Here is a 127,595-nt window from a genome sequence, read left to right on the forward strand (position 1 = left end):
CTCTCAGTTGGACACAGGGAAACGGAGATCTGTGTGGGTACATGAGACCCTAAAAAAGAGGGTGGATCACGGGGAGTACCACCAGTTGGTCCAGGAGCTTCACCTCCATGACTGCTGTTTCCGGGTATATATTGGGATGACTCAGGGGCAGTTTGACAACCTGCTGTCTACTGTCGGGCCGTATAGCTCTGGGTATCCAGCAACTCGAGGAGTTCAGAGCACTCTGGCAAATATAGCAGGCACCTAGAACGCAGAAACGCTAGGCGCGTCGCAACACAAAAATTGCCAGCAAAAAGCTTCTTTCTCACAATAACAAAAAGCCTGTTAAAACAGCTGTTAAAACGCCTTCTGTGTGATCAGGGCCTTACACATCCAGCAGACATAGAATAACATTAATTTGAAGTCGTGTTTCTGTCAACCTGATGGATGTAAGTCCAATATTCATTCTCTTTTTAGCTCTGTTTTGGTCTGCACCAGTGATACTCAACTTATGATCTGTGGGCCCGGCACCTGTGATAAGATGCTGGGTGACCCACCAACCATTTTCCAATTCAGAATATGAATAAATTGACTCACACTGGGAATTTTAGTACTTTGAATGTAAATGAGGTGCCAAATGTGCCAGCTGGCACAACCACGCATTATGGGTATAAAATACTTGACTGCAAGATTAACAGTGCATCAATCTTCACAAGAAGCTTACACCCTTTTGTGGCGCTAAGCTATGAAGACCAATGCAGACAAGTAGAAAAAAGAAAAAAAGAAAAAAAAAAATGTGCCAGCTGGCTACAACCTGAATGTCCTCAAATCCTATAAACGCTCCTGCGTACACCTGATATGTATGATATGATACTTCTAGGCAAAGATGAGTGAGGACAGCAAATATCATAAGGCTAAAAACAGGAAATTTGTTTATATATATATCTATATATGTTTTATTATAAATTGCCTCATGGCCTCCTGTCATTTTGTAAAAGTGGCCCCTGGGCAAAGCAAGTTGAGTATTGCTGGTCTCCACCAACATCTCAGAAAAATATTGGGCTTATTATCTGGTAAAAGTTCACCAGCTTGTCAATAACTTTTTGTGTCTGTCTTTTGTCACTGGGCAGGTGACATAAAGAGGGTTTGTGAGAACTTTTTTTGACCAAAAACAGCTTAGTCTGAGGACTGAACCCCCACCCCCCCAAAAAAAAAACCAAATCAAAACACCAAAACAATAAGCTATGTACAGATGTATGCTAGGTATTAAGTCTCTGTGTATAAAAAGTTTCACACGATTACGCTAATTAAAAGTTAGCGACACTAATGTACAAATAAAGGCAGCAATTTGCCAACAAAGGCAAAGGAGGGGAAGACTGCTAGCCAGCAAACATAGATGTAAACAAAGCATGATTCAAAATATTCTGATTATGATTAAAAAAATGCCTTGGAAAGGTTTTATGATGAAGGAAATGTACTCAACATGTTTGTTAGACTTCAAGGATACACATTATCTAGTTTTAACTCGCCAGCTTCTGACCTGCAAATCATCAAACGACTGCTTCCTGGGTAATGCTATATGATAGTATAATAAGGCAACTCTGTGTATGTCAGACATCACTCAAAAGCCATTCCTGCCCAATACTGTGAGGAGCAGCTGCCTGTAAATGAAGGATCAGTTTGACTCCGTCATGTCTGTTTCTTTATGTGCTGTTTCAGTGCCTCAGACACTTGAAGACAAATGAAGGCACTGGGATGATGAAGTTGTTGGATTAGTTTCTAATCCACACCAGAGGTCAAAACAACAATCCTGACCCCAGACGAGCCTCCAAGGGCAGATGGATCCTGTGAAAGCTGAACTTCAGCCCTCATTGAAGAACGGTGAGCTCTGTAATTCAGAGTGATGAAGAGTCCTGTCGTGCAATCTTCCCCAGCTCATATGGTTCAAAGGTTGAAAATCTGCGCTTTTTCTTTTCTCCCATGATCCAGTTTTGTAGCAAAAATGATCAAATGTTTAATCATGAACTTTCCAAAAAAGCTGTCGATTTAGTTCGTGCACAACATGGAGGTTTGTCACTTTGTTTGCAGGTTAAAAACAACTCACTGCAAATGTGTCATTCCTGGCGATGGTTGGACGTTGGGCACCTTGTAGCTTTTCAAAAGTTGAAGGCACTGTTAGAGATGCTTGCAGCAGTGACAGGATCATAAAGGTTTAGGTGACGCAGGTCACACCAGCATCCTCCACGTGGCCACAATTGGTTTTGCCCCATCCAGAAAACTTACACTGGTGGATGGTGTCTTCAGTCCCTGTACACGCTACGTCATCCATCCAGATCAGACCAGTACCTGCACAGAGAGAGGCAAAGAATTTACACACCGTAGTGTACAAAATGGACAGCAGTAGCCCAGAACGGACAAACCAAACACTGGCTCTAGATAGGGCCACCTGCGTTTTTCAGATTTTTGCATCAGCTTCTGTGATGAGCAGCCCATGCAGTTTACCGGTTTAAATCACCAGGTCCATTTTTTTTGAGAGGAAGAGACCTCAGCGGATACTTTGTCTCACGATCTTAAAGGATCACTAGATCTTAAAGGATCACTTCGGTATTTTTCAACCTGGGCCCTATTTCCCCATGTGTATGTGTGCGATGATTCATGGGTACAACTCGTTTTAAAATTGGTTCAGTATTGAGGGAGGCGGATGCAACTGCAAAACGAGCTAAAATGGTAACGGGGGCAAATGCATCCCGTATAAGTTTGCGCATTAAAAGTGCTTTTTTTCGCCACTGACCGGTTCAGATCACCAGTGCTATCTCTGTAAATAGCATACTAAGCGTTTCCCTTACATCTGGGCTGTGTGACGTCATCTTGCGAGAGCTGGACTAGCGACCCATCTGTGACGAGCCAAATAGCGTTGGAGAAACACTAATTGGAGAAGTGAAACTGCTTCATTTAGACCTCAAAATCTCCTGAACAATGAACACTGAAGGAATTCTAACTGGGAGAAGTTTCAGCTAGTTGTAATCTGCAATCCTCACCACTAGATGTCGCTTAATCCCCCTAAATCTTACACACCTTTCCTTTAAAGGAGCTATATGTAAGAAATATAAAGCAAATAGTCGTAAAATCATCCTAATATGTCACAGAGACTAAGGAATAATGTTCATATAACATACTGATCTCACCGACAACAATAGTACGGCCAGAATATTCGCATTTAAAAAAAATTTTACGGTCCGCAAATCATGTTTATGTTTTGAATTTGTGTTTTGGCCTGTTGCGCCACCCACCGCCGTCCACCAGTCACACAGTCAGTAGAGTCTCAGCATCAGTTACAGTTACGACTGAGCTACAGCAGCACGGCAAGCAGCATTAGCAGTGTCCCGGTACATAGCATGTATGTGAGCCAGCTGCTGTATAGCATACAATAGCATACAACAGCCGGCTCTCTCCTCAGCTGTATCCCGGCAGCAGCGTTAGCAGTAGAGAAGCCGGACTTGTTCGAACGGTCCGCTGGAAAACCGAAGATCAAGGACGTGGCGACGCAGCCCTGCCACGGCAGCTGCCCGTGGCCAAACAAATCAGTCTCCAGCGTGCCGCTGTCCAGCAACCTCGAATCTGTAGGGGAGGGGGGGCGGACACGACTTGCGGCAGTATTTGGAATTTGAGTGCAGTAACCGTTTCGGCCACATTCTTACATACAGCGCCTTTAATTATCTAGTCTTTGACTTAAATTAAATTCCTGCATGTTTTAGGGCAATATTAACTGCAGATAAAAACATACGTAGATTAATTTCTTAACCTGAAACATGTAGCTGTCAGTACCTTTTTTGTCAGCTTCGAGGACGGTCTGCAGGTATTTCCCTCAACAACCTTCCCTAAAACCATCGTCTTCGTTTCAAACACTGTGCAGTTCTTGAAATTTTACAACAGATATATATTATAAAATTATTTATTCTTGACTTTTGCAGTGCTTGGTTTTTCCTTTTCTCTTACTTTGGTTATTTTGACTAATATGCACCAAAACAACTAAAGCAAAATCCTTATATGTGAAAACCTACTTGGCAAAAACGATTGCTGATTCTGATTTGAAAAAGTAGGGCAGCCTGTATGTGTCCTGGGAAGGAAACTCAAAACCGAAATAAAAAGGACTGTAAGAGGTGGAAATTACACGCCTCAACAAACTCCCTTTTCCAGGAAACTCAAAGAGATGCTTCTCATACAATGCAGTACACTGGTAAAAATGTGAAATGCAACAAATGGAAAAAAAAAACCTCATTTCCGTTTTCCGTTCCGTTTTCTCCATCATTACAAAGATCAAAAAATCCCATCTGGACTTCGACGCCAGCGGTCCAAGTTCAGTGTTCCCTCTGATGGCTCATTCATGCATCACTTTCCCTCTTGTTAATCTCCGCAGTCAAAATGATGCAACTGTGGCCAAAGAGAGTGAATTTGTTTACTATTGCTTGTTGGAGCTGCTTGTTAATCACCAGCTGAAGTATGTATGCACCATGCATCGTGTTTAGGTCCAAAACTGATAGAAATCACATGTAAACTAACTCAACATAAACACATCCTGAGTACAGAACATTTATTTGTTGTTGAGGGATGTAGAAATCAAAAACTTCCCCACATTGTTTCCAAAGTAACAAAGTCTTTAGCTGCATTATCATTGTGTGAGAAGAGGATTATGTGGAGGACACACCTGCGGCTTGTGTCCTTCTCTTCTTACATTTCAAGAACTAGTTGTAAATTCTTGTGTTCAGGGGACTTTGTGTCATTATTTCTCTGGTGTTTCTCTGCTTCTTGTCCCAAATGTTATCATTTTAAGAAGGTTAAAGGGTTCAAAAGAAGAATGTTATTAGATATAAATCACAAAGTGTCATCTTTAAGTGTCGTCTTTGTGTGAGTCCTCTGATTGAGACATCAAGTACTCCTCACAGAATCGTTGGTCAAATAATACTGCATCCGGTAATAAAACGCACAGTTCCAGCTGGTAAGCAGAGCTTTTGGCAGTGTTGTTTTTTGCTATAAAACTTTGGTTCCTCTTTGTTAAACTGGGAATCACTGGAGGGTTTCAGAAAGTCCCTTCAGTTTTGAAACAGTTTCAGATGATCGGAGGACATGGTACTCAGCTGTGTGGGAATAAGATTCAGATCAAGAAACATTTGGTTGTACTCACGCGCTGATAAGGCAGTTCAAGGACACACAACTGAGAGGGTTTATGCGCTGTAGGTGAGGAGGGAGGCTGACTCATCAGTGATGCCCTTAAAGCAACATCTGGAGTTGTGTAAATGTCATCTCTGCCGCTCTGCTCTAAATCATAACTGTTTATCAGTCAGGTGTATGGAGACGTCAGTGAGGGGTTTAAACACATTGTAGTGCTCAGAAAGAACAAGATAAAAAAGGGAAAACAAACAACATAACGAACATCATATTGGTAAAGTCACGGATGAGGACGATAAAAACAAGCACAAATCAAAATTCACTAAAAACAGAGAAGTATAATCAAAAGCATTGGTTGTGCTTCGGGCCAGGAGGCTCATGAAGCCAAACTTAAATAATTTGAGCCTCTTAATCTTCCACTTCCATTATTTTCTCTTGTAACTGGCAAAAAGTTCAAGGCACTGTCAAAATCAAGACAACTAAAGAGAATATACCGCCTCATGAGGACCATCTGAAAAACGACAGGACATTGATCCCATTTTAATCCTTATGAGTCCGTTGTACTTAATTTACTTTATTGTCTAACCAGGAAAAACAAAACACAGACTAAGAGGTCGCTAAGTTAATTAGTCAATACTAATTCCAATGGAAACCCAAATTAACTGCTTTCTCATGTCAACTGTAAGCTCCTGCCCCACAGACGATACATCTATAATTCGCAAATGTATTTTAATTGATAATGATGGGCTGGTCCTTCTTAAAGGAACAGAGTGCAGGACTAAGTGGCATCAAGAGGTCAGGACTGCAGAGTGTAACCAGCTAAAGCCTTTCTTATGGGCTAAGCTTGAACTCCCGGATGGGACATTGTTCAGGAGGTTTTTAGCAGGAGCCTTATATCCACAGAGACCTCTTCCTCTATAACAAACGTACCAGGTAATCTAAACCAGTAAAAACAACAATGAAGCTCTAGTGCTGTAATGCGCCTCATCAGCCACCAACCACAGAGTCATCAGCCGAGGAGGGTGTGTCTGCAGACCTGGAGACCGCAGATTCAGACCTGCAGATCTGGACCCGCAGTTCTAGACCCCTTGTATTTTGCGACAGCGCCCTCTATTTCATTGGAAGCCAACATACTATTACAACTATTGAATATGGCCGATGACGATTCAAGTGTGAGTACTGAATGTGAATCATATTATCTTAACTTTGAATAATTAGGGACTCTCTTTTTAAAGTGCACATAACAATCCAGAAAGGGGAAACCACAGTGAAGTGGAGGAGTTTTGTGGAGGATCGAAGGGCAGATGAGGAAGGAAGGGGCACTATTGTTAATATGTTGATATAATAATGTATTTGCTATGCTCCAGAATCTTCAGTATTTCAGTGTAGACTGTGATAGGTATTTAATTTTTTTAAGAGTTTCTGTTTTCAATTTTGTGATATGTTTGATTTCTTTTTTTTCTCTGCAGATCTCCCTGATGTGTGATGTAACCACTGCACACAATAAAACATTTCAAACCATTTCAGTATTTCACAGCCTTTGTTTCAAATTCCCACAACAAAAGTGAGCACTGGACACCCAAGACCAGACACTTCCATATGTTGTAGCGGGTTTGATCAATGCAGTGCAAGTTTTTGGCGTGCTAGTCAGAGCAGTCTGATGAATATTAAGAAATAAAGAACTAAAACAGTTGGATCAAACCATACAGAACAACCAGCAAACAGTAATGATGCAGAACAGCACCCAGGCATAAATCAACAATTAAATCTTGGTATTTTTATTCGGGTGTAATAAAATTTTAAAACTGTAAATTGTAGTAAAGCATTAAAAGTCCAACTTCTTTCAAACAGTGGTGTTTGGGTGAGATGCTGATTTAGTTGCAGTTATACAGCCGTCCAGTAGGGGACGAAAAACAAGGGGTCTAGAACTGCGGGTCTGAATCTGCAGTCTCCGGGTCTGCAGAGACATACTATTGCATCAGCCACCACCACCACCACCAGTGTCTGGACTCCATGGAGAGATTTATTCTGCTGCCGCTCAGATGTCCCTCGATCACAAAATATCTCCTTCTGGTGTCCAAGCGCCAAACGCTTCTGTTAAATCTTAATCAGCTTCTGCACTTTACTTTATTCTTCTGCCTCTCCTGATTGAAATAAAGCAGTTTAACATTAAAACTTTGTGTTTTCTGATGCTCACGTGGAGAAGGGGCTGCTTACTACAGTGGCCGATGCAAAAACGTGAAAATGCAAATGGCCCTATTTAGAGCCAGTGTTGTTTGTTTGGTCTGGGCTACTGTAGAACAACATGGCAATCTCCATGGATAATGCCCAACACCCTGTGTAGATATAAACTCTAATTAGGTAACGAAAACCCAATTCTTATTTTCAGGTGATTATACACGAAGAAATCACACTTATTATATTATATTCCATTTCTGCCAAGATATACCCCTTAATCCTACAGACTGGACCTTTAAATTAAGTTGCTCTGATAGAAGACAAAGGCGTCATATCACTACAACAACATGCTCCTCACTCAACTGACTGAAAAGCCTTCAAGATAACCGATCAAAAAAAATGTTCCCGAAACCTGTGTCTGGTGGCATAATTCCCTGCATCAGCAAATCACACTGTCAAACTGTTTCCTGCTCTTCTGTTGGAAGCACTTTTGTGAACTCTCACTGGGACTTTGGTATTGTTCAGTTTGGACCTTTCCATGTTTTTGCGTCTAAGTGACTGATCCTGTCTGTTCGTTATTGCCTTCCAGCAGCAATTCAACTTCAGAGATGTCAGAACGAGACTTCCTCTTGACCTAGACTTAGACCCAATATCAAACAAACTGCGAATCAGCACAAGGTGTAGGTTTCCATAATGTTGTCAGACACCTATGATACCAATCTGAGCCTGTCAGTGGCTCCTGGCTGCAGCACTCTCTCTCAGTACTGGACCAGTTTCAAAAATTGTTGTTCCCATTAGTCACTTTGATACAAAAAATGGGAAAATAGGCTGCAAGTTAAAAAAATACCAAAGTTTCCCTTTAATTCTTTGCTCAGATTGTTTTACAGAAACTTTAGTTCAAGTTGGTTGTAAAAACACTGCAGCTCTGGTGCCACACTGGGTGGGGTTTTAGTTATGTGTGTGTTTTTGTGTTTGAAAGATTTACTGTATGAAATATGTTCCCTAAAAATGCTGACAAGGGCTTGAGAACTGGTTTGTTTCCAGTCCTGCCAGTTTCAACTTGGCTTGTTTTTATGTTTTAACCACATTAGAGCAACAAGAGTTAGGAAAAGTGTAAAGTTTTGAAGGGTTTAAATCATAATTTGACACATAAACTGTCTGCTGAAACCCAGACTAATAAAATGTAGGTTGACGCCGATCAATTTTATTGATATAGCCCAAAATCCAAAATCCAAAATGTACTTCAAAGGGTTTTATAAACGGTAAAACATCAATTCAGATGAGATAAAAAAATATTTTTTTAACATTCCTCCAGGACAAGCAGATGGAAATTGTTGCTTTTGTTCAAAAACAATGCATATTTTTGTAAAATCTGATCAAAATGTTGCATTTAAAGTCTAATATTGGGATAAAAACAGTAAAAATCAGCATCTCAGCCGAACCATATGCTCCCAACATTCCTGCTTTGCTTCACAACGTAACATAACAAAGAGAAACTGGCTGCAGATTTGACATCTTCAAAGCAGCATGAAACACCAGGCGCACGTGTCTCTGTGCAGGCGTGCACAGGATGGAAATGAGGTATGCACCGGGGAATACATGAGCCCCAGCTGTTCAGCTGCTGCGCCTACTCTGGGTTTGCTTTAATGGACACGGACCTTTAAACTGTTTACTCTGGATCTCAACACAAGTTTTACTGCAGTGTTCGCAGGCCGAAGGGGTCGGACCACTCTCACCAAACTTATGACAAACTTCTCACTATTAAGTGTTGGATCACCATAAACACTGTGTGGGGTTTTAAAGGGAACACCCAGAGATGATTTAGAGAGAGTCACTCAATTTCAGAGTGATTTGAGGGATTTCAAAAGGTTGTCTGAAAATGGGTGCTGACAAAAAACAACTCTATCTGCGTAAACTCAGTCAGTCCTGGATTTTGTTAAAAACATTTTCTCCGTGAGGGTTGATGTCTGTGTCTCCTCACTGATTATAAAGTCAGACAAACTCTCTTCTTCTGTTTCTAGTTATGGGAGAAATCATTGTTCACCTATGCAAAGAAAGATACTATTCAATCATGTAATCATTTACAATCATGTGGTATTTTGTCACCTTGATCGTCTGTACTGTCATTTTATGATGGTAGTTTATACATCCAACATCTATAAACCCTTTTACTGTTAGTAAACAGTATAACGGTTTTGGTGGGTGGGGCTTAGCTGGAGGCAAAACAATTCTCCACAGACATTAGCCAGCGCTAGCTAGCGAGTTCTGCTGGCTTGCTCAGGACAATGGAGGAATTTGAGGCAAGTGGTGCATTAAGAAATATTAACTCCGAGTGCCAGAGCACATTCTGGCACAAACTGGACCTTGAAAATTCGGAGTGCTGTCGGAATGTACCATTCAGTTATCCAGAGAGCACTGCACTTTTAGAGTGGCAGAGCGCACTCTGGGCACTCTGTCTGGGGAAACGGAGCAGCAGAGCACCGAGCGGAGTAAATGTATGACTGACTTTACTTTACTTACTTACTTACTTTATTAATCCCCTGAGGGGGATTGTCAATTACAAACAGGACCTATACATGCACAAAGTGGAGAGATGTCAGAGTGAGGGGGCTGCCCTTTGGTCAGGCGCCCCAAGCGGTTGGGGGGTTTGGTGCCTTGCTCAAGGGCACCTCGGCAGTGCCCAGGAGGTGAACTGGCACCTCTCCAGCCACCAGTCCACGCTCCATATTTTGGTCCGGACGGGGACTCGAACAGGTGACCCTCCGGTTCCCAACCCAAGGCCCTATGGACTGAGCTACTGCTGCCCCAACAAGGCTCAGCCAAATGGCAAAGCCTGCCAAAAATAGCTTCAACTCATTGGTGTTCCTTTCCACGGAAGTCTTTAGTAAAAGGTGAAAGACTTGTGTGTTATGAAAAGAAACCAGAGTAAGACTTAACCGTAGGTGAATTCTTATAGAAATATGACGCTCTGTTTCTTTGACCAACAGGGCTCTCATTTTAGTGAAGAGCGTCAGACTGAATTCACAAACGCACCATGTCAGGTCACTCACTCTACGAGACCACAAGTGTTACTTGAAAAAGTAAACACTGACCAACAGGACCAGACTGGCCGACCCGTATACTGTCACTCAGTGGATGGATGATTTGACAGGACTGCTGAAGGTGGGACGGACGGCTTTGTGGTTGATTACTATGCCATTCTTACAAAGGAGGACGACACTTGAACGGTTTCCTCCAGTTTATTTTGTTATTGAAGCTAACGCTAGCCTCACAGAGAAATCCAATATTTCTCTTAATACCTATCCAAATTTCTGATTAGGTAGACATGTGTTCAAATTCAAGTTTTGAGCCACGACAACATTTTAAGACATTCAGTTTTGGATTTTAGGAACTGCGTGTCAATTCACGCTCATTATATGCATTGCTTCTTGTAATTTTCTTTTCCATTTTGTCCTGCAGGTCGGCCATTAATAGCCAGGTTGATGCCTTGAACCCCAAATTGCTCCCAGTGTGTGTGTGTATGACAAAAAACACAAGTTACTCTGGACAAGCACATCTGTTATTCGATGCCGTGTCATGTACAAATAAATATTTCACGGGGAATATAATGACATTTAGACATAACTTAGTTAATGTATTCCTAAAGGTAAATCTGGGTCTGAGAAATGCCCTGAAAGCCTTAAAAGATGTTCCGAATTTAAAGAAGTTAAACTAAAAAAATGGTGGGTGACTCATCTGAAAAGATATATTTGAATTCCAGATTGTTTTAAATTGAATCCAGCCGGGATGTTAGTCACTGCTGTTGTCTGGAGGTCGTCCCCTGGAACAAAGGCATGTTTTCCCCCAATTTTCCAGACTCATTGGTAACAACTCTGCCTGGACAGAGACTCTGCATGATGTAAGGCTGACTTGGTGAATGAAATAAAATGGAGAGAGGGAAAGAAATAGGGGTAGATGGATATGACCTCTGAGACTCTTTCCTGACGACATCTGGCCTGCATGTCTTTCCCAATAAAAGCTTAATATTAATCCCTGCAGCATTTTAGGGCACTGTCCAGGTACACACAGCAGGGCTGTTGGAGTTAGTAAAAATCAGATCAGAACTACTTCCATCAGTAAATTTCACCCTGGATATGTGCTGTGGGCAAACTAAATTTTACAGATGTCCTGCCTCGATTGAGACATCAAAGAATGATCTAAAGTTAAAGTACCCTCCAATTTATAATAAAAATATTATCTTATCCAGTGGTTCCCAACTGGTCCAGCCACAGGGCCCAGATTTCTTCTTAGTTATTAGTTCAAGGTCCACACAGTTTAATATGTTCTGCGTCATACTTGCGTCCAGCTAATTTGCTGTCTCTTTTAAGCAGCTGTCTGTTAGTCACTAACTCTACAGCAGGAATACGCACCACAAAATAAAAGCTCTGTGCCCGAAATTCACTGTACTTAAAAATACAGTGTGTTTTGTACAAACTTGATATGTTTGCGAGTCACTTGTGGTCCATTCAGAATGGACCTGTAACTGGGACTGATTACTCAACGCCCAAATGGAAGGGGGACCCTAAAAAAGCCTGGAAAAGAACGTTTGGTTTTGTTTGCACTTTTTGAAAAATTTTAAGGAATTAGTGCAATAACTAAATTAAAATTGTCTAAATATTTGGTTGAAAGACTGATCTTTGTCAAAAGATATGGTGGAAGCTCTCTGAGGCTTCTCTCAGCCCTGGCTAGTCCGCCCCTGCACTTGGATTTGTCTCTAAATGCAGCTAGAGCTGAGTGACTGACTGCTTATGCTGCTGAAGCACCAAAGTACAGGGGCAGGGGCCCACAGAGATTGCTTATGCATGGGGCGTACTACGACACTACTTCACTTTGTACCTTTTCTTATACTTTCATTTTATTTTTACTTTTCTGTTCTTTTATAAAAAATCTTGTATAGTTTTGCTGCATATTGCACTACATGTTTACACCTTCTTTTGTGTATTGTTTTTGTACTTTGCACCCTTTATGTAGTCTGAATGTTGCATTATTCCCTCTTTTTGTTTTGCACCAGGATCAGGAGAAAGTTTTGTTCCTCTATATACTGTACTGCACTGTATACATCTTAAAGCAATAGGGGTTCAGTGACTTGTTCATGAAGAATTTGACATTTGAATGGAAGGAGAAAATGACCACCACTGTACAGACCAACATTACAGACATGACGTATGTGCATTGCGTGTGTGTTGACCGTCTCATACCCTGTCCGAAGCGTCCTGTCTTATGGACTTCAGCTGCTCCTGCGTAACCCAGCATCCTACACACTACGTCTCCATCCTTTTTGTCCCAGACGTCGTCACACACTGTTCCCCAGCGACGTTCATGGAAAACCTCCACACGGCCTTCATGAGGACCTGACCCATTCACCAGCCGCACCAACGTCTCCTCCACTGCAACACACACACACACACACACACACACACACACACACACACACACACACACACACACACACAAGCATGCATCAACATAATGATCTAAGTATGCAAATCATGATCTGGCATTTAATCACATTTGTTTCTACTATTTGAAGTGTTTGCAGACAGTTTATTGACTCCACTGAGTCTCCATGCAATAAAATGTTTGTAGCAAACAGCATCATGTTTCTTCGAGTGCAGAAATGCTGAGCCTTTATTATTAATTCCAACATGACTACGCTGAAAGAACACAGGACTCTCTTTCATCCGGCGCTTGCTGGTGAGACTTTGAACTCAGATTATTTTCATTTTGAGTGTTTATGAGTTTAATTAAGCCCTGTAAATCAAACCAATATGAAAACATGCGGAGATGAAGAGGTTATTTTCAACATGCTGCAACAGAATTTATTTTCCGTCAACCACAGAAATACACTTTGATTCAAAAGCAAAAACAAATACAAATATTCCCAACCGAACTTTTTTCTTTCTTCCTCTTACGTAATAAAATTTACAAAAATATCGGTTCTGAAGTTCTTGCCAGAAGTAATTTTTCAGTGTTTGCTGACCATCATAGCCGATAGTCTGGCAACAATCTTGTAAATCCGACAGCACACTGGATGAAAGAGTTTGAAATTCACAACCTTCTTCTTTGCAGCTTTGTGCATCTGTGTGCATTTATCCAGTCCCCTTGCTGGACGGAACTCCAGGAAGTCACTGCTCCCAGTGAAGAAATAGTTGGGCACCCTTGTAAAACCAAGTTGTTGTTTTTACACTTTTTGTACAAGTTCAACAAATGAGATATAATGTGTTTTAGTGAGTGTGCTAATAGGTGGATAATGTGTTATCTTTATCCTGTCTAATCTTTGTGCTAAGCTAAGCTAACTAACTTCTGGATGTAGCTTCATATTTCTTGTAAAGATGTAAGAGACTGCATCAATCTTCTAATCTCTTGGCAAGAAAATTAGCGTATTTTCAAAAATGTCAAACTATTCCGTTAACAGCCTAGAGTAATGGGCAGTCTCTAGCTCAGTGAGTAGAGTGTCCGCCTCCATTGCAGTGGCCTGGGTTTGATTCCAACCTGCGGCCCTTTGCTGCATGCCATCCCCATTCTGTCACTCTCTAGCTGCACTGTAATTAACGCAATAAAATCCCCAAAAAATAATCTTAAAAGAAAAACAAACAAGAGTATTATGGGGATACAATATCAAACACAGAAAAATAGCAAAATAATTGACACAAATAACCAGATATTTTAGAGAAGTTTAAAAGGTTAAGAGGTGAGGAAATAAATAATAAATTAGAAAATGTCATTGGTATGAACAGGGAAGTGAAAAGGGTCTTGTGTTCGTATGTAGCAGAGATAGCAACCTGAAACAGTTATAGCAACAAAAATACAAAGCGAGTAACAAAAAAAAGGATAAAAGAATACATATGTTCTTTATGTTTTTTCAAAGCTACAATAAGCTGCTTCTGCTCTTGTGTTTCTGAACCAAAAATCATTTTTTCCTCATGAGAGCTTCTTGCTGTTAGACATTTGCTAATATCTAGACTCAACTAGAATTATGGTTTTATGGCTGCATGGTTGTATGGCCCTCTCAACCAGTGAAGTTGCAGGTAGACTCAAATGTAGCACTGACAATGCCTTAAATGTGGATGCTGCTGCAAAGAGGCTACAAATTTCAAAACAAGGATGCTTTACACAAATCCTCAATCACAGCTGATCTATACAATCAGCACAGTTTCAAGATGGACACCCAAGGTTAGTGTCACAACTTCAGTATCTGACCAAATGTCTCCTCCTCTCTTCCCTTAGATATGACGTTGTATAATGGCCAGAAAAGTGTTTTTTGCATTATGACATTATGATGTCACAGTGAAGCCGACCTTTGACCTTTTGGATATAAAATGTCATGACTTCATCATTTTATCCTATTACACATGAGCTTGAGTTATGGCCAATATGTTTTGCAAGGTCACAGTGACCTTGACCTTTGACCACCAAATTCCAATCAGTTATCTTCAAAGCCAAGTTGTGCCAGAGTTGAAGAAATTCCCTCAAGGCATTCATGAGATACCACGTTAGTACGTACAGGCAACCCTAAGACATAATGCTTCCAGCCATGGCTATCGCCGGCACAGAGGCAAAATGAAAGCAGGTGAAAATCTTGTTTCGGCCATGACAGCCTCTGTTTGTAGTTTTCCCTGCGAAACATAAAGCAGTTGAGAAAACCTTATTTTAACACAGTGTATATAAGGTTGTGTAAAAAAAACTATTAAAATGCAATGTGTAAACTCTCAACAATGTCCTGTTTGAGCCTGAATGCAGGGAAGAGAAGGAGGGCTCAAGAACTAACCTACATTACAATCAGAAGGAAGTCTGTATGTGTGTGTGTGTGTTTGAGAGTGTGTTTGTGTTAGCAGAGGCTTCATGGATCCACGGTACATCTCGTATTCCTGAAAGTATGCAGCAGCTGTACTCGTATAATTGACTTGATTTATCACCTCTCAGAGCACAGAGAGAAAATAAGAAAGAGGGGTAAACACACACACACACACACACACACACACACACAGTGCTACACTATCCTTGGTGTTAAGACATGCATGCTGACGGAGACCTGTTGACAAAGCGCTGGAGAGTAAAGCCAGACACATTATCTCGACAGGATATTAGTCTCATCAGACCATCATAAATTTGAACTGTGTACCATTTAACTCTCATTAGACAGTCAAGTTCTTTGCACTCACTAGCCCATCATAATTTAATACCTACCATAACATTAAACTATCATATCTGTTGCACATATTTGTTTCATATTCTAACAGAAATCCAGCAAATTAAAACCAGAAATTAAGATGTACTTTTAACCTCTCGTTGTTCTTTTTTTCTTCAGACAACACTGAAAAAGACCTAAAGAGAGGAAAGCAATGGGTGCTAGAATATCACATACTTAGTTTTCAACAAGGAATGAGTAATTGAATACTCAATTACATGAAACAGATGTTGAATCTATTTGTTCACTTGTCAAGTACAAACAGTCCCTCTGTTCTAAATTCCTATGAAGTTGGGTAAAAACTGGAAGACTGTGCTGGCATGAAGATAAATAAGTGTCACAGTCATTAATACCACTTTTAACAACTTTTCTAAAATAGGATACTTTACTTTTAAATGTCCTAACATGAACCGCCTAGGTCACCACACCAAAATGTGCTCCAGTAACAGCAGCAAAGAAAAGTCTTTCCACAAACTTGATGCATATTTTTGCTAAAGAGTGATTTATAGTTATGGTATGGAGTTCATTCAGTCATCGCTAGTCCCTACTGAAAAACAAATTTGCTTTAATCGTGTCAAAAATTTTAGTGGTTCTGGTGAAACAGGATACAAACACAGTAGAGTTCCTCTTTAACCAGCTAAGCTGATGAATTAGTGTTAATATTGGATCTTATTTAAATTGTTTGCTCTTTGCTATGAGAAAATAGTGCTAACAAATGAATCTCGTTGCCAAACAGCATGTTTAAATCAGACACAATTAGGCCTCCTCGATTTGTCTTTTTCAGTCTTGGCTTAAAATGCATTTTAATTTCTAGTGCTGGAGCCTATCCAGCTGACACCAGACTATCACAGGACTGACACATAAGCCCTTTTTAAACAGAAATTGTGCAAATTTGCAGGAAAACCCAATCAGTCTTTTTTCAGCATTAGCTGTATAAAAACAAAATGGGGGAGTGCAGCAAAATGCTGCCTAACTACTTTTGTTTATACAGAATGCGCCTTTTTCGGGGCAATGGGGGGCGTGAGCAAGTAATAAAATGTGTAGGTCAGCGTGTGACAAAAACAGTGACGTGGGAGGGAAGCTGCGGCTGGTCAGTCCTTCAGTGATTCTCTCTTAAGTCGGCCCATTCTTCACCATTCCCATCATCTGACAATTAATGGCCACTTCGTTTGCGAGGACAAGGAGGGCGCGCATTTCCTTGTCTCCTCAGTTGCTCATCTTTACAGTGTCTGTCAGGTTTGTGTTTCCCTCTTGCTACTAGCTGCTCGCTAATTCCTGCTATCAGTTGTTTCCTGTTTATCCACCGCCAGTGGGTCACACGTGCGGCGTCATCAACAGCTCCTCCCACAAGTCATCAACAGTCCCTCCCGTGGCGGAAAGCTGTCTCGGTCTTTTTAACATAAAAGGGTTCCGCCAATATGTCTACCCTGCGAGGCGGAACACTGGGCACCTCGGATCAACTCGCCAATCCAGCTCTGTGTGTCTAAACGCTCACAGCTTGCCAGCAAAACGGCCCAACATTAGCTGAAAATCTGGCAGTGTAAAAGGGGCTATAGAGACAGACAACCATTCACACTCACATTCACACCTACGGACAATTTAGAGTAACCAATTAACCTGCATGTCTTTGTACTGTGGGAGGAAGCTGGAGTACCTGGAGAAAACCCACGCTGACATGGGGCTGCCCTACCCTGAGGTTTAAACCAGGAACCATCTTGCTGTGAGGCAGCAATGCTAACCACTGCACCAACGCACTGCTGTAAACTAGTTTAAGTTAATTTTGTCGGTTTAAAAATCATCATTCACTCACAGATATTTCCCAAGACTTATCTGATGTTTTACCTCAGTGTGTCGTTCAAATTTGTTGCCCATATGTCTGACGTTCTGACTTGTTTTTTCAGACCTGGCGGGCTCATTTTACTTAAAAATGTAAGATTTTTACCGGCGGAATTTGTACTGATTTGGCCATAAAATGTCAATTAATATAAACTTGCTTTAGCAGCACTGGTAGTTACGCTGTCTGAAGTACCATAAGCACCAGTCATGCTGGGTGCCGTAAAACGAGCTATGTTAAATGTTGCGAGAGTAAACGACACTCACATTCAAGTTTATTTGTAAGCGGATCAGTTCACTGTTAACCAAAATATGAGCACATTCAATGTTCAAACACCACACTAAGTGGAGCTTACTTTTTACTGTATACTGTAGGGTAACTTGTGTTTTTCACCAAGGGATCAATCAATCAAGTCTTGTTTATTCAAAGTATTACCTCACGATGTAAACGTTATATTTAGTGCTATTAATTGGACTCTGCCGAGTAACTCATAACTGACGCTATTAAATAAATGTAATGAAGTAAAAAGTACAATATTTCCCTCAAAACTGTAATGGAGTAATCGAGTACAAAATAGTAGGAAATAGACATACTGAAGCAAATTACAAGTACCTCAAAACTGTATCTAAGTAGAGTACTTGAATAAATAAGTACTATTGTATTGTATAAACTGTATTTGTTTTGGTATATGTCTGTTGGTGAGGAGACTATCTGAGCTGTCATATCACTAATTTAATAAAAGCCATTATCAGTGCATATTGTTCTAATCTTACTGTTGACATGTTTAAATACCCCTGAGACGAGATTCACCACTTTTTCACATCTCTCACTCTATTCATCTTTTTCCTCCCGCATTCCTTCTTCTGTAAAATGCCCGCGGGTCCCCACTGTGCAAATAAGAAACTCTGGGGAGAAGAGGAGGAGGAAAGGTTCTGGATGGGGGCAGCACATGTAGACTTCAGTCCTCAGAAATAATGAGAACCATACATGCACACTTCACAGAACATTCATATCTCTGACATGAGGAGCTGGACTGCAACATACTAGAGTTATGCTGAATTATGTTAATCTGGTGGAAGTTAACTTGATTTATTTTGCTGGAAGCTTTGGTAGAAATCGGACAGATGCATGACGAGAATGTTGAGGTGAATCAATCCATTTACTGTAAAATATATATACAGTGTAGCCTGTTGGATGACACTGTAGCTTCTCAAAACTGGAGACAATCACTTTTGTTCTATTGTCTGGAAACCTTTAATTTTTTTCAGATTTAAGAGTCACATTGTCCTCTATGGTTAGAGCCAATGTGGTTAAAATTTCAGTGAATGCAATTTACAGCTGACTAAACTTATCCTCCTAACAATCATTTCAAGAGTCTGAAAAATGGTGTCACAATTTTTAACCTTTCCAAAGCCAAAAATACATGAGCAACAGTGTAAAGAATGAATTAGACCACTGCTGCAAATGTTAACATGTCTTGCTAACTAGCTTACTACCTACAGTAGTAACACTAATGAGTGTTACAACCCCAAAAAACTCCAAATAAGTTGGGACGCCGTGCAAAAAACATAAATGAAAACAGAATGCAATGATTTATAAATCCTTTTTCAATCTATTTTCAATTGAATACAGTACAAAAACAAGACATCTAATGTTCAAACTGATAAACTTAATTTAGTTTACTTTTGTTACATCAGCTTTTCTTTAAACAACAGCCAGTAAGCATTTAGGAACTGAGGACACTAATTGTTGAGGTTTCTTTCCCATTCTTAGTTAATATGCGACTTCAGCTGCTCAATAGTCCGGGGTCTCCGTTGTCATATTTTGTGCTTCATAATGCACCACACGTTTAATAGGAGACAGGTCTGGACTGCAGGGAGGTCTGTCTAATACCTGCACTCTTTACTATGAAGCCACACTGTTATAACACGTGAAGAATTCGTCTAGATGGTAGCATATGTAACTTTCAGCTCTCATGGCGCCTGCACAGATGTGCAAGTTACCCTTGATGCCATGGGCACTAAGATTACTCCATATCATCACAGATGCCAGCTTTGAACTTTGAGCTGGGAACAGTCTGGATGGTCCTTTTCTGCTTTAGCCTGGAGGCCACGACGTCCATGATTTCCAAAAATAATCTGAAATGTGCGCAGCACACTTTTCCACTTTGTGTCAGTCTGCCTCAGATGAGCTGAGATCCAGAGAAGTCGGCAGTGTTTCTGGATGTTGTTGATATATGGCTTTCACTTTGAATGGTAGAGTCTTAACTTGGATTTGTAGATGCAGCGATTAACTGTATTCACCAATAATGGTTGGTCCAGAGTGTTCCAGAGCCCATGTAGTAACATCCTTTATATTGTGACGGCTCCTTGGCCTCTGACATACTTTTTGTTTGGTTGCCTGGGATCTGGGGAGTGGCTCATTAGGAGAGATGACTAACACCTGATTTGGTGTGAATGCTCACCTATTTATATTGGGGCCTGAGCATTCATTCTCTCTCTCCTCTTTGAGTTGCTTGGTTTGTTCGATCTTGGGTTATTTAGGTTTTTGTTATCTTACATCTAAAGACATTCACACAACCACACACTTCAGACATTACTGATAACTGACATACACATTTAAGTTTATTTAAATAAATTTGTTTTTCCTACTTTAAAAAGTCATGTGTGGTCTCCATATTTTGTCATACCTTTGAGCCAGGTCGTGACAATATAATGATGTTTGTTTTTAATTGAGTGCAGTCTGAGGGGTCAAAGGTCACAGGCATTCAATGTTGGTTTTCAGTCTTGCCTCTTCCATGCAGAATCTTTTGATGATATTATGGATTGGAGAAATCTCTAAATTCCTTGCAACTGTGCTTTGAGAAATGTCAACTGTTGGCCTATTTGCCCACGCAGTTTAACCAAGTAACCATCCTTGCTTGTGAGCTACTGAGCCTTTTGAGGACGCCCCTCTCATATCCAGTGATGACATTTTAATCTGTTACCTGTTTACCTGTGGAATGTTCCAACAGGTATTTTTTGAGCATTCAACAACTTCCCCAAGTATTTTGTTGCAGCATCAAATTCAAAATTGATTGATTTATGATTGATAATGGCTTTTGATTTACCAAAATGAGTTCAGCGGTTTGAACATTAACATAACATTGTTTTTATTTATGTTTTACACAGTGTCCCAACTTGGACATTATTTTGTGGGGTTACAAGTCACAGTATGTTAGTGCCAACACTTCCACTGTACTTCTTCACTGTGTGCATACTGGTCCTTAAATAGCTAGCTAGCTACATTTGATAACATCTGCCAACAACAATCATTATTTTGGGATTGTCCCTGTTCCCAGGGTTCTGTGGTCTCAAAGTCCTAGCTCAGCCGTGTGTTGAGTTTTGAGCTCACCTCTCTTGATACAAACCAACATTGTAGGTGACTGGTTCGGACTATCTTTGCTGTTCAAATTGCAGAAAACAAAGGGAGACGGATGTTTGAAATGCTCTTTGAATGGTAGAAATCCATTCAGCCACTGTGGAGATATCAATGTCCAAAGTCAGGAAAACTATGTACCTGCAAATTTAAAGGTGCAGGTTTGAAGGAGTATAACATCAGTAGACTGTAAGCTGTAGGTGGTTGATGTCAACATACTGACCTAGTGAAACATAAACTAAGCATTTGATCTAAGGTAAAACATTGCTGAGATGAGTCATATTAAGAGCATACTGGGTTGGGGAACAGAGGGTCCTAGGAATATACATATGCTTTAGTTATTTCAGACAGTAGAATAGACGGTTACACGCTAGATTTTCAAAATTCTGCCAAATTCAAGGACACGCTATCTTATAAAAAAATGTGAATTTTCTAAATCTGCCGTCATCAACTGCAAATGTGTTTTATGATAACAGCAAGCTTAACCGCCATAGCAACAGTAGCTAAGGACAGCTCATTGTTTGGTGAAAACATTTGCTGGTGTCATTTACCCCTTGTCTCCAAAATGTCTTAAAATATCAGAAAATATCAACATGTCAAAACCACAGATTTCATTTTTGGAACAGAATATAAGACATAAATGTAGCTGTTATTCCTGTGGTGGAAAATAAACCTAAAAAAGCTGAATTCGAATGATAGTTAAAACCTTAAGTTTACACAGTTAATGACTTTTCCTGAGTCAAGAAGCTTTTGCACAATAACAGACATGAGAGAGATCAAAACAAGTACTCCTTTAAGTAATTATGCAAAAAGTCAAGGACCCTGGTCTCTAAATTATCCTGTCTCTTGACAGTCTGACAGCTCTCATGTTCACCTTGGACAGCCAACAAAACGTTTCACCATAAACTCACTAATTTGGACAAAACTTGACATCTCATAACAAGTCTCGTACCTTATTCTGTGCATGACACATAATGACTGTTTTTGCCCAGGGAAACTAGACGAGCGAGCTCCAAGTGGTGGTGGTCGTCCAAGTGGTTCAAACCTCAGTGGCCGGGGGGAGCTACGGCATCAGACTGTCAATATATGAAGAAGGCCAGAACATGAAGTGATCGCGTATTACTAATGTTTATCTGGCAGGCAGGAAGGAGTCTGGGCTGGACAGGACTGAGTGGCTTCAGAACAACAGTTAACCAGCTCCATCTGTCCCGAAAATGTTCTCGAGTCCCTGATGTTATTGTCTTTCACATTGTTTGCTCTTCTGATCTCTTTTGTGTTTTCTTCTTTTGACTCTTCTCTCTGTGTAGTACAATTTGTTTGCTTCTAATTTGATTTTCTTGGCCATTGTACATTCACACTCAAAATTTGGCGACCATATGAGTGAATTTTGAAATCAGTTTGTGCTTCTCATGTGATTTTTGTTTTTAAGTTCTCAATAGTTCAATATTTTTGGAAATCCCCTTATTTGCTTTTCAGCCAAGTCAAAGGAAATAATGAAATACAAAGCATTTAAAAATGTGTGAGGGGGATTTGCTGTTGTTGGTTTTGTTTTAAGGCCCCAGTTTGATACTTGGGAAATTTGAAAATGCCATGTTTTTTTTAATCTATTTTGAAAGCAGAGAAGCTGATTAACAAGTTATTACAAAAGCGATGACTATTATGTTTGTCAGTGGGTGCTTTTGACCTGAATTCTTCTGTGATGTGTTAAAGGAATAGTTTGACAACTTGGGAAATATACTTATTTACTTTCTTGCTGAGCATTTGATGAAAAGATTAATACAACCAATGTAACACTGTGTCCTAACTGGATGCAACGCCAGCAGGCATCAGCGACTAAATCAGTATGATTGCATTGTCTTCTATCAGAATGTCCCAACTGGTGCAGCTAGGGGAGCTGAAAGTCTCTGGTAAGTATTGCTGTGTTGGAGGCTCACCAGACCTTAGTAGCTAGTTAGCTTGTTGTGGAGATGGTTGTATGAAATAGTACAGTAGCTACAACAATGACATCTATACTTGCGATAATAGCCTACGGTTGTCAGTATGATTAATAAGGAGAAGGCAGTCATGTTCCCCAGTGTGCTACAGCTGACAGTTGATATCAAGGTCCCATGCTACATTGTCTGCTGTCAGTTTGTAACAGCTGGTAACAATTTTAGCAGTTGGTGGCACAAAATCATAATATCCTCCTGAGACCTGAACTTTTGTTTGGTATGCATTTTTAGGACCTGATAAGTATAAAAAAACTAAACATTGTCAATGATAATAAAGTCCCAATGTCCTCCAATGTCCTCATACCAGACGATAATAATGTCTTCAACCAAGTACTTCCTAATTACCAGTGTCTTAGTTTGTTACTGTTGCCAAAATTGGCTTAGCGTAGCATACAATCGGAAGTAGAGGGAAAAAAGTAGCCTGGCTGAGTCCAATAGGGACAAAAACTGCCCACTAACACCTCTAAAGCTCACTAAAATTAACCTCATATAGGAGACGATGAAAGGGTCAAAGTGAGTCTGATCCTGCAGATAAAACTGTAAAATAAAAACCTGACTCACCTCACTGTTTTTAAGTGTTCTCAGCATGAGCATTTGTGCATGTGTGTTTGTTTAACTGTGTGTGTATGAAATTAGAAATGAATAAAATTAGATTAAACTTCACGGTGGGGGATCTGCGTTGTTCAGTTCCAGCTAACAGATAATTGGATTTAGCAAATGAGAAATGAACATAAATAAAAAAAAAACCACAATACATACTGTAGGGGGATTTTACCACACGTGAGAACTGAAGAGGAGAAAGTAAATATATTGATAAATCACTGATTCTGTTCCTCAGTATTGACCTTGGAGGACACCAAGTAGAGCTTTTAGCTTTGCTTCACATAAAAATCATAACATGGTGTTTTTTTCACAAGTCTTAAGATGAAATCATTTATTTTTGGATCCCTGTAGCTGCACAGGTCCACTGTAAAAACAGACTGTCAAACATTAAACCCACAGCACTAAAAGTCGGACCCTTGAGATCAAACTGTCAGCTCTGGAGGTAAGAGCTGTGTGTATGTGTGTGCATCACTTCCAATCTCTTTTGTAATATGTCAACTGTCAAGTAAGAATTACACAGCATGCCCCTAAAATGAAAAAGTAGGTGTTTTGTTACAAGTTACAGTTTATGAAGATACACACAGGAAAACGTCTTTCTGGAATTATATTAGGCAAATTGTTGATCTCTAGCCTCAGAGCTTTGTTGAAGATATTTCATGCCTTTAGCCCAAAAATCAAAACTTAGTGATACAATTTAGCCCTTTTGGCTGCCCTCTTGATTAACAAAAACCAGAGGATGTGTCCTATTGATTTTCAGTTTTCCTTTGTGTAAAATCTTTTCTTTTCTTTAGTTTATAAAATAAACATTTTAAACATACTTTTAGCCTGGATTGTCTATATAATCTTAATCAAGAATCAAGGACGAAGACTATTTCGCCATACATAACATACTAGCTTCTTGCGCACCAATGGGCCCCATGTCATGCAGTAGGTGCACTTTTTTCCTTTTCACCCCTGCCCTTCAAACATCCTGAGTCCGTCACTGAGAGATTCACAATATTCATAGTGAATTTTAGTGTCATTATCTGCTCTAACATATAAGCCACCATCTTTAGCATATCCAGCTAAGTAGTGTAAAAGGACAGTTCACTCCTCTTACCTGTAGTACTATTTATCAATCTAGATGTTTTCGTTGTGAGTTGCAAAGATGTCTGCCTTCTCTCCAATATAATGGAAGTAAAAGACACTCAGCTAGTGGTGCTCTAAGCACAAAAGTGCAACGTCTCTTTCCAGAAATCGTGAGCTGGTTACTCAGGAAAATCCACAGACCTTGTTGTGAGCAGTTTCATGTACTAAACTACACCTGCTATCTGTATCACAGCGCAGAAGAAAGCGTGCATCTACTGCTAGCTCACCTAGCACCACTGAACAAGCTAATGTTATAGCTCAGCTGAAGAGGACATGTTTATATCTCATGTTTCTACATACACAAGCCTCTCGTCCATGAGGAGATGCACAGTTCCTTCTACTGACTGTTTTATACCGTCACAAACTGCAGACTCGTCCCTTCTCTTAACCAGCTGGTAGAGACCTTGAGTTTTCCAGGAATAACCTTGGCTAAAACAACAAGCCTTACCCTCTGTTGCAGGCCAAATTTTGGCTTTTGTCGTGGCTCAAAAACTGACATCCATTGAAAATTTTGGTCTCTCTTTAAACCTGAGCATCTGCAGATTAATTGCAGGTTTTGTTAATTTGGTCCATTTTCTTTTATATATGGGCTTCTACCCTGTGTAGGTAAGCAGGTTATGTAGTTAAGCAGTTTCTTTATTGCTCTACTTTAGTTGTATTTATTGTTGTTGTGCTGCAGCCCACAGACAACATCAACGGGAGTTACAATTCATATAAGGATTTTACACAGGACTAGAATTAACCCCTTACAGTTTTATACCTCTGCAAACCAGTCAAGTTGCAGATAACATCTATGTCTGCCCAGACTAATACCTAGCCATGACAGTAGGCAATGCTTCAAATATGGATGTTGCTGCAAAGAAGCTTCAAATTCGAAAACATAGATGTTTCACACAAATGTTCAACTTGCCAGCACAGAAGTCTTTACAGTCAGCACAGTTTCACAATGGACACCAAGATTAGTGTCACCAATTCAGTATCCAACCAAATGTCTCCCCTTCTGTTCCTGAGATATGACACTGAATAATGGCTGGAAAACTGTGTTTGCAGAACATTATAATGTTGACCTTTGTTGAAGGTGACCTTTGTACCTTGTGGATATCAAATGTCATCACTTCATCATTTTATCCAATCAGACATTTGCTTAAAACTTTTGTCATAATCATTGTATTAATTCTTGAGTGATGGTCAAAAACCTAATTTGTGATGTCAAAGTGACCTTTGACCACTAAAATCCTGTTAGCTGAGTCTGAGTGGATGTTTGTGCCAAATTTTGAAGAAATTCTGTCAAGGCGTTCTTGAGATGGCATGTTCACAAGAATGGGATGGACAGACAGACATATGTACTGTAGGTACGTAGCCTTTGGATTCATGGAAAAACAATTTGAGTCAATGTACTGAAAACTCAGAAGTTTGCTGCAGAGAGTTTGATATAACACGTCTTTTCATGCTGCCATCTTGCCAGACTCCCTTCGGAAACTTTATATGTGCAACACAAGAACGAAAAGCCTGGCAGGTGTAATAGCAACAGTAAGTCAGGGAGCAAGGTTTACGTGGACGTTTAATTGTTACTGATTTGAAGACTAAACACCATGCAGCCAGTATGTAGCTTAGCAGTTTATAAGGTATGTAAACTGTTACTGTGGTTTCATATACACAGAGAGGAAACATTAAACCCCAGGAGTACTGCACGTTAAAGAAGAGAAATACATATGCAGAGACAGTGACCTATAAGGTACAGATGGATGAAGCAATGTTTTCGTCAGGTCATGTGGAAGTTAATAAGCGTTATTTAGAATTTTTTTTGTTGCTGTTTTAGAATTTTGTTTTTTACTTTCCTTTGACTTGTGTGTTTCTGGTGATTAAAGAGACTTCATAGTCAATTAAAAGAACATCAATCCAGATTTAATAGTCTCTCTCAATCTCAAAAATGATTTCAATCTGGGGTCCATTTGCTCTTTTACCCAGAAATATTCCCCTTTGTGTTGCTGAAGCTTTCAAAAGAGCTCAAGACTCTGATCCTCTCAGTGACATAACATCCCGTATGGCAGACTAATTTTGTGTTAACCCCCAACATGTGTGGACAAATTTTTCCCACAGACAAACCTTCAATGGGTCTTGGGTCACACTGGTGCTCCTTCTGGTAAGTGATCACGCAGGTATGCACTGTATGCTTTGAAGCGTAAAAAGATCCGAGTCATGCAACAAACGATAAGTCAGCCGCGTGAGGTTTGTGACAAGAAAACTGCACAACGCAGTGATTAGATATTTCTGACAGCCTGCAGCATGTGGTCTCAGTTTGCCCCTCTTTCTCTGAAACCTCAAAGATCCGTGTCTTGTAAATGATGTGAGGAAAGAACCGATCTTTGACGGTTCTTTAACGGTCAGAAACAGCCTTCAGATGCTCGAGGGCTGAAGTCTATTTGATGTGCACCACCCTCACATCGCTCATCACAAGGAGAACCACCAAACTGATGTAACAAAAGAAGAATAACATTTGTAGCACAAAAAATAAATGTCTGCGGTTTTGGGGGTCATTATTGTTTCTTTCTTTCTACCTGAACCCAGATTGATGGTTTTGTAAGAGGTTTCGGCTTACCCTCACGGGACATGTACACATGCATAATGGTTTTCAAGTCCTTTTGATGTACACTAGGCCATGTGGTCCCTCATCGTGTGTTGGAAACCGTGAGATTACGCTAAAAAGAAAAGCAGATCTACTGATCCTTTAAACTTCCCACAGCTCTTTGCACAGGACATCGGGTGTGGCAGAGATATATGAGGCCCATAAAGTCATCAGCTCATAAATTTGTTCTTATATACTACGGATCATATGCACTGATGTATGTGCTTTTATTACAGCAGTGTTTCTTTGCTGTGACAGGAGTGCAATTTACTACAGTGCAACTACAGTTTAACAGACTATTTATTTTGACTATACTGTTAATTTGATTGTGCTTGTGTTTTTAGCATTCTCACTTTTTTTTTTGCAAAATTTAAGTTATTTAAGTTTGGGATCTCTTCTCAAATGAGTAGACTTTAAATACAATCAGTTGACAATATCTGTGTAATAAAGTCTGCGACTGGTAAGGTGGACCTCTCTGGTGGCGGCGTGCACATACCTGAGCAAGCTTCAGATGGGAGTGATCGTTCACACTGAGTCACAGTTGCAAGACTCTGCGTTCTGAACAGACTTTGCTTTAGGTTAACTGGCATGTATCGTTGCCTTTTCCTGAGTGTGTGCATGTCAAATATATATAAATAAATGTGGCCCATCCACATTTTCTGGTTTTAAAATCCAGCCCAGTTGAATTTGTAATTGAATAACCGTGTCTTAGTGCGTAATTATGATGTAATCATCTTATATATGACATATATTTAATACACTTATGGTTTGTTTTCCATCTTTCTTTGCAGTATTCTGTCATATCTCTGATTTCTGTTGCAACAAAATACAGTTTCTAATAAAGTGTCATAATTTGGTTTTAGAAGGAACATACATGTGAGTGTTGCCCAGTGGGGCTTTGATAACACAAATGAAATTAATCTTGGAAATGAGTGTGATTATTACAGGGTCATCCAGTCCCCATGGAAAATTGGAAACAGTCTGAAAACTGGAGCAAACTCCTCAAAACCTTTGCAGCTTTATTACTCCAAAGTATTTTTCAAATTAAATTTCTGTTAATGTCTCTGAATTACAGTTTATCAAAGCAGGATGAGAACAAAAACTTTTAAATATGGTTTAGTGGGAGAAGATGATAGGATGGGAAAAATATAAAACAGCGTCACTGGAATTGAAGCAGGAGTTTATTACCAGACTAATTAGTGGGAATATTACTGTAACATGAGTTGTTTCAACATGATTTTCCGCATGAAGTCTATAAAACACTTAATTTCACTGTTGAATCTTTTAGCAGACCACTTCACTGTCAGACCACACTGGATCAACTGACTCTGCGCTGGTCTGCCTGTGTGCATGTGTGGTCAAGCTCGAAGCAGAACATTAATGAAATCTCTCAACCAAAAGAGAGGCTTGGGATTCCTCACAGGATGTTATTATTTTGGGGGATTGGATAGTAAAAAATTCTTTCCAGCTTTGCAATGTTTTGTTGTTATTAAGCAGTCAACAGCATACTGTATATTAGAATCAAAGAGTAGTTACAGCAAAATGAACTTTTAATTTATTTGATTGTAATTTAAATATTTGTATATATGTTCTATGTTTGCATAGTGTGAAGGAGCCACAACTGAACATGTCAGTGTGCAACCCTGTGTTGTATAATACATTAATGTTGTATTAGAACAAAACTGGCGTAATACTTGGTGAATTACATCATAATAAAGGGGACCTATTATTCGTTCCTACGTCGCTACATTTTTGCTCGATGACGGAGGTGCAAACGTTTCCAGTTGTCTCTCTGTCAGCTCTGCTAAATTTCTGCTAAGTTTATACTCTTATGTCTACTGTGCAAGTATTGGTGGTGCTTTTGGCTTTAGATGCTGGTGGGTTGTGGCTGCGAGTCACTCATCAGGATGAGGTAATCAACTCACCAGTCTGTAAACTCTCCTCCTGCCAAATTTTGCTAGCTATTGCTGCTAGCCAGGTTGAGGTTTTAAAATGTAAACATCAAGGAGAAGATGGAGAAGAATGGGCACAGCTGAACTAGCATCCTGCTAGCCATTATACAGGTGCTAAAAATAAACTGGACGACCTCTGTGCTGCATCAGTTTCCTACAGGATATCAGGAATTGTAATATCCTTTGATTCATTGAAACTTCGCAAAATCCTGAACAGGACTATTTGATCAGGTGTCTCTTAATCTATATGCTGATCTGACAGAGCAGAGGACTCTGGGAGAAAAGGAGAGAAGCCCAGTGCTTAACAGTGAATCAGAACAGGTTTGATGGTGAGAAAGTGAGGTGATGTCCTGTTCCTGCTGTGGATCACTGCTATACACCATTCATGCAGCTGCAGTGCGATGCTGCCTGTGTACGGGAGGAGCGACCATGTAGCCATGTTGTTGGAGGCGGGATGTGTGGACAGTTAAATCATCCCACAACCAGAAACCATGGATTACCAAAACCATCCGGAAACATGGACAGTTAAAAAGCAGCAGCCGACAATGTAAGAAGACTCAAAAAGGACTAAATTACAGAGCACGAGGTAAAGAAGCTGATAGGGTCACATTTCACTGGAAATGTACCTTGTATAATTCCTTGTGACCAGTAAACGATTGATTGATTTCCAGATTCATACTTGCATGAATCTACCTGCATTGATTTGTCAGCATTTCAAAGTCTTTGTATCTTGATGTCTCTGCAGCAGGGAACTGACTGTAACGAATTATAGTGGCACTTTCTACTGTGAAAAATCACCAATAAAAGCTTCCAGACATGTTTGAGCAGGAACATGATGCGAAATCAAGCAGAAACTAATGGCATCAACATCAAGATTACGTTTTGCTGACGTTAGCATTTAGTGTCATTTAGCAGAGTAGGCTACCGGTGTATGTAGGGTGATTTACAATAGCGTGCCTGTTAATTGTGCCTTTGTACTGTTAATCAATATATCAGCACTTACCTGTTTTCTCTCCACGGTCTCCTCGGTCACCCTTCTCCCCTTTGAACCCTCTTTCTCCTCTGTCACCTGAGGACACACCAGAAAAAACACACTGAAAATCATACAGACTTTATAGGAGCAGAAATAAAATGTGAACTGAAATATCACTCTCACTCAATCTTTCTGCATTGAACAGCTGGCAGCTAAATGGTCTAGTCGATAGTGACAGTGCCTTTAGAGCAATGGATTGTGGGTTTGAATTCCAATAATAATATTAGAACTACGGGGCGGCTATGTCTCAGGAGGTAGAGTAGGTTCGGCCCTTCCCTCAAGTCTGCATGTTGAAGTATCCTTGAGCAAGATACTGAACCCCAAATTGTTCCTGATGGCTGTTCCATTGGTGTGTTAGTGTGGGTGAATGGTTACCGAGTAGGAAGTGGCACCATTTATGGTAGCCTCGGTTATAGGTGAATTTGACTTGTAGTGTTAAAGCGCTTTAAGTGGTTGAAGACTCGAAAAGCGCTATACAAGTGCAGTCCATTTACCATTTCATTTACAAACAATCTTGGAAAATTCTTGATGAATTGAAGTAAATGGAGACCTTGTTTTATAAAAAAAACAACTATATCAAAACATCTTTTTACACACTCTTACACAACTCATGCAGTATAATCCAAGTCTCTTTTATTCAGTCGTATGCTCAGTACCTCCCAAACACAGGCATTTTGCTAAAACATTACATTTTAAAACACATCAGTACAAACAGTCTCATGCCCAGCCTTTACCCAAGTGGAGCTCATACACACACGCATGCTGACTCACACTCAGGGCCTGTGAGATGTCAATGGACAAGTGTTTTAAATAAAAATGTTTGAGCAAAAATGCATGTGTTTGTCAAGTACCGAGCATACAACTGGATAAATGAGTCTTGGATTATAGTGCATGGGTTGTAAATGGATGTTTTGATATAGTTTTGCTGTTGTTAAACGCAAATGCAAGTTACTTTTTAATTCATCAAGAATGTTTGCCTTTTTTGGATTTTTCATTCACTGCAGGCCTGCGTGAAAACAATGGTTTCCTCACAAATTCAAGGTAACAGGCAGTGAGTGATACACAAATGATCACTTTGCAGGTGAGATATTCTTCTAAGAACACACTTATAGTAACTTAAAAGGACTGTATATCAGCATTGTGCGGCAGTGGCTCAGTCCACAGGGACTTGGGTTGGGAACCGTAGGGTAGCTGGTGTGTGGACTGGTAGCTGGAGAGGTGCCAGCTTGCCTCCTGGGAACTGCCGAGTTGACCCTGAGCAAAGCACTGAACCCCAACTGCCTGGGGCGTCTGTCCATGGGCAGCCCCCTTGGCTCTGACATCTCTCCATTTAATGCATGTATAGGTCCTGTTTGTGCATGTGTGTATATGACACCCTCGGGGATTAATAAAGTATATCTTCTCCTGAAGTATTGGAGTTAAAAAACAAAACATGACCAAAATGTGACTTCTACAGTGTTTTCCCATCAGATTTTTTTTTACAGAAGTATAAAAAGTCTCTATAACACCACTTGATTACACTAATAATATCCTGTTTTTAATTAAAGACCAACAATAGTCGACCTATTCATTAACTGTACCTGACATTCACAACCCAAACTTATCCCAATATGTACAGTCCACGGTAACAACCACAACGTAGCGCACACCGGGGCAAAAATGTGAAATAACACACAGAAGCAGCTCAGCCCTCGACAGGGGTTACACTTCAAAACCTTTCCTCTACCTCACACCCACTTCCTCTCCTTTGTACTCCTTTATATATTTTTAGCAAAAGTCTATAAAATAATCTGCCCTGTAATCTTGCCTTGTGATATAAAGTGTAAAAAATTAGAGGATACCTTCCCTGTGTCCGGTACTTAATTTACCTCTGAAAGTTTTTGGTTAGATGTTGTTTTTTCTGCAGTGGAGTGGAGGTGAATGAGGTCGAAAGAGAGGAAGCAGGAAGAGAGAAGACAGGAGTATTGAAAAAAGATTATTTTCTGGACTTAAATAAAGGTACCAGTGTCAAGGTAACTTCTTGGAGCGTCTTTAAATGTTTGCATGCCGAAAAACCGCACAATCAATGTGAGTAAAAGTCCTCTCATTTGTGGTTTCTGCGAAATTAGGGTACGTTTACGCACGACACCTCCCACCAATCAGCAGCTTGGATACGACTGTTTCTCATTTATTTTCATTTCAAAATATGATTCTATTCCAACCTCGGGGGAATAACCTCCAAAGCAGGAGAGAGAGTCTGTTTCAGTGCCATTTGTTGCTAATTTTCAGCCATGAGGTCTGAAACCACACGTCTGTTTTTGCCATGAAGCTATAAGAGGATCAGCTTCAAGTCGGCATTTATCCCACCTTTAATTTGACTCTTTTTTTTCATATCCGAGACCACAGGAGCAGCTGCCAGCCGAGGTGGCACTCTGTCCCAACTACTATGTGTTACAGAATGTGTGTCCATGTCTGGGTAGTGTAGCAAACACCACACCCTGCTTGTGACAGGCCTAAGCTGTCAGCGTCACCTCCATTTCAACCACATCCTTAACAACTAAATAACACTACAGGATAAAAACAAACACACTGGTAAGCTACTGCTGCACCACACGGGACAACAGAGTTGCAACAAGTAATGTTGCACACTGGTGGTCCTGAATAACAGCAACTCGTAAATGTGTGAAGTTTAAGCACTTAAAGCTTCACTAATTAACAGTTTTAGCCACGTTAGCGGGGGTAAAGCTGCAAAAGTCGGTCTGTCGAGCCACCAGTTTTGTTCAGACTGAAATATGTCAACAACTACAGGATACATTGCCATGATGTTTTGCAGAGACATTCTTGGTGCCCAGAAGATGAATCCTAATGACTTTGGGGATCTCCTGACTTTTCATCTAGGGCGACAATCAGCGACAATCACGTAACTCTGCAGCTCTACCAAAGATGCTCTATAAAAAAAGATGATGCACTATGGTATGAAATGGTATACACTTCCTGTCTCTTAATAAGCGTGGTCGTCTCTCCCTCGCATCCCACCACCTCATTTTTAAGTGTTTAGACATTGTGTCGATGGATAAAAGCAGATTCAAAACAATTCCACACAATATACAAATATACAGATTTAATGGCTGCTCCTTAATTGTGTCTGATATCAGTCAAAAACAAGATCCTATCAGTTGTTGCCAGATCTTGCAAGTATGTTGCTGAGACAGAGACATGTCTTGAACAAAGTGATTTGTCTGTCTGAAGAAAGTCAGTGTCAAAATTTTCAGAATGGTTTCAGCTTGTGAAAAATGGGTCCAATATTTACTTTGGTGACTATGGGGCAAAAGAATTGGTCATAATCTGTTCTGACGTTCATTTCTTGCATTGTAGTGAGGAGACTTAGGACCTGCCGCTGGTCTCCTACAGGAGCGGGGGAGTGGTGAGACCCATGTGACACAGATACAGGAAATGACTCTAAAATGAACTGTCTTGTTTGTCAGTGGATTTTTTAGCCTGTTGTTTTGGTTTTGCAGCTACAAAAATAACTTCATTATTCTGTCTCACTCTAATAAGTTTCATTTTCAGCAGCAGCTGTTAAAATAAAGATCTGATAAACTCACTGTACACTAAACAAAGTTAGCAAATGGTGAATGCAGTGGAGCAGTTAGCAGCTAAGACCCAGATGATTTTTCGGAGGAGGTGGTGGAGACCAAAACAGAGCTATAACACAGTGAATACTGGACTAATAGTCATTAGCTATGTAAAAACATGTGTCCAAATGAATGCTAATGCCAATTGGATGGATGCAGACAATTGTTTGCTAACTTACTTTATTGGACCATGGCTTACTATTTGGACTTTACAACACAAACAAAAGCTACTCAAATATTTCAGGGACTTAAAAATTGCTAACTTGTATTTATATTTTTCTATTATTGCACTGATATGTTTGTCATTACACTTGTACTTTGTCTTGTATCTTGTTTTGTACCTGTTTTGTACTACACAAGACGAATGACAATAAAGTCTCTCCTATCTCTTAGCTCATCCCTACGTTAGCCATAATCACTTAAAATGTCTGTCAGCCTCTTATGGAGTCTGTCTTCCCCCAAGTGGCCAAGAAAATCATTTATCTAGCTTTAAACACCATGAAATCAGCAAACACAGCTTGTTCGACTTGGCTGATCTGTGGTGCTTCATAGAAAAAGCCAACACCTAATGCACTCCCTGCTCAGTCTACCAACCATTCATCTATAAAAAGAGTGCTGTTTTAACAAGCTCTCAGTATCCACAGCTGAGCAACTGCCTCCCTCTGAGGCCCCGCTCACACCAGAGAGTCTACAAACTCTTCACCCTTCGCTGGTTTGTTGAACCCACAACCAGACCCCAGATGGATGGAAGCACAGACAGACATTGTTGTAAACTGCCAGAGTGTAGATGGCCAAACATCCCCGAGGATCCTTGTTTTCTTCATTTTGTCTGCAGTGTTCCTGAAAAACACTCATTTGTGTGATGTTTTGAATTCTTTACATAATTAACTTGTTAATCAAACAATGTCCCAGTACCAGAGCTTTTTTTTGTTGTTGTGGGTGACACTTTTTTTGGGGGTTGTTTCCACCCAAGTTAATTTTCCATGTTTTCTTCTGTTTACTTCAAACAAATCAGAGGCCTGTTACAACAAATTACAACATGCAAGCTATGATTTGTAGCAAAAGACTATTTCCTCTCGCTTATTTTTTCAAAATTATAATTTCACTGATCATAATAAATACAAGCTGCAGTCATGAGTGAAAAATGTTGTTTTCACCATCTGAGATCTGTGTGTGAGTAGTGCTTGCAAAGTGTTGGAACAGGATGCTGATAACTAAGAATTGTTCGCTTAAAAGATTATTTTTTCTCCAAAAAAAAAAAAAGAGCTAACAAACACTTCTTGCACTTCTTCACAGTCTTTAAGATTAATCTGTTCTTATGTTCTTGTTTTTACTATTTTCACTGTTTCACAGCAGTGGAATATAACTAAGTACTCAAGTACTGTGCTTGAGTACAATTTTGAGATACTTGTACTTTACTTGAGTATTTCCATTTTATGTAATGTTTTATTTCTACTTCATTTCAATTTTTCAGATTGCTCTCACGCACTGATCCTATATATAACTTTGAAAAGTATTGCACCACAATTCATATAAAGTAAAAGAGTAAAGAAGCAAGTAGTATAGAGATCAAAACTCTGCATAACATAGCAGGTTGGGGTGGTGGAGGGGTCAAACAAACACAGGACTTTACTACACACATAGTAAGGGCAGAAAAATGAAAGCAACAAAAGGCACATCTATCTACATACAAATACACTAAACTAGAGTCTGGTGCAGAGTGTTGAGCCATAACAATAAAGCGTCTTCACACAGATCAGCCTGCTCCAAGGTTTTGAGAGCTACTGGCCAACAAAGAGACTGTGGGACTCCAACACTGGACAGATCAGCCAAATTCAACTCTGATCTGCAACAGCTGTTGGCTAAACACACACATACTATATATACGCACATACACAATGACATGAAAAAACACACAGTGCCTTATCATATTTGTCATGGCTATGTTTTCCCCACCAGCACTGTGTCTGTGTCTGAATGTGATTTTGTTATCGTTGGCACTGTCCAGTTGTTGAGTGGAAACATCAGCACCCCGGGGGTTTATGCAGATATAGACTGGTCAGGATAAAAGGATAAATGAGTGGATGAGTGGATGGAAGGAACAGCAGGGAGAGAGACATAAACTGCAGCGCTACAGGTCATCAAATTATTGTGTGCACAAAATCTTTTTTAATCCAAAGTTGGCATTTTATTCTCATGTCGACTTGGAAAATCTGAACGCTCAAGTCAAAAATATATATATTTATAATGTGCAATGGAAAAGTACTGGGAATACAGAATGCCGAAGAATTTCCCCACGCTCTCTTGCTATGTATAATTGTATATTCAGCTGTTTTGAAACTATTAATGGCTCATTATGGATTTTTGCATCATATAGAAGAATTATTTTCCTACTTAATCTCTCAAAGAGGCATTGGGCTCTCTGCAAAAGCATATATGATTCCTTAAAATATGTTGGGAAAATAATCACCAGCTCTTCTTTGAATTCCTTCCTCGACGATGTGATTCTAACAATTCTGTTTATTAAATCATACATGAAAACTGTCTACATGGATACTTTTAATGCTAGTATACTGTAGTCTTTGTCCACAGCAGTGTTGAAATGTTTGTCTGTTTATACAATTAAAGGCTGCAGTTTATTCATTTTTGAAGTATTTATGATGATCATAAAATTGTATTTATTGTTTTACAGCTTTTTATTTTTAAATTATTACATATGGTAAAATATTTTCACACATGGACTCATTTAAGACAGCTGATTTGATTGGCATTGACAGCTGTTTCTTTTGAATAAATAAACAAAGATATGGCTAATTAAGCAATAAAGGCTTCCATAAAAAGAAAACAAGCGCCACCCGTTAGTGATGGACAATGTTGGACAGATTTTGTGCTGAAAAAATCCTGCTAAGAAGATTTTTTACAATGGCAAAAAAACAAATCAACATCTCTTGCAGCTGTCTGAAAAGATTTGAGCTGTGAATGTGCTGACAAGACTCAGATGTGAGTTGTGCAAGACTGCCGGATAACAGGCTCTATTTGATTGATTTGTGAGTGACGAAATGTTCAGTAAGTGAGTAAGTGACTCACTTTAATGTGACTACTACTGTTGCCCAATATAGTCCACAACATTTTGATTATCATATTATTCTTTCATTATAATAATTAATCTGTGCTGTATGTTCTTGTGCTTCATTATGTACTCAGGATGAACCTTCCTGAAAAGTTATGCTGATGACCATATAAAAACAAGCTAAAGACATACCTCTAGGACCAGGGGGTCCAATGTCTCCTTTTTGTCCCTGTAAACCGTCGAGCCCGACAGACCCTTTAACTCCTCGACTGCCCTGGTTCCCTTTTTCACCTGTAAACCCTGAAACACAAACACACAACCTTCATTTCAACATGTGACGTATAAAAGGCTTAGAAAAGCACATCCAGATGATAAGGTGCTGGACAAGAAATCATACAAGAGATGAAAAAATAGAGTCTGCACTCCTATGTTCCCATGGGTATTTTTCATTAATTTAAACCTTTATTTAAGACTCGGGAAATCAATTGAGGGAGAGACCCTCATTTTCAATGATGCTGAGCATGAACAAAGACATTAAAAACAATCACTAAACAAACAAAGAACATCATGCATATCAACTGAAACAGAGATGAAATCCTACAAAACAACAATAGCAATAAATGATCACTAAAAGTAGAAATACAGGGTGATAAACATGCTAAGGTGTAGCTGTATAGTTAAAAGCATTTACACTCAATTAAACAAAATCAGAAATAAGGTATTTAAATGGACGTAAAGGTGGCAGAGTGTCCAAGTTTATGGTCTTTTGCAGATTATTCCATGTACCCAGGGGACCGGTGTTCTAAACCAACAAAGATCAACGTCATTTGCATTTGTGCTACTCAGCCGGATGGTCTTTTCTTAACAAAAACCAAAAAGTTTTGTTGCCTAATGCCAAAGGATGCCCCCGCGTCATTTTAGTAACACATGAGGCTTCTGCCCAAATGGCAAAATGTATGGGATGAGAAGGGGATGAGATCATGTTGCTACAGCTGAACTCTTTAAACTGAACTCTGCCATCTCACTTTCACTCACTCTTTATAAACTCAAGGAGGGCCAATAGTTTCTGATTTTGATTTCTAATTTTTGATTCTCTTTCAAAGGGAGGGACCCGCATGCACGAACATGCTTGTGACTGGACCAGCTACCAAAACATCGAACAGAGAAACTCGGATTACAAAACATGTAGAGGGAGTGGGACTTTATTCACTGCTCAGGACGCCTTTACTCCGCTATATCCTTACATAGCAAATAGTTGTTTGCTGCTATATAAATGCTGAAAACATCGCATATATAGAACCTTAAAGGGTTCTCTCTGATCAATAATGTTCAGTGCAGACATTGTCAGAATTAGACTTTAAGAGGTTAAAGATAAAATCAATGTATTTTCAAATCCAGCTTTGTTTCCTGGCAGTGGTAGAATAACAGCTGGGGTTAGTTCTGATTGGTTTCACTAAATAAACAATTTTCTAAACTCCTTCTAACCAACATTTGAAGTGGAAACATTCAATCAAATCCAGTCCATGAATTATGGGAGATGCCATGGTGCCAATCAGAAATCAATATAAGACTCTGTCTTAACATTCATTAATAACTGATGCAGGTGAACTTCTAATAGCAAGTCACTACAAGCCCAGACCATAGCAACCTCTAAATAAAACAACAAACAAAAAGTAAATAATGTAGAAAAATCGTTATCGTATGAGGACTTGACCTCTCCTCGCCTGCCCTGGTATCATTTATAGGAGATACAAAGTTGTTGGAAATGATGTTACTGTTGATCTTTCATCTTCCACCATCTGCCAACACTTCAAATCTCTGAATGCTTGCTGACGCTGGAAGAATAGTACTATACTTTATTTTGTTCCATAGAACAATCCAGTTCAGATTTCCAACTCTGTGGCAAACAATAAGAGCTTCTGTTTACAGTAAGCACTCTCAAATATCTCAAAATTAATGTAGTAATGAGTTATTGATTACACCGTTGAAAAGTGAAGCACAATCTTTGTCAAATGTCGCTGTACTCCGACATGCTCTGATTACACCGTTGTGACTACTCAGTGATCTGAGTGAAATAATTACACTGAATGCATTAAAGACAGAGGCACAAAATAAACTGATGATGGATGATGTCATGTTTTCTGTGGTTTTCGGTGTCTCTGCTGTAAAGGCTCAATATCTCCTTCAAAAAAATCCACTGAGAAAATACGATCAGTCCTATTCTGGAGGCAGTGCAGAAGCGTTCTTTGCATTCTGCAGGACAGCCCAACGAGATCGTTCCAAGTCCAAAAGGACTTTTAAAAACCTATCTAGTTAGTGTTGTACGTTTCAATATGATGCATTATTTTCTGTTTAATTGATCCACAAGTAACTGTATAAAATCATTAAGAGGTCCTCACAGGTCCACTCAGTTCCTTATATCAGAGACCCCCCTGGGCTGCACCCATGTTGTACGAAGTCTAATCAGGTCCAGCCATGTTTGTGGCAACAAAACCAAGTATTAAAAGCCAAAACATGATCTTATCCTAACCCTGACACTAAGTGGGTTTTGTGCCTAAACCTAACCACGCGTTAGACACAACATTGTCAACATAAAATTGAGAACTGAAACAAAAGAAATGTAAAATTTCAACATATCCATTATGTATGAAACACAGAAATTCAACATGTGAAACGATACGAAAAGTGCAAATTTTACATATGAAACGTAAAATTTTTTATATATGAAACATGCAAATTTAACATATGAAAGGTCCAAATTCAGCAGAAGAAACATGCACATTTATCTTATGAAATGTATAAATGTCATATATGAAAAGTGCAAATTTAACATTTGGGAAGTGCACATTATGTATGTAGTATTGTATGTTGTATGTAATATTTTTGTTTGTTTTTTATGCTGTGAAGCACTTTGTGCTGCATTTTTAATGTATGAAAAGTGCTATACCAATAAAGTTTGATTGATTGATTGATTGATTGATTGATTAAACATATGAAAAGTGCAAATTTAATATACTAGTGGACACTGATTACCGCCACCTTTGAGACTTTGGATCAAAAGTCCCCATCCCTAAGAGGTGGCTGCTTTCACTAGAGACAATGGCTTAATGGATGTTGGGGGGAGTTTTGTTTCGGTCCTGGGGGGGTTTCCATTCAGTCTGCTATGTTTTCATGCTTATTATTAAACAAACTTTTCTCCTCCTTCCCTACAGTTAGAAATTCTCCTATATTCACTTTTTCCTGGAACTATAGCAGTGGTGGGGGGGTTTCCTTTCAGCAGGAAGATAATGCTTCTTGGAAATGTCATGTGAGAGCTGCAATTCATTGGCCAGGGTATGTGGGATGGATGATGACAAGGGGGGTGGGATAGGGGGTGATGATTCAAGAGGTACCAAGCTGGAAAGTGTCCCAAAAACATCTGGATTCATACTGTTGTTGTTTGTATCTTACAGTATCTTTGAAAAATAGTAATTTCATGGTACTGAGGTGCCAATTCGGTTTGGATGAGGCTTCAAGTTGTGGTTTTTGGTGGAATTACCTACAAGACAAAGATAGATGACCCATCCCGCTGGTCCCATCCACACCCTGTCTGAAAATAAATCCCCATCCAAAGTCTGGGGTTTTGTTTTCTTATGCGGATTTATATGACCGTTTATACTCTCTGTGCTCACTGCATTATTAATGCAACCAAATGTAATCAAAACAGCAGAGGTAATAACACCAGCCAAACCTTTGCTGTAGAATTTTGCATACCAGGTAGCTACATTTTTTACCTTTCATGCCACTCAAACCTAAATCCTCTTGTGTAAAAAGGGCTGTAAGTCAAAATGTGGTGTTTACGTTGGACATTTATAGGGCAAGTACATTTTATGACCCATGGGCTTGTAAAACCATCCAAAAACCACACCAGTCCAAAAACACAAGGGAATAAATCACAAGATCAGACATTATTTGACACTGTACTTGTGGGTCTCTGACTTCACATTCATTAAATGTGACATAGTTTCAAAACATAGAATTTCCTGATCTTTTTTTTCTTACATGTATTGTAAAGATTTAAGCCAGATAGTCCCAAAGCCATAATATCACAGCATTTCCCACAGGTTGGGGATTTGTTTGTTGGCATACTAAAGAAGTTTGAAAGAATGGCATTTCAATTTATTTAAGTATCGAGGCAGAGACAGGAAATGAGGGAGGAGAAAAGGAGGTCTTGACATGTAACAAAGGTCCACACTGTAGTTTTGTGGCATGTGCCTTAATCATTCGGTCCACCAGGATGCCTGCCTCCATCTTCATATTTAAAACACGCAGTGGCCCTCTCTGTTGACTCTACGCCTTTTTGCTGTGGCCATGTCTGCTACCTTGTAGGAATTGTCTGCTGTTGGGTAAGCGTTCATTTGCTTGTTTATCTTTTTATAAAAACACATAGACTCCGCCTGCGTAGTATACATACTTGGTGCATGTCTACAAACTGTATGATAGTCCTACCATCATAAGGTGAATGGAAAAAAATGCAAAGTGAACTTGCTTGATTAATCAATACTGTATGGCGGGCCACATATAGTATATTTTGGCAGCTTAAAATTGGTCCATGGGCCAGATTTTGGACGTGCCTTGACATCAGAATGGTATCAAACTTCTCATCTGAGTATCTGTGAGAAAGCAAGTGCTTCCCAAAATTTCAAACTATGGCTTTAATAGGTCTTCAGACATTTTTATGCAATCCAAACATTGATGAATAGTAGTTTGGTTGTACCTAGACTCACAAGTCAGTCTTTAGACGCTTTGCTTAAGTAAAGACTGATGACTTTCTCCCTGATTTTGTGTTTAGATGGGCGGAGTTTCAGAGTTTAAAAAAACTCCCTACGTTGCAGAACCAATAGTAAATCTACAGGGCGGTCCTTCGGTGGCTCGCTGAACTCACGTGCTTGTAAACAGAGTCCCACTAGAAACACGTGTAGCGGTACAAAATGGCTCAGCTGTACTCGCAGAAAACGCTGTCAAAGTTAGTGGATGTTTGTCACGTTTGCGGCGACACATTCTCGCCAACTAAAAGAAACAAACATAATCTTTTACAAGGCCATGACTCATCCATCTGGCCGGACTATAGACTATAGAGGGAATCGCCTTGTTGTTTACAAGGCGATTCCCTCTATAGTCTATAGTCCGGGTAGAAAACCAGCAGAGCTATATATATAACTTATATATATATATATATATATATATATATATCTCACATTTTTCACATCACTGTATCACCGTTTAGACTAATCCAATGTTTGTAAAGTCTATAAACACAATGATTGAACAAACATTACTATTTCTGTGTGCACGTTTAGCTGGGCTAACCGTTAGCTGTTAGCCCTGTTAGCCGTTAGCGGTGTCTATAATAGGTAATAACTCGTTAAACAGTCCGTGAAAAAAATATCTTTTCCAGTGGATATCTTAGTTACAACATGATTGAACTAGCAAAGCAGTTTTGTGTTGCTATGTGTGGTATTTATTCAGTTTTGGGAAATCACGATGTCTAGAAAGCATCAGTGGCTGCAGCTGACAGGGACAGCTAACAGCAAAGCTAACATCAGGACGTCATGTGTTAAAAGCCTCCCGTTGTCGGATACGACATGAAACTACTCCAGTTAGCTCAATCATGTTGTAACTAAGATATCCGCTGGAAAAAAAATATTTTCTTCACGGTTGAGCACACAGTTGATAAAACGGAGTTAAATCTCTCGGCATCCATTTTCAAGCTCTCTGTGTGTTTGTTTCCTTGCGGACGAGAAAAGGAGGAGTGCACATTTCCGAGTAGGCTTTGTTGCCGGCCGTTTTCGCCAGTGTGTTAAACACACTTTAGAAAGGAGTGTCCCCAGACTATCAGAAGGCGGAGATCTCTGCTTGTCTGGTGGCAACACTAGGTTGTACCCACCTCTCAAGCCTGTCAACCCAGGAGCTCCTGGGGGCCCCAGTGGTCCAGTATCACCCTTCTCTCCCTTTGGCCCTGGAGGACCTGCAGACAGAAACACAAACATGGTCTCAATTGATGGCATAATGTGTTGGGTGACACTGTGCAAACAATGCAAATATTAATGCAAAATTTGTTATTGATAGTAGCCATTCTTAAATCCTTTACCACCTACACTAGCATGTATTTACATGGGATGATTGAATGTGCTTAAGTGGAGATGTAGAGGCAAAACTTTAGTCTCAATCAGCTTGGACTGCTCATGGTTTGCGCTACATTTTTCAGATGCTGGTTGAGATTTGTTGAATGTGAAAATGTGAATTAGTTGTTTTTTTTGTTTTTTTTTTACAGATTTTTTTGGCCATTTTGCCTTTAATGGACAGGACAGGTAAGAGTGAAAGGGGGAGAGACAGACAGGGGTGACATGCAGCAATGGGCCACAGGCTGGATTCGAACCCGGGCCGCTGTGGCAACAGCCTTTTATATGGGGCACCTGCTCTATCCACTAAGCCACCGACGCCCCGAAAACGTGAATTAGTTGAAGAAAAGCTCAGTAATCTTCTACTTTTCAGTACCAGAAAAAAGATACTTTGTGATCCAGCAAATAAACTTCAAAACCTTTTGTTTAGTATGACTGTGATGACTGAAGATTTTCAGTCATCAAGGTTATGGTAATCATAAGTGCTATATCGTAGGCAACTGGACTTGCCTGAGTTTCTTGAAGACGTTTCACTTTTCATCCAAGAGTCCTCTTCAGGTATGAGAGGTAATAACTGAACAGAGGAAGCCTCTTGAATGAGAGGCGAAATGTCTTCAAGAAAGTCAAGCAAGTCCAGTTACCTACGAAATAGCACTCATAATTAGTATGACTGTGGTACACCTTGACACTAGCACATAAATCCAGCTTGTACTAACTGCAGCAGGTAATTCCTGACACCTGAAAAGTGTTCAAGAATTGAGTCAAAGTCCAGTTGCAGGTTTTAACAAAAAGTGGTATTTCTACAGTGGCTGCCTATACAAGTTTTTAATCAATTTACTAAAGAAATAACTCAAAACATGTCCATGAAAATAACCCATCTCCTGTAGAGAAAAGGAAGCTACAACAGTGGTTTGTCAGGAATTTCTCAAAAAAAGAAAAAGAAAAAAAAAGGTAGAAATATAAGAGACCCTCGGTCCACACTGAGTGCGTTTATTATTACAGCATGTTGGACCGCTTATCATCAAAGGTGTTGCCAAAATCAAGGGAGGCAGGAATCGTCTAGATTATCACTTGAAAGGGAGACGCATGGGACCAAAACTTGTTTCACAGAGCAACATGTGAGCCTTTAATTTCTACAGATAATGATTTTATTAGCGTCATGAAACCAGTCATTTTTGTCATGCATTATAGTTCAAACACACACACACACACACACACACACACACACACACACACACACACACACAGAATGACATGGAAGCCAAAATGTAGGCCAAACTGGGTCTTACAACTGGTCCAAGGATTCAGTCCAAAAAGTTTGTTGTACTTGGAAAGAGTGAGTGAAAAAAAAAGCCAAATAGTGAGTAAGAGAGGGCAAGAGAGAGAAGGAGAGGGAGAGAGACCTGGTCACAATGGGAACCACATGTTCAACAAGGTGGACCACAACACAGCTTGTGGGAATGCTTAGAAATTCAGGGCTTGTTATTGTCCAGCACATGTCCAGTGATTCTGATCCCTCAGAGCCTCTAATTTTCCTAATTTGCAAATCTGATGCTGGAAGAGCTGCTGACCGACTTTGAGATACAGATCTGCCTGCTGCTGCCTCGAGCTGCTTCACAACTCTGGACCCACTTAACTGGCGACCACAGGTCATGACATTGTGAAAAGGTCACACTGAGAGGGCAGGCTGTGTGTTTACTACCCTATGAAATTGTATATGTGTGTTGTTGTGTTTCTATCCTTCTGAGCACTGGGAGTACAAGCTGAGAAAAATTGTCCCAAAGTGAGGTTAGAAATAGGGTTAAGTCTGGAGCTGTATTGACAAGTTGATCAATAGAAAAGCAATTGGTAACTATTCTTTTTAGTCAGGACCACTTTAGTCAAAGAATTTCCATTTGCAGTATTATATTTGACGGTATGGCTCTGTTCTGGGGCCTCTTTGCCTTTCCTAATCCTACACAGAAAGCCTCTTCCATGCGCCTACGTGGAAAGCCTAAGACTGAGACACACCTCCCCTACCTGCCCTTCCACGTGCATACAAGGAAAGCCTAAGGCACAGGGAACAAACGTCCTTGCCCTTCTATGCCCTTTCTGCATGTAAAGCTTAAGGCAGGGAGAGCAGCAGCAAGGACCCCCCAGGAACAGAACAGAGCAGCATCAATGACAAACAGAAATGACATTGATAAGTCAGACACAGCATGAAAAGGAGGAGCTGGGGTGGAGGCGGGCTGCAAAGCAGCTTGCAGAGGAAGCAGCAACAGTAGGCAGGCCAGAGCAGTTTAAATAGAGCGCCTTGAATGAGATTCACCAATTTGTTGCAGAGTGAGGAATCATGTGATCAATCAGCTGCTCCATCAGTGGATTAAGCTACTTGAAATCAGCTGATGTAGCTGGGATGTGAGCTGAGCTTGACATTGTGTCCTGCCTGAACTAACGCTATGCTCAATTTTTTTAATAGGGAAAAAAAAAAAGAAACAGTGTAGGCTGGACGAAACTTAATGAAATCTTCAGGGCTTTTAGAACTTGTGATGGGCATCTTTGACTTTCGTCTGACATTTTACAGCCTAAATGATAATGAATTGTCAGGATGATAACTGGCAGATGTACAACGTTGAGCTCTGCTGAGAACATCCTCCTTTTGAAGGCCTTTGTTGCTGAGTTGACTTAATGACCTTGTCTGACCTGAGTTAACCTTTGGTTCACAGTTTTTGGTCAGTTCTGAGAAGACATTGTAAGAATTTGGGTCTCTGCATACTTTTGACTAGACCCCCTGGACCCATGAATGGTCAGCAGTAAACAATATAACATGAACAACAGATGTTACAGTTTAGGTCAGCTGCGTCAGACAAAATGCAACAAATTACTGAGCAGAGAAAAAGCTTCATCATGTTAGTGTTTGTACCCGTTTAGAAAGTTGCATTTTGGCCAGGAGTCAGTTTGTCTGGCTATTAAGGTTTTATTTTTACTGGGTTTAGTCAATGCCAGTAAATTTTTTAACATAGGCCAAAATATATATTTACAATGTCTCATGAGGGCAACATGAATATTTGTTTCAAATGTTGTCCAATCCATCTAATAGACATTTCATTGGATAAGTGAAACCTTTGACCTGGTGGGAGACCTAGATGAAGATTTATGGGTTTACAAAAGTCAGTAAGGTTCATCCTCCAGGTACTGTGGACTTCTGTTCAAAATTTCATGGCAATCAGTCTAATTGTTGTTGAGAACTGGTCAGGTCAGATAAGGTCGAGATAAATTTTGAGGTGAAAGACGTCTGGTTCCACTTCCCACTGACTGACATGGTATAGTATCTTCATTTCTCTTTGTCCATACATTTCATGTCTTAAACTGTCAGGTATCTGGACACAGAAAGCATCTGTGGTCACAGGAATCAGTCAATCAAAACTTAAGACTGAAATAAAACCCCAACATTTCTCTTGGACTGCCGAGCTGAACTCACTGCCGATCTCTGAACCTCTTTTAACACATTCACTCAAACCTAAGTTAACTGACATCACAGGATATTTAATACCAAAAGTTTACATCTTACTGCCAATTATTTTAAGCTTTCAGCATATTAGATTGTCTGCTTTTTAAAGTTATATATGTTTGTCTATATGCCTACGCTTTGCTAAAGGCAGCTCACCCTGGTGGTCCTGAAAAAATTGTGTTCTTGTTAATAGTTTATTTTAGCAAAGCTTCACATTATTAATCTCCTGGCTGTTAGACTCCCATGTGTTCATTCAACTGACAGTGTTTCAACAATAACAAGCCCAGTGGCCCCTTCAGGATCAGCCTGAAAACATCTGACTGCACTGAGTCCAAGAATACAGCACTAGTGTCGAGTTCAGGCGCCTCCATCCAACATCCAGTCTGTTACAAATCTACTGCAGGGTGGAGCAACAGGGCAGTGAGCTTGTCTTTTTTATTTTTTTGGAGACAGATGGCCTCAGCAGAGATCACAACACACTGTGATGGGACAACATGTATGTTTAATGTAAGAGGAGATAAGGACAGGGTTGTGAAATCCATCACATTGACATATGACACAAGGGATTATCAGGGTTTATGTTATTTGAGGATACAGTCATTTTAACAAAGAACAGATGGACAAAACTGTGGTCAGAAGGAGGCTAAAATGTTCACTGTCCCTGATCTAAGAGGATAGGGTTGTGTTAAAAAGTGATGGGTTCTGATTTAAAGCAGAAGCCTTCTACAAATTGCTTTGGCTTCACAGATACTGTCAACCAGAGACAGTTTACTGTATTACCCCATTGATAAGATAGTATTTATTCACCTATTAACCCATAGAGACATTTTTAGGTTTTGAGATTTTCTAAGGACAGTAAGATGCCATATCATGGATTAAAACTTTTCTCGTTTTCTGAAAAAACAAAAAAAAAAACCAAAAACAAAAACAAAACAAAGTATTACTAAAAACTGTTAGGTAAAAGAACCTCCCAGACTTCAACAAAAGATGGACATAGTGGACATGCATATTATGGATGGACAATTTAGGTAACTTCCATATTTGAGTGCTCACATTAAATTATTATAAAGTACTAAGTAATAATGTAAGAATAGTAGTGGAAATTGGCCAACGACGGTGAACAATTGGAATTTGAAATACATTTCCTGAACCACCAGTCTTAACCACCACCAGTTAATATAAGACAAATCTGCAAACTTTCTGATGCTGCCATTACATTAGTTAGATGCAGCACTGATATCTGAAGCTGCTCGTCTCCTGGTCAGTTCAACACTGCCCTCTTAGCATGAGCTAACACAGCTGCAGCAGCTAACATCCGACACTGAGCCATTTAACAGTCCAAACAAACTCACACCGACACCAAAATGGCTCAACTCTGTTGCTGAACTCATTGATAATTTTTAGGAAATGTGAGCTGAGTAATGCTAACAGTCAACACCCTTAGTTGTCACCATGTGTGTGCAGGCAGACTCTCTGAGCTCACACTCCTGCAGCAGGAGTCTCATGATTAACAAGGAGAGAGTGACAGTGGGGCAAGGAGGAGGTGAGAAAAGCAATACAGTGCATGCAGCTCTACAATGTAATATGATTTAAATACCTTAGTCCTGCCCACCCCTAATAAACGAAAGCTGAGAATTTCTTTGAGGTAAAAAGGTGAGCCTTTCATAAAAAATGGAATAAATGGATCATCTTCAATGCAAATGAGGATACTATTGTATCTGTTTCCCAATTTCTCAGTAAAATACAATACAATTGATATAAATAAAAAGCATCACAAGAATAACAACAATGTGAGTTGAATGTGTGTGTGTATTTATGCCATAAACTTAGCAATGGGACTCTTCACTAGTGAAGCAAACATGCCATTCAAAATGTACATTAAGGGTCATCAGATGACACAGAGAGCTGTAAATGTTTCCAGGCCTAAGCTCTGCATAAATCGACTTGTGATATATGACTAAGTCAGCAGAAAATTCTGCAGCTCAGCAGCTTTCAGCAACAACACATCATCCATCCAAATCTGTACATGTCATCATAGCTGTATGTAAGCCCTGTGGTGTTAAGAGCTTGATCTCAGTGAGTATGAACTTGTGTCATCTTCTGCGTCTAGGTAACATAATAATAAACATAAAGCACCTAAAAACCTGGCTACATAATGAGCAACAATCACAACAAGAGGCTTGGAAAAAAACATACTTAGATAAGGGTTTAAAGCTGCTACAATAGACATATATATATTTTTTAAATAACAGTGTATCAAATGACTACGTAAAATTGGCTGCTGTTAGTGATGAAACTACAGAGTTATCACTTAAATCTGCCCCCTGCTTGGCTTTACTGAGCTCTACATTAAGTTTCAATCACATTTGTTTATCTGTACTTTACTGCTTTGATTCACTCTCTTGTAAATGCAGGATATTCAGAACATTACTTACTTCCTTAATAGAGGACATGTTGGAAATACAAGGAGTTTATCTTCACCGTAGGAGCAACAGATCAAAAAAGTATGAACAAAGGACCTATTTCTTGTTAATGTCCTTGCGTAACAGTGTGTGGGCCTATTCATAAATGTCAGCAAATATCTCCACACAGGAATGGAGGGAATTCAAATGCCTGCAAACACACAATTTCTCTCTCACACACACATACTCAGACACACATACTCTCTCTCTCTCTCACACACACACACACACACACACACACACACACACACTGCTGTCAAATTGAAAGATAGTTTTGTAACCCGAGTAGAAGGCGTTTGCTTCATGCCAATTAAACACTTAGACCAGAGCAACATGGTAACATACATATTGGAAAAATGTGGAGAAAAGGAGCAGTGAAAGAGAAAGAGTCGACCACAGCATATTACTGGAAAAATGGGTGGGAATTTCTGGCCCAGTGCTAAACTGGTTTAAATCCTATTTGAAGGACAAGACCTATTTTGTTTTTGAGCATACAAAAATGACAAGGAATTCCTCAAGGCTCCATTCTTGGACCTCTTCAAAATCTACAACACATTCTCACTAACACCTCATATATTTACGTTTGGTTATGGACTTTCCACGTTGAGATACAATGTGCAAGGTATGTTGGTTGGTTGGTTGTTGACGTTCTGGGACGCCATGTCAAATTCTGCCTGTTACATGCATTGTTTGTTTTCAAAATTTGCTTTTTAATTGGTGTCCGATGTCAGAAGTCACTGACCAAGCGTCGGATTTTGACAACTTCCCAGTGAGACTGGGATGACATCTACATCCTTCAGTTAGCTCAGATTATACCAAACAACCAGACTGTTCTCATGGTTCATACATATAACTACAAAGAAGTAATGCACCAAATAACCCATCTAACCATGAGTCAGTAATTAGTGTATATCCCACATAATCCAGAGGGCTGTGATCACACAGTGAATGCACTGATGGGAGTAAAGAAGAAGGTAGTAAAAAGGCTGACAGTCTGTGTAAGGACCAATGTTCAGAACTCTGTGAAACCAAGTGAACACTGAGTTATTTTGAGGTACGTCATCACCATGTTTCTTTTCCTGAACCAGACCACCATAACAAGCTTAGCCTACGTGACTATATGTTAATTATGTAACCTTACATTAAGTATGTAAGCCATTTTTACGGTGTTTATTTATTAGATAGAATTTGAATCGTTGTATGAGAATACGTTGAAACAACATAAGACAATATCTTATGTCATAATTATGTAGATGACACCCTAATTTATATAACAATGCCACCAAGTGAGTATGGCCCCTTACAAGCAATGAGTAGGTGCATTCAACAAATCAGTGATATAATGTGCCAAAACTGTCTTCCATTAAACAAAGATAAAACTCAAATAATGTAATTTGGAGCCAAAGAATAATGATTAAAAGTCACTGCTCAACTTCAGTCGCTAATGTTAAAGACCACAAACCAGGCCAAAATCTTGATGTAATCATGGAGCTTTCAATCATATCACATGAATCACCTCAGCAGAAAGCTTACCTTGTTGACATGCAAATGTAGATATTAAAATGTCAACTTATGGGCACTTTTTGTCCAGGACTAAAAAGTTGAGATTGGAAGTTTATTCTTGACCTTGGCATTTGGTCCATTTAGTCACGGTTCTGGAGCTTTCGATTGTATCACATGGTCTTCCTCAGCAGAGTTTACCCTTAAATGAAACCTGGAGTTTTCTCGTAAACGAACAAAAGTTATGTTTAAATCAGTGTATCCTTGAGGTCTAACAAACATGTTAAATCTATTTCCATATTCATAAACCATTGCATAGATGATTTTTTTTTTTTTAAAGTAGTTTCTATTAAGTGTTGTTGCATTAATGTATTCAGCATCCATTTCTACTAGCTGGTTTTTTTTCACTGCCTTTGTTGGCACAGTTCAGAAACTCCACAGGGGCCCCTTAACAATAAAGAAATTTATGAAGGAAAGCACCAAATATGCAAAATTATTTTACCATTTAGCTATCAATAACACCAATCCCCAGGATACTGGCACTGACATTTGACAATCTAAATGTTTAGTCACTAATAAGACACAAATTGGTAATAACTTTACACAGATACAGTATTTCACTTGCAATCAAAATCATCTGATTAATTTTTCCTTGTTTGGTACATGTTACTGTAAACAATAGCATGTTGCACAATAATTTACCACCTGGAGAGGTAAAAGACTCTTCAAAACAGCTTTTCATGTGTCTTTATCATTAATACAACAAGTAACATGTGTGGCATGAACATCAGTATATGAGTCACAGAGGACTAAAAGGCAAACTAACTGAGTACCAAGAGAGCAGAGGACGGAGAAAAAGAGGAGGCATGAGAAGGGAACTGAGCAGAGGAGGATAAACATGGATAGAGATGTAAAACTTTTCTTGGCTAAGGTGACTGGGAGCTAACAACAAACAAATGGGCTGCGGAGTTAAAACTAATGACAGAGCTGAGTGGCTGAGTTTTGACTCTGGATGAAGCATCTAAATTTAACCCACAATTGTTTCCAGGCTCAGGAGAAACGGCATCCCACCCACATCTGAAGCACACACGAGATCAGGGGTCTCGTTCGGTTTGAGTTGCCATCAATCAGCTCGGGCGGCGTCCCCTGCCAGCATTACGTCATAGCATACCTATTCTGATTTTAACAAACCAGGGAAGTCATTTTGTGTCCTGGCAGTGAGAGTCGTACCACGTCAGGGTTAATCAGATCTGAGCAGATTGGAGGAAGAACATTGAGAGTTGCTCAATACCCCGGAGTTGTAATCCCACGGTGTAAAATCACATTTGCGTGCTACGGTCACTTGAATTCAATCACACTGCAAACATCTATTGGCTCAGACATGCTGTTGTAAATGATCTTTCTGGAGCACAAAGTTCCGCCCAAAGGGTTTCATTATATTAAGAGTTAAAGTTCTCACGTTCTCATGGTGAGTTCACATATTTTTCATATATTCCTACCAGAGGTCTTCATGGGACTTCCCAGACCCTAGGACCCAAGACACAACCCAGGACCCAAATGGGTTTTGGTCCTCTTTTTATTAATGTCAGTCGAGTGAGGGTCAGGTCTCATTCTGTTAACGCTTGTTCCAGGTCTGTTTATCATTATGTGCTATACTCAAGTGGATCTGAGAAGATCCCTGATCAGCGCTGATCATGAGAAAAACAAATAAGCACTGTGTGTAACTTGCATGATGATTAGGATCAGATTACAAGAGTGATTGTAAGGTGAAAGCAGTGTCAGCACGTTGGTGGCTGATGAAAGATGGATACCATCTTCACTGAGATTAAAAAGACGCCAAGAGAAAATAAATATAAAGAGGTCAAACCTAGTGGCATCTTATCTGGGCCTCCTTCATGCAAATTGTGGACAAAGATGTGTCACCTCACGCCCTGGCCACACTGCCTGCAGGACCAGCTACCTTGCTGAATATCCGCAGCCTGCATGCGTGCAGTGTTCTCACAGACAGTGTTGCTCCTGCGGTGCTGCTGCAGGGTTGCCTGCTGCTATAACTACTGTATTTCCACTGTTAAAGCTGGTACTCTACTAATATAAAGAACCGTGCAAGCCACTGCATTGTCAACAACAAGGTCTGGCAAATATTTCATAATAAAAAGCCTTGTGTTAACAAATGATGGGATGATGGGAGTCGTCCATGGAAACCTTGTCAGATAGCCTGGAAATCCAGACCCAAATCTCGAACAATTTAGGGTCTAGCTATGAGTAATGAAAATGGCCCAACTCGAGGGGCGGCACCAAGCATGCATTTATAAATATCACTGCACGCAATTGGATAACACTACGACCAATCAGAACAATACACGGGGTGACGTATACGCTTAGCTACCAGCGGAGCTAACTGGTAGATTAGACTCTTGCCATATCCGGTCGGCAAAACAGCAAAAACGTCCTTCTTGCAAAGGACAGATTCGAGTGCCGTCTTCTGTTCCTCTTTTAGAGAAAAAGCCAAGTCTAACTTGTTCATTGTTGCGGCCAAAGCCGTTTCAAACAGCTGGTGTTCATCCATAGCCATCTAGCAATGTTTACTGACTGATTCCAGCGCTGTCGTCATCTGTTTAGCTTGCCTCTGGCCCGCCTATATCAGATACACTGATGTGATTGGTGCAGCTTGGCTCCAACGGCATGGGTAATGAGCATCATTACTGATTGCCAGAGTGACTCATTGAGCAAATTCAAATTGTGCTCTCGCGAGAACTCTGGATTTCCAGGGTACTTGTCAGAGGGATTTATTTTGAAAAAACGGAAACAGGAATTGTTGAGTTTAAATGAATATTCACACTTGACATGTCTGTCACAGATTTAGATTGTAGTGAAATGTGGTAAGATGTCAGTGTATTATTTAAAGACCATTTTGATGAAAGGCGCACATGTCACATGGAAAAAATAGGTAAGACTTTAATTATCTAGATGTTTCCCAGCAGTAGCAGCAACAGCAGCAGCTCACATGGGCAGTGTGGCTGCTCTAATCTGTTAATACAGGTAGCGAAAAATAAAAAACAAGATGCTCTGCAACAGGGAAAACAGGATTCCTACAACTCTTTATACTGGATTGAGTTTTACAAAAGGTCTGTTTTCAGTGACCTAAAATGCAATTTGCGTTTGGACGAAAGGCCAAAACATAAAAAAAAGCTACATTTTCAAGTATACGCGTGTAAGTGTGGAGTAGGTCTAAGGCGTTAACAATGGCTCAAATCAAAACAACAAAATAAGTGAAGACCTCAACTGAATTCAGTTTTAAGGCATTTATCTCAATATATGATCAACCTTGAGATTCGCAGTTACTGTTGTGTACAAAGTGTTTAAGGATCAGACATGTAAATGAGTAATGGCATCTCTCCCCTGCCTGGGAATTTGATCAGGCTTCAGAATGAGCTAACCTGAGGGTCATCTGAACCAATCGTACTCAATAACTTGCTATTTTTCTATAGGGCTGAAGATCAAGCCATGCTGGCCTGGAGCAAGTGTTTATCACACAAACCACATTCACCTGCAGCTCTTCATCTATCAGCTCACTGTGGTTGTCTCTACTTGTGTTAGTTTTTTCTACAATATTTAATTTTGATCCACTGACCAAATACCACGGAATTTATCTATATCTATATCTTGTTTTGTAAATGTGTGAAGCAGTAGCATATTTTCAGTTTGCATCAGCCATAACTTAAAACATCTCTAACATGGCTGAAGCATATTGAACCCTTAAACAATAAAACAAGGCATATACTTGGAAATAGTGGTTAGGAATGTGGGAGTGAAACTAAACTCCAAACCACTGAGAGTAAAGTAACAAAACTACAGAGAAACTGAACACAAAGAGACTTTTAAAAACAGAGCTTTCTCTTTAGTCACCAGCATGATCACACATGTATTGCATCATTTAGGCACAGGACATGGTTTTGGTTAGAGGGAGAATATCATCACAGGTCGTCGCTGCTACTAAGCAGGACCACAACAGCAGGGCTCCGCATCACCTGCTGTGAGGAGTCAGTACAAACACATGTTCCCAGCACAGCACTGCCCGATTAAACAGCTTTAGATTTTGGTGATTTCCAGATGACAAGATGGCTAGGTGTCTACATTACAACTGGGCTAAAAAGTCTAGATTGCCTATAACCATTGTCTGGATATATTTCAAAATGTATTTAGGACTTGGTTGACTTTGGAATATAGTCAGTTAAATGCTGAAAACGGGTTTTATGTAACTGTGATGTCTGAAAAAATGCCACTTTTCAACCCAATTCAGCGAGTTCCAACTTAGACATCTTGACGCCTTTTGACCTGTAAATCATCAAATCAGTGCTCAGAAGAACTAAAGCTAACCACAAGGGCCCTTAGGGGGAGCATTTGGGCTAATGACAGGGGCACTTGGACTTCTTAAGTGCCTCTCTAGTGTCACACTTGGGCCAAACTGAAGCATGAATTGTCCCCTTTGGGAACAGCCAAGTCTTAGTTAAATAAAGGTTTTTGAAAGGGGCTCTTTTGCACTCAGAGCAGCAATGTGAACATTTTTTTCATAGCTGACCTTCAAATATGGTGAGGTTCTTCAGGGCCAGAGAGTGCTCCCAGTCCTTCAGGCGGAGGTCCTCCGTGATTGTGTTCAGGATCTCCATCTCGTTCCTCAGCTGGGCCTCCGTGTGGACGTGGGTCACCCACAAACTGCTGGTGTCCTCTGTTATGTTGCTGATCTGGATCTGAGCAGCAGGAGTACAGGCAGAGGGAGCGTTAGCAGGTGCCGCAGTAAGATTTTACTTTATAAATGTTAACTCCGTGCTTCCAGCATGTGTCTAAACACAGTTACTCAGTAGCAGATTCAATGGAAAGGACATTTTTGTATAAGTTGTGATGAACCTGCAGGTCTTGTATCTTCAGGTGGTGAATACTGATGTCACTGCTGAAGGTGTGGTTGACAGCTCCTACCATCCAGTTGACCTCATCCAGTTTCTCTCTCAGCCTGCTCACCTGTCCTGAGGTTTCCCTGAAAGACGACAGAAACAAACAGAACATTTTTCTTCTAATTCAATTCATTAGATTCTACACAGTCTTCACTGGGATGCAATCACAGTTCCATGCTTTGGAAACGACAGTCTTCCCTGTAATATGAATGTGTACCTGAACAGGAGGTCCTGGTCCTGGAGCCAGGCAGAGGCTCGGGACACTTCCACACTCAAGCTCGTCAGATTCCTGCCAGTGGAGCTGCTTAGGTAGGACAACCTGTCATCCAGCTGCACCAAGTAGCCCTCTGACTGGAGGGAGTGAGCCTGCATGGTTCTCAGCTCCACCTCCAGGCCCTGTGGGTGAAAGAACTTAGGAACATCTTCATTGCTATTATAGTATTTCTTAATTAGTATCACTTAAAATGATACTTACTAACTTGTCACATTTAAACAGCATTGACTATTGCGTTAGTATCAAGCAACAACCTCCAGGGCTAAAAAGGGAAGACAACACATAAGTGCCAAAAACTGCAGTTCCTCAAATGGCCGCTTGAGGCAGGCTCCTGAAGTGATATATACCCTGGACACTTTAGCTCCCAAAGGGCTTAACGTTGATTTTGACTTGAGGCCTTTTTTATGAGGTGTGTGTGGTCCGTGCGCCTCATTTCTATGGATCTAGTAATTTGTCATTGCCATGTTTCTAGGATCTTGTCATTTGTGATTACATTGTTCCCTCAGTAGCTGGTATGATGTTGGATTTGATTTCTTCCTGCTACTACTGTTTGAGCCATGTTTCTCATATTGTCTGTCGCTGTGTGATATTTATTAGAGACGCCTCTACAGAACATATTTTTTGTTCTCCCCTTTTTTAATATCTCATAAATTTATGATGGTCTTCACCTGATGTTCTCTTTATGTGATATTTAAAACGTGTGGGAGTTGTATATATTGTGTACATATTTATATTTGCACTGCAGGCTTTATACCTGCGCATTTTCTTAATAAGTGCTTTAAAGATTTTCTTACAGAACCTTCTTAAAGTATCTTTGTAAAGTGGTATTCCAGCATTGTTGCATTGAACTGCATTTAAAGATTGTTTCTCATCAATCAGAAACAAATTTTTCTTTTCTGTTTTTTTCTTTCTTGTTTTATAAATTACGTTCATCGTTCCCACACCTGGGGTTCACTTACTTGATTGCATCAGGTGACCCTGAGGGGTTGGGTGTGTATATATGGCAGGTGTATTCACATTCACTTAATGTCTGATGAAGGGCAGGGGCCCGAAACGTCACAACTACAATGCATGAATAAATTGTGCAAGGAGCAGCTTCTGGTGTGCGGACTTCATCTTTTTATTTCAGGCTCCTGAAGAGAGTCATTTCCCATAGACTCCCATGTTAAAATGCCCAATTTTACAGCAGCAATAATTGTGTTTAGAGTCGGGTACAAAAACAGTTTTGGTCTCTTTTGGTCGCTAATTTCAACATTTATGTGTCATGATCCTTGGTTTTTGTTTATATTCTGTTATCCTATGGCCTTGGGTTTTGGAGATTTCTGGTTGCATTCCATGTTTCATGTTATTAATGTTTTATTTGATTCCTGTTTTCTGTCACACCTGTCTCGTTAGTCCTTCCCTGTTCCCAGAGTCTTCCCCTCACACCTGTTCTGTATTAGTCTTACTTGCTCCACCCTGGTGTTCCCCTCCACACCCTTGCTGTTAGCCAATCCCCATTTCACTCCTTTTGCCTGTGTTCTCCTACTCCCGCTGTGTCTCGTTCTTGTGATACTTTTTTTCCCCCGTGTATATATACCTGTGTGTGTTCCTTTGTTCCTTGTCAGTTTGTTCTGCGATCATTCCTGTGTTCAACTCAGTCTTCATGGTGTCATTTCTTCCTGGTCTCCCGTATTCCATTTTGGATTTCTTCCCCAAGTTGTTCCGTTTTGTTAAGACTTACAGTTATATTTAAGGCTGTGACTGCTATGAGTGACAGGCTGTCTGCTGATAGTGTCCATGTCTTCTCAGTCAGATCCACCCCTCGCTCCTCCACAGCTCCACCCTCTTGTCCAAATATAGTCACTTCTGGCTTCAAAATAACCAAGATGGCAACAGCCAAAATGCCAAACTTGAGACTTTAAAACGGGAGTCCACAAACTAATGGCTGACACCATGATAATTATGTCAATTATTTTACACAGTCCATGGAAAATATTAATTGAAGGACTTTCCTAGAAAGTACAGAGTGTATGAAGGACAGAAATCTCATCTATCTATCTATCTATCTATCTATCTATCTATCTATCTATCTATCCCTTATTGTCACTTCCCCAGTATAAAACCCTGCTCTGTAAAAGCTCTTGTTTTGCTTTGTGTAATCTCATGTCGTACCTTGATGAGGATCTCCAGCCTCTGCAGCCAGTCGCTGTGGTTTTGGAAGAGATTCTCCAGTTTCCAGATGTTCTCCAGCAGGTCAGCCTGTGTGGACGCCTCGCCCAAGTTCTGCTGGAGCAGCCGAGAGCGCTCTGACATCCGGGTCACGTTCTCCATCAGCACCTCCTGCCGCTGTGAAGACACCTGGGAACGAGAGACTGGGGAGGGAGAGAGAAAGAAAGGAGAGTGAGAGATTTGTTCTGAGTGTTGATTCACTGATCCCCCAGTCCCCAACATCAAGTATCATTTACTATCAATCACTACTGTCAGCTCGGGCCCAGCCAGCACTTCAATGCGGAGCAGATGTTGATATGGTCGCCTGCACTAATTGTGATTGTCTGTTCCTGCTAAATGTATTGTTTTGTTAAATTATGAACTAAATATTTTTATGACTTCAAAACCAGTTTCCAGAGTTGGCTCACCGTGAGGCTCTCTGTGTTTTACTGACGACATATTGTGGAAATTCTGTCTCCATTTTTGACTGATGTTGAGTTTGGCCCCTGCATGTTGCTGTTCGTCCAATACTTGCAGGAGAGAGAGCATTAGCCCAGAGTGTTTTTACAAAAAAGATATGACGTATGGATTCCCAGTGACGGAAAGTAACAACTGTGAGGGCTTTTTACACGAGAACTGCACTTACGTTTAATTTTGAGGTACTTTCTACCAGTGTATACTTAAGAAATGTTGTACTTTTATTCTACTACTTTTATCTGGCGACTATACTTTCTAGTTGCTTCACAATCAGCTTGTAAAATACAACACATTGTTATAATCAACTCAGTCTATTATCATTAAAAGAAAGGATTAAAGCAAATAAAACAAACAAATTTGTGTAGCAGAACTCAGTGTTTTCTTTTTCTTACCCCATAAATCATCTCACGACCTTGCAAATTTATCTTGTGACACTTTGGAGGAGGCTCGACCCCAAGTTTGAGATCTAAATCACTAAACTCCTGCAAAGTATTTTAAACTAGCTCCACACTGACAAACTACAAAAGCAAAAGAAAGCAACAAGCTTCTAATGTGTCGTATGCATTTGTTCTGATCAATCATGAAGCCATTTTCTGCACAATAGGATACTTTTACTTTTGATAAAATTTTAATACTTTTACTTGAGAAGGATTTTGAAAAGACTTTTACATGTAATTGGATAATTTTACATTGAGTAAAAGACCTAAATATCAATTTCTTTGTTAACCTTTCCCCCATTAAAATTATAAAAAGTTGGATTTTGGTTTTGTTTGTCATTCTGAAAACATCTACTGGTTAACTAGAGGGAGTTTTTGATGATGAATCATAAAGACAAAAATCTGAAAGAAACAGAAGTAAAAAGGAAGAGGGACAACATGTTTTTCTTCTGGAGTTTCTGGAGAGTTTTGGGACAACACAATCTCTCTTACACGTGTTTTTTTTAGCTGTTACACACCACATTTGCTGACGGTAAACATATTACGGATGAACCTTTCTTGTCTTGTTTTTGGCTGGGGCATAAAGGCCACGTCTCCCTTTGCCTTTTCTCTGTTCTCCACCATGCCTAATGAGAAAAAGCTCCTCGGTTTCATGTTATGTTGAGCGTGTGTTGCATAGTAACGGCTCGATAGCCCGGGAGATATTTTGAAACCAGATCCCCAGCGTTACGCCATGACGACATCCTCTCCGCAGGACAGCAGGGACCAATGTGTGCAAAATGCCTCAGATGGAGGGAAAAAAAGGAATGACTTGGGAAATGAGAGGAAGCAGATAATTCCCCTCACACATGCTCTTCGACACATTGATGCCCCTAACAGCCTGATATCACAAAGTCTCTGTATGTTTCTGTTTCCACGTATCTAAGAGAGTGATCGAAATCTGTGTGTGGCTTTATGTGCTTGCATCAAGGCCAAGAATCGTCTGCATGGAAAGTGCTGCAAAACCACAGTGCTGCAAACAAACCATCTCAATTCCTGCTCATTATGTGTGTTAGGTTTATTCCTAATGACCTGAAAAACTAAATAAGCTGAAATCGCTCAACTACACACGGCGCTTAATTGCTAAATGATGGTCTGTCAGCAGCAGCATTTTTTTTCTTTTTCAGGAGAACACACACAAATTTAAGATCAACCAGAGCATGATAGCATGGCGTTTCTAAGCAGCACTACCTCTTCAAAAATGAAGAAGGAAAGAAGACCAAGGACATGTTGAAGGATAAGAGGGAGACAAAGAAAAAAAGTAAATAAGGAGGTGATACAAGATGAAAACTGATTTTGACAAGTAGAAGGACAATGGAGGAGAAACAATGTCTTTCAGACCATTTTTATTGGCACAATCCCCGCACTGTGCCTGACAGGATTGGAAAATAAGGAGGAAAACTCAACAGTTTTCATGATCACAAAAATCTTGGTTTGCACAGTTTGGTGCTCATAATTAGAGAAACAGTCAAACAGTGATGAAATTATTATTAATGTGATCATAAGCAGCAAAGTCCCTTGATAACAAAACATTTTAGGTGAATGAGTTATGGAATAAATGCTGTTACATCAGTGGTGCAAATCAGAATTAAACTTTAATTTGTTGATTTAAATTTTTTGTTTCAGTCAATGAGTGATTTTCAGTCTTTGTTATTCCAGCAATGCATGTAGTTATGTACACAGCGTAGGAGTCTGCCCCAATAACCAAACTTGTGATCCAGTTCTGAAAAAATGGCAGCACTTAACAAACTAAACCTACACATGATGCACACTTATCCTAATACTACCTTGGATCAATATTCCTGGCTATATGTATCCAATAATTCACCATGCTCTACTGTGCAACACCAAGTGGCAACTTCCAGGGCTGAAAATTGAAGCCAACTCAGAAGCGCCAGAAACTGCAATGCATCTTATGGCCACTTGAGGATGGCTCCAAAAGCTAGACAACTCCCATCAACCCCCATGTTAAACTTTACAGCAGAAATAAACATGTAGGCTTTACGTTATGCATAATTATGCTAGGTGTCACTTAAAGCTTTCATCCAGATCCACCACCACTCACCCCCCCACAGCTACACCCTCTCATCCAAATAGGGTCACCTCAGGTCACTTCTGGCTCCACAATCCATGGCGATGGCCAAAATGCCAAACTCAGCATTAAAAAGTGAGTCCACAAACCAGTGGGTGTTGTCGCTACGAACATTGTTTTTATACTTCTACTGTACAACACAAGTCCAACTTGTTGTCCAAACACTACGCGCCACAACTGAACTTCCACATGTAATTTAAAATATCTTTATAATGCTTGATAAGAATGATATTGTATATTTGACACTGTAAAAATAAATCAAGTTAAAGGTCATGAGATGTTGACAAATGCCTTTCTTCCCTAAAAACTTTATCAGACAGAAGCCATTAAAAGCAAAATCATGTTATGTGTCATTTTTATACAGTGGGTGAACTTCTAGCTAACTTTGCTTTATTCATTGCACATTTGTATCCGTCACCTGATTGTGAATGGTATTGTGTCATTCGCGAACGTTTCATTCAAGAGAACCAATCTTTTGGATGAACAAACTGAACCAAATCACTTCCTGAAATGATCCGTTCATCTCTCAGTTCACTTGAGCTCTCAGTCAGTTGTGACTGAGTGTGCAGGGACTCACTGAGTGAGAGATTGGTTGCTCAGTGATCCCTTCACTGAACATACCACACAGTGAATGTGTGCCCTGGGTGACAGACAGTCGCTGAGTTGCTCAAACCCACCACTCTCCCTTCCTCTCCTGTCATGAAGTCTTGAAATGGTTGTACATAATCCAACTAATCCAACTAAATGCTCATCTCACCACATCCTTCATGAACAGCCGTTCTCAGTTCACTAGTGAGCAGGCTAAACTCAGCGCTTTGCTGTGTTCTAGTTCAGTGAGTGGGACTACGCCGTCAAGCTCTGGTCAAGCACTTTGAGGAAACAATGCACAGCTCATTGCTCACTGAAATGTACAACACAGTGACCATGAGGCCTGAGTTAGTTGCTGAGTTGCTCTAGCCTGCCCCTCTCCCTCCCTCTCACGTCTTAAAGTCTCAAAGTAGGAAGCAGTAAATATTTTATTTGATAGATAAGTGTCGCAAAAATATATGTGCTCTACACAACAGGGTTGGACTTCAGCTGTCAGATTGGAAACAGTATCTTTATCCGACTTAATTCCCTGTTCTCATCTTGCTCAACTGCACGTTTAGCCAAGTTTCAGTCACTGAGTGGGATTACATGCAGTCAGCGCTACGGTCAAGCACTGAACTATTCAATGAACAAATCTTGTACACAAATCTTTTCAATGAGCAGAACAGAAGAACTGCCCATCACTAATTGTGACCATAATGTTGTATGATTGATGGCGCTTATTTGTTCATTTTGTGGAAATTGAATAAAACCATCAAAGTACTTGAGCTTGACTGAGTCATATATTTGCATGGCCTCATTAACCAAGCATAATAAACGTCCACATGCACATGCTTGTGGCAGTTACCTGAAATAAGTCACACAGGCAGGCACTTTAATACTCCCAAATACTGCATGTGTGTGTAATAAGACAAACCCTAAGAAGTTTAGAAAGAAAGGGGAAGAAGAAGAAAGAGGATAAGGAGGCAGCATCACTGGGTGTCTTAAACTCGTTCTAAACTCTACACAATAAACATCCAATGCGGTAAGGAAAAACTCAGGCTCCCTAAATTATTTTCTAACATGTTGACAGTTGGGGAAAAAACAGTTTTCCCAGCAGTGACAATAAATATGTGAATACCACATTTCTGTGAGATAATCTTGTAGGGATAATTTAAAAGTTACAGATGGAGCAGTGGAGCACAAAAAGTAATGTTAATGTAATCCAAGAATGGTTTCCAAATATTGTGAAATTTGTCAGAGTAACCGCATTGTGGTTTTGCTAGTTTAAGGTGCAGAATTACATTTCATAACCGCAGACTGTTTGGGGGTTGTGGGTTCTCACTGTTGAGGATAACTGTGTGCTATTAGAGTGAAGACATGTAAACTTATAATCATATCTTGTTGCCAGAAAACATTTTAACAGATTTTCCACAAAGTGTCTCACTTTGTTTCCTCTGGTTACACCGCCTTAAGGAATAATCAATCAGCATTAGAAATCACTCTCCACTAATTGATGTCTGTTGAATTGCAGGTCTGTTAACATGGAGAGCTCTGCATATACAATCAACCAAACCACAGAGGTCACTCTCAGGGAACTAAATGGAGATTAAAGGCTTCTCTGTTCACAGTGACATTCCTAAAGCAGTAATGAAGGATTGTTTGGGCACTTGGGGGCGGCAGAAGAAGCTGTAAACACAACACTGACATAGTATCACTTGTTGTTGTTCTGGCTAATGCAGCAAACAATTGCCTTATCACACAACCAGCAGATACCGAACAATTAACAAGTCACTTTTTACGACCACAAGATGCTCGAAACGACTAAAAAGAGATGCAAAATGACCACAGAGACAAAAAATCATCACAGATATACTCTAACTGACCACAAAAAGACTCAAAACAACCAAGAAGGGGGGTGGGGGGGTGGGTGGGGGGGGGGGAGTGATAATTTTATCCAGCATATATCCTGGGTATATATAAATAAATAAATTTATGAAAAAAACCAACCAACCAACCAACCAACAACAACAACAACAACAAAAAACAGCAGTGAAAAAACATAGGCTAAAATGCACAGAGCTGTAATTGCACTTCTCTTTCAGTCATCAACCCTCATTATGTCAGACTGCTGTTGAGTTACAACTGTCTTTAAAGGTGAGTGTTATGTGACCTCAGGCAGAGAAGATGAGAAATTGTCTGAAAGAAGAGACGTATGCCTGACAAATCCATTTCAAACCTCTTAACTCAGCTCTGCGAGATGGGAAAGTCATCTCTTGTCTTTTCCATTCGCCTCCTATTCTTCCCTCTTTATTTCACACACATACAGGCATGGCAGCAAAACAGATTATTCCCAAATTCACAACTTCATGGTCTTTGAATTAGAAGAGGACACTTTCCACTCATATACCAAATGCTGGGAGAGCAGGCCAGCGCAACAGCTGGGCCTCAGTGTATGATGTGAATGGGTTCTGCATCATTGGTTCAGTCCTCACATGGTTTATATATTTACGTTTGTAGCGGATGCACATTGTTTGTAGCATTTTATCCACATTTAGCATGGTTAGCACTTTCAGTACGCAAACAACACATTACCTAATATCACTGTTTACAACATGCTTGATATGTATGACTACATTTCATTGACCAATATGGTGAACACAGTGTTGTAATGTTAGATGCAGGAGAAAGGTTGTGTATGATGAGCTGATACTAAAGTGGAACCTGTTCCAAATGTATATAAACCAGGGATTTGTTTAAAAAAAAACAACAACAACTTTCGAGTCCACATATCGTGTCTTGGAAGTTAATTTGGACATGCTATGTGTCTGTCTATCTCATCAGCTCCACACGTGTCAATGCGCATACTATAGTGTTGACAATACAATCCCAAGAAAGAATGAAGATCTGATCACTACATTGCGGCTCTTTGCCTTTGGTTTGTGCCAAACATTAAAGTGCTTTGAATAAAATATACAAATGCAGACCTGTCTGTCAACATTAACAGAGAAGAAGACCATTAATCAGCTGGACGCAGTGCAACTAACATGATCTGTCTGTCAGCTGGATTTTTAGATGAATAAATCAGCTTAAAAAACAACAAGCCTTTTTTTTGTGTGCATATTTATATTTTTACGTGCAGGTTATCCAGCCTTGGAAAGATTGGATCTGTATTTGGCTATCTAAAAATGTGTAAGAATCTGTATTTCTGTTGGGTGTTTTATCTTTCCCTTGTCTTGCTGTACATGTGAGAACAACTTAATTTCCTAGTCTTACTTATGATAAACCTAAACCCTAATTCACCTAATTGTAACCTGAAACCAAGTCTTACCATCTAATAAAGAATTAAGGTTCTGGCACATTTTGGTCAGTGAGTCCCCACAAAGTGGTTCCAGGTCATAGTCCCCTCAAAGTCACATGTGAACAGGGGGCACACACACGCACACACTCAGGAACACACAGGCTGCAGATAGAGAGATAAAAGAAGGCACCCTGTTGTCTTTGGCTTCGCCCACAGAGGAATGCAGCCCTGATAGACCTCCTTCTGTCCTCTCTATCTGCCCTTACCGTGACACTGTGCAGCCAGCTTGTCTGTCTCACTGGGAGACTGTCTGTGTGTGTAAGACGTGGATAAATGTGTGTTAAAAGAGTTGTATCCCATGGAAGATTTCCTCTCCCAGACAATGGAAAATTTTGATTTCAGACTGCACGCTACACACAGATACCGTAAAACTTTCATCATTTTAAAGCTGCCAAAAATGAAATTTCCCTTGAAGGGACAATAAAGCGTGGTAAAGCTGACACACATTATTGAAAACAACAAGGAACAATTTTGTGTAACCATATGCCATGTGGCTTCATTCATTCGTCCACTAATTCAAGTCACTGTTGTATTTGTGTTACTTACTACACTTAACATGCTTACTGACATTTATAACTACATCATCACCTTTTAATTGCGTCTCTTTGACATTTTCTTGTGTTATAATTTCCTTTCATGTTGTTTCGTAAACTCCATACACTAGTGACATTAATCCTGTGATGCAATGTCAATACGATTTCCAGGCTGGATCATTAGTTTCTTCAAAAATCTAAATCTAAAAATCTAGTTACACACATTTATACTAACTCTACATTAATTTTAGAAAGGACAGGAAAAGGTGTATGGAGTGTGGGTGTAAGTAAATGGCTTTACTCTTAACCTTGTCTGTTACTTTAAAGTACACGTCCTTCATGGCCTCTGTGTTGTGTTAAAAATGTTGTACAAGTTAAATGTCCTGCAGTACTCTGCCTTCAGGCTCCGTACCCATGGTTACTAATCCCCTGCTCTCTCACGGGCTTTTTAATAAAGTTACTTAATAGGAAGTGTGCGAGCATATTGTGTATGTGTGTATTTGCGTTACCAAGGAAAGAAAGCAGCTTCATTTAGCTTTAAAGGACCCTGCCATTACAAACAGACTCAGTGAACATTTAAAATGACTCATATATGTATAAGTGGACCCCGCCTCTTGCCCAAAGTCAGCGGGGATAGGCTTAGGCCTCCCCCGCAACTCCTAACAGGATATATATACTGTATATATGTGTATAAGTGATATTCAGTCTGTCAGGCCAGGTTTATTAGTATAGCTCAATATCATACTGACATATGTGATTTGGGTTTACAGGCCTAGATCAGTAATGATTCTCAATAAATCCCAATAAGGAAGAAAGAAATCCTCCACAGATGGCCGGAGGTGTAAAGTTCAAATTAGACATTCTGTGTCCTCGCAGCTGCAAAAGGTTATGTGACTTAAAGGGACAGCTTACCTCCAAATCAAGGAGTTCCTCACAAGTACTCGAGGACACTTCGACATGTAGACAGCAAGGGCCATGAATCAAACCGCTAACCATCCTGAGCCACAGCTGCCCTGAAGTTAAGTTTATTGAATGCATCCAGTTCCACAAAAAAGAGCCTTTCAAGAAACTGCGTTCCTCTTGTTTGTTTGTTATACTTCATGTAGAAGGCTAAGTGATAGCTCACGCTGTTGCAGATCAGGTTGCATACAATCTGAGGACCTGCTGAGGACCTCCTGAAACAATGTCAGTGCTATTTAGAGGCCACACTATGTTTGATTGGTCCGTTTGAGCTTCTCTGTGTGTGGTAGTGTTTGCAAAGATTGCAAAAAAAAGTGTTTGAAAAGAGTCTAATCTTTGTCCTTTGTATTTTGTGATCTAGAAACGCTAATCCCACTGCAAACCTCACCACAACTGCTACTCTCTAATGAACACAAAACGATTGAGAGAATGTAAACATGATTACTTTGATTACATTTGTCCATTTATCCATCATTTAGTATGTTCAACTATTAATCAACCCCTACGCTGTACAATTTACGGTATAACCACTAAAAACACCTCAGCGAAGAAGCATAATGGGGCAAAACCCCTTTGCTCACAAGTCTTTCATCACTAAGCCTCCAAGAAGGAGTCAGACGTGGCTGATAGATTTGTGACACAACTTCAGAGCCTCCTCCTCCTCTGATGTTGGCCTCCGCACAGACCTTAATCTTAAAGGATAAGCGACTGACATGGAGAAGGTTTTGACTTGACTCTAACCCGAACATCTTGTTGGAATCAGGCTTCTGCAAACATGCCGCGAGCTTCCAGTTATCCAACCCAAACACAGAAACAATAAAAGCCAGAACAAACAGTTCTCGTATGTTGATGTCTGGTTGTGGGGTACCTGGAATGACCCTTCTGAACAAAGCAGAGATCAGGTGTTAAAACCTGGATGAAAGACAGAACGCAGGCATTTTAGGGGCTTATCAAGACTGGGAAATTGTGCTTGTTGCATCTTTATCTGAAAACCTCATCTTTTTGTTGGCTTGTGACCTTTTGTGAACCTTGCATGTTATGGCCAGAGTGTGGGCATGAGCTGTGAGCAGCAAGAACATGTCAAAGAAAAGAGGGAAGAGAAGGTAAAGACATTGTTGTCTCATCCCTGTAAACTAGTGACGCCTTGAGTTTATCTTAGTACCCATTTGTTTCTTCCACCAATTATATTGCTTTGTAAGTTCTAATTGTTGTTTACTGTAACCGAATATGTACTGTATGTTTGTGTGTGTTTTGGAAAATGAAAAAAACAAGTTGAATGTGTTACACCCCTAATTTTAGCTTGGCAACATAAACAACTTCCTGCATTAGTACTTAATCTTGCCATGGGACGTATATTCTCCCGAGACCTGAACTTTTGTTTGGTATGCATTTTTAATTTCTCCTAGGTATTTGGAATCAGTGCCCAATAAGTATTAAAAACTAAATATTGTCAACAATAGTAAAGTCCCAGTGTCCTCAAATAAGTTGATAATGAAGTCCCAATGTCCTCAAATGAGTACTTTCTAATTGCTTGTTACTGTTGTGAAATTGGTCAAATTTGTTGCCATATCAAACTACAAACATTATTAGTCATAAATAAACAAGTTTCAACCATAAAGTGTGATCAGGTTTTGGACCTTGCCCACTTTTGTGTCCGGATCGGCCGCAGACTGACTTTGTAGAGATGGCTACCATCTTGTTTTTACATGGATTCTTGTATATTGTGCTCTGACTGCCACTAGATGGTACAAAAAAGTGTCCACGAATGAGGGCAACAGCTCTAAGTTAAGCAGAATGAAGTATAAGGGAAGTAAACCCAAAATCTGATGTCCTTATATGAGGACACAGGGTCTCAGGAGGACATTGTGCATTGCAGATTCATCTAATACGCTAAATGGGATTCCTGGACTTGAATAACTTCACTTGTCTCAGTGAAATAGCTGAAACAACGACAACATTCACAGACCATGTAATGCAACTCTAAAATAAGATTCCAATTCAGTGCAGGTTTAATAACCGACCAGCCACAGGTGAACATGATCTGACCTGGGAGGAGTGTGAGAAAAATAGCAACCTGGAGAAACATTCAAACAGCTGGTTCTCAGTTAAAAATAGCAAATTTACCATATGTGTCTTCAACCAATGCTCCATCTAATTCTTTGTAATGGACACACATCAGGTCTCTCACATTTTATTGAGACCATTTAATATCCCTCTAATAAAAATAATAATAATAAAGTCAGATATGGACACCACATCTGTCACAACACTGGGTCTTCACGTGTTTGTGTGTAAGTGAGAGACACACAGTGTTACCGACCACCTTTTACCAGACCAGACTGACCAACATCCTACTTCACTTTGAGGAGATGCCAAGGGCAGGAAGGAGGTAGGGGAATAAAGAAGAAAGGGTGTTTTTGTGAACTGCAGACCTGAACGTCTTCCAGCAGTGAAGGAGAATGAAATTACAGGATCTTAAAATCCAACAGGCAACAACTTGCTTTACTTGAGATCACATCAAAAGGCAGCCGTTAGGTCATTTGAAAGGGATGAGTGCAAAAGGCTAGATTAATATCCGGAGTTAGACTCAATAAAGATTGAATGTGTTTGAGATAAAAATTCAATTAATTAAATTGGATTATTGCAGCAGTTAATAAGAATGTGAAACAGCCAAGGAAGAACACTAATAAAAACAGAAAAGAAGAAGCGATATGGCTGAAATCAGTATCACAATATTAATTAGAGTATTTGCTACTTTCCATGTATATCACCATATATGACAAATGTTTGCAAAATTACACATAAAACGATGACATTCATATATGTAAACTTGGGTCCTCTGTTATGCATTACATTACATTACAATCTCTTCACACCTTAAAAATAGTTTGCTTTTAACTACATTTAGCTAGGAATCATTATTTTAGAAAACACAGGATGATATATGCAATTTAAAGGTCAGAGTGTGTTGGATTTAGTGGCATCTAGCAGAGAGGTTGCAGATTGCAACCAAGAAAATCTTCTCATTTGTGTGAAGGAAAACTACAGAGCCCAATGTGAAAATGCAAAAATGCAAAAAATGTGAATGGTCCTATCTACAGTTAGTGTTTGGTTTGTCCTTTCTGGGCTACTGTAGAAAGAACATGGCAGACTCTGTGGAAGAGGACACCTTGACTGCAGTGTTCACAGCTCCACCTTTTAGTACCAGATCTGTGTGCTAGGTATCCCAACAGAGGGGTGACCAAAAATGGAGATGGGATGGAATGGTTCCATTGGTACCATCCACAACTTTTCACAGTGGAAACGGAGAAAAAGTGTCCCGAACTGAGCTGAACTGTACCGTACCATACCATACTGCTTGGTGGAAACAGGGCTTTAGTGTTAGGTGATTATACACTAATGACAACATAGTTATGATTGTATTTTATTTCTGCCAGTATAACCCCTTAAATCCTACACATTAGGCCTTTCAAAATTCTTTTAAAAATACTGATTGTAGCAGATTTAATTCATTGTTTGAAGTCTCAACCAGTTTTTAGCTTAATCTATCTTGTATAACTGTGGAATAGTGTCTTTATTTGAGAAAGCTGCTTATCTGGCATCATTGACTATATTTATTTTGAAAATGTTTGCCCAGCCGTGGACACAACACAGTGTACAATTTAAACCCTAAAACAACAAATGGAAACATTTGAATGAGACGATAAAAATGTTGTTAGAGGTTCACTTTAGATTAACTTGACAGCTGGCAGAAATGTCACAGTTTATTCATCAGTGGGTTTGTTTTCTGCTCACAGTCCTGTCTGTGTTGAATCTGAAACAGCTCGGAGAAAACAGCTTTGCAATCAACCACAGTCGATCACCACATTAAAACAATCAAACCGAATACCGGACACTACAATACACAAACTACAACCCACAACAGACACAACAACACACACTGCTTTGCTCCAGCAGTCAAACTGCAGTGAAAGAATGCACTTTGATTGTTAAGAGATTTGTTTTTATTGTGGGTCTGGACTAGGAACCAGAGGGAGACTTATTGAATGGGGATGACTTGAACTCTCGTGACCTTGTTTGGCTTGAGGCATATCTAATTGTATTAAGTTCTGCATTTTTACAACTATTCTTTGAGGATTTTTAAAATGAGGTTGTCAGATGAGTATAATAAGGTGTTTCATAACTAGTTTTTGAGACCAGTGTGACCCCCAGTTGTCAGCTGTTTTGTTCTTTTGTCTTTCTTGGTATAGTTTTCTGTCATGTTATAGGTGATACAAAAAAATCTTGAGGAAAGGAAGAAAAAAGTTTACATTAATTATTATTCATTATTATTCGTATTAATGTGTATAGTATTGTGTATAGTTGTACACTATATGGTCAAAGGAGTCAGTTGCAATGATGAATTCACAGCGAATTGTTGCTCAAACACTGCAGGGCTTTTTAGCATAGTTTAGGTCACTGTTTTGGTGTTATAGTACGAAAATCTACTTTACAATTCAGTATTGTTGTTAAGAATGCTGTTTACAGTAGCTGGCAGCTGTTTTCACAACCTGATCCCAATTCGAAGTTGTCAAAAAAGGGTGCTTGGTCAGTGACTTCTGGCATCAGACACTGATGAAAAAAAGCCATCCTTTCACATTTCATTATTGATTAATAGCGCCTGGGGGCGTCAGGGGAAATGCAGCTGGACAACAATGTAAGTTAAGCCGGCACTACTCCGAGTAGGGCTGGCAGATGGGTCCAACAACCACTGACTTTCACCTGGGAGGCTGGTGTTCACTTCCCGTGTGAATGTAAAGCCAAACCCTGTTCTTTTTTCCGAAACCCAAACACATGGTCTTGTTGCCTAAACCCAACAATACGCATGTGTTGGCAAAACGTATCCATGTGTGTGCAGGTGTTGGAAAAAAAAAAATAGAAAAAAGAAAAAAAAAGTCAATTTGTGGTGTTGTACCAACATAGTGCATTTATTTTGAAAGAGACTGTATTGAAACTGTATATTTCCTGTGAAAACGGAAGTGTATTGTGAAACACTGACATGGCGCCCCAGAACGTTACCAACAAATGCACCCTGGGTACCTTGCACGTCATATGTTAATGTGGATAGTCCATAACTAAACATTGATATGTGGCGAGGTCAGAGTGAGAATGTGTTGTAAAGACAAAGACACCAGGAAGGGGAAAGGGAAATGTGGTCTTAATTTTGGTAACCCACTGGTGTCACATACAATCTGATAGTCATCGCAAATATGGTTTTTGGTTTGCAGATAACATAAACATGTATTACAATTAATTTGACAGTGATGCATTTATGTTTGGTTATTTTCTGTAATATGGCTCCATCAGAAGAAAAGTGATTAAAGCTATTTTGTTGTGTTTCACTGGGAACGGTAACATTATCATACAAACCACATGTTTGGCATGGGGTCATGAAACCACACTCACACTGCTGCATGCAACACACTGTTATGGGTTAATGCCTAGTCATTGCCCGGTTCTGCAGCTGTGGCTTCGTACGGTAAACATCACTGTTAAACCACAGAATTACACTAGATTTAATATAAATATATCTCCAAAGCAGATCTGTTGAACTTTAGTTTATTAAAACTGGCTGAAATGTTTCAACTGCAAATTGAATGTGGCAGATGTTGCGCAGGGAGAAGTGATTTTTTTTTGTTTACTTCATCATTTTATAGAGGGTTAAACAACAATGTCTGTGCACTCTGCAGTCATGGTAAAGTGTTTGTTCTCTGGTGGAGGTTGTGTGTGTGTGTGTGAAGTTCAGCCAGCTGTAACTCAGATGAAGGAATGTCCGAATGAAGTGACAGCGGTGGCGGCGGTGGGGCTTTTGTTTGATTTCTAAGCGTGGACCCTGTCTGATGTGGCAGACATCAAAGAGAGGCTCTTGCTGTGACAGGCTGAAAGACCTAATAGGCGTGTGTGTGTGTAAGCGTAGGCGTTCAATAAATGGATCAACTGAATCTCAACAGTAATACCGTGGTCCTAAGTCCCTTTTACTGCCTGCATTTTATTCATTTTTTATTCTTTAGTTTTACTGGTTGATTTAAAGGTAGAAGTTTCTATTAATAAAATAGAGATCAAACACCAAAAATGAAGAACAAAACAAAAGAAAACCAACAAAACAGGAGCCTGCTTTGATTCCCTTAATATCAAATGTGTGTTTCTCTTGTGTTTATGTCCCCTTAAATTTTTGTCCTCTACTATATTGACCTGTATCTGTTAGGGCCGTAACGGTACATGTATTTGTGCCAAACCGTTCGTTGCGCGACTTTCGGTTCGGCACAACCCTGTACCGAATTATTGGGCGCAGGATATTACTTTATTTTATTTTGTTTTATTTTAATTCCGTTTTTGCGAGCTGAACCATTTAAAATATCTAGTTCCCCGATGGACATAATTGAGTGACGGACCGAGTCCGACTGTAAATCCCCGCTTTCACTTTGTGCAGCGTATTTTCGCATTTTGACAACATGGCAAGTGAGCCTGACAAACCTGGAGACCCACCCGCAAACCTTAAGTCCTCCGTTTGGGAACACTTTGGTTTCAGGGTAAAACACAAAGATGGAAATAAACAAGTGGACAAGACAAAGCAGTGTGTCGACACTGCAGAACAGTGGTCGGGTATGTACTTGGAAACACGTCTAACATGCTAACGCATCTAAACCGACACCACCCGAGTTTGAATGTTAACCGGCACGACTAGAAAAAGCAATCTGGTGCAAACTACGATATCGTCGTCGTTTAAAAAGAAAGAGCGTTTCCCTGACCATTCTGATCGCGCTAAAGAAATAACCAACACTATTGGAGTTGAGTAAAATTGTTTAAGCTGCACTTTAGATATGAGCATGTTTTGTTTACTGCACTTTAAGAAAGTGGGAAAGCTAAGTAAGTTCCTAGTAAAACTGAATCTGAGCAGGCTTTAAACTGACTATACTATATTATGCTTTTTATTTTAATTGACTAAAACTGTTTAAGCAGAAATTTATATTTATATTTTTCATTCAAAAAATGTGTTAAAAAAACAGCAGGATTTTATTTTTCACTTTAATATTTCTATTTTCATTCAAACAATGTGAAAAAACAGGATTTTATATATATTTGTTTCATTCAAAAATTGTGTAAAAAGATTTAACTGCTGTGGTGGTATGTTTTAATAAGGTTACCAATAAGTAAAAAATATTTAATAGTTGTCTATTTTTTTTAAATACTGTACCAAAAAAACCGAACCGTGACTTGTGTACCGAGGTACGTACCGAACCGTGATTTTTGTGTACTGTTACACCCCTAGTATCTGTGCAAAGTTTGAGGTGAGAGGTGTTTTCACAGTCCACTACTGAAGGAGGTGATGTCTGTGCACTTCCCCAAAATCTGAGATTTAAACATACACTGGTAAAGCTAGATTAGGTACATCAGACATACGAAAGCCAATCACTGTCTAATGGGGGAAGCAAATATTAACAGGAAACAGACTTCACCACAACACCAGCAAAGAAACATGAAACCTTCAGAGCAGAGTAGACTTTTCAGTAAAGACAGCGAGAGTTAGCATTAGCATAGTGAAAGTTTTGACAGCAAACATGGTAGAGTGTGCAGTTTTTGGATGAAAACCAGGCCCTGGAACTTCCTTCCACTATCGACCAAAACTCCCATTGTATAAGATATTACTGTATGCTTCATAACCATTAAAACAGTGTCAGCCACTGCCAGTTAGCCTAAAAGCTAACAAGCTAACAAGCAACATAAATAATAGTTACCATTCTGATATGCCTGTGAGTCACTGAAAGACTCCACATCTGAGTATTGCTGAGTATACAGCAACCATAAAGCACATACAACTGTAACATGTATGCAACCAAAGCAGTAACAACGTAACATTTCATGGACCATTTCAGCCATGAAATGTAACAAGCTTTTTCCGTCACTGTCAAACTGTAGTAGTTATTTTTACATGATTGAGACATAATAAATTACAGACACTCGATGCTTGTAAGAATCTCTTTTTACATGTAAAACTGTCTCTAGAGGAAAATAAAAATTACTTACAACGGTAACTAGAAAACAACCTTTTTTCTTTTACATTTAAATGTGACCTTCGCAGTTTTGCCTTATGGAGCAATGTTTCAAGGAGTTGGTCCCCGTTTTGTTTGTGCCTGTACGTGAGCACTCCTGCCAATGTTTTAATAGTATTCCTCCGATCAACAGGTGGTGATAATGTGCCAAAGAAAGAAACAATGTGCCAGCAAAATGCCATGAAGAAGACTGAAACCTAGCTAAAAGGATGTGGAGCAGTGGAGGTTTCTATGTGAGGAAGGAAATATACATATTTGTCAGGCCTCAAGGAAACACAAAACAGACAGTGAATGATAACAGTGCCATTATACCTCCCAAGTGAACCCTTCAGAGTACATCTTAGCTTCTCTATTTGATGACACATCATGACTTCACTGACCCACAGTATGAAAGTTCTAAAAAGAATGAACCTACGTGCTAACAGTGACGTAAATGCAATCACATTCACTTGGTATGAAGTAATACCCTGCCTGGTTGGAGGTATGCCAATGCAAAGGATCTATTGTTTTCTAGCAAATGAAAGAGTATACTTCAAATATAGAGGTTCAAAAGTTATGTTATGAGCTACATGTGGCTCACTGTCACAGGAGGTTATTTGCATCTAGGACAACTGTTATATTAGTTCAGTTCTTGTCATCCCACCAAACATAGTTGAAAACGAACAAGCACTCAGCACTGAGTCAACAGCTCTAATAATTGTGCACTGTTTGTTTCTTTGGAGTTCAGAGAGCTCCAGCACCACAGTAAGCTAGACGCGTGTGTGTGTATAATTTGAGCGGACCCTGCCTACAGTCTTTGGAATTTAATGTTGCTTAATTAGTCTGCTAGTAAAACAAAAAACCTAATTTGGGTGCCTGCTATCAAATTCTTAAAATCCCTGAAGCTTAAACTCCCCCTCTTCTGCAGATAAAAACAATCACTGTAGCTGTTAATGGAGAGCTGCATCACTGAGGCTTGCTGCTTTTATTTATGCTGGAGTTATTTACACACTGCAGTGTTCCAGTTTATTGCTTCTCATTAACTTGTTTGGCTTGAAGCTGAACTCAATGTGTGTAGCTCTGCATGTTTACAACTTTTTCTTTTCAAAGCAAGGGGATCAGTATTAGTTGTTGCATTAGGATAGTTTTTATGACTATAAGGGAGAGCAACTCTCCCATGGCAAAAGTGGTCCCAGGGTAGGGGCCAGACTAAGAGCAGTTCAGAAAGACCACTATGGCACGGCACATTCAGGAAATGAGTACCTAGCCTGGTATAGGGACCCCCCCACCCCCCGGAGCCAGACCTGGGGAGAGCTCGCCAGTGAGTGTCTGGGGGCTGGGCTTTGGGCCATAGGGCCCGGTCGGGCTCAGACAGAATAAATAACATGAAGCCGCCACCCTGTGGGCCCAGCACCCACAGTGACTGGCACAGGGGTCAGGTGCATTGTGTGCAGGGCAGCAGGCAGGGGCGGGGCCCCCAGCGTGCTGATCCCTGGCGTCAGGCGGACTGGTCCATCAATCAGTCAATGAGAATATGTGCATGAGAGGGCATAAGCACATACAACAAGCAGCAGCGGCGACCCAACATCTGACACGGCAAACCATGAGGACTGAACCAGAGGGCTCAGCCACTGCCACAGCAAGCGAACTTACCATCTGCGGTCATTTTGACTTGACCAGTGGACTTAATATTAATAAGCTGACTAGCTGTAAAAACAGGTGACGTGCTTTACCTTCTAAAACCAGCCACTGGCGATTTGACCAATGGAGTTGCAGGTGACACCAACAGCCGGCTTGAGTCGAGCTCAGACCAGCCAGCTCACACCACTGCAACTTTTCTCTGAAACAGTTTCGTCTTGTCACAAATCTTTTGTCTGAACTGGGCTTAAGAGATGGCCATGCTAGTGGCTCTGTGAGGCTGTACTTTGGCACAGTGGTGCTTTAAAATAAATGCTAACTTTGGCATTTTAACATCCTCACAATGATGATGCAAGCATTCTGATGTTTAGCAGGTTCATTGTTTACTATGTTCACCATCTAAGTTTAGCTTATTAGTGTGCAGCTGAGGCTGCTGGGAATTACATTACTTTTTCTATAAACCAACTGGACACATGTAAAGTTTGCCTGTATCATGAAAAGTCAAGATCACTAAAGTTTAAAGTCACAAAAAACAAACTGTGAACCAGTTAATGAGCTGCCATCTAGGCTAAATATGAACAATCCACATCCCAGTAAATAGTATTTGAGAGATTTATTAGAATCTGGCATGTTGTTGTTGTTGCTCTCTACTGTCAGCAATGTTTGCCATGATCATACTGACAATGACAACAGTGACACTGATCAAAAGAACGACAACCAAAAAATGCTGTTCTTGATAAAACTGTAATGCATCAATCAAGGGTTATGCAACCACATAACCACCATGATACCGCTTGATCTAATTATTGCAATATTTCTGTATTGAGTACAAAGTTTTCTGCCTCAAGATAACATACAAATTCTTTGCAGCACTGAGAAAACAGAGGGAGACGGACAGAGGGAGCACCAGAAAGACAGAGAGGGAGAAAGAGAGAGGGAGAGAGAATGAGGTCCAGCCCAATTAGTCTTGACATGTTAATGACCAGTGTTTGACTTTGACTGCCTGAATGAGGCTGTCCACTGACTTTTGGGACCTCTGTTGTTGAAGAATAAAGGACTGACTTTTCTCTGTATGTTTCTGTGTGTGTGTGTGTGTGTGTGTGTGTGTGTGTGTGTGTGTGTGTGTGTGTGACTCCTATTGGGAACGCTGGGTCCTCTCCAGACCCTCTCCTACAGAGGGGACCATGACCACAGTACAGAAACTCATTAGAAAAGGCTTTGTGCCCTCAGAGTCAATTAAGGGGCCCCGAGACTGTGTGTACATGTGACATATGTGTCTATACAGTATGTGTTTATGTGCATGTAGTCATACATGTGGTTTGTGGCTGTGCATATATGCATTTGTGAGTCTGTGTGTAGAAATAACTGTGTGTGTGTGTTTTGTGTTGTGTTCATGTATGTTGGTATGCAGATTTTGGCTGTTTGTGAACGTGTTTGCAACTATGACTGTGTGTATCATCAGAGCGTGTGCACCATATGTATAAGCATGTGTTTCTGCACAAATGCTCATGTGCTTTTATGCTGTTGTTTGTATAGCCCATTTTACACAACGATCACGCTCTAAGCCTGCTATAAAGTCCCTTCTTTATACCCCCTTTGCATTTTTACACAAAACCAAATGACGGCGGCATCATTCTGTTCCAGGGTGTGATTATACACTGCTTCACGGCTTTTCAGAATCAAAAGAGGCGTGATGGCATGACATGTTCCACAACGGCTTTGGCCTCTTGTGTGTCATATAACATTTGCGTCGGCAGCACTCTCTAAACAACAACAATGTCATTAACATGACAACATTATATGCTGGCTGAACTTGTGCTCTGCTTAGAGGGTAAGGAGCTCCCGGACCTCGTTGTTTTCCCAATTTGCAGACTGGTTTACTTCTGCTGTTCTTCTCCTTTGAGTTAGCTGCTAATTGCTAACAGCTACTTTTTTAACCTCCTGTGGTGGGCTGCACACATAACACATCATCATAACATTACACCTGTGCTGTCCATGATCCCGTCCTGCAGACTGTCCTGTTTATACAGAAGCCATTTCAGTGCTATTACTACCTCCCATCATGGATTAAAGGTGAGAAACTCCACTCCAACCATTCCACGATCGTATCTTAGCAATATACAGCCCGGCAAGGCGGCATAACGGCATGATATTCCCACCTTGAACAGGCAGTGTAAAAGAGGCTTATGTGTGTTCCTGTGTCTCAAGCCCCTTTTGGAATGCCTGGTCAAGGCAGGAATGTTGCACCAATATTCTGCCTCACCTTTCTTTATAAAAGGAATGATCACAGACTGTGGGGACAGAGTCGTCCTTTAAGCTGGTAGCGCAGGTATTAACAGCGCTTAATCAATGTCTATGTAAAAGGACAGCATGCAGGGCAGGACAGGACAGGACAACTTTCTGCCAGGAGATGTAAAAAAGAGCCAGCAGCAGTTAGCAGCTAACTCAAAGAAGAAGAAGAAGAAGAGCAACTGAATATGTCCAAAATTGCGGGAACAATGAGGTGGGGGAGTCATCACGCCTCTTTAACTTCAAGAATGCTGGCATGCTATCTAAAATCATATACAAGGCATATACAGGCGTTATGATTTAGTTGTTTGCTTCTGTATAATGAAGCAAAGCCAGCCTAATGAAGGGTCCTCATTGTATCCCTACGGCGGGATCTCTGTAAAAGGGCTTCTAAATAATGCTTTTGGAGCGCATGTGTTTTTATTTGCATTTATTCTTGAATTTCTAAATCACAATATTGAGGGTTTATATTAGTTTCTGAGTCTCTGCATGTATGTATCTGGAAAAAAGCATCCCCTTTGGCACGTGCTCTGAGTCTGTGACAGATGATTTACTCTCCTGCAGGCAATGTGTGTTTGGGGAAAGATTATTTCACCCGTGTCAAACATAAACAGACCGAGATCAGAAACACCTCATCTTCAGAGCCCCCCCAAAAAAAAACAGTTGATTGTTTTCATAAGGGTGTGGTTTAAGACCTTTAAAGTTTCTCTTTAAAGTCTTAAAGAATGGCACTTTGTGGTGTCACATTTACCCTCTGAAAGTTTTTCTACGGACAAACTTAGCTCATCACATCTGGTCTACATTGAAGGCAGTTTTTTATCTGGTATCATGTCTTGACAGAGTGTGTGCTTTCTTAAATAACCTCAAAAAGGAGCTGCAGCGATCCAAAGGTTGTGGTTCTGGTAAAATTAGCCTGTCATTGTTTTTCTAATGGTCAAGTATGTCCATGTCCTCTGCCTTGTCAATGTCCCACAGATCCAGTGGTTTGAGGTTTTTATGGAAGATTAAGTATCTTCTTCAGCCAAAATTGTCATCCAGGGCTGGACCAAAAATATATACAAAGAATTTGCTAAAAGTGCTGAAACAAGTAAACATGTGAAACAAATAAAATGGAAATAAGAGACAGAGAGGGGACAAGTGAAACTTTGATCCTCAGCCCAAAACTGAGGTTCAGGTTACACAAACAAACATCAGACCTTTGCATGCCAAATGTCATGGCTTGACAGAAGAGACGAGTCCATGAGTGAGGTGAGGGGTTGTGGTTAGTTCAGACATGTTTGTGATACCACAGGAAAAAGATCAGCAGATAGCTGAGATTACAGCTAAAAACTAGAAGAAATATCCTTGGAAGAGAGCTTTGGTGAATTATATGGGTGTGATGAAACAAAGTGAACCACGAATGTAAATTTGGCGGGTGTAGTTGTTTCTGTGCTATCAAAGCAATTCATTCCAGTCTTTCTGCGCATGCTTGTTTCCTTGCCCTTCTGGCGCGATGACGTATATAGCGCGCATAGCAACGGGCTGCATAGCAACAGGCTGAGATAGAGCAGTCGGACTTGTTGCACTCACCGGTTTCCACTCGCCACAGCACGGTCTTCTATCTCCCTTCTTCGACCTTCTACCTCCCTTCTCCTCCTCAACAGACGAAGCATTAGCAGAACAAGGTTGTTGTCGTACTGCTGCTTCAAGAATATAAGCAAAACAAGCCCGAAAAACGCGCTAAGAACGGCGTCGTCAAGCATCTTATTATCCGGAGCGAGGACTATACAGTGTTTTCTTCCGGTAAAAGTAAACACGTAATATCCGCCCCGCCCCCTATCCAATCAGAAACCTCCCCTGCCCCAAACCTTGCGCAGACCTGAATAAAGGCGATTGAACTGATCTCCCATGTAAACCCTCATTCGGAATGAATATTTCCCATGTAAACTACCTGGAAACACTTTAATTCCGAATGATTTCATTCAGATTCATTTCATTCCGAATGAGAAGCCATCATGTAACCGTAGCCACTGTCTTGTCTAGCTGCATTGGTGAAGTTGCAAGTTTCAACTTGTCTTGTCGTGAATCTTTGATCTCTTTTTTTGAAAACCAGGAACACTGGGGCTGACAGGCCAGAGCAGAAGTCATGACTCCCACTATCTTTAAAGACAATGGGTCATACTCTAAAGAAAAACCACACCCACCAGAGGGTAAAACAGTTGTTGCCACAATATGCAACCAAAGGCTAAAATGTTAACAAAATGTCAACAACTCGTGAAAAACATTTCAGCATGTCAAAGGAATATTTTAGTACCCTAAGTCTACCAGAGAGGAAAAATTGACCAAACTTATTGGTCTGTCTTCCTACCTTGCTTGTCTTGGAGAAATGATCCCACTGAATGGCCAGATGTGAAATACTTCTGATACTTGCAACCATTTGATCCAATCACTGGGTAAGATCATAATTTAAGCTTACAAAGATAAAACCTGATATCCATTTTCATCTTTAGTCTGACATTGAGTCCACTCTAACTGATTTCTGTGTGTGTGTGTGTGTGTGTGTGTGTGTGTGTGTGTGTGTGTGTGGTCCATATTTGTTCCGCACCATTAGCGCACTGGAGTGTGCCTGTGGTGCGCCAAATAGACAGAGACTTCACACCATTTAACAGTTATCAGAGCCACCAGATACGCTGGATCCGCCGGTAAATTTCAGCCATGAGAGTGGTGTTTAAATCACTACAACCACATACTACCACACTACCTAGTCTTTGGTGCTTCAATTGTTGTCATTACTCCAAATTGGTCCCCCCATGGCGCTCATTGGTTGTTTTTCTTTTTGACTGATAAACAGCTGTTTCATGTCACTATGCAAGACAAGAATCAGTTCTGTTGTTTGCTGGCAGATGGAAAAAACAGAGAAGCACCTTCATGCAAAGTCAATGAAGAGTGATGAAGTCCTTCCTCCAAAGGAGCGATCTGGTGGGGCGCTACTTAAATGCACTTTGTCTCAATGGAGCACTGCCGGTCGTAGTTGCTATAGCCACAGAATGTTTAACTGAAACCTGCTGATGACAAAATACTGAACTATAAATAATCTGCTTTCATTAAAATAGAATTTTGCTGTAGCAGGAAAAGTTGATGTAAAACACAAAATAATTACGATAACAAGCTGTTGGTCAAACCCAGTAACTGCAAAAGCCAGTGACCAAAACAACCCCAGGCTATTTCATGGCCTATTGCCTATTTCTGCTTGGCAATAACATGCCTGTTGCCTATCACTAACAGACACAAACTCAAGCTCGGAGATTTCATGGCTTTAAAGAATAATAACAAACCCACCATCATGTTTTCCAGCAGTTAACTGGCCGAGGAACGGAGCACCACCGTGCCAAACCTGCAAGCTGCATGTTTGCTGGAAAACATGACTCAGTTGCACCTACAGTATAAGTTGAAGAGAGGCATGTAGGCAGCACTGTACGAACTGCAGCATATGGGAAGAAAATCATCCTGTCCTCTCTTGCCCTGCTCATGTCCTTAATAATATCTGCAAAATACCAGTCTAGACTTTATTTTGTGGATATACTGTAAAAACAGAGGGTGGATGGAAATCACCGAACTAATCTGACCCACAAGAGCAATTCCGTATTTTGCATGATGGTGCCCATGATAAATGTTTGTAATAGACCACTAATTCCCCACCCAGCTCACAAACACAGACATAAAAACTGTAAATCCTCCTTAAACCTCCTGTCCAGAACACCCAGAAAGTTATCAGTCCAAGCTCTGTCTGCAGGGCCATCCAATCTCTGGCTATTACATGTGTTTGTTGGGTGTTTTACACAACCTGAGAACTGGCTCCAGATGTAGCTTAAGGTATTTGTTGCAATGTCTGGCCAAAATGCAACCAAAAACATCCCAGCCCTCCACTGAGTATAGAGGGCTCTTAAAGAGATATATGACTAGGACTTGTATAAAATAAAAACTGTTAATAAATATGAGGAAATAATCCAGTCTGGTTCTTTTAATGCTCCTGATCTGGAATATTTAATAGACTCTGGAGTTGTCTTTCAGTGCACATAAAGGCCCTATTTAGAGCCACATGAACACTGTTGTTAGAGAACTGTTCCAAGAAAGGGTTCTGCTTTTCGGAACAGGAAAATCAACTGTTTTGTTAAGAGTTCATGAAGCTTTCAGCATGAGTGAAAATCATGTTTTTGCATCCTGCATCTTTGGCTATTTGAGGGTGCTGGACTATGTTACTGAGGCACTGCACAATTTAATCATTATACCAAAACATGCTTTTGATTGTTACTGAATTTAATGCATATAGCCACATGTGAAAACACTTAATACAGCAATTAAATATCTATTTCTGTATTGTTATATCATTCAGTCCAACTTCTCTCTCACCTACTCTTCTGATTATGCTGTCATGTTTTACAGTGTCTTATCTACAAACTAAGCTTTTGTAATATTCTGGATGTACTTGAAGAAAAACATCTGAAAAAGCTTAGGGACTTTCTAAAAAGGAGTTTGCACTCCATTCTGCTGCTGATTCTTTTGGCATTAACGTTAATGGAGACACAACAGAAAAGCGGCAACTTTAGACAAAACTCTGCATCTGGTTTCTTTTTAGACACATTGAGAAAAGTTCAGCTCTTTAGAGTATCGCATGTGATTTGGACCAATCAACTGCAACCAAGGGGAGGTGTGGTTTCCTGTAATGCAGCCAGATACTGTAGAATAAAGCTCATTCGAGCATTAAAAACTGAACTCTCTGTGGGACACCAAAATCAGCCTCACACTTTCAATCCTAGAATCTAAGTAACTAGAACTGGAGCACATCACAAGCTTCGGTGTCAGCTTTGTATTTTCAGAGAGAGTTGGTCATGGTTACTGATTCGACTGTGTTTAAGAATGAACAATAAAGAGATGCTTAAAAAGACAGTTGTTCTCCTTTGTACCCAGGAAGACGATTAAATAATACTGTCTCGTCATTTATTCACTCATATGGAAAATAGTTGAAAGTAATAAAATTACTGTAGTGTACAGGCCAAAACATCATTTTACCTTATTACTTGTCTGACTTTTTTTTTTTTTTTTTTTTTAAATTTGAACCTAATCTAGGACATATAGGGACTGTTAGAAAAACAGAATTAAAAAAGACATTAAAGAATGCAACAATTAAGGTACTTTTGGAGAAGACTCATCAAAGCTTCAGCAGCAGAAGACCACACCAGGTGCCACTCCTGTCAGCTAACAACAGGACACTGAGGCTACACTTCACACAGGCTCACCAAAACTGGACAATAGAAGATTGGAAAAACGTTGCCTGGTCTGATGAGTCTGGATTTCTGCTGCGACATTCAGATGGTAGGGTCAGAATTTGGTGTAAACAACATGAAAGCATGGATCCATCCTGCCTTGTATCAATGGTTCAGGCTGGTGGTGGTGGTGTAATGGTGTGGGGGATATTTTCTTGGCACACTTTGGGCCCCTTAGTACCAACTGAGCATGGTTTAAACGCCACAGCCTACCTGAGTATTGTTGCTGACCGTGTCCATCCCTTTATGACCACAGTGTACCCATCTTCTGATGGCTACTTCCAGCAGGATAACGCACCATGTCACAAAGCTCAAATCATCTCAAACTGGTTTCTTGAACATGACAAAGAGTCCACTGTACTCCAATGGCCTCCACAGTCACCAAATCTCAATCCTATAGAGCACCTTTGGGATGTGGTGGAACGGGAGATTCACATCATGGATGTGCAGCCGACAAATCTGCAGCAACTGTGTGATGCTATCATGTCAATATGACCCAGAATCTCTGAGGAATGTTTCCAGCACCTTGTTGAATCTATGCCACCAAGAATTAAAGCTGTTTTCAAGGCAAAAGCGGGTCCAACCCTGTACTAGCAAGGTGTACCTAATAAAGTGGCCAGTGAGTGTATAAACCACTTAACCAGGAGGTCTGCAATCAAGTGATTAATGTGCTAACAACATTAAAGAAGGAAGTAATACAAAGACTGAAAGTCCATGTAAAGACACAGGTTGGGGTGGTGGATAGGTCAAAAAAACAGGACTTTCCTCCCATGAGATTGGTGTTCATGTCCCGTGCAAAACCAAGTGAACTTCGAGTTATTTTAAGGTATGCTGTCACCATGTTTCCTCTCCTGAACCTCAACTACGTACTTTTACATCAAGTACATAATGTGACAACACCATTTTGGGGCGATAAATGGTTGGAGGTCCTGTAAACAGTTGTATGTGCATTCATGTATAAGATACATCCCATTGTATGAGGATATGCTGATGAGTGAAATACAAAAACTTTTTCAAACAGCACAGTGACTCATCGTCCAAAGAAATACACCCTTATATGCCCTTACAAAGGCTAAACCTGGATGTCCAATTATTGTTTATTTGAATCTTAACCTTACCTGACTTTCAATGTTATGTAGGACATATGGGGACCATTAGAAAAACTTGATGGCTTGACCTCCCCACCATCACTCCCATACACTAAGAAAAAAAGACTGATCCCCTGCGCACACATATGGACTCAAACACTGCCATTCATTGTAAGTTGAACCTCTTAATAGGATCCTGGCACTTCCTACTGTGACTCAAGACACAAAGGTCACACAACATCACAAAATGGAGAAATTAAGAGAGGGTCAACTTGTACAAAAGTCCTCTGACAACCATAATGTAAAAGTACTTCAAACAAAATGGAGGAGAAGCAACTTGTTGCCATCAACGACTTCACCATTCAACAACTTTAAAGACTTAACAGGATTTGAAGAAGAAAAACTTTGATAACAGTAACGTTATCAATCGGATCTTGGCATGTAAATTATGTGCGTGATATAAGCTCCAGGCTCATGAGACGTCAAGAGAAAGCTCTGAGTCTGTAAACAGGGAGTCAGGAGAAAAACTGTGCTCACTTAGGTACTTACTGTAAGCAGGTCAGCCCACAGGGTTTCTGGGAAGCAAAGTCTTCAAAAGTTACATCATGCCAACATTTGGGCTGGCCAACATGCACAGTTGTCTAGTGCAGCTTTAATTCTAGAAAGAACAAACATGCCTCTTAGGCAATGGTCCTCCTCTTGAGCTGTGTCAGCCAAAACAAGTGACTACAAAGACAAAAGTTTCCTCAGTAGGCGCCTCTGAGATGATAAAAGTCTGGGTTCTGGCTCAAGGCTTTGACACTAGCTATCATGGGAACTGAACACGTGACCTTCCAATTATGGACCAATCTCTGTGCTGCTGCTGAGTCTCCTTATCAGAGCTGTGAAAGCTCTGTCCTATCTGCATGGAGATAATCTTGTAGAAATAATGGACTGATAAGGAAGCTCTTAACCTCAAGATGAATGGAACAGGAGTCATCTGGCTGTTTTATCCTCCTCTGTCATTTTGCCTTCATCCGTCTCTGTTTCTGTTTATCTCTGTCCTGCCTTCACTTGTCCAAAACTAAGATTTAGGGTCAGATGCGCTGACGCAGAAAATTCTACATTAAACTTAACATGCCATGAATGCAGATGTTTTTTTAGCCAGATACGAGGCTCCATGATCCTACTTGCAGTGAAATATGGATGTGTTTGAATGCATTGGAGACGCTGGCCAGGCCATGAAGTTGGGAGAAGGCCAAAGGAGGCAACGTAAGAGCTTGAAAAAAACTGAAAGTCAAGTGAGAATTCAAACAAAAGCAAATGTGGATAACACAGAGTTGAATTGGTGTTCATAACGGAAAACTGGCAGCCGCTGTGACTGTGACTGTGTCTGTGCGTGCACTCGCGTCACATCAATGTGTGTGTGGCGAAGGGACCTCCCGTGCAGTTACGCTAGAGCCACTTAGCTTTTGGATGGCCGGCATTTAATTTAAGAGAGGCCGCTTGAAAAGCCCGGTTTGATTGCTTTTTTAAAACAACTTCATCTAAAAGCCTTAAATAACCGAATACCTCTGTGACGACATTGAAGCAGTTCCAAACTCTTAACTACATCTCTGTGCCTGGGAATACTGGCATCAGCCGCGTGGTTACGGCGTGAGTGGGAGGCTTGGGAAGAGGAGGTCTTGAAATGAAATTAGGATTAGTGAACGCAAGCCATACCTCCATGATCCAGCTGGTCCGAAGCCAGACGGCTCTTAAACCTGTCTCTGGGTCTGTCACTTTTCTTTCTGACTCTATCTTCCTAAATTGTTCTGCTCTTCCAGCATCTTTCCTCCGCTCTCTTCCATCTCTATCAGCCTCTTTTTGTCTTCCTCTCCTCTAATAACAGAGCTGACATTTACAAGGAGGCCACAGCGGGGTTCGTAGAAGGTAATAGCCATAAAGTCTGACAAACCTACAAAGCTTTCTCATTCACACACACACACACACACACACACACACACAATTAAGTGAATTGGCCATAAGGCTACTGTGGCATCACGCCAGGGTTTTTCCAAATGAACCAGGAGGAGGAACTGCAGCGGTGTAAGCTCTGAAGACACTGGAATTTATTACGGCACTGTGTCACACATCAATTGATATGAAATAACAACAGCTAATGCTAATTTCCATAACTCACAAATCCAAATTTCCACATTACAGTTTCACTTATTTTGTGCCAATCACTGAGACATGTTACGCTGGAGAAACACATTGTTTGTGTCTCCTAATCTAGCTTTGGAAGTCAGTAAAGCTGGTGTGGGACTGGGTGGTTTCCATTATTTTTTCTTTTTTTACAGCTAGGGAAATGTTTTGGTGGGTAAGTCAGTGACGACTCTCCCTTCTTCATTACATAATGTACCACCAGTTATTTCTCAGCCCAATAGTCACTCTTGTTGTCTACCTTGAAACAGCAGCTAGTACAAACATGACATCATGATATGGTTCAAATCTCTAAAACCAGTGCGTAAGTGAGCTGGCTTTGTCGTCAACTTCTGTTCCTCTGAACTCCTAGAGTTGAAAAAACTTCAACTCAAAGCTGAAAAATGCCCCACGTTATCTCTTCTTTCGTCATCTCCTTTTCCATTGTCCAGTTGGATGATTTGAGAGGTGGGCCTTCTGTGGTGGTCATGACAACAAGTGTACAGCTGGTAAACAATGGAGGAGAAACTGGTGGTAGCGGTTGCTGGATACCCAAAGCTATACAGCCCGACGATAGACAGCAAGTTGTCAAACTGCCCCTAATGTAACGTAATGTGACATACAGCCTAACATATTAAAAATAACTTTTGGTTTCACATGAGACACTAACAGCGGTCTCCTGGGTGAAAGTCCTGTGTTTGTTTGACCCATCCACCACCCCTCCTTTCCACCTTGTGCGGACTTATTCACTCTTTATACCACATCAGTTGCTCAGGGTGTCGGCTTCTGACACAGCATGGTGTGTTTTATAAAAATAAATGCTAAAGGGTGCCTTGGTATGTCTGTATCATACGCCGAGGGCAACCAAGAGTTGTTATTTGATAAGTTGGAAATGCCCTGGGACATGGGCCATTATGTAACTCATGATGACTTAAGTACCACTGGAGAAGAGTTAACGACTTGCTATTACAGTTTAGACTGGTCACAATCCAAAATGCATCAAAAAAGTTACATGCTAAAAATGCAAAATCCAAACACCAAACCGAGTATAACTTAAATAGTAAACCCCACTTCTATACTGTTCTGGCAGTCAACTAGTTTTGACTTGATCCACAGTCAAAAGATGCTAAAAGTTCAACACTCACAAACTGCACAAACCTGTATGACTGAATCAAATTATTGTGGCCTTGATCTCCTAGAAAATTAGTTTTTAAGCCAACTCATAAATCAGAAAAAGGTGGTGCTGCTTTTTTCATCACCCTGAGAAGCTCTCATGTAAAACTAATTGTATAATGACATCCAGTCCCACAGCGATACATAATGGGAATATGGGAACCATGCAGCACAAAGGAACTAGCCACTGCTGTCTAAAAAGTCAAGCTTGTCACGCTTCCAAAATGCTGTGACATACTTAACAGCACATGTGGCAATCAAGTCTAAACCTGTCACACATGCACAGAGCTGTGCGTTAGCAGCAGGAAGCACAGGGGTCAGTCGTGCACTGCACTAGGAAAATCTAATTTCGCGTTTAAGATTAAAAAAATCTCCAAGGACAGTGTAAAGCTGAATTAAACAGACGCAGAGATCTGTGCTGCTTCTGGCACTGAAGTGAACTTTTCAACAGATACAGCAATAGTACTGTCGAGGGAAAAAAGTCGATAAAATCACCAGCAGCACTTTTACATAACTGAAGTTTGGGTTGTGCAGCAGATGATAACTGCAATGCTAAACAAGGACAGACAGTTTAAGAGGTGGGTACAGTTTCAGCCCATGTCCCAGTGTGTTACCTTAGCCCAAATAGGTTGTATTTTGTGGGTCATGTGTGCATACGTGCATGTGTCCTTTATTACAATTCAGCCTTGAGGAATGGCTGATGTCATCTGCATAACTGAGCGCTGAGAACAGAAGATGGACAATATGCTTTCTTTCTCAGTGTGTGCAGTAAGGTGAACTGCTACTCTGCTTTCCTTCCACCTTTCTTTCTTTCTTTCACTCTCTGACTGTTTTATGAAATGTATATTTTGTCTACGTATTTACACTGTATGAACTACCTTGTCTACAGTCTGTGATATTAACACTATTCAACCTGATCCAACACTTGACTCAACTTGATTTATATTACATTTGAGGATAAGCACAGTCACTCTGTATAATACTGAACAATGGTGATATGGACATATATTTTTCATCATTTGTCTTCGTCTCAGCATTATGTGATGCTATTATTTTGTACACCCCATACATACATAGTGGACTGTAATTCATACATGAATAATTTGCCTGGTAACGAAACTAACTCCTTTCGCTTGATTTTTACCTTTTCATATTGTCTCGTTTGTCTCTGTGTTTTATTTTCTTCTTATTAATGTCAATGGGACTCTTCTGGGTAAATAAAGACGTTTCATGATTTTCATTACCAGCAATTTGACAGACATCAATATGTGTAAGTAGGTCAAGGTCATCATCAAAAAATATGACCTCAAAATGTTCATAATATGTTATACTGGCAGTGTTAAAAAAAATCTATCAGTTGCAGAAACTGTTTTAAAACAATTTTGGAGCAGGGCGGCATGACGTCCAAAGACATGCGGGTTAATTGGTGACTCTAAGTTGGCCGTAGGTGTGAATGTGAGTGTGAATGGTTGTCTGTCTCTATGTGTCGGCACTGTGATAGTCTGGCAACCTGTCGAGGGTGTACCCCGCCTCTCGCCCAATGTCAGCTAGGATAGGCTCCAGCCCCCCCCCCCCGTGACCCCCAACAGCATAAGCGGCTACGGAAATGAATGAATGAATGAATGAATGAATGAATGAATTTTCAGAGCTCCCCAACTACCAAATTTCCCATTGGGGATCAAGAAAGTATTTTATGATCATCAAAGACATACAGCTAATGGAAGACCAACTCACACCCTACCTGCCAGGCAGAGTCCGAAGATGGTGAGAAGAACCAGGATGTAGAGGGACACGATGGCGTACTTTATGGCTGAGAGGGAGTTCAGGTGAGCACAGCACTGATCCTGCTTCCTGCGACGCTTTGCAGAACCTGACCGAAACAGTGAATAAAACTGCAATCAGTATAACTTGAAAAAAAAAAACAAAGGTCATGTTTTCCAGTAATTTGCTCAGCAAAAATGTTGAAAGAGTCCATAGAAGCAAGGACTGGTGGTGGAAGCTAGAACAATAATTCCAAAGGCTTTTACTATAAAGCCTGACATTTACTGGTACAATGGCATACTGTGTGAGCACAAAGAAAGATCATACATCAAACACTTAATGACTGCAGTGCACACAGTTATGCACCTCAAAGCATACTGAGGAGAAAAAAACATATGATGACAAGTATGCAAGCAGCAATATCAAATATACTTTTTGGTTAACTGTTGTTTTTTTTAAAGATCTTACTTGCATTATGACAATACAAATTAGATGATAAATCCTGTATGCATTTGGCAACACTTAAACTATTGTCTTTTACCCACTGACATACATCATGACACACACAAGTTTATCTGCAGAATTATTCACAACAATACACACACCCACAGAGGAGCTATTAGCATAATTCATGTCACCACTTAAGAGTCCTCTCAGGGTCAAACAGATGTTGGAGAATTTGTCTTGATAAAACTGACACAACACTATTAATGTTTGATGGAAGTGTTGTTCTGTGTGTGTGTGTGTGTGTGTGTGTGTGTGTGTGTGTGTGTGTGTGTGTGTGAGAGAGAGAGAGAGATAGCTTGGCAGGAGGTAAGGATTAGGCTGTTGATGTTCAGGGAACATTCCCCTCAGGTCAAAAGGATGAAGAGATTTTTAAAGGTTGGTTTTGGAGTCATGTCCTTCATCAGTCATTGGAAAAGGAATGCGATATTGCTTTTAAAATGTTTACAGACATCAGCGCATAAGTGTTGTTTGAGAGTAATTATTCTCAACATTGTTAAAGAAATGAATGTGTCCTTTGCAACAATGTTTGGAACAAGAAGTCCTTGATTTCAGATAGAAATATACAAAGAAAGGAGTGTCATTTTAGCCAGATTTGGAGGCTGTGGTTGGCAGACTTTATTAGTTCCTGGCACCTGGCTAACTGCTATTAATGTCACAAATTGGTTGAACACTCAGTCTTTGGTTGACATTTTAATGTTTTAATGTCTTAAATGACTGAAGCTTAAGTTTAGCTTACAGGTAAAATATGAAGAACACATGAAAAAGGAGGAGACCGCTAGTCTTTGTTAAGTTAGCCCTATTTCGAGGAACAATAAGTGTAGTATGTCTTTCTGTCTTTCTCTTTCAAACAAAACTCTGAATCCCACAAAACACTGTAGTTAGCGAATGATATGCTAACTCTTGGCCATGGAGGAAAAGCTGGGGACTGTCCATTGGTTCGACAGCCCATTGTTCCGACCATATTAAACTCATTGTTCCGAAGTCCGTTCCGAAATCATCATGATGCCCTGTGGTTAAGGTCAGGTTAGGTTTAGGCACAAAAACCACTTGGTTAGGGTCAGGAAAAGATCATGGTGTGGGTTAAAATGAAAAAGAAAGTGACAAACACATAAGCCGTGAGCCTGCGCCGCCTCAAGCCGGTCTCGGCGCTCCATACGCCCGCTGTGAGCCGTTCAGCACCGCGGACAGTCGGACTAATGGGATGTCGAACCAATGGGCTGTCGAACCAATGACATGGACCCGGAAAAGCTAGCTTACTAGCGATACTTAGCCAGGAATGCTAATGTTAGGTGTTAAATGGACACATTGGTTTAATGTTTTTGGTCTTGAATATCCAAAAAAAAGACATTACCTTCAACAGTCTAGTTAGTGAGTATTTTCTACAGCTGACCTCTCCTAAATAGAGTGCCCTGGGGATGACGTTTTTCTTTGGGCAGACGCGGAAGTTAGCATTGCACTGATTCTTGCCTTAAAAAGCCTATACAGTTTTTCGATCACCAGCAGGGCTGTAAAGCCGTATTCAACGCTGCTTGGCGTGATGAAGTTCTGTAAACTAATTTAGCCACTTGTTAGCAACTGCCATTTTAAAAATACTAAAATGTTTCAAAATTCATGAGTGGGGTATTTAATGATGTCTCTTAAGCTGGTGTTAACCATAGAACTTTATTTCAGAAATCTAACCAAAAACCAATTCAAAAAACCATTGACTTTGAGATGAGGGAACCAGGAATGGTAAAATGCTAGCTCATATCTGGGTTTTAGGACTCATTCCTGGGGCTCTCTATTGTAGTTAGCACATGATATGCTAACTAGTTTACTAGCATTACTTAGCCAGGTAAGATAACGTTAGGCGACACATTGGTCTTATGTTTTTGGGTCTTGAATATCTGAAAAAGAAATTACCTTCAAAAGCCTTTGGTTAGCGAGTGTTTGCTACAGCTAACATTTCCAGAATGTTGAGAGGACTTGATGGTTGTTCCGTGCCTAGTTACAGTTGCTAAAATGCAGTATAACTGGATTGGGAAGGGTTTAGTGAATGTCAGCTGCCAACTGTCTGATGAAGCAGAAATACACAAAATGTGATTAAAAAGAAATAATAAGCCTGAATAATGCACTGGTGGTGTCACGTAAGCTTCAAGCTACTACCTCTCAGTACTAACCCTGCATTAATGTGTTGACAGAATGATGAAATGCATGACTTCCCGACTTGGAAAATTCACATGAACGCCTCCTCCAGTCAGCAAGTCTGTGAAAATTTTGGTACAGGATTTGCCAGCTGATGTCATACACAGAAAGCAAACCTTGATTTTTATTAATTAACACATTGCATGTCATTTTTTTGCTCAGATGTATTTGTAATATAGTAATTGGTTATAACTGATAGTTGTTGTCCATGTAGAATTAAAGTTAGAAAAGTTATTCATTAGCATCGGTCAGGTAATGCAATATCTATAGCCTACTGGTGCAGTAACAAGTCTGGGACAAAATCACTTTGTAATATAAAGCTTCAAACTGGTATCGACATGTTGTTTTAATGTTCCGAGCAATGTAGTGTCCAAGTTGTTTCATGAAAACATCAAAGTTGCAAGAATGACTTCCCGACTTGGGAAATGGAACCATCTGAGGAGCACATGAATGCAGCATGTTTGTGTTCACATAAATTTGATGGATAGAAGAAAAGCTGGACAAAATTTAAATATCTTACATTTGGAAAACTAAGCCCAGGGGAGGATATGAAAGATGAAGACACTGGTGTCCCTGGGAAATTATTGGCTACGTGATATGAACATTATGATAAATATACGCCAACACCCGCTGGGATATTATGAGGATATAATGAGATTCTATCTTCCTGTGAACAGCCATGATTTTGGTCTGACTCGGACTTTAAATATAAACACTGATTGTACAGAGCGGCCTCCCAACAGCATGGTTTCATTTAGACCGTGACAATCTGTCAGTGGACACTGGTGGATTGTTGCTGATGCATGCACACACACACACACACACACACACACACACACACACACACACTTCTCCTCTCTGATGAAGAACACACACTCCTCCGGCGTAAGACAAACACAGCTGGCTCAGATGTGTCACATGGCTGGAATGTATAGGAACAGAAATTGCACTCCAAGCTAGTCTGCCTCTTAAGTTAAACTTCACGCTGAACTGAGACAAAACAACCGCACGTCATGCAAACATCGTCATAAAAAACAGGCAGGGAAATAAAACCAGCAGTCTGGAGCTTAAGGGGGAAATTGTCACACACTTTCTGTCCTCTGTTTCTTTCTCCAGCCTCAGTGTAAGCCACGCATGGAAGGCTTTATGACTTTAAATATGCTTGTTTGATGTTGTGCCAAGAGTTAGATGAGAAGATTGATACGATACCACTCTCCTGTCTGTGCCTTTAAGTGTAGAGCAAGAGCAAGAAGGTGATTAGCTTAGCATAAACACTTTAAGTGGACATAGTGACTTGTAACCACAGTAGTCATGTTCTTGTTTGGAATAAACAAACACTGGTATGCTTATGTTTGTATGTTTCTCCTACTTCCAGTCTTTATGCTAAACTAGGCTAATCACCTTCTTGCTCCAGCGTCATACTTAAAGCTGCAGTTGGTAACTTTGTGACCATAAACACATGGTAGTACATGAAAGAGATACTCTGTGAAAAAAAATCAAATTACTTCTCATAGTGATTCAAATGGCATTTGCAAGAATCCACTGCACCTGAATGACACCAACCAATCAGAGTTAAGGAGTCTCTGATGCAGCTGTCAGCCATGTCAGTTATGGTTTGTGAATTGTGGTCTGTCGAACTAGGCAGTGCTGATCAAATATGAATCGAGATTCTGTTACGACATTGCCTACTTCTTGCCTCAAATATTTTAAGAAACATATTTTAGTGTACTGTTTAGCTGTAAAATGAGAAAGTTTGCTTCAGATGGTGCTTGGTTTTCGTGTGACTGTTTTCAGCATGGTGGCTGTGTCACAAAGTTTCTCGCTTGACAGCTAAACAGTACACTAAAATATATGTTACTGTAAACATCTGAAGTGAGAAACAACATCCTGATCAGATGCCTGAACCATCTCAACTGATGATGTGAAGGAGCAGCAGCTCTACTCTAGGCTCCCTCCGGATGTCTGAGCTCCTCATCCTATCTCTAAGGCTGAGTCCAGCCACCCTTCTGAGGAAACTCCTTTCGGCCACTTGTATCTGCGATCTTATTCTTTCGGTCACTACCCAGAGCTTATGACCATAGGTGAGGGTCTGGATGTAGATGGACCAGTAAACCGAAAGCTTTGCCTTCCAGCTCAGCTCCCTCTTCACCACAACTGTGCGGCACAGTGCCCACATTACTGCAGATGCTGCGCCAAATCACCCCAAGTGAGGGAGTTCAAGTATCTCAGGGTCTTGTTCATGAGTTAGGGTAGAATGGAGCCTGACTAACAGAAACTTTGATATAAATTTGATCAGTGCTGCCTAGTTTGGCAGTTTAACTGCAACTCACAAGCAGTGATTGACATGACTGACAGCTGTGTTGGAGACTCCTTGGCTCTGATTGGTTATTTTCATTCACATGTCATGGGTTCTAGCAAACGCAATTGAAGCCCTATGAGGAGGCAGAGGAACATGATTTCTCTCACAGATTGTCTCATTTACTACAGTGTGGATGTAGTGACAGTTTCAGCACATGTGATAATGCTTTCATGCACAGAAGAAAGTGGTATCAATGTTCTCATTGAACTCTTGGAAAGAAAGCATGTGGCCAGAAGTCATCCCTTTTACGATTATTGTCTTTAGCATTATTGTATTCATTGTTATTTTTGGTTAAGCCATTAACATTTACCAAAAGGCCATATCAGTCACCAAAGGCCTAATGTGATGTGTTTATATTGCTTGATTTGACCAGACAACAGTCTCAAAAAGATATTCTTTTTACAAGAGTAGTTTAAAGACTTCCAAATTCTCACATTTGAGCAGCTAGATTTGAAATGATATTTGGAATTTTGCTTATTAAATGAAAATCAACCCATCACTACTGTTTGTCCACTAAATACTTTGTGTTTCATCAATGGTTCTTGAGAGTTTTATTGTACCATACTTTAAAATGCTGCTATGCTCTGTTTTGTGGGACAGCATGTATTAAAGCTATTGTATAAAACCCAACTAATTGTTGTTTCTGCACAGTGAAAACGCACACACACTTTTTTCAAAGATGGTCAGTGCACTTGGCGTCTTTATCCGCTACCACTTTTAACCTATCAGAGAGACAGTAAACAAATGGGAAATACCGCACAGCTCTATGTTCTCTCTGACTCATGTCTGTCTGGTGAAGGTGCTGTCAACACACACAGTGAATTTAATAAACATTAGACGGGGATTAGCAAACTTGTAGGCTTATTTTATTCGTAAACTTGGAGGTTCAACACTACATTTTGACCCATTTTGACACATATCTGTTTATAACTGTTTATTTCAGGCGGGGCCAGTGTGAGTCAGTTACTGGCATTGACTGTGTATTTGACTGTTTTTGGTGAAATTAGTGAATTTACAAGGACAAGCCTTTGTTCCTTTTACTTTAACTTTCCAAATCAAATACACATGGTGCTTGGCAAGTGACACAGATTCCATATAAGTCAGGGACTGTCTCTGTAATTGGCAAGTGATGGTGACAGCTTGTTTCCCAAACAGAACTGAAAATGCCTTAAATGCACCAATCTATGTGTGTATATTTTAACATAAACATATCATTGTCCAATCGACTGCAATGTGCTGTCAGAATTTTTTTATATGAGAGATTGTGGTGAAGAGGCTGGATAACATCTCATGCCAGCGTTCACAACATTAAGACCACATTCACCCCATAAACCCTGACATTTCATCATGGATGTACCCTGTTTATTTATTTATTTGTTTATTATTGTTTACCCATCTTCACCTTCTTTAACCTCATAATGCACGCCGGCCCTGTGGTTTGATAGAAACCTCCTAATTGCTTTGTTTTGCTCTTTCATGCGTCACCCTAAAGAAACAAATCACCCCATGTTTGGGAATTTCTTTTCTAATTAAACGAGGTGTGAAAATGTTCTAGGATTAGGGAAGTTGGATGAGGACAGTCTTTCTGATGTGTGCTGCCATTGTCCGCTTTCCATTAAAATGTCAACAAATTCTCCAGTTAATGTTCACTAAGACTTTCCCACCAAACTCGCAGAGCCCTGGGTCGAAACCTGAGAACACCATGGGGTCAAATTTGGATTTGCTGCAGCTGCACCTGTACACACACACACACACACACACACACACACACACACAAAGGCACACAAAAACATACACGCAGATGTTGCTTCTGGACATTCCTGGCATTCAGAAATGACCATAGCAAGAGCAGAGTGGATGCCAAGTGGTGACAGCATTGCTGCTTCATGTGTCTCTGTGTTGGTTATTAGTGTGTGTGTTTGTGTGTTTGTGTGTGTGTGTGTGTGTGTGTGTGTGTGTGTGTGTGTGTGTGTTTGTGTGTTTGGACGATTCTGTGTAGAAAGTCCCTTTCTGAAAACTAATCAGGGTGCATGAAGATCTGCGTATTTCTAGACCTGAAGCCAAGTCAGACTTCTGTGCCTAAGGACACATTACACATTCATTAAGTTCACTGTGTTGATACTGAATAATCTGGAAATCTAAAGGTCCACTGTGTAGGATTTAAGGGGATATATATGGGCAGAAAAGGAAATAATATCACAAATATGTTTTCTCAAGTTTATAATCAATTGAAACCAAGAGTCGATGTGTTTTTGTTAATGAGACATTTCTATCTACTTAAAGAGCGGATCCCCATCCACCACTATGTTTCTACAGTAGTCCAGGACAAACCAAACACTGAATCTAGGTAGGGCCATTCACATTTTCACCTCAGCAACCTTTTTAACAGCATTTTTAACATGAAACGGCTTTATTTAGTGTTTTCACAGGTTTAAATCACGGGTCCATTTGTTTTGGAGAGGAAGACACCTCTGCGGATGGTTCGGTTCACAGTAAAAACCTCCTGAACGTTGAATCTTAAGTTATCAGATAAAAAAGGAGAGCTAACATTTGTAGGCACTGGGCTAGCGGCCCGTCTGTTATGACCCAACGTCATGGAGACCCTGATTCGTAACATGAAACTGCTTTATTCTGTGTTTTTACCAGCATTAATCACCTAATCTGTTTGTTTTGGAGAGGAAGAGACCTCTGCAGATAATAAGGCTTCTAGTAAACACCTCTTGAACAATAAACACCAAAGGAATCCTAATTGAGAGTTCATGTCTTAGCACATGGAAGAAGTTTCAGCCGGTTTGAAATTGGCAATCCTCACTGTTTGATGCCACTAAATTCTACATTCTGCTCCTTTAAAGAATTGTTAAAGGTTAAAGAAAAAAGTTAGAAGCCACATCCATATTGGTTCTCAACATGGATGTGGCTCAGCCGGTGGTTAGCAACTAACTCAAGAAAACAGCACTGTAAACAGCACTAAACAATGGCAACAGTGCTGACAGACCTAATGGTGGTAACCAAGCAGGAACCATGGGTGTGCGCTACGTTTCTGCAAAGCCAGCAGCCTGATATCAGCGGGAGCCACAGTATGAGTGCTGTGCAAAGTGGGGGTGATGAGCTAGCCAGTGGGATACACACATGCATTAGTTTGTATTACAATACAAGCAGAGGTAACGTGACTTAATTCCCTGCTCAAGATGCCATTACTCCACTATGGCTGCATCTGAAATCACTCACTACTCACTACATTATCCACTATATAGTGAGTTTGCCATAGTGTCGTGATGTCTGAATGTATAGTGGGAATTATTATACCCTATATAGTAGACTCAAAGTACCCCACAATGCATTGTGAAAAGTAGTGTACAACCAATGGTGCATACAACTACATAGAACTCCCTACAAAGTGAGTAGTAGCCTATATCTTTGCATAGCAAACAATTGCTGCTGTATTATTGCTCTGAATGTTGTATACAAAAGCATTAATTGTTTCTTTTTTACCTACATTAAATAATTCTGTTGTGTAATTATTTTTTCTTTCTCATATTTCTCACCTGTTTCTGTTACCAGAAAGTATTCAGAGCTGTCATTTTCATTCCAGAACATAATTTACTGCAAACTACCGCGGTCGGGTTCTCATTCCAACAGGTTATTATTTTGAATGCATGCAGACCTAATGAAAATCAGTCTCAACTGTCCCCCTTACCTTCATCACACAGGTTGAGTTTGGACAAGTTGTGTCCATCGTAGGCCTCTTCATACATGGAGCCGCTCTCTCTCTCCTCATATGTGCTCAGATACATGGCCTTGTTCTCCATCTCCTCCAGACTGAAGACAAGAGACACAAACAGCATTATCCACTGAAATTGTTATATGACAAGACACTGACATCTCTCCTCAACCGACCCAACTCTGTTACAGCTCACTCTGACTATCACAACCAGTACAGATGACAAATAAAAGAAAAAACTGAGTGTACCAGTGGAGGAACAAACAAGCTTTCATGCAAATAAGGGACAGTTTCCTTGAATGGTTTGGGTCTACATGCCCCCACCTTAGAAGCAAGGGTCACTGCAAATACAAAGTTATTTTGAGTTATCACTTTTATTCTGTAATAAAATATTTCAATCTTGATGGGAGCAGTTTCTTTCAGGACGAACCACAGCACATTAGGTGTCACTGAATTGTTTAATAACAATACCAAATCTCAACCAAATAAATCTTTGACAGAGTTGTGTTCAGTTTCTTCTGTACAGTTCCAGATATTAGGAGGATCTGTGACATCGCAGTTTTAAACACGGGATTAAAGATGTGAAACGGTCACAGTTATTCCAAAACTATGTGATTAGGTGAACACAACAAAATTCTTTGTTTAAGCTTTTAGAAAACATCATGGTTTGGGTTAAATAAGTAACCTTCATTTGGGGGTGTCACATGATATAGGACAAAAACATCATGTGACATATCACTTTAAAAATAAGTCAGCATTGACTTTTGGGTTTTGGAACAGGAACAGCAGGCTCCTGGATGAAAGTCCTGTGTTTGTTTAGGGAACTGCCCATTGGTTCGACAGCCCATTGGTTCGACAGCCCATTGTTCTGACCATATTAAACTTATTGTTCCGAAGTCCGTTCCGAAATCATCATGATGCCCTGTGGTTAAGGTCTGGTTAGGTTTAGGCACAAAAACCACTTGGTTAGGGTCAGGAAAAGATCGTGGTGTGGGTTAAAATGAAAAAGAAAGTGACAAACACATAAGCCGTGAGCCTGCCCCGCCTCAAGCCGGTCACGGCGCACCATACACCCGCTGCGAGCCGTTCAGCACCGCGGACAGTCGGACTAATGGGATGTCGAACCAATGGGCTGTCGAACCAATGATATGGACCCGTTTGTTTAACCCATCCATTTTCTCTCCTTCCCACACCATGCACACTTAATCGCTCTTAATGCTCCATCACCTAACTTCCTCCATTGCTTGCATCATAAGAACTACAACCTCTAAAGGCAATTGCCTAACAATAAACATAAGCATGAGTTGTAATAAGCTGCTTGTACAAATGACCCATGTGGTCGTATTTTGGAGGAGAACAGGCTTGTTTAGTTTTATGTAGTGCATTTTATCATTGAGGGTTCCTACAGGTATCGAAGTTCCAATGTGTATGATGGCGTCCAACGGATGCCCTCTAGTCCTGTGAATCACGTGAACCGTTTGTCAGAGCTCTGACTACATCTGTTGCACTTTTCAAGCTACACTAAAGACAATCACACACTTACGCTAGCACACACACACACACACACAAGCTAAACAAACAGTGGGAAATCCCTGTGGTGCGAGGACTGGGAGGATTGTGGCTGTCTCTTGACCAGAGTTATATGATTTGTTTCCTCTGCCAACAGAGTTGGACAGGGGTTGTGTTTATTGCCCCTTTCCATCTGTCTGTTTGCCTTTTAGCAGGATATTTTTAAAAAGCTATGAATAAATGCGCATAAAACATTATGGAAAGGTCGGTCATGGGGTAGGAAAGAACTGATTCACCTTTCATATCAACTAGCCATGAGCACTGTGAAGAATTGGCAGCTGCTTCTGCATCAGAAGAGGTAAATCCATCATTATTAGCTCAGTCGAGGAATATTAAAGTGCCAATTTCCGATTTAGACATACTGTAACTGCTCTGCCAGTTTTTTCCAAAACATGGTACGGTGTTTGAACGTCAGTCCAAATGGAAATAGTTACTTAACCGCAATAGAGCTGATAGATATTTGGCTAAAATGGTGCATTCATCTATTCACAGATCCTTTTTCCACTGTTTATCTGGGTTTCATTAGAGTAAGCAAAGTAGTCCACATATCCCTCTCCATAGCAACGTTCTCCAGCCCTTAGGGGGATCCTGGGGTGTTCCCAGGCCAGCTAGCTGGGTCCTGTTGACAGAAATGAACAGGAGTTCAACTCTGAGCTCCTTCTGGATGTCCAAGCTCTTCATCCTGTCCATCAAAATGAGTGTACGGTAGATCTCCTGCACCATAGGTGTGGAATATGCAGCAGGTATTATCAGAACACTGAAACTCGTAATGGATGGGATCCATACAAAATAAATAAAAGTGCTTATTAAATCCCAGGTGTGGACATAATCTACGTTTCAAATTACCTCATGCTCCAGACTTCCTAACATTACTCATGTTACATGGCGAGCCGATGAAAGTGCTCAAGAGTCTGGTGGACTATAATAATTTTATGTGCAGCAAGTAAATGCACTTCAGTAACTATCTTTTATATTTCAACTTTGTACATGGATACTGAGAAGAGGCTAATGTTACTAGCTAACAGCTAACTTTAGCTACTATTTTCTACCTAACATTACTAGCTGACGTTAGCTAATTTTAGCTACTATTTTTACTTAACAATACTAGCTAATATTAACTAACTTTAGCTAATATTTTCTAGCTACCTAATGTTACTGGCTAACGTTAGCTAACTTTAGCTACTATTTTCTACCTAATGTTACTAGCTACTGTTAACTAAATTAGCTACTATTTTCTACCTAACATTACTGGCTAACATTAGCTAACTTTAGCTACTATTTTCTACATAACGTTACTAGCTAAAATTAACTAACTTTAGCTACTATTTTCGACCTAACATTACTAGCTACTGTTAACTAAAATTAGCTACTATTTTCTACCTAACAGTACTAGTTAATGTTAGCTAACTTTTGCTACTATTTTCAACCTAATGTTACAAGCTAACATTAGCTAACTTTAGCTACAATTTTCTACCCAGTGTTACTTGCTAACATTAGCCAACTTCAAATACTATTTTTTCATCACGTTACCAGGTAACAGTAGCTAACTTTACCTAGTTTTCTACGTAATAGGTCAACCCTTTCTAGTGGTCTGGTGAAACGTTGTTAAAAAACCTCAGTCGTGGCTAAAAATATGGAGAAGTTGTCACAGCACACTTTAATTGCATTAAACTAGAGGCATGTTTAACACAATGCTTGAATGTTAACGTTTGGTGTTAGCGGACTCCGCTCCTCCAGACTGAAAATGGAGGTTTTGATCCACATCTGCTGTTTTTTCCCAATTTGGTCAATTGGAACAGCTAAACAGCTCATATCATAGTTTGTGCAGTGCTGGTTGTCTTCAACTGCCTTCAGTTGCCTGCCCTCCATTTGGACAGCACACTGATGTATGACGTCCTGTGCAAAGAAACTATTGCCACATCATCAAGCAACTCAAGATATTTGTATAATTGAGTTGTCTCGGTTAAAAATACTGAGCATTCGCAATAGAACAGTATATCAATTTCAATTTGGATTTAATTGAATTCTGCACTTATCCGAATGTGAGGCATCCATGTTTGTTTAGCTTTAAAGCGCTTTTAGAAAATCCCAGTCATAATGAGGACTTTCATGTTGATGTAATCTCTATTTCTATGTTGGAAACTGGTGGTTTTTGTAAATCCTATATGACTTAAACGTGCTGCTGATAAATCTTATTCCATAGGCAGTGCAGTATAACGTCCAAATCACTACGGACACGGCACAAATCCTCTAGTTGATCTTCTACTCCATCATACCCTCACTTAGATCCAAAATCCTAGCAAGAATTTGGCAAGACTGTGAACTCAAATATCTCATGTCCCATTTCAGGCAAAGCCATGCGAACATGTCAGTCTCCTGGGGCTTCATTTATAAAAGTGTAACCTTGAAATAATTCCCCATAGTTTGCTTCCATTTGACTCATAAAAAAATGCAAAGAGTAGATTCAGACCTGTAACTCTCACGTTACCCCACATGAATTATGAGAGGTGAAAAATGAAGAGGGCTTTGACAGATATGGTTATGGCAGGGTTCCAATCCGTCTTCCTTTCAAAACTTAAAACATAAATCTGATGAAAACATTTCCTGGGAGAGGAAAGGTTCTCAGAGGCCACTTATCACCACAAGATGTAATTCCATCTTTAACACAGGGTTGAGGAGATTACATCCAGCAGGTGCAGCCATTGATGAGCTACTGTTTCTGGCACACAATCTGTGATGGCACAACTCAATTTTTAATGAAAAGCACATTGAATTTCACAAGACTTTAACTGATAGTGACTCACAATCAGTTGCAGCCATACACTGAGCTATTTACCCTGAGCTGAGCACATTTGCTATTCTGGTTTGGGTTGAGTTTCCCACGCTACATGTGATGTAAAACAAATATGGCCGGCATATGAATAAAGTGAAGGGGAACATAGAACAAACAGATAAATGGTTGTGTCAGACATAGACATCTCTGGGCAGTAGAATTAAATCTCCTGCAGTCAGGAGTCAGCGGGTGTTAAAACTCCCACAAGGCCGGGCGGCAGATCTGTGGGTGTTTGACAAAGTCGTTAAATAGTGCTCAGTCTGGACTTTCTCATTACAGAGGGGATGAAGGGGTCAGGTTGACATTTAGATTGAGGCTAGGCAGGAACCATTAGGGCTGCTAGGAGATCCCACTAAACTCTCCGTACCTCTGCAAACATGTTTGTGTGTGTGTGTGTGTGTGGGTGAGTTATCTTCTAATTACACTGAGTTTGGTTGAGATATCACGGTTGATCACACACCCAGTTGGTCTCTGTTAGTTAGTGCCAACAGAGGACGGTGGGAAAGCAAAGAGGCATCTCTATCTGTTAAAATGTGGACAAAATAATAGAAACACCACAAGAAGACGACCTCATCAAGACAGTTTGTTACATGAGGGAATGGACACAGTATACGTCAGATTTAAAGGGCCAGTTGAACTCAACCTGTGCATTTCCAGAGCATCCTTTAAGAGCAGAAACACTGACCATAACTGACAAAGGCCTTAAAAGCCACTGCTAACAGTATATCCAAGCCCAAAGCATTCCCATGTAGAACTTGGCGTAAGGAGGACAACCTTCGACAATGATGACTCTTTCACTCTTTTCTTTTATGCAAATATGCGTTTGATTAAACCCCAAAAACAGCCTGTAATACCCAATATCAGCTGTTAATCACAGTGTTGAAGAGCTGAGGTAAATCTGGTGATTTAATGTGGCTGAACCCTAATGGGAAGTGGATTTTCACTCTCTTCATCCCTCACATGACCGCAGGCTTTCCGTCTTGGAGCGCCATCCAATCACTACAAACAGTTCAAGATGCAGCGCGACAACAAGCCAACAGGACAAAGAAACACAGCTGCACGAAAGGGTGGTGCGCTCTTGAATCTTATTAATGATTTGACATTCAAATATTATCAGGTATTTCTATCAGTTAGTCCACTTGTATATCCTGGACCTCCACGGTTGAGGTGGTAAGTATGGTTCCACTTTGTTAAGAATGACACTAATGTTAACACTGAGGCATCAATACATAAATTGTGTTTTGTTGTTGCATCAGGTCAAGGTGGAGCTAGTTTTTACATCTTTATACAGACAGCTGGTTTGGGTTAGTGGTTCCCGCAGTAGGGGTCTGGCCCCTCCCAAGGGTCACGAGATTAATGTGAAGGGTTGAGAGATGATTAATCACAGAGGAGAGGAGAAAAAACTTTTTGTCTATTCTTTTTTTTATCTAATATTTGTTTTTTTGTGAAATATTGGATAATTTTACGTTTTCATGTTTACCTTTTTTGGTGGCACTGCTAACTAGAGTTGTTCTGATACCAGTACCAGTATCGGAAATGCCTCGGATGCTGCCTTAAATGCTGGCTCAAGTATCAGTGAGTATGCCAGTCCATGCACAGATCCAATACTGAAACCACATAATTTATTGATAAACTTATTAGTTTCACACTTAAGACTGCTTTTTTTCTCCTTGAGATAAATTCTTTGCCACTTTTAAACAATAGCCGATGTCTGTATTTGTTCATGTTTTACAAAGGGTTTAACCGGAGCCATGCCATACAACAACAGCAATCATTTCATTTCTATAAAGGGTTAGTAGTACACAGCTGTTGATTTTTTTTTTTTTTTTGACACAATCGGATCGGATCGGTATCAGCAGAGGTGTGGACTTGAGTCACGTGACTTGGACTCGAGTCATCGTCGAGTAACAAATTTGATGACTTTATACTTGACTTGAGAATATCGAAAAAGATTTGCAACTTGACTTGGACTTTAATGCTAATGATTTGTGACTTCACTTAGACTTGAGCCTGACTTGACTTGAAAACACTCGATACCTTCCCCCAAGCCCAAAGATTAAAAAGTATGTTTAGAAAGTGTGCCATGAGTCCACTCACTTGACTCGGAACTTTCAGTCTTTACTTGGGACTTGACTCGAGACTTTCCTGTCTTGACCTGGGACTTGACTTGGGTGCAAAGACTTGAGACTGACTTGAGACTTGCAAAACAACTTGGTCCCACCTCTGGGAATCAGTATTGGGAACGAAAAATGGGTATTGGAACATCTCTACTGCTAACAATCTATAGACATCTGAAGTGTGACAAAGAGCTTTAAGTGGTCACAGCAACATAAAATGACAACATTAAACTTGAGTAAATGTACTTAGTTACTTTCCACCTCTGTTAAAATGATACATGGAGAGACTTGGTCTGCACCAGCTCCACACAGGTTTAGGTTCGGTCAGCTCCATAGTAAATACACAGAGAGGCAGAGAATGACAGTTTGGTGAGGGAGTTTTGATTCACTCATTATGAGAGGACACAATAATCTTGTCATGCATCGCTGCAGAGCGAGACTTGCCCCCAACTGAGCATCCTGATTGTCTGCGAGGGAACCAGCGCGTGTGGTCTCAGACAGAACAGCCATTGAAAATACCTATGTGAGCATCAGAGTTTGGACGTTTCAAACGACTTAACGTAGGAAGCAGCTGGAGCTCACCGGCAGTTTACTAAATTAAAACTAATTTGAGAGGCAGTCACTTTTATTAAGTTATGTAATATTGTCTATTATACCATTAGGCTACATTAGAAGTAGGAGCTGGAGTACAGTTTCTCTCTATATATAGTGGCAAGCATCCCATGCCATTGCTCAATCATCCATGTGCAGCATTAACCCATTTCCCTCGGTTAATTAAAGGCAGAGATCTTTCACCCATGACTGAAACACAAAGCAACAATTTTCTGCGGATGAGTTCCATTAAACGTGCATTTCCTGTCCTGTGGTCCCTGCAGCATACCGCTCTAATAGACTAAATCAGCCTTTTTAAACTGTTCCCATTCAAACCAATTGCAGACACTATTCAACAGATGTCAACCAGTTTGTCACCTTACAAAGGTCAAAGCACAATAAATCATGTGGTGATTTCAGGGTGCTGAGCAGATGTCATTAACCTGTTAACACCTCACACAGAAGGTCACTGAGCATTAAACTAAATCCCTATCTAACATTATCTGGCAATAAATGTTAACATGGAAAATATGCATTAATAACCAAGGCTCCCCTGGATATATTTAAAGTAATATCTTTAAAAAAAGAAGTGACAGGTGACACAGTCAGCTGAGGTTTGAAACAGGTGCAGTCACTGCAGGATTCATGCATTGACAATACAACTTTGTCAGATGATGTAAAGTCTGCAAGACATAAAACACCAAACTGAGAAAGATTAAGGAGCAAAAGTCCTCCTCTCTCACCTTATCAGATGTCAGCTGGAAACTAAAATCACAGCTCCACGTCTCTCATAATTCCCTCAAAAAAGCTGCGTTGAAGCGCTGTAACTCCAGGCTGTTCCTCAGCTGTCAAAGTGTCACTCAAAGCTGCATGAAAAGAAACAGAGTGAAGTGCTGCACCATGCACACACACCATGCACACACACACACACTCTCCCTCGGTGCTGCAGAGCTCTGTAGAAGCGAGCAAGCTGAGACATTTGGAGTAATATACCCACAACATCGTCATGTGACCATCACAAAACTCCAGCTGAGGTTTACTCTGCCTGACGAGCAGCTGGTGTAGAAGCTGGGAGAGGTGAGGAGAGGTGGCGCCACCTGCTGTACAAGTGCGCCCTCTGTTGGGTGCAGATGGTAAATTACTGGTGTGGATATTTTTACAACTGATGTTTTCAAGACATGGGCAGAAAGACAGAGGAAAAAGCGGCTTTTACTTTTATGGTTAATTAAATGCTGCCTTCATGGCCCCTTGAAAACTCATCAGACATGTCAAGAAGTTAAAACAAGAAACAAACAAGACCACAGTTCACATATTCCAGAGTCTGATCCGTTGATAGATCAACCGCAGACTTAAACAAATGTAATTTAGTTGTGTGGGTTGGGTGGGCTACTGTGTGGCAACTACTTTTAGGACATTTGATGAATTGCACATTTGCTAAGTAATAGTAGCATCAGATTGCAGGGGAAAAGCTTTTGTGTGCTTGTCCAAGTGTCACATACTATTTAAAGATGATCATATAGTACTGACTGATGACAAAATGAGGACTGGAAAAATAACATAGTTTGTAAAAAACTGTGGGGTACATTCTTGTTTTTACTTTCGAACTCACTTTACTATACTATATCCTATGCAACAATGTAAATAAGTAACATACTGTACTATTTTCATGCTTCTCCTTTCCTCCCTCTTTGTTCTGTCATGGTATGTAGACATAATTAGGAGTGTTTCAAGAAGGAAATGTTAATTTTACACCCTAAAGGCCTAAAGGAAGAAATTTAACGAAGTCTTCAGTCAGACTACATCTATGTTGGTCACAGGTTGGACACTTCATGTGACTGCATTAAACAAATGCAGTCTTGCCCATAGATTATGACTTTAGTGTTCCCTCTCATTATCCAATTTAATCTCTAAGCCAACAGTTAGTATTTATATAGCCTATGCAATATTATATTTGTGTACAATTTGATTTGTATCAGTAGTTACATAAAAACAGTTTACATTACAGCTACAAACTGTGAAACTCTGCAATAAAGTGCATTCAAACACACATTTGAAATGGGATGTATCACCAAGTTATACCATATCCAAGACACAAGGATGACCATGAATTAGAGTACTGGCACCATTTTAGTCCATTTCAGGCACTGCAATTACGAATAATGTTCTCATATGATTTCAATCCACAAGATAAATCGTTTGCCTGCTTATTAAAATGCATGTACCATATAGAGGACATATTTCTGACAGCACCTGAAGGCCTCACGAGCAGCTGTGCAGCGGGATTGCGGAACAAGGATGTGTCGAGCGCGCGCCCGCCTCTTGGGCGGAGCCGGGAACAGGAATGTACCTACAGTAAGACTTGAACAGGTACAGACAAGGAGCGCCATTATTATTCTGTCAATATCAGACGAACCGGAGGTAAATATAAATTAACTCTCAACAAAAACCTTCGTAAAGTTTGTGAAGATGTCAGAGTTGTGTTACCTGCCGTGTGTTATGGATGTTTGACGTTATTAAAAGACAGCTGTTTATGTTTTTCTGTAAAAGCCCCTTTACGGGCTGTCTCTCTGCTCAAGTACAGGGGTCAACCCGCCAAAGTCTATTCATATTTTTGATTTTTTAAGTAGGATTTATTTCACAGGATAGATATGCACGTGCTTTTGCAATGAAAGGACGTGTGAGAGTGACTACTTTAATTCGGCTATAGTCTCTCTAAAAGAACATGTCTTATTTAGTCAAAATGCCAATATTTACAACCACTCTGTCAGTTTCTGCTATGTTATTACATCACAGCACAGTAGTGCACAGTTGGGCAGTAAAGTTTTACATTAAGTAGTGCATGATGATTGAATATATTGTCATTCAAAACTCCTAACACATTCTCTGAAAGCAGAAGTCTCATTTGATGAGTTCATATTTTGCCATTTGCTGCAAGGAAACTCAAAATCAATCTGTCACTCTTGGAACAGAAAAATGGCCTTAACCTTGTACCATGGGAGAAACGCTGCATTAGGGTCAGGCTGCACAGGCTGCAGATTAGAGAGCTTAGGGCTCTGTGTGAACTAGGTTTTATTAAAGTTGGACCACTGAACAGTAATAGTTTTGAGGCTTGGTCAAGAGGTAATTCTGCAAGGCACCACAAGATGGTGGGATTACACCTTGGGATGCATGAAGCAGCCTGCAACTTGAGCACATGTCCTGTGGTCAAGCCATATGACTGCTGTCTTAGGGTTACAATGTATGTATGAAAATGTATGTGTTCAGCTATTTTATGGTGGGGTTAATTGGGGTATAAATGGGGGTATATGCATGTCACAATATTAAGGCTGGTTTCTGAACTCCAATATTTTTTTTGGTGCCACGTGTATGCCATTTTCTTACTAATTCCTAATTCTTCCAATTTAGACTGTATTCTATTGAGAGAAAGTCAGGTTGTTGCTTGTGTTTCGATGACATAACATTTGTTTTTAATGAAAAGTAAAGAAAGTATTGTTACACTATCAGTGCTGAAACTCTGGTATCACACTGACACTAGTATAGAAAACATTCAAACTATACCCATTTCTGCATGAGTGAAATTACAGGAAATGCAGTGGAAAAGGTCGTGATGCCCTCCCACTTGTGATGCAAAACCCTCCCGTGTCCCCTGGTTAGATGACAGGATATAAAAATGTGTCATATAGGCACAGAGAGAAATAAACACTCTGGAGTTTGGGGAAATATTTTTTAAAAAGCCTTTTTGAAGCTCTCATGGTGATGATAATGCACTGCATTCTCAGACACACATTTATTTCCTTTCTGTGACCGGTATTGCACTTATAATACAGTTCCTGTTGTTGTATATTAAATCAAGTTGCGGAGTAAAACACATAACTGCCCACACATTCACTTCAACTTGCTACACTGAAGCTTAATAAAACTGTCAAACTAGGAGCAGAGGGTGGCAGCAGGAACAGATAATGCAAGAGTGTGTAGGAAAAGCAGTATATCAGTGAGATGAATAAAACTTAAAGCACTTCAGTTCAGTTGTTGAATGTGTTTAACCAACACAAAGTTGGATTAAAGCGTGAGCATTTGATACTATGTTGCAGCTACATATACAGGTGTCCTACAGCTTAAGGAAAGTGCTATTTAAGGCTTTTGAAGACTTTTTAAACACATGAATGAAAAAACAACTTTACAGTAACCAAAATTGAAGGGAAAAAAGCATGAATCAGCATCAATTTCTTAAGGTTTGGGTAATGTGTAGGATAAATACTGAAAAATGTTGAAGGTTGCCAATTCGCTGTCTAAAATGTTGGGAAGCATGGGTCAAAGTTTCTCCCATCAAGTCTGTTTTTGGGGGCAGCATGGTAGTGTGGTGGTTAGCACTCTCGCCTCACAGCAAGAGGGTTACTGGTTCGATCCCAGGAGCCATTATGTGCGGAGTTTGTATGTTCTCCCTGTGTCAGCACAGCTTCCTCCCACAGTCCAAAGACATGCAGATTAATTGGTGACTCTAAATTGTCCATAGGTGTGAGTGTGAATGGTTGTCTGTCTCTATGTGTCAGCCCTGTGATAGTCTGGTGACCTGTCCACGGTGTACCCCACCCCTCACCCAATGTCAGCTGGGATAGGCTGTTTTTGTCTGATGGTGGAGACAAGGGTAGAGCAGAACTTGGGTGAAATTTAATGGTCGGTTTTCTTAGCAATTTTGTGTGTGTAACTGTGCACATGGGATTCCACTGCCTTGATTACCATTGTGAGTTTAAAAAACTTTTTGCGTGAAATACACTGAGCCTTGTGTATTGCCTCATAACAGTTTCAGCCATGTTGCAAAATCTTGACTAAATAGCCAGTTTTCACTGGAACTGCACTTTCCCATGTCGTTGAGGGTACAGTGACTGTTGGTCAGCAGACGGCTGATCCTCTGCTCTGAGCACTCGGTCGGGAACAAAATGTGACTGCTGTTGGTTCCCCTATTCTGATCTGTGTGAAGTTAATGAGAGAGGCATTCTGTGACATATGTTTCAAAAAAACAGATGTTACTATTAATTTTAGATTTTACAATACAATGTCAGAAAAGAAAATGTTTGATAATATTCCACTTCCCATCCATCGATCCATCCATTTTCAACCACTTATCCAAAGCTGGGTCAGGGGATAGCAGGCTGAGCAAAGTATTCCAGATGTCCCTCTCCCCAGCAACACTTTCCAGTTCCTGCTGGGGGACCCCAAGACATTCCCAGGCCAGTTGAGATATGTAATCCCTCCAGCATGTCCTGGGTCTACTGCCTCCTGTTGGGACGTGCCCAGAACACCTCTAATGGCAGACACCCAGGAGGCATCTTGATCAGATGTCCAAACCACCTCAACTGACCCCTTTCGACGCAAGCAGCAGCGGCTCTACCCCGAGCTCCCTCCGGATGTCCGAGCTCTTTACCTTAGCCCAGTCACCCTTCTGAGGAAACTAATTTTGGCTGCTTGTATCTGCGATCTCATTCTTTCGGTCACTACCCAGAGCTCATGACCATAGGTGAGGGTTGGGATGTAGATGGACCAGTAAATCAAAGCTTTGCCTTCTGGCTCAGCTCCCTCTTCACCACAATGGTCTGGCACAGCGCTCGCATCACTACTGACACTGCGCCAAACAGCCGATCCATCTCAGGCTCCATTCTACCCTCGCTCGTGAACAAGACCCCAAGAAAGTTCCTTGCTTGGGCTCTAACTTGCCCCCAACCGGAAAGGCCAGACAAAGAGTGGTTCAAGAAGACCACGATGACACGGTGGGCCCACCAACTGCAGGGACTTGTCTGCCTCCCATGTCTGAAAATTTTTAAGGCTTTTGAAAAATTTATTTCAGACAATTTAATACCAACTCAGGCCTTATTTTTAGTTCAATGAATTCAATGCCTTTTAAGGCTTTTTTAAGGATCTGCAGGAATCCTGATGTAGCAGAATGAGGTAGAATCACACAATCAGTAAGTTGTGCAAAAAGCCAATTTCCCAACCTGCTTGTTAACTGAATATTACTTTTGTTTACAAGTCCTGGTTCAGTTGTAACTGGGCAGCATGAATGAAAATGAAATGGCTCAGTGCAAATAAGACAAGCTGTATATACAGTGGCTTTATTCCCCTGCAGATATAGACCCAGTCTGGGAGTCATATAGTTTAGGAAATGCTGCCCTGAGGCATAAAACCCAACGTTCTTTACCCTCAGCTCACCCCGACTCTGAAGGGAAGTTTCCTCTGTGTCTTTGCTCCGGTGTAAAGGTCTTCACTGTCTGTATGTCAATTACTCCGCTGGGACCTCGTTACTCCCCCGGCCAATCACGCACCCCCCTTAATTAACACAGGAAATTACATTCCTGTATTTATACCCCAATAACTAGACTGGCCCTGCTGAAAAGGTCACATCAACAGTTTAGCAGTTTTCGCCCTATAGCAGTACAGCCCAGGAGGATATGGCTGGGAGGAAAGCCAAAAGAACCGGAGGCGTAGAAGAAACTTTTTTTTTTTTTTTAAGACAGCAGAAGTTTTTTGACCTCAGAGTGTTGGAGTCGCTTGGTTTCGCCTTGCAGTTATTTTCAGCTCAGAGGAATCCCTCAACTGACTATTTGGCATCATGTTCGGAAGGTTGTTGAATTAATCACTGGAAAACAGGCTTATACTGAGGAAGTAGGCGACACCGCGTGAGAAAGAAATTTAATCCAAAGCGTCAAATATCAAGAGAAAAATAACATTTCTTCCAGTTTGAGGGTCTACCACAGACAACAATGTCCTCAGATAATATGCCCGGGGCAAAACTGCACATGAGCTGCTGCGGGGGGACGTCTGCACGCTCCCAGTCACTGAATTTATCTGCTTACATTCTGGTCAGGTGAATTTTGATAATCACAGCAACAGTTTTCACGTTTATTATCAACACAATGCTCCCTGTCCTCAGTGAAATAACAAGCGTGTCTTTTTCTGTTCAGAACATTTGGTTGTCTTGTAAATTGTTTTTTTGTTTGGAGAAAATCTGGCAAATCTTGACAGAAAATTAATCACCAACAGTTTTGATAAACAAACATAGAAATGATTTTTCAAGCAAGAGATGCCAAACATATGCTTCTTAAACGTGAAGATTTCCTGCTGCGCTATGTATTATATCACTGTAAATTTAATAAACTTTGTGAGACAGAACAAGCACTTGATTGATTAACTGAAAAAATAATTGACGGATTAATTGATTATACAAATAACAGCCGAACACACAAGAGATGATGACTTACTTAGTTTTGAGTAAAAAGCACAAGCAGCAGAAAACACACCCATTAATGTACAGTATCTATTTTTATGCTCTGTAAGGTGACCTTGGGTGCTTTGAAAGGTGCCTTTTAAATAAAATCTGTCATTATTTTAATCTTATGTATCATCTTTTCCTTATCCGTTGTGAGGGTCCAAAGGACAGAGGGATGGCATATGCTGTAGGCAAATGGTGATTTGTGATATTGGGCTTTAAAATTGATTGATCTTAATGAGGTTTTTGCTGATTGCTGATTTGTGCTGCTTTGAACTACTAGTGGAAATAAAAATAATATACCATTGGTAACCATAACTTTGCACTTACTAAAATAATTGCTGAGACCAGGAAGCACAGAGACATCACTAAAATATGGCCAGGTTTTTGGTTTTAATACAATCTATCTGATCATCTGAATGTTCACGTTTCTTGCCCTGATCTAAACTCCATTATTTGGAGTTAAGGTATAGTAAATGAACACTTAAACAATTTCATTTGGAGGTAAAAATACAAGAGAACACATGGAAAATGTCCTTAATAATCATTTACAGAAAAATGCAGAAAAAGTGTTAGTGCAAAACTGCTGAAAGAACAGTAGATCAAAATTGAATCAGACAGTCGCTCTGTAAAATATGATTGATATTTACAAAAGACAGTTTAGTGGTTGCAGAAATTTTTTGTTTGGGTGGCCACTGAAAACTACACTAAATTAAAAAGCAAGGACTGAATTTTTAGGAATTCAATCTAACGTTGAAATCATGTATTGCTTAATTCAAACGGATAGCGCACTCTAGCGCCTCAGTGTTTCAAACACGTATTGCAGCTATGGTAGCCGCTGTGTACCAAAAAGCTATGATAACATTGATGAATGTCATCCTATACTTCATGGAGTATTCATTCAGGCTCCTACACAGACACATGCGACGCGAGTTGACAAGCTGGCTGTGTTTACAACGTAGGACTGTTGGGGCGGGTGTAAATCGAAACAAACCAATCAAGTGGCTCAACCTCACACACCTCATCCCTCTCCTCACATCACTGCGCCGCTGACAGTGGCACTGGCCTGTGATTGCATTACCTTTTTACTGCAGCAGCTCTCTCCACCTGGGAAATGCTATCCTGATGTTGACCCTCATTTTTTTAATTCGCCGGTCACGCTGCCTTTTTGATTGCGCTTTTTTTTTGGCAACAACGATTCCATCTCCCGTGATGCTGCATATGCATGATCCTGCATTATGCTCAAAGAGTGGGACTTTGTTATGCTGCAGTAGTGCCGGGGTAGTAGCGAAGCGCCTCTTGCTCCTCTCCTTCGGCTTCTCAGTCACGCAGCGCTGGCCTGGTTCTCAGCGAAAACACCGAAGGCGGGGCTATTCCCTGGCAGTGCTATATGTCCCTTGTTGGCGGATGTATTCTCAAGATGGCGCAACATCGACTTACCCACCCAATGTACAAACAAATCCAAAATTCTCCTTTTAATTTTTGCCAGTAAACAACTGAAAATGCTGCACAATGTCACTTTAATTCTTGGTGTCATAGATTTAACAAGGTGCTGGAAACATTCCTCAGAGATTTTGGTCCGTATTGACATGATAGCATCACACAGTTGCTGCAGATATGTTGGCTGCACATCCATGATGTGAATCTCCCGTTCCACCACATCCCAAAGATGCTCTATTGGATTGAGATCTGGTGACTGGAGGCCATTGGAGTACAGTGAATGATACAATGATGTTTTCTCTTTTTCGGACCGTCCTTTGTAAACCCTAGAGATGGTTGTGTGTGAAAATCCCAGTCCCAGTCCCAGCCTTTGTTTTCTTTCTCAAATACATTTTGGGATTAAGAAAGTTTGTTTAAAATCTGCTCATGTTTCCTGCCTGTCAAATGGTCAAACCATAAAAAAGAAAAAGATTTAATTTGTAGGTAAGAACTAAAAGAGTGCACGTTTTCTCAGTTTAAAATTTTTTTTTGGGACAATTTTTTTTCTTTATCCGCTGTGAGAGTCTATGGACAGATGGTGCTGTGTGTTGTTAAGCCCAATGGGGCAAATTGTGATTTATGATATTGGGCTGTTTAAATAAAACAGAACTTCAGTTAGTTGTAAACCAGAATTTCTGCTTTATTCTTCTTTATGTTTTCCTCCCCAGAGCAATATTTCTGTGTTCTCAACTCATTTTCAGGGTGTTGCTGCTGATGTGGTTACAGAGTGATGGGCCTGTCAAAGCGAGTGTCATTGTGGTCAGTGGAAGAAGTGTTGGAGTGGGTGCAGGATCAGTACCCAGCCTACATGGGCACACTCCAGAAAGCCATAATTAAGCACGCTATATCAGGTACAGCTCATGCATCAAATTGAACTTCAATGTTCACGAGAAGATCAATTTGAGCCTTTTTTAAATTTGAAATGTGTTAAATAAGATTTTCTCTGTACTTTGGATTTACACTCAATACAAATAAAGTTTATGAATGAATGAACACTCACACATGCACACCGCTCCTCCAGGCCGTGCACTGCTGAGATTAAAGGATCATCACTTGGAGCTTCTCGGGGTGGACACTGAAGAGCAGCAGCAGGAAATCTTGCAGGACCTCCTCCTCCTCAAAGTTCAAGAAGAAATCAATGAGCTCAATGATATCTGCTCTGGTGAGAATGCCAAATGACTTCATCTTCAGGGTGTTGCTGAACTTCAAACTCATATAATCATTGTAGAATGTAGCTGTTATTGTTCGTTCTTCTTTTAGTGGTGGTGTGGACCAGCCATCCTGTGTAATATGCATGGGAATGCAGAGGAAAAACGTGTATTTATATACAGGATATAAATGATTTTCAAGGTGGTTTGTCCTTCACAGTTGAACCCACACATTTTATTTTCAGTTCAACTAAGACATATGTTAAATGTTACCAAATTCACTGGAATAGACAAACCTCAGGATTAACATTTTAATTCTTGTGTCCAATCAGAGAAACCAGCTGCTAACTTTTATTTTATGTGTTCCCTTTGCCACTCTGCAGAGTGTTTTTCTTCATAACAGGAAATGAACGTGTTCAAGAGAAATGCAGCTTCCCTTTTTATATTTTCCATCCATTCATCCATCCATGTGAAAGAGACAGTGGGAGTGATGGAAATAACAGGTGAAAGAGAAAGGAGAATCAATGAAGAATGAAGAGAGAAGGAAACCCATTTCCTGTGTGAAACCTGACCTGTGCAGATGGATGAGATTAGTTTTTGTCTGAGCGTCGTTTTCTGATGCCTGCTGTCCATTAGTCTCTGTCCTCTGTCTTTGTCTGTAGTGGGTTTGCATCCCATCACTGCATCATGAAATATTTTAAGCGACGTTGAACCACTTTGGTCAAGACTGAAATATCACAGTAGATACAGGATGAATTGAAATGAAACATTGTAAAGACATTCACGTTCCCCAGAGGATGAATCCTTATGTCTTTGGTGAGCCTCTGATTTTTCCTCTAGCACCACCATGAGGTTCAAATTTGTGGATAGGGCGAAATTTCTCAATAAGCCTTGGATGGATTGCCATAAAATGTGATACAGACATTCATGTCCCTCTCGGAATGAATTGTAATCTCTTAATTTTCTCCCTGGCACTGTCAGCAAGTCAAAAATGCTATTATTCCAATTTTTAGATTTATGATAACTGCAAAACTAAAGACAGCCTTAAGGCCTTTGCACACTGAGTCTGTTTTTTTGTAGATGCTTTTTTTTAAAAAAAATCCGTCTTCTGGGAAAAAAAAACGTTATGCACAGAAACCTTGCGCACTGCGTTGTAATGCTCTTTTCGGTGTGAAAATTCGCAATATGTGACAACATGTAAAAGACACGTTTCCTCCATTGCCTCTCTAGTTACCCTTCTGGCCGTCACCCCTCTCTGTTTTGCATTGGCAATGCGGGGCTGTCCTCCAAATTCTGTGTGTGGACTACATCCTCCTCCTCGTCATCATTATGCACCTGAATATCACTATCTGACCTGATGAACTTGAGCCATCTGAGTTATGAAATGACTCTATGCACCCCGTTCCTCTGTCTTGCCTCGTCTGTGTCCCGCCACCACATTTTCTTGACTGATTCTTGGTCAAACGTCTCGAAAGGCTTCTGACAGATGTGAAAAACGCAGAAAATCGCACCTGTTCTGAAATATTTTATGAATTTTGACTCTGTGTGCAAACAGGATTGACACAATGTGAGGTTGTATTTTCTTTAGACATGCAACAATGTCGGATGAAAAAAGACTGTGCAAAGACCTGTACATTTTTGTGCTATTTAGCACTACGCCAATTAGCTTACGTTTGCATGCTAACACACTAAAATAAAATGAACACAGTAAACATTATACTTGCTAATATATTATAACCATTTAACATTTTCAGTAGGTGTGTTTTCATCCACCTGTTTTATGCACATTTTCAGTCTGCGCATTAAAAAACCGTCAATTTCTTTTTTTAAAAAATATCAAAATTTTGCGAAAAAGCTTACACTTGGGGAAGGTTGAGTGTATCTATAAAACGTAAATGTGAGTAAGTACAATGGAAACAGATTCAATGATTAAATGATTATGTACAGTTATGATGCACCGTCATTGCGTAGGCCATTGCAAGCGCTCTTCGTCACCTCTAGATGGCTTTTTAACACACTTTTGTATACACATAGAGCAGTTATATTATTTGTTACTCATTTCCATTGTTTAGGGTTCTCTGTTTTTTATGCATCCATTGTTTTCCGTTGTTTGAGGTTTGACTGGCGCTCTTATAATTACAACATCCTGTTGGGCCCTCTGCTGCAGTGGCATCTAACTGGAGAAATAGCGCCGCTGCCACCTACTGCTAAAATAAATCATCAAACTTCCTATATTTGCACAACAGTAATGGATGGCAAAGCACACCAATTTTCTTTTGCTGATTTTAAAAATAATTTCTAAAACTTTGGTTAAAATTTGCTCTACATTTGGATGGAACGACTGTAAGCGTGTTGCCATGCTAGCATTAGCATTTAGCTCAAACTACTACAGTGCCAAAGTAAAGCCTCCAAGAGCTGCTAGCATGGCTGTAGACTGCTAATCTTGTTAAACAACATAATTTAGGGCATTTTTATATTAGGGACAATTCAGTAATACTGTGCCCAAGTATGATTGCCACCCAAAACAAGGCCTGATAATAATCTAAACAAGGTTATAAATGTACAGTATGGTCTCGCATGTATCACAGGGTGCTCTGCTGCGTGATAAACAGTGTCAGACAAGCCTAACTCTCAGGAAGATGCAGAAAAAGAGAAAATCCATAAGTCAGCTTTGGTGCGTTTCCATTTAAACATTTCTATCTGTCGAATCCAAACAGTAAAACTTCCTCCTGCTGTTTGCTTTTCTCTCTCACAGACACTGACTGAAATTCATTTATAAAACCAGCTGCTGGTTTAAATCTCCTGTTTTGATTTGAAATGTCTGTCCTTGTATTTTTGACTGATAAAACCACAAACAATGTTTCTCTCAAGTGAATAGTGAACAGAGGTACAGAAAACCATCTGGACTTCTCTAGATTTGATGCTGTTTTGTTTTTGATACATACTGGTCAGTGTGATCAGTGTGTTGAATCTGGCTGCAGCTGATATGCTGAGATTAATAACTTGTGGTCCTAAAACTTTCAGATGCCTTTTTTTATATATAATGCCCTTTTTCCTTTATTTATGATGCTGGCCTCTTTTTAATGTGTATTCTAGGCATCAACACCCCTCCACATTTGTATTACATTTAGTAAAAGGTCATGTCTATTTCAGAATATTTTTCACAGCAATGCTACAGTATGGTTGGTTGAATAAAAAGTGCTGCTTTGGCAACACATTTCTGCCGTGTGTGTGTCATCTCTTTGCTTTCACAGCTATAGCCTCATGCCTCATACACATCCAGATGCAGAAGATGTTAGACTCTTAAAACGAAAAGGTTTTAATGGTATAATAATACTAATAAAACATATAAATGCATTGTGTGCAGCCCAATATCTACATGTATGTAGCAGCAGTCATCAGTCTGATTGTGATGCATGAAATTCACACTTTTACAATAAAATTTTAAAGAGCTTTAGCTGCCTCAGTGTTGAGAAAAAAACAGCTTTTTGTTGAGGAAATGTAGAACAAAGTGAAAAGGTCCAGTTGGCAGAAGAAAATGTTTGCATTGTACATTTCTGCAAACCACTGATATGTCACATTTGTGATTTCAAATGTAGCATATCACCGTTTCATAAGTGATTTAGTATATACGGGCTGACTGTCATCAAAAGGTAGAAGGGATGGTGGATGGCATGTCATGCTTGAGCCACCAAACCTGGGTGTTTTTTGCCCACACATTGCAGCGTTTCCAAGTGGTGTCTGAGCCACCAATCCCGGATGCTTTTTACCGACATATTGTTGCATTACCTACATTATAAACATAAACTATTTGTTTTAACTTAAAAAAGTTAGTGTCTGGGCTGCCTTAAAATTTTAAGTTGACTGAATTTAAAAAGGCAAGTTGAATCATGACAAGATTACCTCAACTTATTTTTTTCAAATTCAGTCAACCTAAACTTTTAAGACACTAACTTTATAAAGTTAAAACAAATAGTTTATCTTTAAAGTGCAACACCAAATCTGGGTATTTTTCACCACTGCGTAGCTGCGTTTCCCAGCAGTGTTTTAGCCACCAAACCTGGGTATTCTTTGCTGACACATTGCGGCATTTCCAAGCAGTGTTTGAATCACTAATCCTGGGCTGCAATTGAGCCATCAAACTGGGGTATTTTTTGCAGACACATCAGGGCACTACCCAGTGGCATTTGAGCAACCAAACCTGGGTATTTCTGCCAATACATAGCCTCATTTACCGGCAGCGTTATGGCCACCAAACCTGGGTATTTTTCACTGACACATCATGGCATTACCCAGCTGCATTTGAGTCGCATTTGAGTGTTGATGAGAAGCATAAAGTTTCAATTCTTTCAATTCAATTTCAAATCTGTGGATTGGAAATTTTCAATGATTGGGTTGTTTCAGAATACTATAAGGCATCCAGATGACCAGGTTTACACCCATACACTGTGTACAGAGGTTGTCCTCAATTATTCCTCTTATAACTGGCTACTGAATCCAAATTAAAGTAGTTGTGTTCTCTTTTTCCTCCTTAATCAGCTTATAGGTTTCTAAAATCATAGACATCATCATCATAAACTTTATATTATAAGCTTGTTCCGGCTCAGCAGTGATGCTATATCATGTTTATGTTAAGTGAAATACTCCATCTTTTTTAATGGTTGCACCATTCAATTTAAAGGAAATACTAAATCTGTTAAAAATAATTTTATACACAATTCCCCAAATTCAGTGTTTGGATCTCCACTAGAATTTAAAATAAAGTTCTTGCACAGTATGAGTTTGTAAGGACTGACCTGGTGAGTCAGTAAGGAACAATGAGAAAAGATAATTCTATAGTTTGTATTTAATGACATGCATGCAGACTCTCACATACACAGGAATGCAAAGAGGAAGAGGCATACTGTTGTTACAGTAAGGGCAAGAGCCAACATGCTTCTTAAACAGTGTGTGAGTGCAAGCGCATGTTTACAATACATGTTTCTAGAATACCAAACCTCCTATCAAATGACCTTTCCTCTCTTTTTTCTGTCCAATTGTGTGTATTTGTGTGTGTGTGTGTGTGTGTGTGTGTGTGTGTGTGTGTGTGTGTGTGTGTCTGAGTGTGATTAATACCCCAGGAGATGGTGTGACATTTGATTTCGTGGGGCGTGGCTGGGGAAGCGCTCACTCAGCACAAACGTAAATCCACCTCACCAATAGAGTGAAGGGGGGTGATGAAATACATCACTGACCCTGATGACAGAGCCGAAATGAAAACTCAGACGCTAAATACACAGATGCAAATTCAGCTTATTCTGAGATATGTCCTCTTTTAAAAACATCCCAGCACCAGAGTGGGTTTTATTGTGCGGAAGGTAATATAACCTGACCTAAACAAACTATGTGGGCACCTACTGTACATGTTACATGACTGTTGAGCATCTGATTTAAAAACCCATTGACATTAATCTGCTGCAATAAGAGTCTCCACTCTCCTGGAAAGACTTTCCACAGGATTTAGCACCTGGCTGCAGGGGTTTGCTCCCATTCACTCCCAAGAGCAGTAGTGAGTTTGGGGAATGAGGGGGAACGAAAAGGCCCGACTCAGAGATGGTGTCCCAGTTAATTTTGTGTGTGTGTGTGTGTGTGTGTGTGTGTGTGTGTGTGTGTGTGTGCGCTTAATACCTGTAAGCAATGAGCAATGACATCATAGTGTGCCTCCACATGTTCATCTTAAGTAGCCTACAATGCTACATGAAGCTACATGTTAACATCAGAGAAACGTGATCTTGGTTGCAGACAATGTTAATTTCTCCCCAGTTTCAGATCATATTCCTGCTGGGACATGTATGGTTGTGAAGATTTTGGTTCAGAAGCTTTCACTGGTGATTTTTCTTGGTAGAAATGGTAGAAGGTAGAAGACACCCTGAAATGCAGAGGACTCCAAAACACTGATCAACCAGAGCAGACTGGGCTTTCTCTTGAGGGGGCTTGAATAGACAGGTGATTGATTGATTGATTGATTGATTGATTGATTGATTGATTGATTGATTGATTGAGTTTATTAGGTGATCAATAAAAGATACATACAACTGCACCACAGTCATTGTACATTAAAAATCACCAAGGATACAACACAATAAAGCCCGAAGGCTTATTTCCATTGTGCTAAACGGAGCCTTCTAATACAGAGTGTGGATAAATGGACTGTAAATGGACTGCACTTATAAAGCGCTTTCCCAGTCTTCCGAGCACTCAAAGCGCTTTAACACTATATGTCACATTCACACACACATTCACACATTGGTGGCAGGACCATACAAGGTGCCACCTGCTACTCAGTAACCATTCACCTGCACTCACACCAATGGAACAGTCATTGGAAGCAATCTGGACTTCATTATCTTGCAGCTCTACCTCTGAGCCACAGTCGCCTCTAATACGGGTGTTCCAGCACAGGCAGTACGAGGAAATTACTTTGACCGTGTTCCAGTAGAAACCTTAAATACAAGTATGAACCAGGGGCCATATTCACAAACAGTCTAAAAAAAACACTCAGCGAGCTCCTGACTTAGCCTAAAATGTTTTAGTAAGAAGTCCTAGCTTAAGAGTGATTTAGGAAAGTTCTCAGAGCAATTCTGAGTGAAGAAGGGACAGAAACTTTTACCTGAGTAAGGAGGTGTGCTTGACCCCATGGCTAGGTGTGATGCACTCTTTAAACAGATGTGATTGGTTGTCACAGACACGCCCTCTTGTGAGCTTGCAAGGTGTGGACACCCAGTGGAAATGAAATGAACTGCTGGCAATGAAAGTGTTGTCATTGTCAGTGTGATCACTCTGCTGATGGAAGGTTGAGACACACCAAAGTCATCACTGCTGCACTGTTGCATTTCTCCAGTTTCTCAAATATCTTAGCGTTGTGATCATTTTACTTTTGGCGTTGTAGCATTGGGGAAATGTGTGTGTACCCCTAATGAGATCAACCACACATATTATACCAGCACAATATAATCTGTAGCATTTCATTTACTCACTGCCATCCATCGTTTGGAAAATATTCCTCTGACCTCTTTGTGTTTCCACCATTTTCTCCCCTGCTTAAGAAACTCTTAAGTCTCTTAAAAGTCCTTCTCCTTGCTCCTAAGAGTGTTTCAGCTCAGGAGCTCTTTTAAGGGCTAAGATGCTCTCTGAATAACTTTTATCTTTTCAAGGAAAATTCGAAAATGGAAAATGGGAAAATTCCAAGAAAATGTCACAATTCTAAGAACGTTCTCAGAAGTTCGTCACTGGGAGTAACTCTTAGCACTAGGAAGCTTTGTGTATACAGCCCCTCAGCATAGTAGGTCCCCTTTAACAATGTTCAGTGTCAGTTTCTCCCCCACCAAATTCAGAGAACCATTTCTTTTTGTTGCCATGAAGTTGGAGGCACATATAGTCTTAAACATGTTGTAGCATTAAGTTCAACCTTACCAAAGACTCCAATCAATGACAAACCAAAGGTGCACATGTGGGCCGGGGTGTCCATTACTTTTGGCCATATAGTGCAGCTTTTACAACCACAAAATTCTAAAAAGAAGTACATGCAGATTTTAAGGATTTTGTGGCCAATGGTTAATTTGTGTTGCTTTACATCTTGCAAGTTATTTAATCAATTCCTGTTGAACAGACTTGGAAACAAATGGATGAGCACATTTGGCGGCTACGACAGTCATCTAAAATCTACCTCCTACACTAGAGGGGCTATGTTGACTTGATGTGTTCCACATGGCAAGCCACTTGGTTCTGCCTTCTGTCAAAGAGACAGGGACATATCCACAAAAATTTGTCTTTTTTCCTTGCTCCATACAACCAGTCCAACACTGCAGCTGTAATGGCGATTCCGCGTTTCAAACAGGCCGGCTGAAAGTCAGCTAAGAGCCTCCTCTTTCTCCTCCTCCTCCTCCTCCTCCTCCTCCCCCTCAGCTCTTCAACGTCTGCCGGCCACAGCAGCCTCTCTGTCACTTTCTTGTGATTTATTCATGGCTGCACCAGGGAGAGAAAGATCAATAGTTTCTGAAAGAAAAATGAGTTAGCGTCAGGAGGAAAAAAAAGAGAGAAGTTCAGTGTAAGTTCAGAGGGGATGTTAAAGTTTAGGAGGCCATGCCAGGAATCTGCTGCTCACTTCACTTCACAGCATCACGGGTGCTTTTGCCTCCTAACAGTAGTAATTTAAAAAGTATCAGGTCTACTCATGACTCCCTGGGAGCAGTGATTTGTCACATTATGTTTCTGTTACACCTTGAAAATTGGCTGTTGGTATTACTTTGAAACATCAGTTGGTTTCCTCCTCTGTGAAAACTGCTGGTGGTGACAAGGATTAGAGAGTGATCTATTTGCATTCTTGGTGTGCTAGTTTGCAAATGTCAGCCAACATTAGTGGACCAGAGCTGCTGACATATCAAAATAAAACGACGGGGCCAATCCCCCAGGAATGCCTGCTTCCACTTTTACCAGTGGCCACATGCGGTATTGCATATTGTCTAACTACGTGAACAAACAACACTTCATTGGCAAGTGGGTGATCGGCCATAAAAGAAGGCCCTTATCCAAAACATCTGTGCTATGAGTTACACAGAGACACTGCATATTAGTCAAAGTGCAGATTAATTATTAATTGTTAGGCTACAAGTCACACACTCCATGGTGTGCATATGTATGTGTGCATTTAAATAATACGTGTGTTAAGCTCACGTTGGTGCATACATCCACACCTCTTGCCACGTGTGTGTAAACTGCCTGTGTATATACGAGTGAAACTGTCACCAGAGAGCCACCACACACCACATCACATTTATTACATTTTCCCCGAGTCTGTGCTTTCTCAAGAATCACTCCTGGCCCGCTGCAGCCTGTAGGTAACCAACTGTAGAGCTACAAAATGTGAAACATGGCGTCTGACAAATATCTGCTTTCAAACATATATTTATTTGCTGCTTTTGTCAAGATGCAGAATGAATAGGTGGTGGAGTGAGTTTAGAGAGTGAGCTTACAGCTCCTGCAGCAGTCCACTCTGCTGCAGAGTTCTCGAGCAAAATATTCTATTTCTAACCAGCTTCAGGGATGAGGCTTGAGGTGAGTAGTCCTAATTGTGGAGGAGGACGAGGGATGTAATAACTAATTTAGGCAAACGGTAACTAGATGTTGGAGTAACTGAACAGGTTTGTGATTGGAAAAGTTTTGTGTCTGAAGCCTCAGACAAGCTGAGAAAATCTTGAACCTGCTTCTCTTAAAGGAACAGTTTGACATTTTTCGAAAATACATTTATTCATTTTCTTGCAAGGAGATGGAAGAAAAGATTAATAGCACTCTCACCTCTGTACATTAGGCCGATTTCAAGCTTCTGGTGACGAACTCCACAAACACAGGCACTGCTAGCGCCCACTACAGTGTTCTTGTACAGACAAGAACTCGACTTGCAAGAGTCTACACATTAAATGAGCTGCAACCTCTGGGGCTATAAATGCCAACGTGCAACAAACCCCCAAGTTAAAATGTTCAAAATTTACAGCAGACATAAATATGTTTACAGCCTGGTGCAAAAAATGGTTGTGGTTTCTGAATGTTTATATAAATCACCCGTTTACATTTTACTAAGGTTTACAGTTATGGATATTTAAGGAAGGTGTCATTTGAGAGACAGGCTGTCTGTGAGGTGTCGCAACAGTCTAAAGTGGGATTTATATTTATGTTGGCTTTATTTATGTTTGGCTCTACGTCAACACAGAGCCTATGCCATACCCTAGGAAAATAACTATACCTTGCGGTGACGCAGACCTCCTGTCTATTTTTTAAAGTTGAAACCATGTTCCTCAGTGGAACCAAGGATTTTATTTACTTTTATTTCACAGATAAGAAACAATAAATTGTGAAGACAATAAAGCCTCCACAAAATAACATTTTAAGTCTTGTGTGTGATTTATCCTGGCCTTATATGAGTAGAGGACATTTCTGCTAGTTACTAAGCTAATTTATAGAATGTAAAATGCCATAGGCTTGTGCTAATAATGTTAGCATGTTATATTTGTTTGGACGACGTGTTTAGCATAAGACCGTTGTTTTGTCAGTGAACCTTGTGAGCTGTAATGGAGTCAGATTTTGTAACGTTACCTTTGTTTAATGTTGCCGTTGTCCCTGGCTTCATATGAGTAGAGGAAAAGTCTGCTAGACGCTAGGCTAATTTATACAATGTAAAATGTCATAGGCTTAGGCTAATAACGTTAGCATGTTGTATTTGTTTGGAAAAGTATGAGACAGTTGTTTTGTCGGTGAACCTTGTGAGTTGTAATGAAACTGAATTTTGTAATGTTACCTTTGTTAAATGTTGCTGTTGTCCATGGCTTCATACGTGTAGAGGAACCTCCGCTAGCTGCTAGGCTAATTTATACAATGTAAAATGCCATAGGCTTGTGCTAGAAACATTAGCATGTTGTATTTGTGGGGAAAATGTGTCCAGCAAAAGACAAGTGTTTGTCTGCTGATCTGTGTACTTGTGTTTGAAATTGTGGCTGTGAAGTCATGTTTAATGTGTATTTTGGGTGTGTTTGGATCAACTATACTTTACAGCACTTCACAGAAATCCCAACGCCAACTAATGTTTTGGAGGTGTAACTGCAGAATGACACAGACACACCACTGCACAAGTATAAATGCTCACAACAGCGTAGGCCACATGCGTAGGCTACTGTGTAGACTCTACATAAAGCCGTACAAGTATAAATCCCACTAAACAGTCATATCCACCCCTCGCTCCTCCACAGCTCCACCCTCTTGTCCAAATATGGTCACTTCTGGCTCTAAAAAAACAAGATGGTGATGGCTGAAATGCCAGCCCTGAGGCTTTATAATTGCAGTTTACAAACCACCAGGTGATGTCATGGTAGCTACATTCTCTGAACCCATGACTGACTTTTAGCAGACGGCGATACAGCCTCTGGGGGCAGACCCCTGATTTTTTAGCATTCTGGTTTGATTTGGGTGGAGGAGGCGAATTTCCGTTTTCGACTTCTGTTTATAAGTAAATATGCTGAACCACTGCGATGAATTCAGAGATTGCAGTGACGCCAATTATGTTCCAACTCGTTAGTTCACCGTTTAACCTGGCAACAACTGCAGCCGGCTCAAACATGATTGGTCAATATCATGCGGACTACAAACAGCCTACAACCGGAAACCAGGGCTCTTCCGCTCTTCTTCGGGAGGCAAGATCTCCGGGGTTTGCCTACAGACTCTACATTCACTGAATGTAGAGTCTGTATATAGAGACCATGGTAGCTATGTCCATTATTTTATAGTCCATGGTTGTGGACAGGGTAAACACACACAGGTCCACTATCCAAGCCATGGATGTAAAACTAGAACTGGATACTGTGTTAGATGTGGGTCCAATGGAAGTTGCTCAGTGGTCCATGATAAAAAAAAATGCTTGATTTTAAAACTTTATGTATGAAATTGCCCAGATCCTCCAGCTTGTAGGGCCTATTAAGCAAGCAGACTAAAGTCTTCCACTGGTCACCGGCTAACTTCTAGTTTAGCCCTCTGCTTACTTGACTGACTATAAAATAATATAATTGCGGGACTTTTCTAGACTTAAGAAATGTTATTGGACAGAATGGATCAAATTCTGATGATGAAACATATTCTGCGGAAGGTTGTGACAGATCTGAACGTGGTAATTTCATGTATGTAAAACTACTATGTAAAACTGTCTTCAAAACCCAACACTGTTTCTGGGGGCTTGGTACACACTAAACACAGAAATGAAAGTGATATCCATCTGAATAAATGGCAAATAAACATAAAATGACATTCACCAAGTAGACTACAATTTCCACATCATAGATAGTTTTCTTTCCTGACCATGACGGAAAAAACTTCATAACACATTTAAACTTTAATTTAAGAAATTGCACATAGGATTTTAGAAATGTAAGGCTGAAGTTGATCGTGTGACCCTAGATTTAAGAGTGAAATTAGGTGGAGAAAAAAAACATTTGCACTTTTTTCACTTAACT

General features: G+C 40.2%; 1 protein-coding gene, 2 long non-coding RNA genes and 1 other non-coding gene across 4 annotated transcripts; 2 read left to right on the forward strand and 2 right to left on the reverse strand.

Moving 5' to 3' along the window:
• The first annotated feature begins 1,731 nt into the window (after nt 1-1,731).
• LOC125897481 (uncharacterized) lies at nt 1,732-10,918 on the forward strand. The gene is made up of 3 exons (XR_007450434.1): nt 1,732-1,860; nt 10,311-10,485; nt 10,783-10,918. It is a non-coding gene; the product is annotated as an uncharacterized LOC125897481 (long non-coding RNA).
• On the reverse strand, nt 1,854-106,654 carry scara5 (scavenger receptor class A, member 5 (putative)). The gene is made up of 12 exons (XM_049590823.1): nt 106,419-106,654; nt 98,542-98,663; nt 89,775-89,903; nt 57,809-58,008; nt 55,598-55,776; nt 55,337-55,463; nt 55,011-55,179; nt 42,745-42,825; nt 37,011-37,118; nt 30,105-30,170; nt 12,561-12,749; nt 1,854-2,325 (listed from the first exon to the last, which is right to left on the reverse strand). The coding sequence occupies exons 2-12, from the start codon at nt 98,651-98,653 to the stop codon at nt 2,192-2,194; spliced, it is 1,494 nt and encodes a 497-aa protein (XP_049446780.1). The 5' UTR covers nt 98,654-98,663; nt 106,419-106,654; the 3' UTR covers nt 1,854-2,191.
• Nucleotides 10,138-10,252, reverse strand: LOC125897665 (U5 spliceosomal RNA). Its single transcript, XR_007450465.1, has one exon. It is a non-coding gene; the product is annotated as a U5 spliceosomal RNA (small nuclear RNA).
• Nucleotides 106,655-107,958: 1,304 nt separating the features above from the next.
• On the forward strand, nt 107,959-118,766 carry LOC125897480 (uncharacterized). The gene is made up of 4 exons (XR_007450433.1): nt 107,959-108,093; nt 115,117-115,266; nt 115,437-115,577; nt 115,947-118,766. It is a non-coding gene; the product is annotated as an uncharacterized LOC125897480 (long non-coding RNA).
• Nucleotides 118,767-127,595: the final 8,829 nt, after the last annotated feature.

Source organism: Epinephelus fuscoguttatus, linkage group LG11 (genome assembly GCF_011397635.1).
Source record: "Epinephelus fuscoguttatus linkage group LG11, E.fuscoguttatus.final_Chr_v1".
Classification (NCBI taxonomy): domain Eukaryota; kingdom Metazoa; phylum Chordata; class Actinopteri; order Perciformes; family Serranidae; genus Epinephelus; species Epinephelus fuscoguttatus.

Bases quoted from the DNA above. Each gene is read 5' to 3' on its own strand.
- scara5 (XM_049590823.1), bottom strand. From the start codon at position 98,653: ATGGAGAACAAGGCCATGTATCTGAGCACATATGAGGAGAGAGAGAGC. The intron at 55,180-55,336 runs GTTCATCACAAC...CCTGCTGCTCAG, and splicing joins TGAAGATACAAGACCTGCAG to ATCCAGATCAGCAACATAAC. The intron at 30,171-37,010 runs GTATGTCTTTAG...GTGTGTCCTCAG, and splicing joins TGGACCCCCTGGTCCTAGAG to GTGACAGAGGAGAAAGAGGG.